Here is a 144,179-nt window from a genome sequence, read left to right as displayed (position 1 = left end):
AAAATACTTTTTGTGTGTGTCAAGATATGATACTTTATCCATAAGGTCTATGCAGTTAAAAAGAAAAAATCACGACTAATGTCAAAAATATATAAAGATAAGGCTACTAAAAAGAGTAAAATAATGAAATCTTGAATTTAGTCGCTGTTGTATAATTTCAAACAATATGATCTAAAAAATTTATTCCTTTGGACACAAACTCACTTTTTGTTGGGAAGTTTGTTAGCCATAAGCTTTTATTAATCATCTTACAAATAGAAGTTTTCCGAATATATAGAACGAATGTAATTTACAATTTATTGAAAAAGGAAAAAAGGATGCTTTTGTGAGGAGTCGTGGAATACTAACAACTAATGTCATAAAAGACACTTTCAATGCTGCTATCTGCAAACTAAAAGTTCAACTTTTATAAAAATGCAGTAAACACTAATAACCAATAACCATAACGAATTGATAATGAATACAGCATTATTGGTCGAAGGCAGTTCTTAGTGCTCAATAATTTTTTAGGTAAATTTTATAAACATTTACAAGATTTCGACAAACCGCGCACCGCATACTTAGCGATCTTAAAACTTAAAACACAACTATAACAAAGAACCCGAATGTAATATCACGAAATTAAATTGCTAATCAATTTAATTATTTACTTGATGCTTGTATGCATCTCTGCTATCCCCCCTAATCCCAAAAAAACCCCCAGTTTTTTGGGATTAGTCTGCATTAAAGAAATTATTGCAAAAAATATTACCTTGTCCAGGGTTTGAACCTGGATCCTTAAACTACCCGAAAAAAGTGCTTTAGCCAGTTCGAGGCAAAAATTTATTGAGCACTAACCGCTTTCGACCAATAATGCAGTATTCATTTTCAATTTGTTATTACAATTCCCGGTCATATTAGGATTTTTTAAATTGTGACCAATAACCATCCTACAATGTCTAAATGGACATAAACTGTAACAAAATAATTTTAACAATTGCACTTAGAGTACAACACAAATTATACAAGATATCATGATATTTTATCACCCTTATCACCACACGTATCTCATGACCTCCGTCTTTCCTCTAATATTTTTTAAATAATACCTTGTATAGTGCACAGTTTAAAATTTTGCAAATATTTTTTTATTTTTGAAACTTTATATAAATTTTACGAAACTTTATATTACATGCATATTTATGTTTTACTTTATTAATTAATTTATAATTTTATTTAATATTTAGCTTTACAGCAAATTCTACACCTTTTGTTATAAACTGTGTAAGTCAGAAACACGCTACGTATGAAGAGAGTAAAAAGAAATTATTCAGTGTACTAAAAGAAGTGCCTTTTGAAGAAATCTGGACTCCTAATGTAATGTTGACCAATAACTTTGTTTTATTCTATATATTGACGATATTATGGCATATTCTACCAGCTATATTAATAGATCTGATTTTAAAATTTTCTGGACGTCAACCTATGTAAGTCATAAATTAAATATTTCATTAATCTTTCAAATAAAGATTATTGTTTGATTCAATCAATAAGATTTGAATAATCCGCATTCAGAAATGATATACTTTTTTTAAATGTAAGAATATATGTTTTTATCATATATTAACCTGGAATATCAGGACCATTTTAGAGATATTAAATTTTTTTCTACCTAATTCTATTTTACATACTTAGAGACAACATTTATGTTGTATAAATGTACATGTTTTGTTTCCAAAACTTCTTTATAAAATCTTTTTTTTTCCTTATTTTGATACTGCACACTATACTCGAGAGACGTTTGAACATTCGTTTTCTGGTCGTCTTCAAGATGTCCCGTGGATGACTATCGTATAAGTTTATTAAATTTGCGGATATTAAATCTATAGATTGAATACAGATTGTTGAAACTATGTTGTTATAATTAAATCATGTTATATTAATAAATAAAAAGTAATTTACAAATTAGGTTAATAAAATTGCAAAAAAATGTGTATGTAATCAATTGTGCTGTGAGTTATTTTTCACTACATGAATGGAAATTCGGCAACAAAAATTGGTTTTCTCTATTGTCATCAATACCAACTGATAACAGGAATACGTTTTCTTTCGACTATTCTTATTTTGATATTAGAGAGTATATAAAGTAAGTACATTATATTTTTAATTTCAAATAATATTTAAAATAATGATAATTTAAATAAATTCATTTTACTGTGTAAAGAAATTGTACCATGGGTGCAAAAAGACACATTCTTCATGAAAACTTAAATCAACTGGATGCAGTTAAAGCACGTAATAAAAGGTATAAATATATTACAAGTAATAAGTGTTATCATTTACGCATATTAAATTTGCATTTGCATGACATTTTAAAAAATCGACCTCGAGGTGTGTATTCGCAGAGCAAACAGTTTGCAAATAAATCGCGATTCAAAAAATGTCCCAGTTGACCACTGAATAATGAATAAATTTTAAGGAATGTTTGGCAATTTTTTGAGAGTAAAAAAAATTCTGATCTGATGGCGCAATTCTGAGATCATATTCGATTTCAGAGCCTCAAAATACATAGAGATACATAGGTCTAATCTCTCGGACATGACAGAGATTAGACTCATGTATCTCTATGTATTTTGTCTTGGACTTTTTGTATAGCTGTGTTATTATTTACCAATTATTATTTTTAATTTGTTTAGTTGTTTCTTGCGGGCAGCTTATTACATTATTTGTTTTGAAAATAACAAATAACCCAAGCAATACAGTTCCGTTTAATAAATGTTTAAAGAAACGTTTAGCCAATACGCTTTTATGACGTATAATAATAACTTTATATGTAAATATATATTGATATACAAAAATGATACAGAAATGATATAAATATACATTTAATATGTCAAAATATCTCGTGTAAAACCTGATATTATAAACTAATAAAAAAAACGTTAAAATAAACGTTATAAAGTAGTAAAAAAAATTGTAACGTTTAAAAATATATGTCTAATATATGTCTAGATATGTATTTAATATATCTAAATATGTATAAGTGTCTGCTCAATATTTAACGATAACTCGATGAATTCTAAGATTACATTAAATTGGAAAATCCGATTGGATATCTTTAAATGCTTCTCATTTGAAAACTACTTTTAACTTGTAAACTTGTAGCTTCATTATATTTTAGTATTAGAAGTTTTGTTCCTTAAATGATTTCAAGAATCTCCTATTACATTAGCAAGTACAGTAATTCTAGGACATCCTATATATTTCATTTCTTTCATTACTTGAAAAAATTAAGTTAAATATTCTTATTAGCATTATTTAGCTAATAAGAATATTTAACTTAATTTTTTTACTGTAGTTTACAAATTTCCTGCGTAACTAAAAAATTTATAGATAAATTGTGTGAAGAACAACTTTTAAATATTAAAAAAATATTTAAATAAATAAATATTAAACAATATTTTATTTATATTGTACTGTTTATGCATTCACTTATTACAATTAAAGTTTTAATATAATATAAAAAAGAAAATTATTTAAAATAATTTAAAAAATTTCTATAATTTAATAAACTAATTCTATAATATTTCTTAAAATAGTTTAAAAAAAGTAATAAATTTTAAATGTAATAAAGATTATTGTTTCAGCTTTCTCCGGGGGTTTGCTTATTGGCCAAAAAGATAGGTCATTTTTAATAAATTTTTTTACAAAAATTATTCAACAGATTATTTTCATACTTTATAGATATATTTGTACATCTTTCTTTCTATTATATAAATTTTTAACAGAAACTAGAAAAAGCTGATAGGGAATGTATGAGAAAAATATGTCTCTAATGATGATAAATGGCGTATCTTCTATTTCTGAAACTAATAAAGCAATTGGTTTCAAATTTGACAAAACGTAAAAAAGTACTTTCCGCAAGACTACGGACAATAAAAAAATATCAAAAAAAATTTTTTTACTAAATAAAAGAAGTTTCTTCTTTTTACCAAAAATAATCGTACTTTCTTGTTTGCAACATCATTTTAGAACTCCTTGAAATTTTTTAATATCTGTAGTCTACTTTGTGCACAAATTCATATAATTTAAAGAATTTTTTAGTTTTTTTTTGTTTTATAACACATTGGAAGAAGCTTCAATATACGTCATTTTTCATTATTACAGACACATTTTTCTTTAACACTCCCCATCAACTCTTTTCAGATTCCGTTAAAAATTTATATATAACAAGAGGAAAAATGTATAAATATTTCTACAAATTATAAAAATAATTTGTTAAACAGTTTTTGTAAAAAAAAATTATTAAAAGTTTTATTTTTCCAGCCAATAGCATGCTAGAAAGCTCTCTTATACGCTTCAAATAAAATTTTAAAGTTCATTAAATATATTTATAAACTGACTGCATTGCTTAAGAGTATTGTAATGAAAGTAATAAACTCAAAATGAATACAGATGTAAATGACATATTTAGTTGTCCCTGACGTTAGAGATCCAATTGCAAAATTTTTGTAAGCACTATTTGCGAACAGATCGAATTGTGTTTGTAAACATTTCATCAAAACATTTAGCAAACTGTTTCCCGATGAACACCTTTACATAACATGTAATAATAACAAAAATAGTACTTATAATTAGTATTTATAATTTTTTGGTAACCACGCCTCAGTATAACTGAATAGTAAAATTTATATTCTTGCACATCTCATTTGACGTCGCTTGAACTTTATAATATCTATATATACGACGATATTATGACATTTCTCAGAGAAAGAAAGAGTGTGCTGTTATGAGTTTAATTTTTTATCTCTTAAAACATTTTTATTTATTATATTAATTTATTACATTATATTATACTTACTATATTATTTTTATTTATTATATTATTTATTATATTATCTTAGCCATAAAATAAGACATTTTTAATAATTAAAGAAATGGAAAAATTTTTTACAAGGTACCTGAATCGAATAAGGCCCATTTAATTTATGTTTTAAAACTTTATTTACAGAGATATTAAAGTAAACTAAGTAAGAATAAATTATATTTTAATTACTCAAAAAAACTAATATTTTTTTTACATTTTGAGAAACATTTTTCATAACAAAAAAAAAATATTTATAAAAACATTAAAATTAATGAGATAGACCTACTTTTTTATTAAAAAAGTATTTATTTTAATTGTGGAAAATGTTTTCTTAACACTAAATAAAATGATAATGCTTGTTCTTCAAAACAAAAAAGTATTTGGGAATATTTTTTCTTACCTCTATGAAACTAGTACTATCCTTGAACTAAGTATACGCTATATTCCAAATTTTTTAATGGTGCGGTGTTAGCTTGTCAGTTTTTTTCTTAGAAATTTTTTTCGGAAATTTTCAAACAGTTATCTATGCAAGCCAAACCATTATCAATGTTGCTTGCCTTCTACGTACAGAACTGATGCTTACTTATTACTTTGATGCTTCCTGTTTTTATTTTTGTTTATTACTTTGATGCTTTCTATTTCTCCGATTTATCTGATTTTGATCTACAATCTCACTTCAAGTGTCTTATTTTACCACATTTATGACATTTGCCCTTTGTTGTAGACTCGATGACCAAACGGTCGATTCACAATAAATAAGAAAAACATCTAAACGAAGATCTTCTCTCTTCCAATTCACCAGCAGTCGGAATCGCAATATCCAATCAGTTCATCTGATGACTCTTCGTGGAAATACAATAAAACATTAATTTTGCCTTTAATATACTTCATAACATGTTTCGCTGCTTTCTAATAAAGCTGCTGTGAATCATTGGAATACCGGGCAAATTTGCTCACCACGTACAAAATATTTGATCTCGATACTGTGGCAATGTAATTTAAACAGCCAATTGCTCCTCTGTAGGAAAAACGTTTTTCCTCATACTTTGTTTCCTTGAGTTCAGTTAACTCAATAGACGAATCTATTAAAGACTTTGCAGGTTTGCAATTCTCCATCCCAAAACGATGCAACATACGTGAAATGTATCTTTGTTGATTGATGCAGCTAGTTCTTGTTTTTTAATTTTGAGTTACTTTCATTCCAACATAACACGTCAGCTCATGTCTTGTAAATTTGAATTCCAAAATCAGCGAAGAAACAAAGGTATGTAATGTTTTCTTCCTATTGCATGCTATCAAGTCGTCATCAACGTGTAAAGACGTATTATACAATCATCTATATGAACACCTTTCACAAAGACACATCAAGTTCCGACTGCTTAAGACCATAGAACATGACAAACTCGTTAAATCTATTCCTTATTCCAGTTTCTAGATGTTTGTTTGAGTCCATAGAGTCCTTTCTTCAAATAACAAACACGACTCGTTCCATCTTCATACTCTTCTGATTATTGCTTATAGATATCCTCCTCCAGTGGACTATGCAAAAAGGCCGTCTTTACGTCAAACTATACTAATTCCATGCTGTATTTAGCTGCTGTAGCTAAAATTGCTCTCATCGACTTATAACGTATTACCGGCGAAAATGTTTCGAAATAATTTATCCCCTAAGTTTGTCTAAAGCCTCGAGTGACTAATCTCGCTTTATAACGTTATTATTCCATCGGGCCGCAACTTTAATTTATAAACCCATCGAAATAAAACTATAGGTTGTCCATCTGGTAACGATTTAAGTTTCCACGTTTTATTCTTACGTATGGATACCATTTCATCGTCCATTGTTTGCTTCCAACATTCAGAGTCATCTCTTGAGATCATGCATCTTCATAAGAAACTAGATCCAGTAATACCTTTATTGCAGCAATACGAACTGATTCATTCGTTCTATCTTGCAGCACTCGGTCTGATGGAGGTGCTGGTTTCTGATAAGACTGTGATCCTACTGATCATTCTCTTTTTTTCTGAGGTTTAGGTCAAACTTGAATTACTTCTCCTTCACCCGAATAGAATTGATCGTTAGAATTATCCTCTTTAGATAAATTTTCAAAACTTTTCTTACTTAAGTAATTCCGTAGAAGCCTCCTTTTGCTCTTTAAATGGAAAAAAAAACTTGCTCAGTCGTATTTGTTACATCCTCTATTGTAATATCTGCGTTTTTTTCAACAATCTTCTTCTCAAGATTGAAGACCCAATCAAGATAGGCGGTAGCGGCTCGCGCTAAGTATATTTTTTTATATACTTTGTCAGTATAACGATCATATCCAACAAATATCATCTTCTTCACTTTAGGATCCATCTTGTGTCTCATTGAGTCAGAAATACAAACTCCTCTAACTTAAGCCTTACACGTAACAAATAATTGGCATAATAATGGACATAACAGTAGCTGTATTGAGATTTTAACTCATCATGTCCAATGTGGCCGCCTCAATAAGATTTTTCCACGTCTATGTTCACACTACATACTCAAATATAAGAGTGTAGTGTGAACACAGACGTGAAATAACCTTATTGAGGCGGCCATAATTAAAATCCTAATAAGTGAATCTTATTTAAATAAATTGTTTCAAAAATATATATTTATTCCAAAAAATCGCTATATTTATTATTTTTTATAATTCGGAAGTTGAATAATATTAAAACACGAACATAATGAAATAATATACACTTAAATAGACTTTGCAATAAATTTTTATAACAACTGTTCATACAGTCACTCCACTATAAATTTTTGTTATACTTACTAAACAAACACTTTGCTGCCGGTTCTAATTTCCAGCTTCGTTTTACAGTACTGTTCATTAACCTAGTTCTTCAAGTATAGAAATTGCAGCACTCTCATTATCAGCTAATCAAACGCTGCCTAGTAAGTTGTTTAATTCGTTGTTCCTATACTAGTTACAATCATAAAGAAATCCAATTAATGAACAACAGTGTATTTACTATCATAGAATTTTTAAGGATATAGATATAGATTCTAGAACTAAAAAATATTTTTAAGTGGTAAATTTAAAAGATTATTTACGGGAGTATTCCGATTGAACACAGCACGATTGGAAACGTAATATTGGACACGTAACGACTGGAAACTGCACGATTGGAAACCGCATGATTGGACATCGCACGATTGAAAATCTAACCTCGTCGGTAGGAAAAGACTGAGACGGGGTGGGTACAAGGGGGTGGCTGTAGGCCCACTCCCTTGCACCCCACTCCGTGTGCGTGCGCGCGCGCGTGCGTGCGTGCGTGTGCGTGCGTGCGTGTGCGTGCGTGTACGTGCGCGCGCACGCGCGCGCGCGCGCGTGTGTGTGTGTATGTGCTAATGTAACAACGAGATTATAAGTTTCCAATCATGCGGTGTTCTATTGTGCGGTTTCTAAACATTACGTGACCAATATTACATTTCCAATTCTACTGTGTCCAATAAGGTGTCACCCGTTATTTACTATGGAGCCTTATTCGGATCGGATAACTTAGAAATAGAGTAAACATGAATTACTATTTATCAATAAGTATTTTATGACGTAAACTGTTTAAAAAATATAAAATTACAGAAGAAAAAATTGTTGTTACAAAATTTTGGCACATGTTAAAAAATAAAATAAGCTTCATATAATTTTCTATTTAAGAGAAATAATCCCTTACAGAAAGATAATACTGACAGTATTAAATTGTCAAATAATTATACATTTTAAGCAGGTGTTAAAAAGTACCAACAGAACTTTTAATACTGAAAAATATAATAATTACTGACAATTTAATATTGACAGTATTATATTTCTAAGGGCTCAAAAGAAAGATAAAATATGTGTGATATATTAATTAAAATCATTTTTAGAATTTGTCTGTTGGTCACAGTGTTGAAAACTTTCATCTCCATTGGTATGCTGTTGATAGTATATAAGTGGATTTACTCTTAAACATTATAAAATTGTACACTATATTATATTTATAAAAAAAAACTACGTAATTTATTATATTTAAACAGATATAGGGTATAATTATCAGAAAAAAATAAATTCTTTAACCAGAAAGTATTTCTCTTTGTAAGAATTATATTATTATATTTTCAAAATTACGGGATATTTTAAAATTTAATACTGAACATTATGCATACATGTGTATGATTAAAATTTATTATTTTGTAAATTCCTTAAAAATTATATAGTATATACGTATTTCGGATGTTTAAGGCGATGCTGGACTGACGGTGAAATTCACTCGACGTCGGTATTTCAGATTATTGCAGATTTTTCTTCTACGAACTCGGGTCGAGCGTGAGGCAAAGAATAAGGGGAATAGGCTAGCGCTCTTTGTCAAACGCACTTATCTTTCCTTGTTTTTTTGACTTTAGCGCCTCTAATACAGGATTTCTGAACTACCATGAACGCAATTTATGCTCTTTGCATCAATATATGTGAAAATTACATAAACAAATTTTATTCAGGCCTTGCTCTTATACTAGAACTTCTAGGATCATTCTGCAAGCGTCGTATTGTTCTTTCATTTTTTCTACTCGCCGTAAACTACTTATTTTATACATACCAAGTCTAAAACTTTTATATGGGGCACATGTTGTCACGAATCGGCTGCAAATGCCGATAATTAAACTATAATTTTTTCATCAACTTTCGTTTTTCGTATTGAATTATAGTTTTCGGCAAATATTTTTGTCACTACTTTAATCGTGTAAAAGGATTTCTAGATCAATAAAGCCAATTAAGAGGAAAGCCGGAATAAAAATAAGCCCAGCAAACGAGAAATAATTGAAAAATATTTAGGATTATTAAATGGAACAAAATTAAATCTAGTTTTTGGAGTTTTTGAATCCGTTTTCTATCCGTAATTCATTTGAATCAATAATTACGAATTGGCTATTTGCTTTCTGTATCTTATTCAATGTACATAAAAGTAAAACGTGCGACCTATTCATTTGAATCCGTAATTGTGGATTGGTTATTTGTTTTTGATATCATATTCAATATTCAATGCAATGAACGTAAGTCTATTCGTTTGAATCTGTAATTGTGGATTAACCATTTGTTTTTGGTATCATATTCAATGTACAATGCAATGAATTATATTTAACTATCCTAACAGCACAACCATCTATATGTCAACTGTAAATCGACTTTTCTAAGTCAGGCTTTCGGAGTTGACTGCAAGTTGACTTTGCATAAACGTCTGCAGACGTCCTTCAAATATTGACTTTACGATGTTTAGAAAAAGGCATGCAGTCCTGTAGTCCTGTGTGCATCATGTATTGTTGAGAAACATAAATATTCATATTAATAGACAAAATAGGTCCATATATGAAGAAACCTTGATCTACATCCCAATGAACAAACAATATTTTTTAATCGGTTTTTTAATAAAAATTTTTTCATATTTAATTTAATTATTGTATTATATTGATATATATTTTCTAATTGCATTCTTATTTAAACAAATAACAGAAAAATTATTCCAGATGCTATTTTACATTTGCGAAATTAGTAAAAAAACTATAATTTTATATTTGTTTATATAAATAATATGATTTAATTATACATATTTCATTTTTTCGATAACGTATATTGACCTGATCTAACAATTATATACACGTATCAACATAAAGTATTCAGAGGTCATCATGAGGGATTAGTTCGCAGCGATCACGGAGGTCAAGCAACGTTCACCGGAGTCGCGACTTGGATGGGTGACCGCTTGAAAATTTCAGGAAAAAATTTTTAAGAAATTAATTTTTTTTTTGCAAAAATTGTTTTTGAAACTATTACAAAAATGTTGTTTTGCTCACGTAGATTCCATTTGAATGATTTACGTAAAAAAAATGCAATAAATTATATTTAATTAGGGATATAGGAAACGGATTCAATGTGTTCAGTTTCTATAAAATTCAATACTTTTTTGCGGATTCAGAAACATGATTCATATGGATTTATCCAATCCAATCATTTCTCGTTTGCTGGGAGCACATATATATATGTTGTCCAGCATCGCCTTAATACAAGTAACTTGCAGTTATATTATACATACATAATAAGTGTGTTTATGTGTTACACTTGTTTATGAAAAGAACTAAATCTATATAATATACAGGGTGTATAAAAAGTTTCGGACCCTTTGATTATTCTAAAAACTAAGTATTTTTGAAAAAAAATATTTTAGATAAAAGTTGTAGGGCATAAAATGGTGTATTTACATTTACACGTTACACTATGAGTAAGTGTAACGTGTAAATGTAAATACACCATATTAACAATAAATGTTAATACCAACAGTACTAACATTTACGCCTCATAACTCGGAAAGTATTTAAGGAAAATAAATATTGTTACAGTGTTTTGAAAAGCTCTTGACATCAGCTATTAGATTCTGGAATCAAAAATAAGGTATTCCGTTTAAAAAAATCTATTTAATTGACGTTTTCCAAAGTCAAACTAGTATCATCAATAAATTGATCATTTTATGTCCTACAAATTTTATCTGATATTTTTTTCAAAAATAGTTAGTTTTCAAGGGATCCGGGACTTTTTATACACCCTAAATATCATCTTAATATAAAAGAACTTATTATTCTTTAAACTTTTAAGAATACTGTTATTTGATTAATTTACACCATTTCCTACATTTAATTTTCCTGTTTAATTCATTCATTGCGCACCAATGACAGGACTGTAATTTTAATATTTTGCGAATAAAAATAAAATTGTAAAATGCCCTGTTCCCGAAAGGGAGGTCCAAAATTATTACTAGAATGTTATTTTTCATAAGTTTTTTGCAATGTTTAAAATATACTTATTAGCAGTAGTGTCACAAGATATGCGTCTAAATTAATTATCAATTTAATATATTAATATATTACATAGCACTGTTTCAGTTTAATTTAAAAACTGTAGTTTCAAGTAACGGAATTACATAAGAAATATTATTAAGCACTAATCTTTTGCTTAATCTTTTGCATTCCTTGATTCTTCTCTCCGGTTAATTGTGTTAAAGTTATTTTGCCTTTGATTTATAGCTTTAATTTCATCTTCAAATAATTTCATCTCTTTTTATTATCTTATATTTGCCAACTCGGATGCAATTAAACATACTATTTTTTTTTATTAATTTTACTTTAATTGAATTCAAACATGAAAGAAAATGCCAAGCCACGAAATGTTTATTAAATGTTATTATTGCAATGTTGTAGTAGTCAGATGCGCGCGCGCATTTAATGCAGGAAAATTAAATGCAGGAAATGGAAAAAAGATATCTGCTAATATGATTAAAGAAAAAAGCTTTGTCTTCTTACACTGTCCATGCGACCATAGAAAATGCGATCTGACACATATTTTGTACTGATCAAATAACTTTTGGATAATTGTGTAAGCGAACATTCCAGTAAACAACTATTTCTGTACTAAAATAAAAATTATATAATATAGATATACTTTGATATGTTGTAAATGCAACAAAGCGAGAATTATGAAATTTTGTTACAGATCTTAAGATTTATTGTACACTGAAAAAGACCGTTATTTAAAAATCGAAACGTTTGTTTATCATATTTAATTAGTAATGTTTCTGTTCATTGATCTTAGCACGCCTTTTAAGCCCGTTTCTTGTTTACATAATTTTAATTTATATTTATACGAGTCTTGAGCATCATTTATTTGTTTAATTTTTAAAAATTATTTCAACATTGGTAAGTGATTTAACATATTCCAGCTTCAATTTATAACTGTATTTCAAGATCAATAAATTAATAATATTTAATTAGTAGAAAACATGAGTTGCCCAAACTTAATTGCTATTATAATAATAGATATAAAATTGTTTTAATATTAACATTTTAATATTAAGATAAGGAAATTTGACACAAATGCCAAACACACATTTACTGTAGGATATTTATTTGTTTTACGATGACATGTTAATTACACTAGTGCGACCTAGAAGTTCTGCAACGGTATTGACAAGATTGAAAGAAATATTTTTCATCAGTATACGGCTTTTAATCCCGGCATTCTGCTGTGCCAAGTGATATAAATCAGCATAAAACTGTCGACAGAAATACACATATTTCATAAGTTATTCTTTATATTTTTTATTAATTTTTGAAATACATGGTAAATATTTAGCTTTAGGGAGTCAAATGGCCTCAAATGGCTTCTTACCGGCCATGATGTCGATCTTGGCACAAGGTCAAGATTATTGATCTTTCCCAACGCTTGTTGTTTATTAAAAAGATATTAATAAACAAAGTTGACAAATGAAATGTGTATTTCTTAGTAAAGTAAGGTATACTTAATGAATTTTCGCTCTCGTTCCACATAGGTTTGCGACTTTCTACGCAAAACGAGGTCCAGTCTCTCCTCTCTCCCCTGCTTTGGGGGCAAAATAAGGTCTACAATTATTGTTTGACATATTACAAAAACATTATATACATTATTTTGCTAGCTTGTAAAAATTACTTTGCTACGAAATACATATTTCATTTGTTAACTTTGTTAATATCTTTTTAATAAACAACAACGCCGGAAAAGGTCAATGACCTTGATGTTGTGGAGAACCAACAAAGGTCAACATTAAGACCGGTAGGACGTTTTTTGGGACAGACTCCCTGAGACTAAATATTTACTATATTGTAATATATCTTATATAAAATTTGCAAAAAATTAATATAGATTGAATGATAAATTTAAATTACTCCCCCCCACCCTTTTATTATTAATTATTTTCTATATTGTTTCTCCAAAAAATTTTCTCTAGGTACATATTGTTTGTTGCGTATATATACAAATGTGTATTCATGTTACATACAGTTATTTAAGTTAATCATTATATAATAATAGATAATTAATTGATATCATTTCTTTAAATTTTTATTAAATTATGTATTACCTTTGAATTCTCACCATCTAACGATACATTAGAAAATTCTGAGCTCACTTCGGTACATGTCACCATCATCGTTCGCAAGGGAGTTACCAAAAGAGTTAAATGTGTTTGCTATAAAAAATTAAAATTTATATAGGAATGTTATATTTTAGTTTTGTATTTTTATATTTTATATTTATTTTTTATTATTTGGTATAAAAAAATCAATATCTTTCACAAACAAATTAAAATACTTGTTTAATATTTCTATTTTTTAATTTCAATCTTTTACTTGAAAATACATAAAAAACAAAACTGAAATTATTGCCAATTTTAATCGATATTAAAATAAATTTTAACGCTTGACTTGACTGCATTGTTTTTCAATAAAAAAAAAACAATTAAACGCTCTACCTCTTTTGCAACACATCCGTGGAGTTCTTTGAATTGTATTACAATTTCTCTGAAATTTCGACTAGCGTTCCAGCGCGACCAGGAGAAGGTATATGCTGTGCAAAGTAATGCCATGCATTCTCGTAAGTGCCTTTCAGCTACCGGATGCTTTATCGGAAGAGCTTTCACATAAGCAAAGGCATCTTGCTCTGGAAATAGACCACATCCGACGTCGCGCATTTTCTGCGAAAAGAACATTTTATCTCAAGAAAAAATAACTGTTTTTATTTAAATATCTCTTAATTCTATAAAAATAGCATCAATCACAATACTCATTTATTACAAAATATACAAAAGGACACATGTATGCATGTACTTGTTTCCTCGTTATCATAGACGCAAATAGACCGTTTAAAAAAAAAATTAGAACAAAATATTTACTGTTACGTCCAGAATTCTCGAAATAAGTCTCTCGGGTCGGTTGGCAGGTAGAGACTTAGGGAAATAATTCGAGCGAGGTAGGAAGGACGGAACAGGCCTAATCTCTCGCACACATGTCTCCGGGCGAGTGCGACGAGTCGAATGCGTCAGGTGAGTCAGAATGTAGGTCAGGTGTCGAGAATGACGACCTATGACTCTCATTCAGACTCTTGCATTCGTGTAGTCCTTATTTTGCGTAAACGAATTGAATCGCTTTTATGCGGGATCGGACTAAGTGCAATTTTATCGGAGAGGGAATTAGAGATGATTGAAATAAAGAAAAATGATTGAAATTAAGAATTACAATTTATTTTAACATAATAAAAGAAATAACCAATTACAATGATAGGTGATGACTAAAATAATAATTATTAATTTGCAAATAACATTTTTGTTAGTAGAGAACATGTATAATAAAAAGAAGAAAAATCTTATGATCTTAATAAAAAATGTAATTATAACTTAAATTCTAATTGGTTACATTGGTGCTTAACGAGATATAAATGTGCGTGTGTGGGTGTATATTGTGATCAGGTGATTCTTAGCTATCCAGGTAGGCTTTGAAGCGAATCGAAGATTTCTTCCAATTCATTGACTACTCTTCGATTCGTTTCGAAATTTTCGTTTACTATATTCTCTATTTGTTCGGGAGTAAATAATGAGTAGGAATGCGGTTTTTCTTGAGGAAACTCTAACGCGGGGGAGTATGGATCTTCCGGGGGTCTTCGAACAGGTGAATCGAGATTACGATGAAAAAAAATCGGGGGAAGGTGTAGGAGGAAAGTCGGTAGCAGAAAAGGTTGAATCCCGAGGAGATGCTAAGGGCTCTGCAAAGGGATCGAAGGTAGAAGAAGGTGACCCTGGTGATTGTTTAGAATCTGTTTCTACAGTAGATCCAAGAGGGGGAGGGATAACGACAGGGGGAAAGAGACAATGATTCGGGGGACGGATTTGAGACTGGTGGAGATGAATCGGTCGGTTCGCCGGAAGTTCTTAAAATAGTTAGAGCGGTAGGCAAAACATAATTTTCTGCTCGGAGATGGTTCAATTTTCCGTAGAGCGATAACGATGCGCCAAGCTTTCGGAGCTTCTTATTTCGACGACTCCGACAGTTCTTAATAGCTTTTTGCGTTTTCCGCTCAGGGACACGATTACGCACTAGAATGAATTTAAAAATTAAGGCTACGTTCTCTCTTTCTGGTAAAAGGAAATAAAATCTAGATCGTATCTACTCAAAAGAAAGGAAAAGAAAGAGTTTTATTTATGAAAAGAAGAGAATTCTTTGTTCCTGATGGACGTGAAGAGAGTTGCGGATTCAATCGAAAGAAAATTCGATTGTATCCTGCGGAAGGAAAAGAGAGTTGCGGATTCAATCGAAAGAGCATTCGATTGTATCCTGCAGGAAGTAAAAGAATTGCGGATTCATTCGAAAGAGAATTCGATTGTATCCTGCGGAAAGTAAAGAATTGCGGATTCAATCGAAAGAGAATTCGATTGTATCCTGCAGGAAGTAAAAGAATTGCGGATTCAATCGAAAGAGAATTCGATTGTATCCAGCGGAAAGTAAAGAATTGCGGATTCAATCGAAAAAGAATTCGATTGTATCCTGCAGGAAGTAAAAGAATTGCGGATTCATTCGAAAGAGAATTCGATTGTATCCTGCGGAAAGTAAAGAATTGCGGATTCAATCGAAAAAGAATTTGATTGTATCCTGCAGGAAGTAAAAGAATTGCGGATTCAATCGAAGGAGAATTCGATTGTATCCTGCAGGAAGTAAAAGAATTGCGGATTCAATCGAAGGAGAATTCGATTGTATCCTGCAGGAAGTAAAAGAATTGCGGATTCAATCGAAAGAGAATTCGATTGTATCCTGCGGAAAGTAAAGAATTGCGGATTCAATCGAAAGAGAATTCGATTGTATCCTGCAGGAAGTAAAAGAATTGCGGATTCAATCGAAGGAGAATTCGATTGTATCCTGCGGAAAGTAAAGAATTGCGGATTCAATCGAAAGAGAATTCGATTGTATCCTGCAGGAAGAAAAAGAATTGCGGATTCAATCGAAAGAGAATTCGATTGTATCCTGCGGAAAGTAAAGAATTGCGGATTCAATCGAAAGAGAATTCGATTGTATCCTGCAGGAAGAAAAAGAATTGCGGATTCAATCAAAAGAGAATTCGATTGTATCCTGCGGAAAGTAAAGAATTGCGGATTCAATCGAAAAAGAATTCGATTGTATCCTGCAGGAAGTAAAAGAATTGCGGATTCAATTGAAGGAGAATTCGATTGTATCCTGCAGGAAGTAAAAGAATTGCGGATTCAATCGAAAAAGAATTCGATTGTATCCTGCGGAAAGTAAAGAATTGCGGATTCAATCGAAAAAGAATTCGATTGTATCCTGCAGGAAGTAAAAGAATTGCGGATTCAATTGAAGGAGAATTCGATTGTATCCTGCAGGAAGTAAAAGAATTGCGGATTCAATCGAAAGAGAATTCGATTGTATCCTGCGGAAAGTAAAGAGAGTGAGAGTAATAGAGGGAGGAAAGGAAGGGTGGTGCAATAATACTGATTGTCAGATATATTTTCCGATAAGTCTTTTACATACGGAAAGAACATGAACTTTCTTCTACGGGCGTATCAATCTCGTCAACCAGGTTCAGAACTCTGTCATTTAATTTACTGATCAACTTCTTGATTTTCATGTTGATTTTGTTAAAAATTAAATTTATTTTAAGAAAATCCGTAATATGTGTAAATTGTGCTTCCACACGCGAGATCTAATAATAATACGAATAAAATTCAATGTGAATAACAGAGAAAAGGGACCTTGACATTTAATTACATTGCCACTGGACTCACGCATCACGAATTGCGTAACGAATCCGGTTCCAGTTCTCTCTCTCTCTCTCTTCCTCCTTTAATAGAAGAAGCAGCAAAAAAAAAATTTGGTCGCCTAGGTAGCTCGCGTCGGTTTCGCGGAATTCGATTTTTACCATTGAACATCTCATTTGTTTTCGTGATTCGATGCCAAATGTTATCAAAAATTTTGTTTTACACACTTCTTACTCCTGAAGTGAAATCTATTCAATGTAAAATTCATTATTAGATCATGCTTATAGTCATTGATAGAAAAGATTTGTGAAATTGGATAATACGACAGTCCTGTGGGTCCTTTAATAGAAAATTGTGTTTCAATTTAAAATATTTTAAAGTTTACGTTTTTTTACATTAAATAATATCAAAGTCAGATATTAAACTTATAATATACAATAAAAATATTTTATATTTACGTTAAAACCATGTTTGTCAAAACTTTTACATTGAGTTTTATTCGTATTGTTATTATATTTCGCGTGTGGAAGCATAATTTATACATATTATGGATCTTCTTAAAATAAATTAAATGATATAGACTTTTTATATTGATGCTCGATGTCCATAATTTATTTTAGTGTCGAAATAAATTACATGATCAAAAGTGACTGTTGAGTTTTATTAATCAATGTTAATTCTAATAAAGATTCTAATCGAGTTTATTAATAATAAAAGTAAGCATGAAACGTTAAAACAAGCATTTTATTTTTCGCAAAAAATTCTTTATAATATTTTGAATTCTTTATAATATTTCGAGAAGGGGAAATTTTACTATAATATAATGAATGTCCGTTAACATTAATACCCATCCCGACTTTTACAAAGGAACGTTTTGTAAAAAATAACTCGTTACCATTACTCGTTACTGATTTCGTAAAGTAACGCGTTACCGTTACCTTTACATCGAAAATATCAATTCATTACTTTTTTGTAATGCTAAAGAATTAAGTTGTTAGATTCTAAAATTATATTATTTAATAATCAATACCCTGATAAGGATCTATCTATATTTTAATATGTAGTCCTAGTCTGTTATGCGCAATTTTGTATGTTTATTTTATATTTTGTATTTATACAAATTGTTTCTTTACTTATATATCAGGGTTATCTTATTAAAATTTGTAATGTGTAAAACTTTTGCGTAGGCATTTATGTGTAAATATATTTAATTCATTAATAAATATGTTTTTTACTACTTCTTCCCTTTAGAGAAATTTAGTACTGACCAATTAATTATTTATTTTAAGTATTAAAAGCATTGCTTCTGATATTCAAAATAAGTAATTAATTGGCCAATACTAGTGCTAAATTTCTATGAGCGTTACACATTCCATAGTACAAATTATAAAAATATCCCCTACAATTAAATGTAAATAATATAATACATATAAAATGCCAGATGATTATTACTGTTCATTTTGTTTAGTAATTTTACAATTTGTAGCAATCAATATTTTATTTATTACAATAGTTTTACATAATAATTTCTTTGTAAAATTTTGTTCTATAAGATATTGTAATAAATGCTCTACAAAAACATTTATAGTTATTATATTATTATGCTAGTTTACATACATGCTTTAAATACTTATTACAACTTATTACGCAAAGTTCTGTTCAATGTGATAGATTTTTAAGTCAACAACTATTATATTTTAATAACAATTGCAATAAATTGCAACAAAATTATTTAAATTTACAACATCTTTCAGTTTTGTTAATAGTGCAATATTTTACAACCTTAAACAGTTTGTCAAATGATTTAAGACAGGTCTCTTAGAACAATTTTTTAAACTTATTTACTACATTTTATCTCTGTCCCTATTTGTATTATTATTTGTAAAAGAGCATTCCCCAATTGTATTGATATTACATTTTTTCCTCACTGTATAATCAAATATACACCATTATATAATTATGTAACACATCCTAGACAAAATGAAAATGACTTGAAATGCTCTTTACCTTAAATTGTTTCTGTCTTTTGCTAAAATTGCTTTCACTTTCTATATGAGTCAGTGGGTCCATGGGTCATCTTTGGTCCTTCTCGCTTTTACGGAAAGCGACAATCACTTTTAAATTATTCCGAAGGTCGACGAAAAAAGATTATTGGCGGATTATTTTTGCCGTTGGTTCGACGCTCACGATTTAATGACATAGACTACACATCAGCGTTGGCGTATTTTACTTAATTTTCGAAAAGATATTACAATACAAAATTAACAAATCAAGATGATTTAAGTTTTAGAAACTTTTTAATTACTTATTTAATAAACTATGAAATGGAAGATTAAATTATTATTCAATTTATAGAATAAATTCATTTCTTCATATACTTAGATTTATTAACAACCCAATAAACACAGATCAGTATAAGATACGTATAATAACCATTATAATCATACATATTTTACGGTATAAAAACGTATGAGATAAACGTATATAATCCGTGGACATGTCCGCAACCCATTCCATTTTTTTACGTATTTATATATACGTAAAAAAAATGTATATATGTTCACATTAAAACGTTATTTCAGCACGAAGATTTTATTATAATCGTCCATGGATGTTTCTCGATTTTAATTGTATAATATGTACTATGTTATTTAAATATATTTTATGTTAAATTGATATTAAACACTTTTCATTGTTAAAATAACATAATTCACGAATAAATAAATAACATAAAAAATGAATTTAAAACAAATAAAGTATGCCAATGTACATATATTATAATATTAATTTTAATGAAGAAAATGCTTTCATAATTTGTTTCCAAATTATGTCGATGTTATATATACACTACTCAAAAGAAAATAGGGAACACTTTCCAGACACCAAAAATTAGGCTATTTTCAAATGACTGTAACTCGGTGAAAAATCATCGTAGATAAAAAATAAAAAAAGCATTTTGAAGCTTGAAGATCCAACTTTAACGCTCTATCAGCAGATTTTCAAAATGCTTTTAACTTCCTTGTCTTATGCAGTAAAAAAGCACACCCTGTTTTGTTCCTTAAAATTTCGTATTTTTGACACTTTGCAGCTCGACCAACAAATTTTTTTCGAACAATTCAAGTAAAGCTTCATAAACTACAACATTTTGCCTACAAAATGCTTTTTTTTAAATTTCTCTACGATTTTTTTTGACCGAGTTACGCTACTTTGAAGCTAAACCTGCATTTTTTACAAATGATATCCGTACTCCGTGAAAAATCATCGTAGACAAAAAATCGAAAAACCATTTTAAAGCTCGAAGTTCCAGCTTTAACATGCTGTTAATGGTTTTCAAAAATTTTCTCAATTTCTTAGTACTATGCCCCAAAAAAGATACACTGTTTTTTCCTTAAAATAACGTATTTTTAACAGCCTGTAGCTCAATAAAAAAATTTTTCTCGACAAATCCAATGCAAGTGCCATAAAGTATGACATTTTCTCTACAAAATGCTTTTTTTAAAGTTTTCTCTACGATTTTTTTTGACCGAGTTACAAGACTTTGAAGATATACATTTTTTACAGTACATTTTTCCGAAAAATGACGTCTACCGCCGACATTAGCATTACCCAATGTGCACCACGTGGAGGTTGTCGGTCGGATTTTTGCACATCGTGCGTGTGTGTGTGTGTGTGTGTGTGTGTGGTGTGTGTGTGTGTGTGTGTGTGTGTGTGTGTGTGTGTGTGTGTGTATCACAGCAGAGATAAGGACCCCGCAGTTCGTCACTTCTGCAGTATTTAATGACTCCAAACCCTCTCTGCTGTGTGTGTATGCGCTCGCGCGCATGAGAGTTCAATAGTGTGTATTTCCTCCTCTCTGATCAATTACTGCTTGCAAGCGTTCTCACATATTTATACATCTTGCAATACGATCTTGCGGAATGTTGTGCCAAATTTCCGTTAAAATTTCTCCCAATTCTTCTAAATTTCGCGGCTGTTCCTCGCGACGCCTTAATCGTCGTTCCATTTCATCCCAAATGTGCTCGATTGGATTTAAGTCCGGGCTATTGGCGGGATGATTTAACAGTCTAATTGCGTGTCGTTGAAAAAAACGTCGCGTTATATTCGCCGTATGAGGTCGAGCGTTGTCCTGCATAAAAATAAAGTTCCGACAGGTTCGATTTAATAGCAAAACGTGTGGTCGTAGAATATCGTTGATATAACGAACACCCGTCATTGCCGGAGGTGGCAGGATCACTAGATCACTTCGTCTTGTAAGTGATATACACCCCCACACCATCACGGAACCGCCGTTGTAGGATCGTATTGGCATAACGCAACGTCGATCATAGCGTTCATTTCGTCGATGCCAAGTACGTATACGAGCATCATTGCCATAAAGGCAAAAACGTGATTCGTCGGAGAAATATACATTTCTCCAATCCCTAGCGGTCCAATTTATGTGATCGCGCGCAAATTGATAACGTACTTGGCGATGTACGAGTGTGAGTCTTGGTACTTGTGCATGAACACGAGAACGAAGACCGGCTTCTCTCAAACGGTTGCGAATTGTTTGTTCGCACACATGGCGCAAATGAATGTCATTACGAATGTTTCTTGCGGTAATTATTCGTCTTTCTAATGCATAACGAACAATGGCTCGATCTTGTCTATTTGTCGTTAATCGAGAACGACCACTACCTTCACGTCTCGTGTAATTTCCCGTGTCTTGATATCGTAACCAAGCTCTACTCACTACGGACACAGATGCACCAATATCTTGCGCCACATAACGCATATTAAAACCTTGTTGCAAAAGCGCAATTATGCGTGCAACTTCTACGGCCGATAAATGTCTACGCGGCATTTTGAAAATTCCGTGTCGCTTATCACACTGCGAGAATTGCCGGCGTACTAAACAAAATTTTATTGTATTGAGCATGCAATGTTTACATATGGTCATCTTTGTCTAAAAAGAGATTTTTTTAGACTAAGACGACTATATGTTTACAGTTCACAGGATTGGAGAAATGTATATTTCTCCGACGAATCATGTTTTTGCCTTTATGGCAATGATGCTCGTATACGTACTTGGCATCGACGAAATGAACGCTATGATCGACGTTGCGTTATGCCAATACGATCCTACAACGGCGGTTCCGTGATGGTGTGGGGGTGTATATCACTTACAAGACGAAGTGATCTAGTGATCCTGCCACCTCCGGCAATGACGGGTGTTCGTTATATCAACGATATTCTACGACCACACGTTTTGCTATTAAATCGAACCTGTCGGAACTTTATTTTTATGCAGGACAACGCTCGACCTCATACGGCGAATATAACGCGACGTTTTTTTCAACGACACGCAATTAGACTGTTAAATCATCCCGCCAATAGCCCGGACTTAAATCCAATCGAGCACATTTGGGATGAAATGGAACGACGATTAAGGCGTCGCGAGGAACAGCCGCGAAATTTAGAAGAATTGGGAGAAATTTTAACGGAAATTTGGCACAACATTCCGCAAGATCGTATTGCAAGATGTATAAATATGCGAGAACGCTTGCAAGCAGTAATTGATCAGAGAGGAGGAAATACACACTATTGAACTCTCATGCGCGCGAGCGCATACACACACAGCAGAGAGGGTTTGGAGTCATTAAATACTGCAGAAGTGACGAACTGCGGGGTCCTTATCTCTGCTGTGATACATACACACACACACACACACACACACACACACACACACACACACACACACACACATACACACACACACACACACGATGTGCAAAAATCCGACCGACAACCTCCACGTAGTGCACATTGGGTAATGCTAATGTCGGCGGTAGACGTCATTTTTCGGAAAAATGTACTGTAAAAAATGTATATCTTCAAAGTCTTGTAACTCGGTCAAAAAAAATCGTAGAGAAAACTTTAAAAAATGCATTTTGTAGAGAAAATGTCATACTTTATGGCACTTGCATTGGATTTGTCGAGAAAAATTTTTTTATTGAGCTACAGGCTGTTAAAAATACGTTATTTTAAGGAAAAAACAGTGTATCTTTTTTGGGGCATAGTACTAAGAAATTGAGAAAATTTTTGAAATCCATTAACAGCATGTTAAAGCTGGAACTTCGAGCTTTAAAATGGTTTTTTGATTTTTTGTCTACGATGATTTTTCACGGAGTACGGATATCATTTGTAAAAAATGCAGGTTTAGCTTCAAAGTAGCGTAACTCGGTCAAAAAAAATCGTAGAGAAATTTTAAGAAAAGCATTTTGTAGGCAAAATGTTGTAGTTTATGAAGCTTTACTTGAATTGTTCGAAAAAAATTTGTTGGTCGAGCTGCAAAGTGTCAAAAATACGAAATTTTAAGGAACAAAACAGGGTGTGCTTTTTTACTGCATAAGACAAGGAAGTTAAAAGAATTTTGAAAATCTGCTGATAGAGCGTTAAAGTTGGATCTTCAAGCTTCAAAATGCTTTTTTTATTTTTTATCTACGATGATTTTTCACCGAGTTACAGTCATTTGAAAATAGCCTAATTTTTGGTGTCTGGAAAGTGTTCCCTATTTTCTTTTGAGTAGTGTATATATATATATTATATATATATATATATATATATATATATATATATATATATATATATATATACATATATTTTAATATATTACACAATATTTGTGTTACTTCCTAAATTGTCATATATAAAATGTATTAAATTAAATACAAAATTGTTTTACCGTGGCTTTCTGAATCGCGCACTTTAAGAACAATTTTGCTATAATACAGATCGGAAAATAATTATATTAAACCATTTAAAAAATTGTATCGGACGTTTAACTTAATTGCTGGAATGCCAAAACTGTTTACACCAACATTATCACGCTCGGACGTCCATAATTATTTTGATGGTCAACATAAAATTACCCAGGTAACAAAATGCGCGCATGCCGTGCGGATTATCCGCACGGTGTGAGCTCACGGTATCCGACAGATGCGTCATCATATGAGAATCATATCAGTCTCATGCGTGCGGTACTCATGCGTGCGAGCGATATAAGTCTCAAATGCGTTCTCCAAATGAAACTCATATTGCTCGCATGCATGCATACGGTACTCAAAAATTCTAACCATTTTTTTCACGTCCCAATCAACATACAATATTAAAAAAATGTTTTTAAAAACATTTTAAAAATTTTTGCAATAAAAAAATTTTTTTAAACGTTAAAATTTATTTCTTTTTACATTAAACAAATTTTTTTTTAATATTGAAATTTTTTTAAGAATTTTTTTTCTGAAATTCCACGCGATCACCCAAGTTGCGATTCCAGTGAACGTTACTTGATCTCTGTGATTACTACGAATTGATTCCTCGTGATGATCTATAAACACTTTGTGCTAATACATGTACATCACTGATAAATCAAGTCAATAGATGTTATCGAAAAAACAAAATATATATATAATTAAAGTATATTATATATATATATATATATATATATATATATATTATTAAGTTAATTTTTTACTGATTTTCATAGATGTCATTAAAATATTTTTTAAACAAATTTTAAAATCAATAATAATTAACAAATAAATAGCTTAAATGTTAAATAAATAATAAATAAATGATTTTATAGAGACTAAAAATAAATAAAATAATTAATATTAAATAAACATTAAATAAATATTAAATAAACATTTAAAAAATGCTTACTAAAATTATTTTTTTAATTAAATAATTCATGAAAAATAAATACTTAAACAATATTAAATAAACGTTTAAAAAATGTTCATTAAAAAAAAATCAATATTAAATTTATATTAAATTAATATTTAATAAATGTTAAATTAATGTTTTTGAAATTGTTGCAAAATTAATGTAAAATGAATATTAAATTAATGTTAAATAAATGTTAAATTAATGATTTTAAAAAATGACTTTTCAAATAAAAAATTAATGTGAAATAAATATTAAAGTTGAATAAATGTTAAATTAATGTTTTTAAAAAAATGTTTTTTTAAATGAAAAATTAATGTGAAATAAATATTAAATAAACATAAAATAAACGTTAAATGAACTGTGGCAATCAATTGCCACAATCCTCATACAAAAGAAAAAGAAAAGGAAAAAGAAACAAAAAAGAAAATTTTCACCAACCGAGCATATGGTCTCCGGATGTTAGTCATAAACCTTCTAACATTCGGTAATCATAAATGTTGCATATTGTCATTGTTAGAGCACGTTTTAACCCGCTCAACGTACAATAGTTAAGAGGTGAAATGGTTTGCCTGGAGAAGACATGAAGGCAGATCTCTCTCGACTACGGACATGAACGCGTCTCCGCCGCGCAATCAATTTGGATATCGATAAGTTTAGTTTTCCCTTGTTATATTTGATAATATAAAGTAAAGACTATATTTATACATTAACTGACTATTTCATCCATCTCCGTGCGCCTATACCATTCCCACACCAAAGTGGTGCGCCCGACGTGATCATTCTTTTTTTTTTACGACCAAGCGCAAAGTTTCGCGGAATTGTGACAATTAACGCGTGTTTGTGAGTGAAATTGTGAGTGCACGGCCAGACAGAAGTGCAGCAACATGCCTCTCATGCACGACGACGAGGGACAGGCGTCGATACAGACGCCTAGGCAACCGCTGGTGCAACCTGCGATATTAGAGCCGCCAGGATATTTTATGCCTGGACCTGAGGTGAGCCGCGTGGGCATGCGAATGCCGGAGTTTTCGCCCACGGATCCGGAATTATGGTTTAGCATCATAGACCGGAGTTTTCAAGCCGCAGGAATAACGGTCGATTCGACGAAGTTCGGGTACGCGTTGACGGCAATCGGTCCGCGTTATACCGCCGAGGTGCGAGACATCGTACTGAATCCGCCGGAGGAGCGCGCGTACGAAATATTAAAAGCAGAACTTATTAAACGCCTTAGCTCATCGCAGGAGCATAAGACGCGTCGCTTACTCGAGCACGAGGAGATCGGCGACCGCAAGCCATCACAATTTTTGCGTCATCTTCGTAGCCTCGCCGGCAACGTTGTCGGCGATAAAGTATTGCGAACGATTTGGCTGAGCCGCCTACCCGCTCATATTCAGCCGCATCTAGTGACGCGAACGGAAGATTCGCTGGATCAGGTGGCGGACATCGCGGATACGATTATGGAAGCGACGCGTGCCCCGCCGTTGCAGGTCGCGGAAACGACGCCGTCCTCATTTTCGCGCAGCGCAGGACAGGACGACGCGACATCCTTAGAAGCAAAAATTAACTTGCAATTAGCGCAGATGCGCTTATCGATGCAACAAGAGATGGCAGAGCAGCTGACGGCCATTCGAAAATCTATTGAGGCGATCGGCGAGCTCGAGCGGGGCCGTAGCCACGAGCGACGGTACACACGCCCGCGTTCGCGTTCGCGTTCTCGCCCGCGAGCTCATGGCCATGCAACCAATGGCTTATGCTACTATCATTGGCGTTTCGGCCCAGACGCCAGACGATGCGAGGCTCCATGCTCCTCACAACAGCAAACGGGAAACGCAACGGCCAGTCGTTAATGGCGGCAAGCGATTCCGGCCAGTTGACACGTCGCCTCTTCGTAACAGACCACGATACGAGAGTCAGTTTCTTAATTGACACGGGAGCTGATCTTTGTGTCTATCCGCGGAGGATGGTGCGTGGTCCGCGACAAAAATCGAATTACGAGCTGTCGGCCGCAAACGGAACAACTATTCATACATATGGCACAGAATCTTTGGCACTGAACTTCGGATTGCGACGAGTTTTCGCGTGGCGTTTCGTCGTAGCAGATGTATCCAGGCCGATTATCGGGGCCGACTTCCTTTCGTTCTACGGACTGCTGGTAGATCTGAGAAATGGTCGACTCGTGGATGGCATGACGAGTCTGACGGTGCAAGGACGATGTTTACGATGCGAGACTCCGAGCATTAAAACGGTAACCGGAGCAACTCCGTATCACGAGTTGCTGATGCAATATCCTGACGTGACGAGGCCAGAAGGACGGCCGAGAGAGACCAAGCATGATACACGGCACTTTATCAAGACGACGCCGGGTCCGCCGGTGGTCGGTCGGCCACGAAGACTCGCGCCGGAGCGGTTGGCAGCCGCGAAAAGAGAATTCCAGAGGATGATGGAACTCGGAATTGTACGACCATCTAAAAGCTGTTGGTCCTCGCCCCTGCATATGGTGCCGAAGAAAGGAGAAGAATGGAGACCTTGCGGAGATTACAGGGCGCTCAACGCACGAACGATTCCCGATTGCTACCCGGTGCGTCATATCCAGGATTATGCACAGAACCTACAGGGAAAGAAGATCTTTGCAACGTTGGATCTCGTTCGAGCATATCATCAGATCCCGGTAGCGGAAGAAGATATACCAAAGACTGCGATAACAACACCGTTTGGTATGTATGAATTTCCGTACATGTCGTTCGGGCTGCGCAATGCCGCGCAGACCTTTCAGCGCTTCATCGACGAAGTTCTTCAGGGTCTGGAATTCAGTTTTGCATATATCGACGATATACTGGTCGCATCGTCAACGGAGGAAGAGCATAAGGAGCATCTCAAGATACTATTTGAGCGACTGCAGAAGTACGGAATCGTAATTAACCCGGCTAAATGCGTATTTGGACAGCCAGAAATACAGTTTCTCGGATACCTGGTGACGGGAGAAGGAACTCGACCCTTGCCCGAGCGAGTGCAAGCTATCCGACAATACCAAATGCCAAGGACAGCCAAAGATCTTCGGCGATATCTAGGCATGTTAAACTTTTATAGAAGGTTTCTGCCGAGAGCTGCCGAATCACAAGCACCGCTCAATGACCTTCTTCAAGACAACGCAAAAGGAAAGGAACCGGTACCGTGGACACCACAGGCACAACGAGCGTTCGAATTAACAAAAGAAAGCTTGGCACAAGCCGCTTTGTTGGCACATCCAAGGATGAGCGCGGAGCTGGCTTTGTTTACAGATGCATCTGATCATAGCGTCGGAGCCGTGCTGCAACAACGAGGTGACAATGGTTGGGAGCCATTAGCATTCTTTTCGAAGAAATTAAGCCCAGCCGAATCGAAATATAGCGCATTTGACAGAGAGTTATTAGCAGTGTACCTCGCGATTAAACATTTTCTGCATATGTTAGAGGCGCGAGTTTTTACAGTGTATACAGACCATAAACCATTAACCTTCGCGTTTCGACAAAAACCTGACAAGTGCTCACCGCGTCAATTTAGACATTTAGACTTTATAGGCCAATTTACAACGGACATTCGATATATATCCGGAGCGGATAATATTGTTGCCGATACATTTTCGAGAATCGACGAAGTGCGGTCGCCGTTGGATTATGCAGCATTAGCGGCGTCGCAGAAATCTGACGAGGAGCTAAAAGATTTTTTGAGCCAAGAATCGAGTTTATGGTTGAAAGAGGTCGAGATCCCTGGAGCAGGAGTGACAGTGTGGTGCGATACAGCAACTGCAACGCCGAGACCGTTTTTAACGAAGATCTTTCGCCGAGCGGCATTCGAGAGCATCCACAACCTGGCCCATCCAGGAGTTAAAGCGACGGCTAAGCTCATATCTCAGAGATATGTTTGGCCGTCAATGAATACCGACTGCCGAAATTGGGCTCGTGCATGCGTACCGTGCCAGCGATCCAAGATTACGCGACATGTGGTAGCGCCCGTCGGAAAGTTTTCTGCACCATCCAGTAGATTTGAACATATCCACATAGATATAATTTTGATGCCGAGCTCCGAGGGAAAGAGATACTGCCTCACGTGCATCGACCGTTTCACACGATGGCCAGAGGCATTCCCGCTGGAAGACCAAGAAGCGGAGACGGTTGCTAGAGTTTTTTACGAAGGATGGATTTGCCGATTCGGAACACCTCTCCGAGTTACTACTGATCAGGGACGTCAATTTGAGTCCCATCTCTTTCGGCAGTTGAGCGAGTTGACCGGAACAGCACACCTAAGAACAACAGCATACCACCCGCAAGCGAATGGTATGGTGGAGAGATTTCATCGTCAGCTTAAAGCGGCGGTGAAGTGTCATGCGAACAGCCGCTGGACCCAAGTGCTGCCGACCGTTCTGCTAGGGATACGAGCGGCCTGGAGAGAGGATCTGCAAGCGACTGCAGCGGAACTTGTTTACGGAGAGACACTTCGTCTTCCGGGACAGTTCCTGACTCAACGGCCGATGGAGAATTCAGACGATGGCGCTAATTTCATAAAGGAATTGCGCCACCGTTTTGACGATCTGCGCCCGATCGATGGAACCCGCCATGGGGAACGACGTCCGTTCGTCTTCAAGGACCTGGGGACAACCGACCAGGTGTTCGTCCGACACGACGGACCAAAGACAATGTTGCAATCACCATATGATGGCCCGTTCGTGGTCGTGAGACGTGATGACAAGAATTTCATCATAAGCATGCACGGGAAAAATGTAACGGTTTCAATAGACCGTGTTAAACCAGCATATCTGCTTTCAGATTCGTTAACAGACGCTGGCGAAACACCACCAGAAGAAACACAAGGACACAGCGAAGATAGCACTCGGGGCATTCGTCGAGAGCAAGACGAGAACGCGCCGACTCCCAGGGAGCAAGGAGAAACGGTGACGAGAGCCGGACGAAGGGTTCGCTTCCCGGATCGTTTCCAGGCGGGCCTCAGATAACAATAAGATTTATCCAAACATGCATCTATTTTATATGACAAAACGTTAAATATTTATAGATGTAAAAAGATCGGAAACACGTATTATTATTATAATTAATCATTAACATGCATTTACGCAATTTGCTTATTTTAGTTATCTTAATTCATTATTTTCTTTCCTTGCATTTATTGTAATTAAGCTTAGAATATTTATCATACTGCTGGTGCATTACTGGCAGGGGGGTCATGTGGCAATCAATTGCCACAATCCTCATACAAAAGAAAAAGAAAAGGAAAAAGAAACAAAAAAGAAAATTTTCACCAACCGAGCATATGGTCTCCGGATGTTAGTCATAAACCTTCTAACATTCGGTAATCATAAATGTTGCATATTGTCATTGTTAGAGCACGTTTTAACCCGCTCAACGTACAATAGTTAAGAGGTGAAATGGTTTGCCTGGAGAAGACATGAAGGCAGATCTCTCTCGACTACGGACATGAACGCGTCTCCGCCGCGCAATCAATTTGGATATCGATAAGTTTAGTTTTCCCTTGTTATATTTGATAATATAAAGTAAAGACTATATTTATACATTAACTGACTATTTCATCCATCTCCGTGCGCCTATACCATTCCCACACCAAAGAACATTAAATAAATATTTTCCAAAATCATTAGTTTAAATATTTAATTAATGTTGAATAAATATTTAATAAATATTTATAAATATTTTTGTTATAATGAATTGTACAATGAAAAATTAATATTAAATAAATATTAAAAAAACATTTAAAAAATATTGTGTGCTGATTGGGTCACACCGTGAAATGTTCCCATCACGCGTGATTGCAACATGCGACCTTTTACGCGTACATGCGTGTGCCTATCACATTGTGAGGGTACTGTGATGCACTTTTGCACGCACAGCGTAATTATCACGTCGTCCGAATAACGTGAACTCACAAATTTTATTCTGGGTATTTTGTGATCTGTATCTAGCTAAATGTTTAGCTAGATACAGAACACAAAATAATTTTAGCTGTAGTAAAATTGTTGTTTCTGTGCTCGTCTTGCGGACTGTCAAAAAAAGTTAGATGTTTCGAAAACGGGACCAAAAGTTGGAGGAATGTAATTAACCATGCAAGTGAGTAAAGAATTCTCGTACCACCCGGCAAGATCACGATGGGAAAGAAAAGGTAGACCAAGATTGAGTTTATGAAATTTATGACGAGATCAGATTACTATTTTACTTATTAATAGCATAAAAGCTATGTTTTTTAATATAAATGTTTTAAAACATAATTGTCTCAAAAGTATCATGAGTTTAAATAAATAATTAAAATCATGTTCGTATAATGTTTAATCGTAGAATTACTAATTATCTAATTACTAAAATATCTAATTATTTTTATGTCGATACATAATTTTAATTTATGGAATTATTATTACCACAATTAATTATTACACGAACATCCTGTGTTGGCTCTTATGGCATTTTTACATTGTATGATTTACTTCTTCAAAGCTTTTTCTGTTTTATATATTTTTAATTATTATTATGTTGCGACAAAATTTTAATTCGTCAAATTGTTTTTTTCGTGGAATTATTATATTCATACATAATTTTAATTATTTATTTGAATTCGTAGTTTTTTTAAAACAATTATTTTATAAAACATTATTATTAAAAAACATTTTTTTATGCTATTAAAAAATAAAATAGTTTGCCATTTTCTCTAAAAGTACGGGAAAAATCCTGAAAAATTTGTGTCTACAAGAATTGTATAAATATTGTAGTTTTAGCTATAAATGTAAAAAAAAAGAAAAATTTCTCAAAATGATAATCTTCAATATCTCGGATTCAAGGCATATCATATTTTTTAAACCATCAATTTTATCAAATCATTTAATATTTATAATTAAGCAAATCATCATATCTCGTATTTTTTTATTAAGTTTTAATACATCTTTATCACTCTATCAGTGCATGCAGAATTTAATATCAAATATTTGTTTATTTTATAATAAACAAGGTTTAAAAACTTATATTAATAAGTCTTGATAAGATCCAATATAAAAAAAAAAAATTTTTTAACGACTACATGACTAACTTGTTGTATGAGATAGCGGAAAATACGGTTTCGCATGAGAACCGCGGAATCAAGGCCGTTGCTCAGGACACATGTATCCGTCGTAGAAGGATACGAGAAAAACATTCGATTAGGAAAGTTCAATGAATTAATTATCCATACGTAAAAATAGGAACAAAAAAATACAGCCATTGACAAAATTATTAGGCACCCTATTTATTTTACAATTTTTTCAAATAAAGAAATAACATTGTTTTTATAAATGTTATCAGAAAGCAAGGGTGCCTAATAATTTTGTCAGTGGCTGTAAAACGCGGCCGCAGTATAACGTAGGCACATAAAATTAAATAGCAGAACATAATATTTTAATACATAATAATTTAAAATAAACGACTGTATTGCTAGGACTTTACACAATGTCTTGAATAAATGGTTCTCTAAATTTTTGGGTATCTTTTTACAAACATTTTTAAGAACATGTTTACAGAACATGTAGATTTTGCTTGTAAAGAAAATACAATATAAAAAGAAGAAATACAATCAAATTTTATCAATATTCCAAAAAAATAAATGTATGTTAGAGCTACAAAGAAGCAAAATAAAATTGAAAATTAAATAGACCGTTTAAAACTTTTGATATAATTATTACACAATTGATGTCTCTATTCTGTGGTTACCAACAAAGGTAAAAGATTTTTTTTTATGCATAATATTTCCCAATAGCAGGAAATATTTCCAAAATATTTTAACGTTGCTGCTATCTGGGTTGATTTAATATTGGTTCAGTATAATAATTTGATTTAGTTTGATTTAATAGTAATTCTAAATATTTTTGTTAGGGCACCTTTAAGAAACGAACATTTTGATTTGACCGCAAGTTAAATTATTAAAATATTTCCCACTGAAATTATTGGCATTTATCACTGTCTATCTAAAACTGACGAACGTCAGCAAAAAATTTCCAATGGAAAATTAGTAGATTCTTATAGAAGTAAGTTGCGAAATTGTTGCAAATGTGGAATTATAAGTAAAAAAAGAAGAAGATCAGAAGACGATGAAGAAACAAAATTAGAGGAAGATACTGAATTGATTTCTCACGGCACATCTATATTTTCTCTTTGCAAAAACAAAAGCGGTTATTAATGCATTTATGCTACTTTCCGTATGTTGTGTTTTATATAGAATATGTTATGTGTATAAAACGCATGCACATATGAAAACAAGCGTTAAGGCATTAAAAAATGCTTCTGTGCAGAGTAAATCTTTGGAAAGCACTGTCTAAAATCATAATTACCAATTTAAAAAAAAACCTTTTATGTATTCATATGTACTAAAACGCGGAATTAGCGCCTAGGGTGACATAGCGCTTTTAAACATTAAAATTCGATTTTGCCGCGTTGTATTTATGTAAACTCCTTCCTCCCCCCCCCGGATTCGCCGATACCGCGCTCGTAACGAGCGGGATCGTTTTGCTCTCAGCTTTCAGTCCTGTGCGATACTCCAAAAGGAATACACATAGTTTAGTACATTGGGTCAACATGTGAAGTAAAAATGAGTGTGAATTTGTTTGGCGGACGATCGTGTCGCGATCGTGACGGACGTGATCGCCCGTTAACGTTATATTTTTCTTACCAGTTTTTCGTCCTGAAGGACGAAAGCATAAGTAAGAGAATATTTCCTTTACGTTTCTGTTCAACCTAACTTAACAATATTCTGAACAAATTTTATACAATATATTTTTAAATTACAGAATCATTAAAAGCAATTTTGCTGCATGGCCAAATAATGTTTAATCGGTGTTATTTGAACAAAATGAGTTCTAACGAATTAGTTGCGCATGGTGAACATGAACAAGAATGGGATGGACACTTCATTACCAAAGGTTTGGGGCAACTTGTACGTATGCTAATAGCCTAGTTTACATCAAGCACTTGATACACGTACTAACTAGTAATTTTCTATTAAATGATCTTAATTTCGGCAATGAATTTAAAGAATAGTATACTAAGCTGGTAAAATATGAATCGAGATAATGAAATATATGTATCATATATACACGCATCGTCAAAAGTAAGATAATTTAATAGAAAATTACGAGTTAATACGCGTATTAAGTGCTCGGTGTACACCGGTGTACACCGGTGTGCACCGGTAGAATTTGTATCCTTGACACTCGACTGCCGCACACACGCGAAGCCGCGCTCATACGTGTTTCCCAAATTAATCGAATTAAAATTATTTTCTAATACAGATTATTTTAATAAGTAATTGTTTAAAGAGATTTACAAGTTTCATTATTTAATTAAAATTAGGTCTCGACATAAAGTAACAGTTTTATGAATTGAAGCTGTATTGCCGTGATGACATAATTTTAATTTATTATTAAAAATCGTAATTCTATTTACATTATTTTTTAAACAAATTTTTGTATCCGAGTAAATTTCTTTGTGTAATTAAAAATTAAAACAGCTCGCGACCAACTGTGGTATCCCGTATACCGCCCGTATAGGCGCATAGCCTACACTGGCATGAATAGTGTAAAGCATACATAAGAAAAATATGTGGAATAAAATTTTCCTAATTGCCTGTAGATGCTACTGATATAGATGTTTGTGATTACATTATTAAGTAAGTTCAATCTTAATTATTTGTTTGTATTATGTGTAAATCTCGAAATAATAATATCTGTATTCTTAATTTCATCACTTTGCTTTATTATACAGGAATTGTGTCGCTGTTCATCTTGACAAACCTGCTAATAAATTCAATTTACTTGTATTTATGAGTTATGATCAAAAAATTGTTTGTCCTCATAAATCACAAATGCGCCGTTGAGGGTATGGACTCTATGATGAAGAAAGAATATTTAATGGGCGGGCACTTGTGTAGAGGTTCTCAAAAAAAACTGTTCAGAGCTGGTTGGGGTGAAGCATCATATTTTGAAGCGTGCCAAGAGTGTTGGTAATGGATACACCTTAAGAGTGCGTAAGTATCTTATATGTAATGTTGGTCTTATGAAAAAAATGAAGCAAGATACATAAGTAATTTATTTGAAATATTTAGAGGAAAGATTAAATGTTACTAAGTTACGGTGCAACATTGATGTGCAAATGGAATACTTGTCCACTGGAGATTGTCTTCCCGTTTGGGACTTATGCAATACTCTAATTTTATAATTGTTGTAGAAAATATCCAGAGTTAATAAGTAACGCGTTACTTGTAATGTCGTTATCGTTACAATTACTTCTTTTTGTTAACGAATAACTAACGGCGTTACATTTCATAATTTATAACAATAACGGTAATGAGTTACATTTTGTCGATAATTGTAACAATTTGAATAGTTACTTTTATTGTTACTTTTTATAGATGGAGTGTATTAATTTGTTAGATGATAGCAATCCGACAATATCAAACAATTTTTATAATCAAATAATTCTAATGTTGAGATGCCAAATAATTATGTAAAATTAAATAAATATAAGGCCAATAAACGAGCAATAACGGTTGTCGTATATAAAATATTTATTCTGTTATGAGGTCAATGGGACGTTTCGGACTTACTTGTCCTTTTTCAGCCGTGTATAAGTTATTTACATAATTTCGAGTCGAGACACATTAAATTTCTCTGTATTGAGTATGTCCCCGTTCCGACCCGGATTTTCATCAAAAAGACTTAGAACTGGTTATAAAACTATTGAGAGACAACGGCTATCCTCTAGAACTAATATTTAACAAAATTAATCTCAGACCAAAAAAACTTGTCAACGATAGAATTACAAACAAAGGAAAAAACACTCGGAAGGAAAGCGAATCTGAAAATGCAAAAAAATTTTTCACTATCCCGTATATAAAAAATGTATCCGAAATGGTAAATTCTGTCATTAACAAGAGTAAATTTATAACAGGCTACAGATGTTTAAATCGACTCAATATAATCGTAAAAGCACAGAAAGACAGAGATAATTCCATTTCCACGAACAACGTTGTATACAAATTAAAATGTAACAATTGCGATGCCTCTTACGTGGGCCAAACAAAAAGAAAACTAAACACAAGAATCAAAGAACACATAAGTAACTTAAAATTTGATTCATCGAAGCATTCTGTAATTTCAGATCATATCATTCAACATAGTCATTCAATAGATTGGAATAATGCAACAATCTTAGATATAGAACCCAGATACTACAAAAGACTTATTTCAGAAATGATACACATAAAAGAACAAACTAACGGTCTCAACTTGCAAACAGGCACTGAGCTTCTACATGAGTCTTATTTTGAATTACTGAACAGATTGGTTTGCTAAGTTTAAAAACACATTGTAACGTATTGATCTCGATCCACCGTCTCCTTCAACTCAGTTTAGATTTAACGTCGAGCAAAACGGACACGCTCCTGCGTTTGTTACTTCCGCCATAGTATTATTATATATTCTCTAACGGCCGCATTATGTTGAGTGAGTTTTATTCATTATATTTATTTCTCCGTTCTTCGTTCAATCTTTTTTATCAATGTGATTTATTATAACCACTTTGCGTCTAAATTATCATTACTTATACTATTTATTTTAATCATTGTAGTCTGCCCAAATTATTATCATGGAATCGGTTGACACTAAAATTCGCACACAGAGACACGCATTTACGAAACGTTGTCTTACCAATGGCTTAGCGTTACGGAACATCTACATCATGCCAACATGGTAAAAATGACGGACAGATTGCAACATCCAGAGATACTCAATACAGAGAAATCTAATGTGTCTCGACTCGAAATTATGTAAATAACTTATACACGGCTAAAGAAAGACAAGTAAGTCCGAAACGTCCCATTGACCTCATAACGGAATAAATATTTTATATACGACAACCGTTATTGCTCGTTTATTGGCCTCATATCTATTTAATATGTATACAATACAAGCGTAGAAAATTTATTTAATTACGCAAAAGTTAAATCACTTTTTATTAAATACATTACTGCACTCCTAAGTAGTGCAAGTGTAGAAAGACTATTTAGCGTGAGAGATACTGTATTAAGAAAGTGGTCATCTTAATGATGATTCTATACATCAATTTCTTTTAGAAATAATTAACAGATCTTTTTGGTGAAGTTTGATGCAAAAATGCAATCAAAACTCAACTATCTGTGATTATATTGGATACAAATATGTGTGACGTTAATACATAGAATAAAAAGACGTCGAGTGAAAATTATACGTGTATTTAGTATAATTGTATACATATATTTTGAACCTTTTTTCTTTAGAAGATAAAAAATCAATTTATATTTATTTCAGAAATTTGTATACCGTTAATTAATATAAAAAAGTAACAAAAATAGTAACGATTCGTTAATTTTTAAGTAACGGTAGCGATAACGAGTTACCTTTTAAAATCAGTAACGAGTAACGGTAACGAATTACTTTGTAGAGAGAAGAACGGTAACGGTAACGAGTTACTTTTATAAAGTAACTTTGCCAACCCTGAAAATATCAATAGAATGCGTCAAGAGTCATTTTCGTGCGATACACACAGGTGCATTCTTTCAAGAAATGAGAACAACTGAAGCTAGACAATTGTTGCCTGGGGTAATTAAAAATCTTGCCATAATTGCTACAGATATATTTCACAGATTTCAGAAAATGATTAATTATGAATAATATAAGCACTTTATAATCTAATATATATGTCATAAAGGAAAATATTGCAAGCGTTACTAGTCTAATAGTATCTATAGCCAAAGATATTCCATTACCGTTCTCGAAACTTGCAAAAGACGTTCAAACGTTAGATGCTAATTTAGATCCCAAAAAGCTAAAGACGAGCGACATAATGCAAAATTTATTGGAACATCATATGAAAGAGCATTGTAAACTTCAGGAAAGATGGGCATCTTGTCAATCTAAACTTGTTGCTTTATAAAACTTATCCAAACAATCAGCTTTCTGAACACGATTCGTCATTAAATGCTTATTAATGATTATGTATTAGTAAGTATTAATATATTATTTACAAAATATATTCACTCACAAAATAATATTTACGGATACAGAATGAAGAATTACATATGCCAGGGCAAATGTTCTTATAAACTCTTTAAAAAACAAGTTAAAATATTAAAGCGTTATATTATAGATCGGGTAATTTAATTTAAAAAAATAGCATTTAGAAATTATAGTGAATTTTGATTATGTTTTGTAGAAAATCTTATAAATCGATCTCACTGCATATTTTTACACTTTGCAAATATATCGATGTGAAACATACGAAACAATTCAATGTAGAAAAGAAAACTGTTTCTGTTTCAGAGTTTACATGAAAAAATTGCAATAATTTATATTATTCTTTTATATCCATACAGAAGCAATGGCGGCAAATCCCAATTTTAAATTAACACAAACTTTATTCAAGGAGGCTATTACTGAAGTATTGAGATCGTCAAAGCAACGACTTTGAAACCGACAAGATGCAAGTTGAAAATAATGCTGAGAATAGCAGCGATAATAATGATTAAACTGGTGAGTCAAACAGCAAACACGACAATTAATTAACATTAATAACATTAATAACATAACCTCGAATTATCAGTTGCTTCTGAAATAGACAGAGTAGTACAGTTGCTAGCTATAAGATTACATATTAATTCGTGGGATTCGCAGGGTAATAAAAACATGCCCGTTGCATTGGGCAACGTATTATGAGAATAAACATTATATATGTCACAATAATAACGATAATATATACAAAATGTCCCAAAAAGCTCGCATTTTCTCTTACCCAAGCAACACAGTTACGTTTAATAAATGTTTAATAAACGTTTAGCCGAAACGTTTTTTTGATGTATAAAAAAACGTTTATTAACCGGTCGAAATGTCTCGTATAAAAACGGTATTTTACACTAGTAAAAAAAACGTTTAAAAAACGTTAAAATAAACGTTGTAAAATAAACGTTGTTTAAAAAGGGTGACACCGTTTTGGACACAGCACGATTGGACACCACCACTTACAGCGCTTGACCAGTAGAAAAACTCTAGGCATCGGCCGCTATGAGTAGTGGTGTCCAATCGTGCGGTGTCCAACCGTAATATTTAAAAAAATATTAATTTTTTAATGAAATTTTATTTTATTTAAAATAATTGTTTACTTAATTATATGTTATAATAAAAAATCGAATATAATCAAATATAATCGAAAAGTAAATATTAAATTTTACAGAAACAGAAGTTATACACAAGTTATTACACAAAGTTATGTATTCACATAAATGATAATCACAAAATAAAACATATTTTTAAAGTAAAGACTAGTATATAAAATAAAAATTAAATGTGTAATATATGTCTTTAACTAATAACAAAATAAAAATATATATGTGTAATATATGTCTTTTACTAATAATAAAATAAAAATATATATGTGTAATATATGTCTTTGGGAGAAACGATTAGAAATGATGAGACATAACTCTTGTCTTGGCTTGTTTCAGCCAATCTTTAATGGCTGATTCAATTTCTTCCGTTGACGCCGAAGGAATTACTTTACGCACAGAATCTATAAAGAAAAACCAGTTAAATTAAGAGTATTAAAAAAATAAGATAAAATTATAAAACAAAGTTATTTATCTATATTATAAATTTAAGACATACCAAGAAGCAAATGCTTTGATTTAAGTTCTTTAAAAGGCCTCTTTGGAGCTCTTCCTCCCCAATTAAAATTCATCGCAAACTTAGACGTTATAAGGTTTTTCATTATTTTTCTAGTGATCCCTGCAGTACCATGACCTCCAATATGACTAAATTTCAATATCTAAAAATGTACACAATATTAAATTAATGAAGTATCCACTGAATTCAAATTAGATTAAAAAAGTGAAACACTTACCATGATCCTATAATTTTCAGTAGTCGAAATATATTGCTCAAATTCATTAAGCTGTGTGTCATTGTCAATTGGCAGTGTTATTGGGACATTTGTTTCTTGAACTTCCAATCGTTGAGGTTTTATATAGTTTAATACTTCTTGTATATCAGGGATAATAACATTGTTTTGCACATAATCGAGTTTCCTAAGTTTTTTCAAAATTAACAATAGCAGTGGTTTACCTGTAATCAAAAAAAGAATAAAAGTTTTATTTCTACTTGTAAGAACGATTGTGACTATATATGATTTAAAAAAATACATTAAAAATAGACAAATTTTTGTCAGTATATCCCAGTAAACACAAAGTAATAATAACGTAACATTAATGCTATAATTTCTCACTCAACAATATAACTGTAATGTAACATGCCTTGTACGTAACAGTTAATTACATTATTGAGTAGGAAATTATAAAATTAATGATATATTACTGCTACTTAGTGCAATTTACTAGGATTGCTATAATGAAAATAATATTTTTACCAATTATTTTCTTCGTTATCTCTAATAAGTTATTAAGACTATCATAAATTGTAAATAATTAATTCTGAATTTTGAATATTTAATACGAGATTGATTAAGATCGATTGTATCAATAATTTTTAAGGATTTTTACTCATCCTCTATCACTAATATTGTTAATTATGTTAAATGATCTATAATAAATTACATTTAATTGCAAATACTTTTATAAAGTATTAATGCACATTCAGCATGTGTTCCGTTACAAATTTTTCAAATGTAATATTGAAAAAAATTTCTAAATCATGAAATTAGAGCTATTTCTATTCTTTTAATTTTTATACTTTTTTCGTTTATATATTTTAGTTTAAAAGTTAATGGCTAATATATTTATATAGATAGAATTATAGATTTAATTTAAAACTGTCTTAAGTGATATTTTAATGCTAATACAGTTCTATAGTTGGTTTATGACACATCTTAAGATTATATATATATATATATATATATATATATATATGTATATTTAAAATAATCTGAAATAAAAAAATAGACTATTATACGAAAACCGTCTAATGATCAAAAGTGCATTCTAAACTTATAATTATGGTTAAATATAATTATTTATTAAATATTTTAATTTTATAAAAAAAAACTAACCTGCATTTTTGTTATTGTTCATGGAACTAGTAGTAGGCATAATAAATGAACTGAAATTTTCATTTTCCATAAAATTTCTTCCACATGATTCCTCTTGAAAGTTAGAATTTAAAGTTGAGTCTTCCCTATTTGAAGTAGATTTATCAAATGAGGTAATTTTAGGAGATTTTATTTCACTTCTATTTTTGTTTTGCTCTGAGTTCTTTGAAACAAAGCTGTCTTCACTTGAAGAATAAATCTCCGACATTCTTCTTTTATCTCTATATCCATTATTACCGTTATCATTATTATCGTCATTCATAGAAGTAGTAGCTATAATAGAGGAACTCGAACTTTCACGTGGTAACTCTGCTAGAGAGTTTACAAAGTTTTCCTTATCTAAAGTACATTTATCAAATCTTATTGTAGGTGGGGACCTTATTTTACTTTTATTTTTGTTTTGTTTTTGTTTCTTTAAAATAACACTTTCTTCACTCGAAGACCAAGTTTTCGATATTCTTTTTCTTTTACGTCTACATTCATTATCTTCTTCCGAATCCAAATGAGATGTATATACAGCTTTTGATAAGTGAGAGCGAGCTTCTTGATATGTATCTGCAATTAAGCAAAGTTTATCATGTGATATATTGTGTTTCTATTTTTATATTTTAAATAAGATCCTGGTTTTGTTTTTTTAGTTAGAGCCAGAGATATCTGTAGGCATCTGTGAATTCAATATAAACCGATAAATATAGAAGTAAATAGCAATGCTTACGTTCAAACGAAACAGATCAGTGAATACTCACAATCAGTGATTCTTTTTATTATGATTTGTTTCTACACTTATAATTAGATTTAATGATTCTTCACTTAAAGGTAACAACCAATCATATAAAAGAATCACTGAACGCTTACTGATCTCTATCTTCTGAACATGGGCAATATCGATCATGAAATTGTATTATTCTTGAAATTTTTCAGTTTATTCTTAATTACATTCGAGTTAAATAAAAAAAAGTGCGTTTATTTAGCAAGAAATCCTTTCATTATCCAAACATTATTGTCATTTATTACTTTTGTCTATTTATCGTTAGCAATATAAAGTCTGCCTTTCAGATTTAATTCTTTTAATTTGTTACATATAAATATATTTCCAAGTTAAAAGATTTTATATGATTTCAAATAAGTTAAATTAATAAAATAATTAATAAAATTTGTTACACAAATGTACTCACTATATTTATGTAATATTCTGGTATCATACTCGTCCCACTTCTCTGGATCAGGAATTTCGCTTGATAAAATAGTTTTTTTAATTCGGTCGGTGCCTTTGTAATAAGGCCAAAAACACTTACAAGGAACGTTTGGCAACCCGAAAATTCAAAAAATTCTGAAATTTGGTGTACACATAGAGGAGTTCATCCGTAACACAAAAATATTTTTTGTTGGTGTCCAATTTCAGTTTAAGGGGGTGAAACATCCCTTTGAAAAAAATCGGATTTTTTCTTTCCAAGCAAATATCGTCGAAACTATAAGAGATAGAGAAAAATGTTCTGAATAAAAGTTGAATGGCTGCAAGAGTACTTTATAACAGTGATAAAGAAAAATTTTTTTTTTATTTTTTTTAATACTTTCTTCCACCACCTACCTATTTTTTTTCAAAATTTTTATTTTTTTTTATAAGCAAAATAAAGCTTATTTTATTGCGAATTCAACGGTATATGACAAAGCTATGTTGCAACATTTCCATTTTTTTTAAATAATTAAAAACCACTCCATAATGCATGGTACGCGCACCCGTCCGTGCACTATGAAAGTGTTCCCCTTCGATTTTGATGAGTCTTTAATACGTTGTCGTACAGATCAAAATAAGGGACACGTATTTTTTTATACGTGCCCACTCTCACTTTTAGGGGTGAAACACCCCTTTGAAAAAATCGGTTTTGTTTTTTCGAAGCGTGTATCGTCGAAACTGTAAGAGATAGAGAAAAATGTTCTGAATAAAAGTTGAATGGTTCGAAGAGTACTTTACAACAATAATTTAAAATAATTTTTTTTTGTTTTTGTGAGATATTTAATTATTATTAACATACATTTCACATAGCTTTCAATTATTTGAGCACGACAATATTACATGTATACTCACGATGACATAAAAGATGAAACTAATTAAAAGAAATCATTGACGTATATGAAGAAATATGTATTATATTTTGTTTCGCTCGTATAAAATTTTAGCCAAGAACGAATGATAATCAAGTTATTCTAAATTACATATATTTTTATTATGTACAAGTAGGAGCAAGCATTATACATTAGCGAGCAATGTACATTATTATAATAACGCGGAACCAATTTCTGCCTCACTAGGCCTTCATCAGCCGCTATCATAAATATCTTAATATTAACAAAATATTGTTAAACAACTAAACTTGAGTAAACGACTCTCGAGTAAAAAATAGTTACATATTCTAATTGTCGTGGAAAGTCAAAATTAAAAATTATACAAAATTATAAATTAACGATTTTCACGAGCCTCTCGCCTCTCCCGTAGTATTTGAATTATTGCTCCTCTTCCGCCACCGCGCCGCATGATTTCTTCAGCTGTAAAAGGAGGAGCTGTAGAAGAATTTGTTTCATCAATGAGTGGTCGTACTATATTCACCGGGACACTTGCTTTACAAGTGTCGCATTTTGAAGGCGGAAACTATAATAGATAACAAAATAAAAACAATAATAATAGAAAGTACAAATAATTAATGTTATTCATGTAACTAATAAAAGAACTTACTGGAAGATTAGGTTGATAAGATTTGCCACAGCTTGAACAGGATTTCATTTTTCACAATAAAAAATGTTGCAAATATACTAAACTGACGCAAAGCGATAGCACTATATTACTGTTTCATTTATACTATTGTTTTACGTATTTATACTACTGTTCTAATATAGGTATGCTTACATTATTTATTAACTTTACTTCGAACATTATACATTCAAATGTTACGTAAATATTTCTCTAGATGTGCGCGATTTTATAATTAATATTTACGCAGAGTGTCCTCGAAATGTTTTCGTCATCTCCTATTAGAAAATAGAGTTCCAGGAAAAATCTTATTTATCGTGCATAATAATGTAATAAAATAGCATAATAGTGTAATAAAATAGCATTGAAGTAATGTAATACGTTGCTATTTTTCGAAGTAAAGTTTAATAACATAAAGTCACCTTGATGTCTAGACTAAAAAGAAACTCGGTCTTCGCTTCGCATGTCACTTGGCGCGAGACGCGACCGCGCCTCTTAATTTTGCATACCAGACGATAAATAAGATTAAATAAAAGATTTCTTGGAAATCAATTTTCTAACGTTTAAGCTATTTGCGCAAAATCTATTCGCGCGGTAAATAAATTCATGTAATTGCGTCTTTTGAGTCATATAAATATATCCGAGGAAGTATTATTTCCAGTTTCATTTGCGACGTCAATCAGTTACCATTCTGTCGTTAGTAATCAGTGCTTGACAGAAATTTCTGTAAAATGACGCCGTTTAATGTAGCAAACGTAATAAACATGTTAGCTACTACGTTTCAAATTGCGAGTATAACACAGACACCTATAACACCAGTGGAAATTGAAGTACATAACGAAATTAAAAATATTTTACAAAAAGCTCAGGACACACGTTCAGTGATATTGATAGATCATGATTACGTGCTTGATTTTGAAGATCCGTCGGAGCCACATTCCACGCAAGTTGTAGAACATATTACGCCTGCAGAAAAAGAAGAAGATGAAGGCAGTTTCGAACCTGAAGAATGCGTTGTTGATGATGAAGGAGGCATAGTCGACTTCAGTTATAAGAGAAAAGCTGTGGAGTTTTGGAAAAGTGGAAAAAAGGCCTGTAGAACTTTAAGTGCAGTACAACACAAATTCCGCAAGGTTAAATCTTATCATCAACTATACAGGTGGGAGACAAGTTTAGAAAAAGGTGGAACAAATGCAGATAAATTTGCATTTATTGCGGAATATGTACTGCACAAGTTTCAAGAAGCTTGTGATAGAAAATCAATCATTCATGATATGAATTTAAGATTATGGGCCTTGGAGGCAAAGGATCAAGTGGATCTACCCGAATTCAGGGCAAGTAAATGGTGGATTTGGAAGTTTAAAAAAGTACACGGAATTGTTTCTCGAAAAATAACCGCATTCCGAACGCAATTTACATTTAAAGATCAAGAAAATATACAAAATGTCGCAAAAGAATTTGTTTCAAATGTAAAGTCCAAGATCCCAGCTATAGGACTAGAAGAAGTTTATAATGCAGACGAGAGTGGCTTCAATCTTGAAATACATTCTGGGCGAACATTAGCGAAATCAGGAGTGAAAATAATTGAGGCAGCAGTTCAAAGTATATCTTCAACAACACATAGTTATACTATAATGCCTCTTATTTCGGCAAGTGGAAATCTTCTTTCACCACTGTACATCGTTTTGAAGGAGTCTACAGGAACATTTGGACCGAGGGTGGAAGAAACTCTATTTCGTCCAGTTAACATATACATCCAGGCTTCAAAATCAGGAAAACTCACTGTAGAACATTTCAAAACTCGGTTCACCGAAGTATATCTACCGAATACTGGCAGTAAAAGTATGCTTCTACTTGACTCATGGACGGGACACTGCCCGAGCCAGCTAGAGCAACATGTACCACAAGGTAAAGAAGTTACATTTTTAACCATTCCAAAGAAGACGACGGGTATCATTCAGCCTCTAGATGTCTTTGGATTCCGAATTTGGAAAAATTTTGTGCGAACATTTTCAGATAATGTCATTCTTCAAGAGGAAGATATTAATTTGCACTCCCGTAATGAAATAATTAAATTACAATCATTAACTCACAATCAACTATCTTCACCTAGATTTAAAAACCTTTTTAAATATTCGTGGTTTAAAAGCGGATATGTAGAAACGCGTCCCGACCACTTTCAAAACCCTGTAGAATATTGTTATTTTAAAACTGAAAAGCATGTGCCAAAATGTAGTATCTGTGGAAAGGCCGCATTTATGCGTTGTGCATGGTGTGGCGAATATTTTTGTTTCAAACATTTTTACGAAGACTATCATTACTGTAGCACATATAATCCGTAATTTTCATGTAAATATATGTAAATATATATAAAAACTATGTGATAGTTATATATAATAATTGCACACAACTTTCTGTAATCATTATATAATTGTTAAAAATGTAAAAGGTAAAATATTTATAAAGTGTGTAGAGATGTATATAGGTAGAGAATAGGAAGATGAAGAATAGGTAGCAAGCGCGTAGAATTGTGTGAATGGATGCATGAATTTTAGAGTAATATTGTAAACCAAGACTTCTTCTTGACAATCTTTTGTAAGCTGAAGAGAAATATTGTATATCTATCTATACATATATCACTGTAAACAATTATGTATGGTTATATAAAAATACGTAAAATTATATATATAAATCATGCCTAATTGTATGTAATTATTATATATATATTTTAACGTTAAAAAATAGAGTTTCATCTTTTTTTATGGTGCGGTATACATAACAGTGTAATAAAATAGCATTGAAGTAATGTAAGTTGCTATCGTTATGCATCAATGATTTCTTTTAATTAGTTTTATCTTTTATGTCATCGTGAGTATACATGTAATATTGTCGTGCTCAAATAATTGAAAGCTATGTGAAATGTATGTTAATAATAATTAAATATCTCACAAAAACAAAAAAAAAATTATTTTAAATTATTGTTGTAAAGTACTCTTCGAACCATTCAACTTTTATTCAGAACATTTTTCTCTATCTCTTACAGTTTCGACGATACACGCTTCGAAAAAACAAAACCGATTTTTTTCAAAGGGGTGTTTCACCCCTAAAAGTGAGAGTGGGCACGTATAAAAAAATACGTGTCCCTTATTTTGATCTGTACGACAACGTATTAAAGACTCGTCAAAATCGAAGGGGAACACTTTCATAGTGCACGGACGGGTGCGCGTACCATGCATTATGGAGTGGTTTTTAATTATTTAAAAAAAATGGAAATATTGCAACATAGCTTTGTCATATACCGTTGAATTCGTAATAAAATAAGCTTTATTTTGCTTATAAAAAAAAATAAAAATTTTGAAAAAAAATAGGTAGGTGGTGGGGGAAAGTATTAAAAAAAATAAAAAAAAAATTTTTCTTTATCACTGTTATAAAGTGCTCTTGCAGCCATTCAACTTTTATTCAGAACATTTTTCTCTATCTCTTATAGTTTCGACGATATTTGCTTGGAAAGAAAAAATCCGATTTTTTTCAAAGGGATGTTTCACCCCCTTAAACTGAAATTGGGCACCAACAAAAAATATTTTTGTGTTACGGATGAACTCCTCTATGTGTACACCAAATTTCAGAATTTTTTGAATTTTCGGGTTGCCAAACGTTCCTTGTTAGTACCTTGTTTATTAACCCATTTTGTTGGTACAACTTCCGTCTCTGCAGTTTTAATAAATTCAGCCACACAATACATATTTCTAAAAGAAATACTATTATAATCATACAAATATATATAAAAACGATTATATTAAATCCACATTAAATGTTTTATTAATTAAATGTAAAAAATAATTACTTTTGATATTTTTCTTAAAATTTAATAAATAAAACTTAATTAAAGCAAGTTGATCACTTAATTCCAATATTTTAAACTTTCTTTATATTAATAATATTAAGAATTCATAATAAACACCGCTAGTGAAAATTTTATACGCAACTTATTATTGCTCAACATATATTTAATGCTCAACTAAACAATTTTATACATTTTTAGATAATAATTCGATTACAGATATAAAACAAAAGTAATTATGTATAAATCCAAAAAATCTAATTTTAAAAACTTTATTTATTATCAAGATGTAATAATGGAAATATAATATATGTATCAATTTCAGATTGATTATCTGGTAAAGCAACTAATTTTCTTTTCACGTTTTTTAAATCATAAGTATGAAGTGTTGGGTTTAAATTAGAAACTTTAAAAGTATGAAGGATAGATGAATTACATGGATAGTTGTAAAAGTCTTTTATCTCTTTATATTCATTGACAACTACATAATGCTTCGTATGGACTTCATCAAATAAAATATTTTTAACTATAGCAATAGTCCCGTTATCTAGTTCTATATGACTGTTATTGTCTGATATTGATAAAGTATACGATGGTGTGATTATTTTACGAAATTGTTTTGTATATCTATATTCTCTTGGTATAGGACCGTTAATGTGAGAATGTACCATCCGCACACTATCTTCTTTAATAGATAATTTAAGCATATTCAACTCATTAATGCGTAAACAAATTTGTTGATGAGGATTAGATGGACCTCGAATCAATTTTTTTAATTTGCCCAAAAAATTTTCAAAGGGAAAACTAGAATAATCCCATAACAAACCAAACTTTCTAATATCATCACAAATATGAATGAGATTATGAAAATTATAAACTAGAATTTGATTTCCATAAATATGTTCAGCATGCAAGATAAAATTTTTTAAAAGTTCTTCAGCATAATCTATATATCTAACGAGTTCAGCACTAGATAAAATAAATACTGCACAATGTAAAAGCATAAAATGCTTATAAATTGCATTATCTAAAATGTCTTTTAAAACTACAGGTCCAACATATAAAAGAAAAAGCCTATATTCAGTGGCCTTCCATCTGCTTAATTCTGTTAAAGATCTTGTTTTTCTTGCAAAATCATTCGGAATAAATGGTCTTAAGAACAACATTTTTCTCGTAAAGTTCTGAATTGAATGAAAGGAAAGTTTATAAGGTGGTTTTCCATTGACAACCCAGCGAAACAATAAAGTTTTCATTACTCCTAGACACAAAAGATGCATAGCATCCAAAGGAAATTGAGTTACTGCACCAATATTGTAATTTACTAAAGGAGAAATGCCTTTATGATGATCTTCATCAATTTGATTATAGAATGATTGATCAGTTCTTCGTAAAGCAAAAATATTTTTGTATCTCATTCGATGTGAGATACTAACTCCTTCAACGGAGCACTTTTCACAACCATACTTGCCATTATGAGAAGTACAACATTTTAAATAAGCTCGAGCTGGCGCATCACATATAAAGGCATTTAATTTAATTTTTATTTGTTGTCCATTATAAAAAAAACCATTTGTTGATAGAACATTTAGCTCATATAAAAATTCGTGTAAATACAGATCCAAAGGTTTTGGTTTTCCAGTGCCTGTAAAAATACCAACTACAAAAGGATTTTTATTTCTTATATCTATACATCTTCCAAGAATAGGCCACAGACATATTCCACTACTTTTATAAATTGGAACACCATCAATATTTACATCAATCTTTAAAATTTGAATTACATTTTCATTTAAATCATTTAAAATTTTTAAAAGACTCTTTGCGATACCAAAATGTGTGTATGAACCATTATCTAAACTCAAACAACTACACTTGTCTGGGTGTGCGAAGTATAGTTTTGCTCTTTAAAGGTAGATCATCGACAAATTCGTTAAAGCGAAGTAATAAATTATCTAATGCTGAATGAGTTATATTGTGTAATAGAGCCCATTCAGCCAAAGATTGTATCATCTTATTAGGAACTTTCATTTTTGGTAATTTTACTTCTGAAAAATCAGTTTCTAATGAATCAGTTTCTAGAGGTACATTTTCTTTCCAATCAAAATTATTTACAATGCTATGTAAATCACTATCTGCTTGAGTGTTCGAGGATATGCTTAAATAATCTTCTGCCAGTACATGTTTAGTAGAGCATTCTATTGATGGTTTCAATACTGGAATGTTATTCCCTTCGGTTTCGATATCAGAATCACTATTATAAGTTTTTCTTTTACGACAAAGAGATGTTAGCTGCTTAAATTCTTCATTCGCTTGTCTGGCAAAATGCCGACTTTTTTGTCTTTTTGAAAGGTTATTCATAATAAAATTTGTCTTACTTTCTATATAAAACTATTAAAACAATATATAAATAACGTAACAACCTTTTGTATATTTTATATTATATCTTGAAAATATTCACATAAAAGCACAAAGCCAAAAGCTTGGTTATGTTTATGATATCAACGTAACCTTAATTCCGTTACAGTTATCACCGTACTTAAATTTAATAATACGTACCAAATTGCACAGGTATTAATTGCACAGTATCAATGCCTATAAATATAATATGAATATAATAAGATGTTGAACCTTTTATTCTTTCTGCCACAATAAATATACATACCTGTTGCGCACGAGTTGCAAAGAAATATTTTATCAACACGTGTAGGATACGGAGTAACGAAAACGACACAGTAAAAATTGATAAAAGGACACGAGAAAAAGATTAAATTTAGACGGAAAGCAAAACCGCGCGCGCTTCTAGGCCTATCTATACGCATATATGTAAAACTTCTTATGCGCATTCCCTCCACATCACGCTATACCGAGGCATGCTACATTTCTAGTACCACTAGGCGCTAATAACGCTAGGAATGACGCATGCGCACGTATATATATATATATATATATATATATATATATATATATATATAATATATATATATATATATCAGAAAGTACCGGGAATTTTTTATTTAAAAGTACCGCGCATGCGGGAACCGGTTTATTTTTTTTTCTTATGTTGGTACGACCTTAAGACGCACATCTGTCAGGTTTTAGTGCCATCCGATCATTAGTGTCTGCCTGGCGTTTGTTTACATCAGTCAACTTTTTTCATTTTGCCGCATTTTACCATGAATAATTTTGTTGAACAAAGAGTTTGTTTGAAATTTTGTGTTGCGAACGAAATTTCGTGTGCCGATGCACTGAAAATGTTGCAAAAAGCATTTTGCGAATCTGCTCTATCAAAAACAAGAGCATACGAGTGGTATAAAGACTTTAAAAGTGGTCGTACAGTGGTGGAAGATTTCCCTCGTTCCGGACGTCCATCGACGTCGAACACCGATGAAAACGTGAAGAAAGTGAAAGAAATGGTGCTTGAAAATCGTCATACCAGCTTAAGAGAGATGTCTAGTGAACTTGGCATTGCATATGGAACGGCACAGCATATTGTGGTTGATGTTTTGGGTATGGATTCTTGGATTTTGCATGATGATAACGCACCATCGCACCGAGCCCGAATTGTACTGAATTATTTGACCAAACATCAAGTAAATACCATCAAGCAAGCACCGTATTCACCTGATATGGCCCCGTGCGACTTTTTTTTGTTCCCCAAGTTGAAGTTGCCACTTCGTGGAAAGAGATTTCAGTCGATCGAGGAGATCAAAGAGAATGCGACGAGGGAACTAAAGGCCATCCCTTCGTCGGCCTACCAGGGATGCATGGAGGACTGGGTCAAGCGTTGGCACATGTGTGTTGCTTCAGATGGATCATATTTTGAAGGAGATAAAATAAATTTGCCTGAAATTTAACTCTATTTTGTTTTATTTAAAAATTCCCGGTACTTTCTGATCATAGGGTATATATATATATATATATATATATATATATATATATATATATATATATATATATATAAAATATATATATATATATATACTTTGTTCGAAATAAAAAAATTTATAGTAAACTCTCCTAGATTATTAACCTTTAAATATAATGAAATATCTTATTTATATTATACTTTTTACGTTTCAATCATTATAATTATATAATTACATTTTAAAAATAACACGTCTAAAATTTGTCTTATAAAACGTTTTTATAACGTTTATTAAATTAGTATAAAAAACGTCTCAAATTTTAAACGTTTATTTTTCAGTTTATACGTATAAAATTGATTTTCAACGTTTATTAAACGTATTCTTAAACTAACTGTGTTGCTTGGGTAAGAGCAGATTTTTTAAAATATTTTAAGAAAAATATCCTAATACAAAAATGTCGAGAGTATAATGGTTTTTAAGTTATTCGCGATTAAAGTTTACGAATCACAAAGCTGATATTTCACGGACTCAGGCATGGTGACATGACAAGGTACTTTTTGACATTGAGGTTGTCATATAAATACGCAGAGACATTTTTAATAAGAAATTATTTCTATAGAAAACATATTTGAATATACATTACATATGCATAATTAATGTTTTCAACAAAATATTAATTTAATAACAAAATAGTACGATAGCTGTTAGGACAGCTGTCAAAACAAATTCTTTACCATGTTCATATGATAAGAACTTTTATGGTAATATATCAATAATATCGATAATTGTAATGAATTTATTTTCACAGCTGACCCAACGGCTATCGTAACATCTTATTATTAAATTGATATTTTGTTGAAAACATAATATTTACGCATATTTAATGTACAAATATGTTTCCTGTAGAAATAATTTTTTAATATAAATGTCACTGCGTATTTATATGACAATCTCAATGTCGAGAGGTATGTACCCTTGTGATACTTTGTCATGTCACCATGTCTGAGCGCGCAAAATTCATTGAATTTTATTTTCTTTACAATTTATTTTAGTTTAAAATACTTTTTTTATAAAAATGACACCGGCAGGGCGAAAAAGCATTTGACAAGGTGCTTTATAATCTCTTATATTAATTCGGTATCTAAGAAATTTTTGTCTCTCCCCAATAAGCATGACTGTAACGTAGCTTTTACAATTCCCTTTAAACTTAACAAATTTATAACGGCGGAAAAAGATCATATTGATCGACTATCGTGCAATGATGTAGTCTATAAAATCAATTGTAAAGATTGCGAGTCCTCTTATGTGGGACAGACAAAACGTCAGTTAAAAACAAGACTCACGGTACATAAATTGGATATAAGGAAATCTAGCTCTCCTGTCATTACAAAACATCGCATTGCTAATAACCACGATTGGGAGAGCATAGAAAATTTTAGATAAAGAACCATATTTCGTTAAAACATCTCTATCTGAGATGTAACATATTAAAAAATAACAAAAATGACTCAACAAACAAAGCAATACCGAACTTTTACCCGATGTGTATCTTCCTTCTCTTGAACGTATTTCACTTTCTTAAGTCCTATCCCTTTCCTCCCCTTTCCATTGCTACCGTTTTAACCGAGCAATTCTCGCTTGTTCGTTCCTTATTATTCATTTCTGAACTAAGATAATTAAATAGAAAGTTACTAAATATTACGCGTATTCGGTGTAAACAAAGTCATTGTGTTGTGACACTCATATTATTGTCTAATTGGTCTGGTTTTCACCGATACGCTTAATTTGGTTTTACTTTGGTGCAAGACAAGTTTAATGTTCTGTTTTCATTAGAAGTGGAGTAGAAGTGAAGACGATTGATATTTCAGTAGGGCCAACTTAACTTTATAGAATATATATATATATATATATATTAAAATAGAATAGAATTATTTTATATAATTTTATCTGAACTTATAGATTTTTATTAAATTTTATAATGAATTATATGAGATTTCTAACCTCTTTGGACTTTTTTACAGAACCCAGCACCCGTAAACATGGAATGAGATAAATACAGGTTGGCAATACTCACAAGCAAACCTACCCAACTGTTACACTCCGATTTTGATGAGCTTTGAATATGTTGTAGTCTAGGTCAAAATAAGAGACACGTATTTTTTTATAAGGGCCCATACGCACTTTTAGGGGATGAAACACCTCTTTGAAGAAAAAGACTTTTTTTTTTCGAAGCGTATATCGTCGAAACTATAAGAGATAGAAAAAAATGTTCTAATTAAAAGTTAAATGGCATGAAAAGTACTATACAACAGTGATAAAAAAAATTTTTTTTTTTAATTTTTTTTATACTTTTCCTCATCACCTACCAATTTTTTTCAAAATTTTTATTTCTTTTTATAAGCGGAATAAAGTTTATTTTATTACGAATCCAACGATGTATAACAAAGTTATATTCCGACATTTCCATTTGCCAAAAATAATTAAAAACTTCTCTATGCTCATGGTACGCGCACCCGTCCGTGTGCTACGGAAGAGTCCCTTTCCAATTTTGACGAGTTTTTAATATGTTGTTTTCTATTTATTCTATTTCTATATTAATTAGTTGATTTCTGAAAAATGTGTTTTTGAGCTACAACTTTATCATACATGTTTAAATTTGTTGTTGAATAGGCTATAAGTTTTGATATAAGATAAATTTTAAATTTTTCAAAAATTTAGAAGAGGAGGGAAGAAGATTTTCAGAAAAATGACATTTTTAAAAAACCTGAGCGAACGGTTATAAAGTACATAAAAAGCCATAAAACTTTTATTTGAAACTTTTTTTATATCTTTTACCGTTTCGACAGTATTACCTCAGAAATTAAACAATCAATTTTTTTCAACAGCGTGTTTCACCCCCTTAACGGTCATATGGGCGTATAAAAAATGCGTGTCCCATATTTTTATTTGTATTACAACATATTAAAAACTCCTCAAAATTGGAAAGGGACACTTCCGTAGCACACGGACGGGTGCGCGTACCATGAGTATAGAGAAGTTTTTAATTATTTTTGGCAAATGGAAATGTCGGAATATAACTTTGTTATACATCGTTGGATTCGTAATAAAATAAACTTTATCCGCTTATAAAAAGAAATAAAAATTTTGAAAAAAATTGGTAGGTGATGAGGAAAAGTACAGGGTGTTTCAGACCACCCGTACACCCCTTTTCTCTTCGCAGGATTAGGACCAATCAAAAATATGTTCAGACGAAAGTTGTAGGGTTTCAAAAGATCTATTCAATGATCTTATCAGTTTGACCTTGGATGCCAAGGTCAAATCGAAATCACATTAAGTTTTTTAAATGGAACACCCTATTTTTGATTCCAGAATCTAATAGCTGGTGTCAAGACCTTTCCAAAACACTATAAGAATGTTTATTTTCGTTGACTACTTTCCGAGTTGTGCAGCTTGAAAGTTACACTACCGCCAGCATCAGCATTACTCAAGATGTACCATGTGGTGGTTACTTAGTCGGATTTAATCTTGTGTGTGGGTGTGTGCATACGTGCATGCGTATGTGTATGGGGGAGGAAAAGGGGAGTCAAAGTTTTATGTACTCTGCTTTTGTTTATTAACTAGATTGATTATGTTTGATGATCAATCATGTCCAGATTGACTGTATGCATTTTCCCGTGCTTAGCATTATCCAGAATGAACGACGTGGACGTGACGAGAATTTCATCCCATTGGGGTGCTTGATTCACGTGAGTCCCCTTGCCTCTCACGTTTGGGGTGCTTGATTCACGTGAGTCCCCTTGCCTCTCACGTTCGGGAATGAATGAGTGCATGTTTTGTTAAGCGACTAAATGTTCAAAGTGAGCACCATTCTCTGCGATGCAAGCATCAACTCTATTTTGAAAATCATTGGTTGCTCGAAGAATTTTCTCGGCACGTAAGGATCGAATTGCTTCACTTATTCTACGAATCATATTATCCCTCGTAGTCGGACGTTCATGATAGACCAAGTTTTTTATCCTTCCCCAGAAATAATAATCAAGGAGGGTGAGATCTGGTGATTGGGGTGGATAATTGATTGGACCGTATTTGCCTATCCACTTGTCGGGGAACATAGTATTTAATGCCGCACGAGCAACTCTCGATGTATGAGACGGACATGCATCTTGTTGGAACCACATGTTCAGGCGCAATTGCAGAGGAATATTTTCTAGTAAGACAGGAAGATCTGTCATTATCAAGGCGGAATATCTATCACCGTTTAGATTTTCGTCAAAGAAAACAGGACCTATGATTTGACTTCCAATAATTCCACACCAAACATTGACTTTCCAAATGGTTTGATGATCTACTTCTCTTAACCAGTGAGGATTATTTTGTGCCCAATAACGAGAGTTCCAAGTATTAACAGATCCATCACTTTTAAGTGTACATTCGTCAGAAAATAAAATTTTCAAGTGGAAATCAAGTGGTTGCTGTCTTATAAAGTTGCAAAATACAAGTCTCTGTCTAATATCGTTATAATTCAACGCTTGATGAACAGACATTCTGTAAGGGTGAAATTTGTTATTTTTTAGAATGCGCCAAACACTGATTTTACTAACACCAGAATCTTGTTCTCGTCGTCTTAAAGAATCATAAGGGTTCAATTCTGTCGATGCAAGAATTTCCACTGTTCTTTCATCCATAATCGGACGACGAATTTGTGTACCTTTGTTATGTTGAGGCTGAACGACACCTTTAATTTTGATTCGTTTAGCCAAACGTGAAAAAACATTTCGCGAGTGAGGAGTCCGATCAGGATAACGTTCCCGCCACAATCTTTCCGCTGCAATGAATGTACCTCGACACTCACCTAAAATTAGCAGCATATCATATGCTTCTTCATTGGAATAGGACATGGCTAAATAAACCTAGACTAATAAAGAGGGTCGGATTTTTGTTGCGCGATTGATACTGATATGACGGTTATTGAAGACGTAGGTGACAAGTTTGAGAGAGTTATTGTCACTCGTGTTGAGTTGAGTCACAATAGCGTTGTGGTGAATACATCTCTACTACATCCTATGCAAATAACAATATGTATAAAATCACGAGTTAGACATCGTTACGCAGAAAGCCGCGCTCGTTATTGCTCGTGTGCTACCGTTAAAGTAATAATGTAATTACATAATATTATGACATACATATGTATGTGACTATCTACGGTCGCGACAGCTAACTTTCACGATTTTTCATGATCTGTTTTTGTTGGCCCGGCTCGCGTGTTTACTTTCTTTGTGTCGGCTGCACGGCTTTCTGCGTAACGCGTGATTTTATATTGTTATTTACATGGTGTTGGCGGTAGTATAACTTTCAAGCCGCACAACTCGGAAAGTAGTCAACGAAAATAAACTTTCTTGTAGTGTTTTGGAAAGGTCTTGACACCAGCTATTAGATTCTGGAATCAAAAATAGGGTGTTTCATTTAAAAAACTTAATGTGATTTCGATCTGACCTTGGCGACGCCATCCAAGGTCAAACTGATAAGATCATTGAATAGATCTTTTGAAACCCTACAACTTTCATCTGAACATATTTTTGATTGGTCCTAATCCTGCGAAGAGAAAAGGGGTGTACGGGTGGTCTGAAACACCCTGTATAAAAAAAATTAAAAAAAAAATTTTTTTTTATCACTGTTGTATAGTACTTTTCATGCCATTTAACTTTTAATTAGAACATTTTTTTCTATCTCTTATAGTTTCGACGATATACGCTTCGAAAAAAAAAAGTCTTTTTCTTCAAAGAGGTGTTTCATCCCCTAAAAGTGCGTATGGGCCCTTATAAAAAAATACGTGTCTCTTATTTTGACCTAGACTACAACATATTCAAAGCTCATCAAAATCGGAGTGTAACAGTTGGGTAGGTTTGCTTGTCAGTTTTAACTAGTTACAACCGTTTCCACCGGGTGCAATTTGCTGCCACTCCACTAGAACTTGTGGATCGCATTGAGAATAAACTGAGCTCAATCCGACAAGTTTCCATCGACTTCAATTTGGTTCTACACCGGATTGGATACGGATTAATGTCTCGGTGGAAACTAGACCATTGTAAGATAACGTTTTCGGAACTCACAGGTATGATCAAAAATATTATTTTACAAGTTATTTATCCTTTTTTACAATTTTACACTTTTGACTTGTACAGCTTTCAAATTCCTTCCTTTTTAAATTCTTTTTTACAATTTTATAACTTTGACTTGTACAGATTTGAATTTGTTATATTTTATTATTTTTTGTTTCTTATTTATTATTTTCACAAATTGACTTTTATTATTTTCATTAATTTATATTTGTAGTCGTTCTTAACTTATTTATTTATTATTTTTCTTATTGTTTTTCATATTACTCTTTGTACTGTTCCACTAGACTATGATCCGAAAACGATGTCTCTCTCCACGTTTCTCGAGACTACTTTTAGATTAATAAGGAAGGTTTGCAAGCCAGGAAATTCACAAAATTCTGAAATTTTGTGTACACAGAGAAGTTCATCCATAACATAAAAAATATTTTTTGTTTGTGCTTATTTTCAGTTTAAGGGGCTGAAACATCTTTTATAAAAAAATCAGTTTTTTTCTTTCCAAGTGAATATCGTCGAAACTATAAGAAATAGAAAAAAATATTTTGAATAAAAGTTAAATGGTTCAAATAATAATTTACAGTAATTAAAGAAATTTTTTAAAATAATTTTTCGTATTTTTCCTACCACTTCATATTTTTTTTTAAATTTTTTAAATATTTTAATGACAAAATTAAAGCAGATTTTTATACGAATCCAACCATATATAACAAAGTATCCTTGTTGTATATAACAAAGTATCCTCATGATGCCCAATAGTTTCGACAATATTCGTTTGGAAAGAAAAAAACCGATTTTTTCTAAACGAGTGTTTTACTTTTTTAAACTGAAATTGGGCACGAACAAAAAATATTTTTGTGTAATAGATGAACTCCTCTATGTGTATATAAAATTTTTTGAATTTCCGGGTTTGTAACCTTTTTTGTGAGCATCATAAATACACTGCTACGTCTTTACAGGCACATTTTGTATTATTTCAAGTTTGAAAGAATTGAATTATACTATATTTTATTTTTCCCTACTCACAGATTCATTGGTTCTGGTGCATTACGAGATTTTGATCAAGCGGATCGTGCGAAGTACTTACAATTTGTTACTAGTACGTCCAAAGTGCCGTTACAAGATTTCGCCGCGTTAGAATGGCATACAAAAATTCCAAATTCAAAGAAGGAAGGTCAGCAGACAAGCTTCCATCTGCACAAGCTTAGTAAATATATGAAGAAAGAAATTTTTTAAATATTTTCTTGCGTGTATAAGCTGAAATTAAATCAACATAAAATTACGGAGCTAAAACTGTATTTTCTAATTGCAGTTTCAATTCACTGTATCTGCCAGTGCACGAAATATATGATAAATTCCCTACAAATCTATTCAAGGCGATTCATGAATGCAGCGAAGGGTTTGGGGTAAAAATGCACATTAGAGGAGCAGCCTCAGACGACCTTGACTTTGACATATGTTATCAATGAAAAGGTACTGAGTGACATACAAAAGGTTTTAAATAATGCTCATTTCTTATTAAAAAAACATTATTAGAGAAAGAAAAAAACAGTTTTTCTTACTTATTTCAGAAAATATTCATTTTACGAAAAAATGTGTCAAACAAAAAATAAAGCCCGTAATAAGCCCTATAAAAAAGGTCGTATACTTATTTTACCTGGTTTCAATACTTTAGTCGTTATAGTAGAAAAACTGTTTGAAAATAATTTTTTTTTACTTTTAGTAGTTTTGCGTGAAAAGTAGATGCTTGGGCGGGGGAGAGGCTCCGTCCCCCCTCCCGCCCCATATTTTTTTTAACCCAACCTAACCCTATTTTAGTTGTAATTTGACCAAGGATATCTAATTGACGTTGCGACATTAGATTTGAAATTATGGCCCACCCCCTTCCGTACCCTCCCCGTCATTAGTAGACCGACTGAGACGGGGTGTGTTGACGTACTCGTATATGAAGCATCTACTTTTCATGCAAAACTATATTTCCACTATAACGACTAAAGTATTGAAGTTAGATAAAAAATGTATATGAGATTTTTATAAAGTTTATTGCGAGCTTCATTTTTTGTTTGACACATTTTTTTGTAAAATAAATATTTTCTAAAATAATTAAGAAAAACTTTTTTCTTTCTGTAATATATTTTAATAAGAAATGAGCATTACTTAAAACCTTTTGTAAGTCACTCAGTACCTTCTCCTTGATAACATATGTCAAGGTCAAGGTCGTCAGAGGCTGTTCCCCTAATGTGCCCCTTTTACCAGATTTGGATTTGCGTAAGCTTGTTGGAGCGCTATTGTCGTATTGTGTAGCAGATTATCATACATGTGTTGTCCTGCCTGTTCAGAGTAAACGTTACAAGAATTTGCTCGTGTATAATTACGCGTTCATACGTGTGATTATAATTGAATATAATTGCCAGATGACAGGCATAAAATGTAAAAATATCTAGAGTCGGAACACGCCAAATCTACCATATTGATATGCCTTGACACAAGTTCATGTGTTAATTATGGTATATATAGTATGTGTGCGATTTTTGAAACCACCATAGCGGTATCCCCACAAAAGTGTCATTTCCACCATTTCAGAATTCCTCACCCAGGTGCATCCAAATATCAATATTTGGGCATCATGATATGCTACGAAAGCATTTTATTATCCGGGTCGTTTTATTTTTGTTTACCGAATGTTAAAGAGAGACAGAATGATGTTTGCGAAACAGGCTACGAAACAGGCTACAAAAAGGGGCACATTAGGGAAACCCGAACCACGGTCTTGTATACAGGTCAGGGCACTCATATACTATTTTCATATAATCTGTGTGAGCGAAGTGACGCCAATATGGCGACCATAATAGGCCGACGCGCAAGCGCAGTTGACATGTTTTGACAGACAGCATCGTGCCGTATATTTGTGGCTGTTTAGCACACGGTCTCTTCGTATAAAAAGAAAATATGCCTAACAAATGTATAGTACCTGGTTGTAATACAGATTATGCTACTTGCAAAATAAAATTATCAGTGTTTTCTGCACCAAAAGATGATGAACGAAGAAAAGAGTGGGAGGAAAAGCTTCAATTAATAAAGCCATTGTTGGCAAAACATTTTGTGTGTGAAAAACACTTCCGCACAGAAGATATAATAAAAAGCTACAAACACAAGGATGAAAAAAGCAATGTGCTTCTCGAGGTAAACTATTACATATATTTTATAATATAAAATATTAATGACTTTAAAAAAATGTAATAATTAATGCATAACATTTTAATATAAAATTATTGTGTATAGATTCCGAATAAACGAGCTCAACTGGTAAAGGACGCAGTACCAATAGCAATATCGCCGCAACATATAGGCAATAAAGAAAACTTGCAGGAAAATGAAAATATTACAGATGAACAGCTTAACATAGTTCCAATATCACAACCTTTGATAGAAGTATCACAGAATTTGATAGAAGATACTAAAAAGTACCAGAGGCGCGAAACTGTTATTGAACATAATAATTTGTTTACGGAACTACTGAATAATCCATCTGTGATAAAAATACCGACAAATTGGTATTGTACATCATCCAAAAAACAAATTGTACTTTTCGAGATTTATCTGCAAAATTATGATAATATATCCATATATCCTACTACACGAAGAAGCTTGACCATTGATCACAACATGAAAACTTTTTACTTGATAAGTGGCAAACGTGTAAATCTGTCAGTGTTCTCATTTTCTAATAAATTTGAAAACTTAGAAAATATTAATGACACAGTTAAAAAATTTGCAAGCTTAAATATTTGTTGCGGTATTTCTATGAATGATGATGTAAATTTAGTGAAAGGAAATATTGGGTACACCAATAATTCATTTGAGTTGCGACATAATAGAAGTCCAATCATTACGGATGGAAGACAATGTGAAGCCTGCAAGAGCGTGAAAAAATGTATTTTACGAAAAAAACAACGAATCCGAAAGCGTTCACAGATTTGCAACAAAAAAACAACGATCGAACATCAAACATTATCATTATCATCTCTATGGAAAAAAAAGTTTCATCGCCAACAGTGTGCCTTAAAACGTTCAAAAATACGACTTGAGACTTTGAAAAAATTAGTTCTCTCTCAACAGGCAAAAATAAATAAGCTTAAAGAGGAAGATGTAATCCAAAAATGTGAGGTATTAGATATGCCAGAAATACAAAAAACGTGCATAAAGGAAATTATGGCTGCAGCTCGACTAACAAATTCGAAAGGGCGTCGATACACAAACGACTGGATTATGCTCTGCATTCTTATGCATATTCGGTCACCGAGTGCGTATGAATTTAAAAAAAAAAATGATATTTTACCATTGCCCTGCGTCAGAACTATAAGGCGTTATTTGTCTACAGTAAATATAAAATGTGGATTTGATAAACACTTTTGTGAGATTTTTAAGAAATTCATTGAAAAAAAAACGTCACTACAGAAACACGGACTTTTATTAATCGACGAAATCTCATTGCGGGAATCTATTTCCGTAAACTCATCAAACTTAACATATAAAGGACTTGTCGATTTTTGTGAAGATGGCAAGAAAGCTAAATGTTTAGACGAAAAAGCAACAAGCGGTTTAGTCTTAATGTTTCAACCGCTTGCCGATAAGTACACGCAGCCAATCGCAGTATTTGCTTCTCGTGGTCCTGTCAAAGGAGTAGAACTAGCTAAATTGGTTATTCAAGCGATCATTTTCCTCGAAAATGCTGGTGTCTTAGTTCATGGAATTATATCTGATGGTGCGGAAACTAATAGAAAAATGTGAAGCGAGTTAGGAGTGTGTGGAAAAATGGATAATTTAAAAAACTGGTTCATACATCCTGTCAATGATGAACGAAAAGTTTTCGCTTTCTCTGACACACCACATTTAATAAAATGCATTAGAAATAGATTGTGCTCGAAAGATAAGCGCTTGAGGGTAAGTAATAATTTTAATTGCATATAATCGTTAGTAGACTGTGTACATATTTTTTTAAACAAATCACTAATAATATTTTATAGCTGGACCCTAACAAATCCTTAGTACAATGGAAGCATTTTGAGGCTCTGTATGATATAGACAAATCAGTTTCAACAACGCAACTGCGCGTGTGCCCAAAACTTACTCTCAACCATTTGGAGTTATCTAATACGTCTAAGATGAAAGTGAGATTGGCAACTCAGGTACAATGTTTGAAATAAGTTAAAATAATAACTTTCTAACAACCAATTCAAATGATTTTAATGCATTTTTCTAAAAAGTTCTAAAACAAATGTCATTAAATATTTTAATTTTTCATCATCTTTGAAAGTATAATATATATGAAACGTTAATTATTTAAACGTTGCCTATTTCATCACTAATAATAATATAATGACGATGAGAACTATTAATATTAATAATATATATATATATATATATATATATATATATATATTTACATGTTTATTTTAATATTTATTATAATATTATATCTACTATTAATTTATACTTTTCTTAACAGTCGTCACTTATTTAGTTTCTTATTTTTATAGATATTTAGTAACTCAATTGTACATGGCTTGAAATTCTACAAAGCACGTGGTGTCCCTGAATTACAGGATTGCGAAGCCACAATTGATTTTTGCCAACGGCTTAATGATTTGTTTGATGCACTCAATCGCAAAATCCCGAATGAAGGAGTCACATCCTCTGGAAATGATTTTAAAGTAATTCATTAATTTGGAAAATATTCAAATACCAGCCTACTTAAAAGATAACCATAATATATTATATACTCTTCGAAATGACAGGTTCTGCAATCATCTCTCGAATGGCTCAACTGTTGGGAAAATTACTTCCGAAATGGAAAAATAAAAGGATCGGAATTCTTAACGAGCAACACAGCGGAGGGTCTACGTGTCACAATTCAATCTACTATCGATATTTGTGAAACATTAACTACAACGTATAATTTTAAATATATATTAACTGGACGAATTAACCAGGATTCATTAGAGGTACATAAATTTCGAATTGTCTTGTCTTACTTTTATTTTTGACAATTACTGATAATTTTTACTTTTTCTGTATAGAAATTTTTCGGAATAATCCGCCAAGCTGCAGGAGCCAACGATCATTCTTCGACCCCAACATTCCTCCAATTATATAAGTTGTTATCAATATATAGCATTTTGAAACCACCTGCGAGCGGAAATTGCACCATCACAAAAACATATCCGAAAACTCTCATCTATCTGAGTTAAAAGACATTTACGACAAACCAACTAAAATCTCTATGACAAATTTGAAAGCAAAATTGGATGAGTTAATTGAAGAAAATGAGTGGGAAATTGATGACGTCGAACATGATTATTCTCATGCAGCGGTTGTCGACTGTATAATTTACTACGTGACAGGTTATTTTTGAAAAATCATGTTTATTGATAATTTAACTATTAAATTATCAATAAAGATGATAATTAATTAATGATGACCTGTGAAATTTATTTTTATATAAAAATAATTATTATTTATAAATTATTTGAAATAAAAAATAATAATTGATTATTATTTTTTAAAATTATTTTGAGAAGCTGAAAATGCTGCATTTTAAAATATACTAAATGTACAAAAGTACAAGAAATATAATAATTGAAATTTTCATTTCTTGTGGAAAATATTTGAACCTTACATTACAAATTTCTGTGTCAGTACTTTAATCACATTATTTTATTTGCAAGTTTTTTATTAAATTGTTTTTAGGTTTTATAAAACAAGGACAATGATTTTCCATGCTTTTTATTAGGATTAAAAATGTAATATTATTTTCTTTTTTTTCAGGATACGTCTGCAAACAAATAGAAAAGCATTTTGCTTGTGATACGTGTAAGATAGCTATACGAATACCTAAAGCCTTCTCCCAGATACCTTGTGCTGAAATTGTCAATTTAAAATCAAGAGGTTTTTTAATCCATTCTAATATAAATTTTTTTTTATTACTTCGAGAAGTCGAAGGTTATTTCTCAAAGCATGTATCTTCCCCAAATGTTTATGAAGAGACAGTTAATGAAATGTTAAATAATTATAAATTTTCATTTCCTTGCACAGAGCATGGTTCTGAGCTCCTATCTTATACAATTACATATTATTTACGTTTAAGGATGAGGCAATATTCCCAACAAATAAATAAAGATGCAAAAAAAATAAGTGCCACAAAAAAAAGGCAAGCAAAATATTATAAAAGTTAATATTATAATTAAAATTTATTTTTTGTTATAATGTTATGTTTTTAAAAAATGTAATGTTTAATTTTATTATAATAATTTTATTAAAATGTACTTTATAATAAAAAATATAAATTGGAAAACAATTCCTATCTTTTGGATGCCGAAAACGTGTCTACGCTCCTGGTAATCGGCCCACTGTAGACGCCATATTGGCGTCACTTCTGCTCACATATTTTCGCCGATGTGCCCTGACCTGTATACAAAACCGTGACCCGAACGAAGGACCGCTCAACAGGATCGGAGGTTATAAAAGGCGACACGAACGCCTTCCGCTGCAAAAGTGCGTTTGTCGGTATTTGATGCAAACGTGTTCCTCGGCGAACTTGCTCCGAACAATTAACGAGCAATTTTGTGATTTGATCATTTAACGTGGATCATTTAACGGCCTTACGATCGAGCATTAACAAAGAAAACGAGTTTACAAAGGCGACAAGATATTGTGATTTACTTTTCAAACTTTAAAATTTAAACTTATAATTATTATATTTGAAAGTTCAAATATTTTTAATAATTTAAAATATAAAAGTAAACGACATATTATTTACTTTTTCATATTCATAACATCAATAATGCAGATTTTTTATAATATGTCAGGAACATTATTTGATATAGAAATAATTTTTCGCATTTATAGGACAATATATTTCATTATTGTGATAATTGAAATTGTTTCAAGGTATATTAGTTTTAAATTTTAAATACAAAAAATATTGTTAATAATTATCTTGTAATAGTTATCCAAATAGTACACAAAATTAAAAAATATTCAGGTTTATGTTATTACTTCTGAATTTTCTTTTATTTTAAGATGCAGAATTCTTTTTTGTCTCAATTTGAACTCAGAATTGAGGATATAAATTTGATTCTTTTATTCTTTTTGAATTCTCTGTGCTATCAAGATATAAATAATCATTTGTAATTTCTGCTAGGAAAAGAAAACTATAATATTTTAAATAAGAGGAGTTCTTTTTCAACATTTCAGTCTGATTTATTTAGCTAAATTTTTCTTGCCAAAAATATTACTTTAATTGCGATATTGTTACCAAAAGTCATAAAATGACCGTTTATGATTTTCGTTTATGAGTAAAAATAGTTTCTATAAATATAACTGAATTTTTCATTAATATTTTCGTAAGTCAACAATTTTTTAGTAATAATTTATTTTTTTATTAACATTTATACTTAATAACCCTTTTAAAAAGAATCATGTAAAATACAATGTGGCATTCTAGATTGGCACACGTGTAAAAAATTCAAATTGTTAAAAACAGAATTTAACTCTTTTACGAATGTAAACCAATGAACAGTGCTACTTGGGTTGTTTTAATATTTTTTTTTGTCCGACGTCCCAACTCAGCTTATTATTTTGTCGCGTGCGCGCGTTCATCGTTATCGATTCAACGCCGGTAAGTCAACTATTTACTACAATCCAGCGAATTGTTGCACAGTGCGGTGCAATGATTCAAAGGGTAATAGTAGACGGCTGACTTACCGACGCCGCAGTCTAATAGCAATTTCGGCTGGAGCACATCGGTGTGCCACCTTATCGATGGTAAACAAACTGTCCCCGACTATTTTCTCATGTCCACTTTGTGTACACTGCCCGTCATTGATTCGACGGGTCATAGTGGTCATAGTAGATGGTTGACTTACGACGCCACAGTCTAGCATATATTGTATATGTTAGACTATGACGTCGGTAAGTCAGCCATCTACTATGACCCGTCGAATCAATGACGGGCAGTGTACACCAAATATGCATTTGTGAGGTGTATCAAGCCCAGACGAACACGCGGCACCACTGAGAGACTGCATTATTTGACTAACTAAACACAAAAACTACACCGACACCTGAAATGTGCAACCGGTGTGCCCGAGCGGAAATCGCTATAAAATTACAATACAGGGTATTTATTAACGGTTGTCCCCACGTTTTACCATAGGAACACGTATTTGTTATTTCTAATATAATAATATGTTAGAAATACATATCCGACGGTAAATCATGCTCCTATGGTAAAACGTTGACACAGCCATTATTGAACACCCTGTATATGCTAGACTGTGGCGTCGGTAAGTCAGCCATCTACTATGACTCTTTTAGCGATTTTGGCTGGAGCGCACCGGTGTGCCACTGTACTGGTGGCACACAAACTGGCTCCGACTATTTCCTCATGTCTACTTTGTGTACATTCAATATGCACTTGTGAGGTGTATCAAGTAAAGACAAACATGTGACATTATTAAGGGACTGAATTATTTGAGTAGCCTAATACAAAAGTTGCACCGACACCTGAAATGTGCAACCGGTGTGCTCCAGCCAAAATCGCTATTTGAATCATTGCACCACATTGTAGAGGGATGCAGCAATTCGCTGGCTCATAGATAGCTGACTTACCGATATCACAATCTAGCATATGCCACCAGTCACTCACACGAGTGTAGTTTGCGTGTCGGTTTAGTGTCGCCGTGGCGCTGGCACATTCATGCCTATTATATATACATGCATATAGCATCTGTCTTTGTCTAACACACACGGTAAATGATGAAGATAGACATGGAAAATTATCAAGATCATTGATATTTTTTGATAACAAATTCAAACTAAAAATTCTAAATATAACTTGTATATACGTATATGTGTATATAAGTTGTATATATTTTATAATTTATAAATTACGTATTTAACAAATATTTATAAAATTTTTGACAATAATTGCAAGTTTAATTTTACGTTGTATTTTTATAATAGAGCCGTTATTTTACATAAAGCAAAATATACATACATTATATGTTTATATTTTTCTTTATATTTATTATGTAAAATAACAGCTTCGATCCCCGTCAGCCAAACGTGAACAAACAGATTATTCGAAGAGTCTGCTATCACTTTCTGTTACCAGAAAGGCAACAGATTTCACACAGACTCTGCAATATCTGCGGTGTAGGCAAACTGCTGTCAGAAATAGGACAGAAACTGTTGGCATTTAATTTCAGCAGAAATCAAGCACATAGTGTTGACAGGACTGTTGTCAGATTGGCGGCAGAAATCAAGCATAATCTGCGCAACACAATCTAACGGCAGACTGGCAGCAGAAATTGAGCACCGCGTGGTGACAAGATCTGACGTCAGATTGGCGGCAAAAAACGAGCCAGATCTACGCGACAATCTAACAGCAGACTGGCAGCACCACGCGAACACGCCGTGCTGCCAGCAGCTTATGTCAGATATGCGACAGAATTAGAGCAAGACCTGCACAACACAATCTGACGGCAGATTGTTAGCACCAATCGAGCACCCCGTGCTAAGAGAACGTGACATCAGATTGACAGCACAATTCAAGCATAACCTGCGTAACATAATCTGACGGCAAACTGACATCACAAATCGAGCACCCCGTACTGACAAGGTCTGACGTTACGTTGACGCAGCACAAATCAAGCAAACCGTGCTGTTTTGCATATTAATTTTTAAATTGTGACGTAATTCTTCATGAATTTATTAAGGGCCTTTTCAGACAAACTTGCATAATTGCACGCATAAATAACATATGAATAAAGAAAGTGATTGATCCATTTTCTTATGCATTTGCTTAATTATTGGACAAATCAATTTCTTTATGCATATGTTCTGTCTGTTTCTGTTTGCATTCTATACGCCGCAATTTCTATCTGCACCTGTCCGTGATTGCGTATAGAAATCCTATTCGTATCTATCCGCATGTATTTGTCCAGATTTCTATCTGCATCTACCCGCATATATAAATAATTAAAACCCGTTCCTGGCCATCTGACTAACAAAAATATTCAAAAAAATTGGAATTGGAAATAGGACTAGAGCATGAAAAAACATTACTGATGTAAAAAAAACTTTTCAAAATTCAATTTTGCAACTAATTGGTATAAACAAATTACTAAAAATTGACTGTAGAGAAAAACTCCAATTGATTCTACGGGAAAAATTACTAAAGGAACGTTGCAAAAATAAATTTTGCAATTAATTTGTTTATAACAATTAAGAAAGTGTTATATATGTTTCTTGAGTCAGTTTTCCCAAAGAATCGATTGGAGTAATCAGTTTTTCTCTACAGTCAATTTTTAGTAATTTGTTTATAACAATTAGTTGCAAAATTGATTTTTGTCAGCGTGCTTTTTACGTCAATAATGTTTTTTCATACTCCGGTACTATTTTCAATTGTTGTTTTCTTGACTATATTACTCTGAAATGGGTTTTAATTATTTAATTATATAGTTTATATAGTTAATTTTAAAAATATTTAAGACTAAATCAAAGGATTAGTGAGAACGTTTGCGCGATACTGAACACGTAACTGTAAGTTTCTTCCTGTTCAAATCAGCTTTACTTTAAATATAACTTTTTATTAATGATATCACAAATGTACGATTAGCTCAGTGTTAGCGTATTAGGTTATTGTCCCGAAATTTTAGGTTCGAATCCCGCCGGCGCTAATGCGTTTTTAAAAATTGTAAAATAATGCGTAATCGTAATTAGTAAAATAAAATATATGCAAATTAGATTAACCTATAATAAAAATAAGAATAATACACTACTCAAAAAAAATAGGGAACACTTTCCAGACACCAAAAATTAGGCTATTTTCAAATGACTGTAACTCGGTGAAAAATCATCGTAGGTAAAAAATAAAAAAAGCATTTTGAAGCTTGAAGATCGAGCTTTAACGCTCTACTAGCAGATTTTCCAAATTCTTTTAACTTCCTTGTCTTACGCAGTAAAAAAGCACACCTTGTTTTGTTCATTAAAATTTTGTATTTTTGACACTTTGCAGATCGACCAACAAATTTTTTTCGAATAATTCAAGTAAAATTTCATAAACTACAACATTTTACCTACAAAATGCTTTTTTAAAAATTTCTCTACGATTTTTTTGACCGAGTTACGCAACTTTGAAGCTAAACCTACATTTTTTACAAATGATATCCGTACTCCGTGAAAAATCATCGTAGACAAAAAATCAAAAAACCACTTTAAAGCTCGAAGTTTCAGGTTTAACATGCTATTAATGGTTTTCAAAAATTTTCTCAATTTCTTAGTACTATGCCCCAAAAAAGATACACTATTTTTTCCTTGAAATTACGTATTTTTAATAGCCTGTAGCTCAATAAAAAATTTTTTTTCGACAAATCTAATGCAAGTGCCATAAAGAATGACATTTTGTCTTTAAAATGCTTTTTTTAAAATTTTTTCTACGATTTTTTTTTGACCGAGTTACAAGACTTCGAAGAAACACATTTTTTACAGTACATTTTTTTGAAAAATGACGTCTACCACCGACATTAGCATTACCTAATGTGCACCACGTGGAGGTTGCCGGTCGGATTTTTGCACATCGTGTGTGTGTGTGTGTGTGTGTGTGCGTGCGTGCGTGCGTGAGTGCGTGCGCGCATGCGTGTGTGTGTGTGTGTGTGTGTGTGTGTGTGTGTGTGTGTGTATCACAGCAGAGATAAGGACTCCACAGTTCGTCACTTCTGCGGTATTTAATGACTCCAAACCCTCTCTGCTGTGTGTGTGTGTGTGTATGCGCGCGCGCGCATGAGTGTTCAATAGTGTGTATTTCCTCCTCTCTGATCAATTACTGCTTGCAAGGATTCTCGCATATTTATACATCTTGCAATACGATCTTGCGGAATGTTGTGCCAAATTTTCGTTAAAATTTCTCCCAATTCTTCTAAATTTTGCGGCTGTTCTTCGCGACGCCTTAATCGTCGTTCCATTTCATCCCTAATGTGCTTGATTGGATTTAAGTCCGGGCTATTGGCGAGATGATTTAACAGTCTAGTTGCGTGTCGTTCAAAAAAACGTCGCGTTATATTCGCAGTATGAGGTCGAGCGTTGTCCTGCATGAAAATAAAGTTCCGACAGGTTCAATTTAATTGCAAAACGTGTGGTCGTAGAATATCGTTAATATAACGAACACCCGTCATTGCCGGAGGTGGCAGGATCAGTTTGTTTTGTAAGTGATATACACCCTTCCCCCCCATCACGGAACCGCCGTTGTAAGATCGTACTGGCATAACGCAACGTCGATCATAGCGTTTATTTCGTCGACGCCAAGAACGACGATTAAGGCGTCGCAAAGAACAGCCGCAAAATTGAGAAGAATTGGGAGAAATTTTAACGAAAATTTGGCACAACATTCCGCAAGATCGTATTGCAAGATGTATAAATATGCGAGAACGCTTGCAAGCAGTAATTGATCAGAGAGGAGGAAATACACATTATTAAACAATCATGCGCGCGCGCGCATACACACACACAGCAGAAAGGGTTTGGAGTCATTAAATATCGCAGAAGTCACGAACTGTGGGGTCCTTACCTCTGCTGTGATACACACACGCACACGCACGCGCGCACGCACGCGCGCACGCACGCACGCACGCAGCACACACACACACACACACACACACACACACACACACACAAACACACGCGGACACACACACACACGATGTGCAAAAATCCGACCGGCAACCTCCACGTGGTGCACATTGGGTAATGCTAATGTCGGCGGTAGACGTCATTTAAAAAAAAAATGTACTGTAAAAAATGTGTTTCTTCGAAGTCTTGTAACTCGGTCAAAGAAATCGTAGAAAAAATTTTAAAAAAAGCATTTTATAGACAAAATGTCATTCTTTATGGCACTTGCATTGGATTTGTCGAGAAAAAATTTTTTATTGAGCTACAGGCTGTTAAAAATACGTAATTTCAAGGAGAAAACAGTGTATCTTTTTTGGGGCATAGTACTAAGAAATTGAAAAAATATTGGAAAATTATTGATAATATGTTAAAGCTGAAACTTCGAGCTTTAAAATGGTTTTTTAATTTTTTGTCTACGATGATTTTTCACGGAGTACGGATATCATTTGTAAAAAATGCAGGTTTAGCTTCAAAGTTGCGTAACTCGGTCAAAAAAAGTCGTAAAGAAATTAAAAAAAAAAACATTTTGTAGGCAAAATGTTGTAGTTTATGGAGCTTTACTTGAATTATTCGAAAAAAATTTGTTGGTCGAGCTGCAAAGTTTCAAAAATACAAAATTTTAAGGAACAAAACGGGGTGTGCTTTTTTACTGCATAAGACAAGGAAGTTAAAAGAATTTTGAAAATCTGCTGATGTAGCCTTAAAGTTGGATCTTTAAGCTTCAAAATGCCTTTTATATTTTTTATCTATGATGATTTTTCACCGGTTTACAGTCATTTGAAAATAGCCTAATTTTTGGTGTCTGAAAAGTGTTCCCTATTTTTTTTTGAGTAGTGTATATTGTCATTTTTATTGAAAAATATATTTACGTAACAAAGCGAATATGAGGTATTTTTGATTACCTCAATGTGTCTAAAGTTGAAAATTCATGTGTTTGATAATATATTTCGGACCCTACGCAGAAGTCCTCTTTTTCATGGCACTATAGTATTTTAGCTGTGGACAGAGTAACATACGCTTACGGATCTGTTCAAACGTGTTTTGTCTAGTTTTTTACACAAGATTACTCCCATAATGTTTCACTCACACACTATATGGGTCCCATTGACCCTAACAAAACTTTTCTACCGTGCCGTTCAAATTTTAGTTGACCAAAAAAATTGATCAACTATATCAATCGAAAAAGGAGATTTCAAATTTTTTTTACATCCTAGTCCGAACTTCTTATCTCATTCCGTCTTCACACAGCAAGCGTTTAAATCTTCATATGAGATCTCTCAGACCCACTTATGTTTAAGGGTTAAAATAAGAGTTTTCTATAATAATAATAATAATAAAATAATAAGTTTTTTTTAACTCTACTGCTAAAATAAAATATTTTTGACAATGTTAAAATATGTACGTAATACTTTGAACAATTAAAAACGAGGTATATATAGAGAAATTATTATTTTTACAAAATATTATTTATTTAATTTGGACTGTAAAACAGCTGATTGTAATGGTTAATGTATTTTATTGACGCTATTTTGCATACCAGACGATAAATAAGATTATTCCTGAAACTTTATTTGGATTTTCTTGGAACTCGCAATTAGAAACGTAGTGGTAAACATGTTTATTACGTTTGCTGCATTAAACGGCATCATTTTAAAGAAATTTCTGTCAAGCAGTGATTACTAATTTTTCAACAGAATGGCGATGACGTCGCAAATAAAACTGGAAATAAGTCTTTCTCGAACATATTTATACAACTCAAATGAAGCAATTACATAATTTATTTACCGCGCAAATAGATTAAATGTTAGGAAATAGATTTTCCCTAAATAAAGTTTGAATTATAAACATGGAAGCAGTCAAGAAAAACAAAAGTTTTACACCAATTTGCTTTTTTTATCGCTATATTTATTTGCTATAAATTATTGACTTAAAAAATGAAATGTCTGTGCGATAACGCCAGGCCTCATAAAATCGAGCACTTAAAATTAGGGAACCTCACAGGAAGAGTGGCAAATTATGTCCATTTTTATCAATGCAGATTAACTTTAATCGTGGTTTAATTAACTTTTTATTTTTTTCTAATTTTAAGAATTAGACAATGACAAATAGTAGGGGAGTTTGGGGAGTTATGAGTCGGGTTTTGTTTTTGAACGATAACTACTACAAAAGTTGATATTTTACGTACCTGAAAGGTTGGATTCTCTAGCACACCTCAAAAGACAACTACTGGCTTAAAAAGTTCATTGAAAGGCATAACGGTTGTAAAATTTTGATGTGTTTGTAAAAATGTGTATTTTTTAAATTTTCAAAAATTTTGGGGAGTTACGAGCTACAATTTAAAATGGAAGATAATAACATATTTTGGTGATAATTCTTTATTTAAATTGAAAAAAAAGAAAATCAAGGTAATTCTGATAAAAAAATAAAGTCCGTATAATCTGATTATTCCGATTTGCAGTGAACACAGGTATAATAGTCGGTTTTTAAATTGACACATATTTCAAGTAGCTCGATCGCATTCATTACAATGTATGGAATTGTTTTTGTTCAATTTCTTCTCGCCAGTGTGGCAACTTAACGATAAAACAAAATTGTCCAATTTTGCATTTGAAGCGATTGAAGGATCTACATTTGCCTCATTTAGTTTCGAAATGCAGAGAGTCAATTTGCACCTATCAATGTTATATGCTCGACCAACGGACTGCACCGCTTTCTTCTCAATCGTCACTTCTTTGATGGCAGCGACTATGGCATTAATATTGATCGCTGGCTTACTAGATTCACTTGTATACTTATGATGCGGCATGATGACTACAATTAAAACATGAAAAAATTACAAAAACTACTAAATTCACTATGAAATTACATGTAACATCCAAATTATGCATGAATTTTGCAAAATAAGCATGAAAGATGCTAATTTAAGTTGAAAAAATGGCAAAAATGTAGTGGCTCACAATATCCAAAAGTGGTGGCTCACAATTCCCCAAATGCTGCGTTATCAAAATAGTCGCATAGTAATTAACACATCGAATATTCATGCAAAATTCCTTTTGTGTATCGAAACGGTAGTACACCAGTAATAATTTTGTTATAAATTTATTTTTGCAATCAACTCGTAAAAATAAGTAATATTACGAATAAATATGGTCAAAAAAAATTTGTGTAAAAAATTAAAAATCAAAATCTGGAGAGACAATTAAATTGTGTGTCGACGCGACGAGTGCTAGTCAAAAAGTAAGATCGCATAGAGAAAAAAATTTTACCGTAGTTAAAACATATTAAAATTTTATTTATGGCCGACTTTGATTGCTGGCTCACAATTCCCCATGGCTCACAACTCCCTAAACTCCCCTAAGTTAAACGTAATTTAATTTTAATCTTAGTTTAACTAATTCTTTACCTTTTTTCAATTCTTAGAATTAAAGAAAGATAAAGAGTAAGTTAAACTAATTGTGAGATTAAAGTTAATCTGTGTTAGTAGAAATAGGCATAAGTTCTGCAAAAATGCGGCACACAATTTCGAGAAACATATAAATTTTTCTAAATTTATCTAGAAAATTATTATAAAACTAATTGTTAGTTTTATCTTGAAAAAATGGCATATCATTCTGTCAAAAAGTGATAACCTTCGATCTCGAAATCATACATATTTAGGAGAAGATAATAGTGAGGACAATACGAAATTGTAGATTATGAATAATAAAGATAAATCTTTGGAGTCAAATGTCAGTTTTTTTTTTTGTTACGAACGCTTATACTTATAAGTTCAAAATTGTAAGACTTCATATCCCAAGCTAAAACAATTAAATTAAAAAACATTTGCTGGCATTTTTTTCTTATTAAAATATAAATATTAAACCCTGTTTCCCAAAACAGATTTTTTAAATTTTATGATTTGTTCAAAAGTTACAAATATTTGAACATATCACTACCACGCCCGCAATTTGGATTATATTATTTTTTTATATTTTTTAATTTGTAAGAATAAACTAGTCAAAATGTATAGTTTTACAATATAATGTATAGCTTTACAGTATAATATTTAGTTTTCATTATTTTTGTTATAAGCAAAGCTTATGCGCAATCTGTTGAAGATAATTCTCGCAGTTTTGTAACGGTTAAGGCACGGATCTCTTGCGCTGATAATACGATGTCATAATTCTCCTCAAGAGTCTGTTTTATCTCTGTGCCCATTAGCGAATCCATACCTAAGTCGGTTAAGGTAATATTGGGATTAATCGAAACAACATCTTTGATGCCTAAAACATTGACAATAGTTGCGACAAGATCGATCTTGTTGCCATCGTCGGGTTTATATTTTTCAGCTAACACTGAAGAAGCCAGTACTGGATGCGGTTGTTGAAGAAATATATCCATCGTTGCGAGACAACTCGATATACGTTGTGGTATAGTACCGAACACCTTGGCGTCGTTACCTCCCATCATTTCTGAAGAATTAAAAATGTATAAGAGAAATTGTGTATATATAAAATCAATAAATTTCAAACATTATATGCATTAAGTATCGTGTAATTATTATTTTATAAATTATATTTAGAAAGTACATAAAATAAAGCTTGAAATTTTACAAAACAAAGAAAAGCCAAACAAGAAAGATTTGGAAACGATTTATTTAAGAATTTCATTAATCCTCAGCTGACACTATATTGGATTCGATATTTTGCCACACATGGGTGTACGTCACATCTTCAATTGCATATAATATATTTCAATATCTAATGCATAGAATTTGAACAATTTTTTTCTTTAATCAAGAAGCCAGAAGATCAAGAAAAAGTCTAAATAGATGCAAAAATCGAAAAATTGAACATAATCAAAATATTTAGAAGAGCAGGAATGAACGATTTATGAATGCCAAGCATTTTTGTAAAGCAGTTTGGTTGTACGACACCCAGTGTATCAGATAAGGGTTAAAGCAGAGAAGATTCCTGTTTTCTCGAAACAGGTATCTTCCCTCATTTAAAAAAATTTTTATATATAATTATATTACCAAAAACAAAGCCAACGTTTCCGATGGCACCCCATTGAATAGCAAGACCAGGTAAACCATTAGCCTGTCTGTTTTCTATTATTCTCTCCATGGCTGAGTTTGAGAAACCATAGTTGGTTTGACCAATGTTACCGCGACTTCCTGATAAAGATGAAAACACCACAAAATAATCTAGCGACGGGCAGAACTTTCTTGATATCGCGTCTAAATTTCTTGTAATGTTGATTTTTGGTGAAATAACCGCTTTGAAATCGGCTTCTTTCAGGTTTTCGAATAGAGCATCACGTATTACGACTGCCAGATTAAATACATCACCTACCGGAGCCAACCGATTGCTTTCTTGGATCAAGCGTTGGGCACCTGATGATGTCATAACATCTTCTGTGAAATAATGATTTTTACGCCATTTTCGCGCCAGCGGCGCACACAATATGCCTGATAACCGGTGCGTATGCCTGACCGTGATACGAGAACGATGAATTTAGCACTACGGCTGATCATCCAGTCGGCCAGTTCTAGACCGAATCCGCCGAGACCGCCGACCAAGACGTATGATTTCTCCGGATTCATGTAAGTACGCGGAATCGCTGCTACTGTCTTTGGCATTGGTAGTATGAGCTTCTTAGGTTCCTCATCACGGATTTTCAGTAGCACTTTGCCGAAATGATTGCCCGTCGCCATGAATCTGAAACCCTGCTCGAGTTGTTGTTCTAAAAAGACAATGGATTGGAGCGGACGTACCGCGCCATTCTTGATACCTTCTGAAACAAGTTTTACTAGTTTCTTCTTTATCACTTTGTCCTTTTCTCCCACGTCTACTCCAAATAACGTATCCAACAATATACCATGGAAAGACATATTGTTCGAAAACATTGACATTCCTTTACGGGTGTTATTCGACAAATCATACTTGTCGACTTCAAGGAAACGGCCATAACACGCAAGGCACCGAATGCCAGCTTGTAATTTCTCCTTTGCCAATAAATTCATTACAACGTCGACTCCACGTCCTTGTGTCTCAATATGAATCAGCTGTTCGAAACTCGTATCTTCAAAATTGCCGATGTACCTGTCGTTCAATTGCGGGAAAACTTTCTTGAGATATTCTCTATTCTCCGGTGTATCGACAGTAGTGAAGACTATACAACCAGCATGCAACGCAATGGCAATCGCTGCTTCACCGATACCGCAGTTACCAGCATGGATTAATACGCTTTCGCCTGCTTTTAACCGACCCCGTATAAATAAAGCATAGTAACTAGTAGCGTAAGCAAAAGGTACTGTTGCCGCTTCTTCCAAAGTCCAACTGTCAGGTACATCCCAAAGAAAATCACAATCCGCTACTACTGTGGTCGCTAATCCTTTAGCTTTAACTATGCCCATCACGCGACGACCGTCAACGTCTCTCCCGGAGAATTCAAATCCCAATACGCACTCTTTCGTAGCTACATTCCGTGGCAAGACGTCTGGTCGTAGTTTGCCAGTCGCCAACGTAATATCTCTAACATTCGTATAATTGTAACTTTTTTTAGCTAAACGTTATCTAAATTTTAATGAATTATTTCTAAAGAATACTAAGTTGAAACTTATCTGACGTTTATTGGAGCATAGTATACGTAACAAAGTTTCTTATTAAGAAAATTGCGGTAGAAACTTAATGGGCTTTTAATCCATTTCAAGCTGCTGGGGTCACCTATTTTCAACGTATTGGCATATACATGATGCACCTGTAAACAGGATACATCCAAAGGTACGTGTCGATAACTGCCCCATTGTCCTCCTTTCAGCACATTGGCAGTCAATCCTTTGTTTAACTGTTTTGCGTAAAACTTCTCGGATAAGTCAAACTTGGGAGCATTCTTGTCCTGGATAAAAACGTAACGCGCATTTGTATTGCCTGTTTCGCGTTGTATGCAGGTCATAAGTCCGATTAAATCTGTGAATAAAAAAGTCAAGATTTTGATTCGATTACTTTGATTTTATTCTGAACCTTAGCATTAGGAGGCAGTTAAAAAAAAGATTTAAATTTTTGAAAGAATTTTTTATACACTACTCAAAAAAAAATAGGGAACACTTTCCAGACACCAAAAATTAGGCTATTTTCAAATGACTGTAACTCGGTGAAAAATCATCGTAGGTAAAAAATAAAAAAAGCATTTTGAAGCGTGAAGATCGAGCTTTAACGTTCTACTAGCAGATTTTCCAAATTCTTTTAACTTCCTTGTCTTACGTAGTAAAAAAGCACATCTTGTTTTGTTCATTAAAATTTTGTATCTTTGACACTTTGCAGATCGACCAACAAATTTTTTTCCAATAATTCAAGTAAAATTTCATAAACTACAACATTTTACCTACAAAATGCTTTTTTAAAAATTTCTCTACGATTTTTTTTTGACCGAGTTACGCAACTTTGAAGCTAAACCTGCATTTTTTACAAATGATATCCGTACTCCGTGAAAAAACATCGTAGACAAAAAATCAAAAAACCATTTTAAAGCTCGAAGTTTCAGCTTTAACATGCTATTAATGGTTTTCAAAAATTTTGTCAATTTCTTAGTACTGTGCCCCAAAAAAGATACACTGTTTTTTCCTTGAAATTACGTATTTTTAATAGCCTGTAGCTCAATAAAAAATTTTTTTTCGACAAATCTAATGCAAGTGCCATAAAGAATGACATTTTGTCTATAAAATGCTTTTTTTAAAATTTTTTCTACGATTTTTTTTTGACCGAGTTACAAGACTTCGAAGAAACACATTTTTTACAGTACATTTTTTTGAAAAATGACGTCTATCGCCAACATTAGCATTACCTAATGTGCACCACGTGGAGGTTGCCGGTCGGATTTTTGCACATCGTGTGTGTGTGTGTGTGTGTGTGTGTGTGTGTGTGTGTGTGTGTGTGTGTGTGTGTGTGTGTGTGCGTGCGTGCGTGCGTGCGTGCGTGCGTGCGTGCGCGCATGCGAGCGTGTGTGTGTGTGTGTGTGTGTGTGTGTGTGTGTGTGTGTGTATCACAGCAGAGATAAGGACTCCACAGTTCGTCACTTCTGCGGTATTTAATGACTCCAAACCCTCTCTGCTGTGTGTGTGTGTGTATGCGCGCGCGCGCATGAGTGTTCAATAGTGTGTATTTCCTCCTCTCTGATCAATTACTGCTTGCAAGGATTCTCGCATATTTATACATCTTGCAATACGATCTTGCGGAATGTTGTGCCAAATTTTCGTTAAAATTTCTCCCAATTCTTCTAAATTTTGCGGCTGTTCTTCGCGACGCCTTAATCGTCGTTCCATTTCATCCCTAATGTGCTTGATTGGATTTAAGTCCGGGCTATTGGCGAGATGATTTAACAGTCTAGTTGCGTGTCGTTCAAAAAAACGTCGCGTTATATTCGCAGTATGAGGTCGAGCGTTGTCCTGCATGAAAATAAAGTTCCGACAGGTTCAATTTAATTGCAAAACGTGTGGTCGTAGAATATCGTTAATATAACGAACACCCGTCATTGCCGGAGGTGGCAGGATCACTAGATCAGTTTGTTTTGTAAGTGATATACACCCTTCCCCCCCATCACGGAACCGCCGTTGTAAGATCGTACTGGCATAACGCAACGTCGATCATAGCGTTTATTTCGTCGACGCCAAGAACGACGATTAAGGCGTCGCAAAGAACAGCCGCAAAATTGAGAAGAATTGGGAGAAATTTTAACGAAAATTTGGCACAACATTCCGCAAGATCGTATTGCAAGATGTATAAATATGCGAGAACGCTTGCAAGCGTTGCAAGGAAATACACACTATTAAACACTCATGCGCGCGCGCGCATACACACACAGCAGAAAGGGTTTGGAGTCATTAAATGTCGCAGAAGTCACGAACTGTGGGGTCCTTACCTCTGCTGTGATACACACACGCACACGCACGCGCGCACGCACGCACGCACGCTCACGCGCGCGCGCGCACACACACACACACACACACACACACACACACACACACACACACACACACACACACACACACACACACACACGATGTGCAAAAATCCGACCGGCAACCTCCACGTGGTGCACATTGGGTAATGCTAATGTCGGCGGTAGACGTCATTTTTCAAAAAAATGTACTGTAAAAAATGTGTTTCTTCGAAGTCTTGTAACTCGGTCAAAAAAAATCGTAAAAAAAATTAAAGAAAAAGCATTTTATAGACAAAATGTCATTCTTTATGGCACTTGCATTGGATTTGTCGAGAAAAAATTTTTTATTGAGCTACAGGCTATTAAAAATATGTAATTTCAAGGAAAAAACAGTGTATCTTTTTTGGGGCATAGTACTAAGAAATTGAAAAAATATTGGAAAATTATTGATAACACGTTAAAGCTGAAACTTCGAGCTTTAAAATAGTTTTTTAATTTTTTGTCTACGATGATTTTTCACGGAGTACGGATATCATTTGTAAAAAATACAGGTTTAGCTTCAAAGTTGCGTAACTCGGTCAAAAAAAGTCGTAAAGAAATTAAAAAAAAAACATTTTGTAGGCAAAATGTTGTAGTTTATGAAGCTTTACTTGAATTATTCGAAAAAAATTTGTTGGTCGAGCTGCAAAGTGTCAAAAATACAAAATTTTAAGGAACAAAACAGGGTGTGCTTTTTTACTGCATAAGACAAGGAAGTTAAAAGAATTTTGAAAATCTGCTGATTGAGCCTTAAAGTTGGATCTTCAAGCTTCAAAATGCTTTTTTTATTTTTTATCTACGATGATTTTTCACCGAGTTGCAGTCATTTGAAAATAGCCTAATTTTTGGTGTCTGAAAAGTGTTCCCTATTTTTTTTTTGGGTAGTGTATCTGCAAGAAAACTAAAAAAAACTTTTTTATAATAAAAATTTTTGAAAATTTTAAATAAAAATGCTTGATTTTTGCTGCCAGCGTGACGTCAGAACTTGTCAGCACGGCGTGCTCGATTTGTGCTAGCAGTCTGCCGTCAAATTGTGTTGCGCATGTCATGTTTGAACTCTGCCGCCTATCTGGCGTCACGTGCTGGCAGCATGGCGTGCTCGTCTGGTGCTATCATTCCGCTGACATAAAATATCAACAGATTCTGTTAACAGAACGTAAGCTGAATTTGAGATCAGTTGAGTTCAATCTGTCAACACGTCGTGATCGAATCTGCCGATAGCCTGCCGACACAGTGCTAACATTTTGCTGACTGGGATATATGTATGCAACACAAAATTAAAGTTAAAATTGTTGAAAGTTTTACAAATACTTTTTGAATACGCAATTTATAAATTATAAAATATATACATCTAGTAAACACTGATTTTAATTTGAGTTACATTTTAGTTATTAATTATAAGTATCTTATATTTATTGCTTTGTATATTTTACTAATGTTTATTGTAATTTTGTTGTAAATAAGTCTTTCATAATGCATATACTTCATTTTTTATTAAAATAATACTCTTTTAGACTAATACTTTATATATTAGAATAATATCATGATATATAAAGGGTAAAATCAAATATATTTATGGTTAAAAAGTTTATTACAAGTAAATTTTACAGTATTGGGTTTTACAATGTTTACTTATACAATGTAATATTAAGTTTGAATATTATATTATAAAAAAACATTTTTGAGTTAATTTTTATAATTTTATAATTTATAAAACTTAGCATCTTCTTTATTTTTTTATTAATTTTTCTTTTTTTGTTATTAATTTGCGCATAAGCTTGCATGCAAAATAATATATGTATAGAATTCAATTATATAAGTTAATACTTGATCGCTGTGTTCTTTACAAAGAAATATCAAATTGGGTGTATATATTTCTTCTACAATTAAATTGAAAACATCTGCACGATGACATTATTTTGTAAACAAATTTTCTAAATGTTTTAAAAAGTAAAATAAATTTACATTTGGATGTCCTTTTTTTATATTATTTAATAAAGCTCTAATGAAACAATCCTGTTGTACAAGATTTATAAATGCATCTTTGCATGTATTGCAATTTATAAATTTTAGAAAATGTTTGGACAAATATCCTGTTACATAATAAAGTACACAATTTCGGATTTCAAGTCGATTATAATCATGATCCATAAATTGAAAACAGAAATCATTGTTTTTAACAGCATTATCTAGCTTCTCTTTCAATTTTTTTGTAGGTGCTTCCTTTTGAGCATCATTAAATAAATTTTTAATTTTGGATATTGTGACTGCAGTTTCACATTTTGTACCTAGAACTGTATAATTTTCAGATCAAGGTGATTTGATTACACTGTAAATACTCAATATTTTATAAATTTGGAGAAAAAATAGGTGTCCCAGGATGATTATTACATCCTACAGTATATCCCACTGTACCAAAGAATCTCTATAATGCGAGAAAAAACACATTCATGTTTTATATAAACCATAATGTAAGTCACTTAGCGTTCACGATGCTAAAAATAGATTTATTCTTTTTTAATCCAAGACTTAAAATAATATCTAGCATTGTAAACATGAGGTTGTATTAAAAAAAAAAAAAATGCAAGATGAGATGTATTTTTATACTTCATACTTCTTATACATAAAAATTTGAATTGATAATACTAAATATATAAAGGATGTAATGCAAATTATGTATCTCTTATATAAACAAACATAGAGAACTTAGAAATTTTTGTATATTTATTGGTTTCAGAAATAGATTCTGCATTTAAATAAAATATAAAAAAATTTAAGTCGATAAATATACAAAAATTTTAAATTTCAACTTTTGGCTATATTACCTAAATGTTATTTCATGATTTTACAACACGAAGTAAATGTTGTAAAAATATTAAGTAAAATATTAAGATATGAATATTAGTAGAATGTATAGGCCGGTTCGAACTCGCTGATCTCAGGAGGGTGCGGGGAAGGGGGGGAATATTTCGGGTCGCGCGGGGGGACCTAACCGGCGATAAGGTCCCGCGGGTTGACCAAACCGGGCGGAGGAGGGGGAGGGGGGGCTTAAAACGGGGTCACACGTGTAAACCTAACCGGTAGTTCTGCGTAATAAATGTTTATATAAACAGTGATAACGATTCGAGGACCATGTTCTTGGCCGATGTTTAAATAAATTTGACACCTTTGAAATGTGTCGCGTGGAGGCAACTGGCCATTTAATGTAAACATGGACCATGTACTTGTCACTCTGTTTACATAAACATAATAAATCACACCGCGAGGAGGTGGGTATGACAGTACTTTGAAATCGGAAATGGTTCTGCGTAATCAATGTTTATATAAACAGAGATAACGATTCGAGGACCATGTTCTTGACCGACACCTTTGAAATGTGTCGCGTGGAGGCAACTACTGACCATTTAATGTAAACATGGACCATGTACCTGTCACTCTGTTTACATAAACATAATAAATCACACCGCGAGGAGGTGTGTATGACTGTACTTTGAAATCGGAAATGTCTGTCATCACGAGGGGGATAAGTGATACGATGGCGAATATTTTGTGGGGTGTTCGCGGCTATTTCCGCGGGACCCGCCGCCGCCGCCGCCGCCACCGCCGCCACCGCCGCCGCCACCCAACGCTATCCTCTAATAATTTTTTGGTCAAGGTGGATGCAAGAGAGAGAGAGAGAGAAAAGCGCTGAACAGCTCTTTCAGCTGTGCTAATAACGCGTTGAATTATTATTTATATTTGTTTACGTGAGCTCTCTTTCATGCGCGGTTGTCGCCCAGTGGCATGTCTAATCGTGCAAGGTATCTTTCTTAGTAAAGAGAAGCGCCGATAATCCGGCTTCTAATGACACGTGTAAATAATATTTAGATTTGTTTACATGAGCTCTTTTTCGTGTGCGGTTGCCACCCAGTGGCATGTTTAATCGTGCAAGGTATCTTTCTTAGTAAAGATAAGCGCCGATAATCCGGCTGCTGCACGTTGAAACAATATTTAGATGATGCAAGAGGGAAGCGTTAATATTTCGATCGATTAAACAAAACTTATGTTTCGGTTATAAGCTTGGTGAATGTATTATACGGTCAGTCTCGATGTGGACACCGAATCAGTCGTAATAGTTACTCTCTAAAAAAATGGTTGATCATATTGAAGTTCACATTAAACGCAATCAAAATACATGCAAGTGCTCCGAGAAAGCGTGTGATACGTACTAAAAACTGAAAAAAATGGAAAATAGTGAGCGAGTGGAACGCGAACTGCTCGAGCAATGCTCGCAGATTACAAATTTAGCTGAATGTTTCGAGTGGTTGCAACGATGCGACGAGTACCTCGCGCAGCTCGAAGAACATTGTAGTGCCAAACGTCCTCGACTCGCCGTGGGAAAAAGACAATCACTTGTGTCAAGAATCGCGATACTCAAAGGTGAAAGTGCACTTTTGGGTATTGCCTTGAGCTCCTCCAGCGATGCAGTAGACTTAATCTCCTCAATCGTCGCAAATCTTCGTCCTTTCATAGGCCTTTTCAATTTTGGGAAGAGGAAAAAGTCGCAAGGGGCCAAGTCTGGTGAATACAGTGGCTGAGGCATGATGATAGTATTGTTTTTGGCCAAAAAAGTACTCACTAGTAAACCGGCCTGTCCTACCCTTGAGGACCCAGCTCTTCCCGTGCCAGGACGCGAGCCGTGAAAACGACACCGTCCCCAGACACAGGGATCACCAGCCCCTCCTTCTCTCGTGCCCGCCGCGCCAAGACGTTTTGGGCACTGCAACTGCCTTCTGGAGGAAGGCAGATGCCTTCCCGGTGACCTCTTAGACCCTCCATCTCTCCTCGCCCGAAGGCGACTCGAGGAAGAGGGCAGCCCCCTCATCACGTCAAGGTGGGTCACCATCGAGGGGGCTTTCTACAGTCCTGTTTGGAACCACAGGTTCTAAATTAGACCATCTTCTGATCCTAATCAAGCACTTCTATTTTTACCCACTGTTAGATAGAATTTTAATAGATTTTAATATATTTTTTTTAGTATTAAGTAAAATCAAGCAATTTGATAGTCAAAAATACAAATTAAGAAAAAAAATTAGTGACCGTTTATATAATTAGATGTTTCCTGATTATGTTATGATATAATTATTATATAATTAGAGTTGTAATTAAAATTCAATTATTCCGAGTGTATACTCATAATATTTTATTAATTCAACATTTTTAGGACCAAATTTGATCGACGGAATACTAGTGCTACGATCAGATTGCAATTATGATGTAAAAGTTCGATTTGAACATGAGTTTTTTCGAACTTAGAGACAAATTTTATAATAAACTCTAAAAGTGATCACAAAATGCTTGATATTTTCGAATTCTATTTTTTTAGTTATCTTAAGTCAATTACCTTTCAAAATTTTATTACCTTTTAAATAACGATTTATATGTATACAAAAATTTTTTTTTAATTTTTACACAATGGCTGAAAATACATATTTGCATCATACTATGAATGTTATGACAAAGAACAGTTGAAGTACTGTCATATATTCGGTGTGTTATGAAGACTTTACATTATAAATGGCACGCATATCTGCATAACCATATTTATTTAAATTAAAAAGGTTCTATTTGGAATACGGTCCGGTTTAGCCCACTATTCCTTATATATTATAGGCAGCCGCGGCAGGGGGCACGATAAGAAGGAAGAAGCAGCAATTGTTGTCTTACCTACCTCATTTTGCTGTCTGCCGCATCTGCCAATGGTTTGACGACAGACAGGCGGTCCCCGCGTGCGGTGGTTAAGGAAAGCATGTGCTCATTTGCCGATTATATTAATTTCTATCTCTGTAACTATTGCGAATTTTGAAAAATGGTGAAAGACATTTCTTCTTAGTTTTACTTGCTCTATCAATCCACGAGAGCACAAGTAAATATTTTCTGACATCCTGTATATGTGTATATAAAAATTTTTACCGGGTATTGTTTTCGTCTATAACAAAAGTTATTTTTTCTAGACAATAAAGTATGGGCGTACAGATTTATGGAGATTTATGGTGCTTATATATTTGACCCATTTATTGGACTCCCATCAGTCGATAGTTATTTTTTTTCAAGTGGATGTTTAATGACTTATTGGTATTTGAGAGATAAAACAAACAAAATACTGACTAAGCCAGTAAGATGCAGGGAAAAATTAACAGAATTTTTTATCCATATAATAAAAAGATTTCTTCGGTATGTTTTTTCATTATGTTGATTTACGTGTTATAAATTCTTATAGCAAAAAACGTCACTGTGATTTTATATAGATGTTGTTTTATAACAAATAATTATGTCACAATAATATTACAATGTCATAGTAACATATGAATGTCCACTTTATTACAAATGTGTTGTCGCTATAATATCATTACAATATAAAAATGTTACAGTAATGACAGGTTTGATTTTGTCGAATATGTGAACAAATTTACGGCAAATGTTGGGTAATTTTTGAAAAATATATAACTTTTTTAAAATCATAATAGAAAATTGATTCAAAAAGAACTTAAAGTTCAAGGATATATAATATATATTGTCACGTACTTTTCCGACGCCGGAGAGCAGCGGCGAAATACGCGATCAAACAAGGTAGCGGAGACGCTACACGAAGCGCGCAAGAGAGCGACGAGAATTCCGATAGCTATATTCCAACCAAATCGCGAAATTGGGCGCCAGACGCGATTACACCGGTCGCGTCGCCGGGTTCATTCCACGCTAAACGCCAATTCGTATCACGCGATAACTCGTCACCCAAAACGCGAAATCGTCACTCGCACGCGGCCAGCTAGCTCCTCTAACCGGTAGAGGGGCGGGGAAGCGGAGACAGGGACGAAGCGGCTCTCTTACTGGAGGAGACGGGTAGGCGAGAAATCAGCCGAGTCAGGCCGATACAACAGAGAAAGAACACATGTATGCAGTGAAAAATAGCGATGGCATACAATCAAATAAAAAAAAAACGGTTAGCGTAGTAAAGAAAAGCAACGAGATAAGGAGTTGACAACAGAAATTAGGAAGCCGGACGCGGGAACTATCTCGACTCAGACCATAATTACGCGACACGCGCCGATCACGACGACTGGTCCTGCGCGAGGCGCGACAACCAATCACGCGCGCTCTGACCGGCGCGGCGAGAACGCGAACGCAGAGCCTCCGCTAAGGCGAGCCACGCGATTCCACGACAAAAGTGAACATTAAAATCCGCGCCGGCGACAGCGCAATCGCCGGAACCACGCTACAAAATTAATACAACACGCACGCCGTAACAACGCACCGATAGCCCGAGCGGCCGTGCGATCACGACCGAGACACGACTCGCACACGTGCGCGAGGGCTTTGCGGCTTCCCGGGAAGCCGGTCGTCCGCGAACCTCCACGGCGGGACAGCTAAAACACACGCGGCAGCCGACAGCTGGATGCCTCGACGAGGTCTCGCGCTTGAGGTGGAGAGCCAGCCAAACACCAAGAAGCAAGGTGCGTTCAATCGCCTCGCGGCGGACGCACTCGCACACAAACCTAATGGCTCCACCTCAGAACGCGAGCCGGTCGACACCGACAGCTCGTGGCTTTACACGAAGGTTAGAGGGTTACCTCGACTTCCGCACGGTCCTCCTCCGGGTCCTCGGGTGTCCTCAACTCGCTCCGACGACGCTCGCCAAAGCCGGGCACTCCTTCTGATAGCGGACACGCCGATAGCCGACCGATAGCTCGCACTCGCTCGCTCTTTTCCGCACACGCACGCAGTCGAACGGGTCGCACGCAAAAGCCGAGAGGATCGCGTTCAATGCGCGATCGATGAGCGCTACCCCTCCTACAGGGTGCGCGATATCCTTGCGCCTAGCGGCGCGGCCTATCAGCGGCCGCCCTTATCTAACCGTGACGTCACGGCAGCGCAGTGTTGGGTCTCCGCAGGTGTCGTGCGGTCCCCGTCGGCATCCGACATCCTCGTTGTTCTCGTCGTCCCTGCGGACGACCGCAGCAGAATTTTCCCAGCGACGACTCTTCGCCGCTACATTCCTTAATGGACAGCCGGCATTCGACGGCCCTCGTCCTGGCCGTTCGTCCGCCCCAGCCTGTCCATCAGCTGTGCCATTCGCGAGCCTCCCTTGCGCTTAGCTGTCGCCACGTCTTATCTCCTCCTCTCCGTCGGCGTTTTCCGGTGCGCCGGCCCTGGACGATCGCTCTCTTCTTTCCCGGTCGCTGTCCGTCTCCCTCGCCGCTGCTGGTCCTTCGGCGGCGTTTGTCGAGGTGCCCGCGGTTACATAAAAGAAGCCGCGAATGATTAAATAAAATAACACGCAACGCAATCCCGCTGAAGATTTCGCTCTCTCGTTGAGTGCCCGGCCCGGTCGTTCGCGCCTCCTCGCGCTACGCTTAGGCGGAGGACGAAGTGGCGAGGCAGCTAAAACTGCCACGTCACAATATATATATATATATATATATATAAATGTTCCATTGATTTGGATTCATATTTTAATGTTAATTTTGCAACATAAGCAATGTTTATTTCTATGAATAGATAAAATTAACGGACGTTATGGAATTTTTAAGCTCCAGTTATGTGACTTTAATAAATTTTAACACAAATTTATTATCAAAAAGTAAAAATTACGTCTTCATATTTTTTTTTAAACTAGCTGCAACATTTCTATAATAACCAAATACTTTTATTAATAAAAAATTAAAAACTACATATATCGTGCAAATATATTGATAAAATAAAATATTATAAGAAATATAAAAATTACTTATTTCCAATTTTAGCACCTTTGTGTGCCAAGGAGTCAGTCGTGTACTGTGAATTTTTTACACTGACCTGTACTAGTGTACGAGGTGTGTTCAAAAAGTAACGGGAATTTTTTAATTTTGCGAGTTTGGAGAGTCCGACAGTCAAATTTTTTTTTTGTTTATGTTGGTATACATGCCCCTGAAGTATGCTGAAATGTTGAGCTGTATTCATTGTTTACTTTGTCTGTGGCAGCCGCTAAGGTTACACGTGTTTTTATGAGCTCGGCGATTTTCGTTTCTGAAAAAAAATGGATCAAAGAATTTGTATCAAATTTTGCGTAAAAAATAACATAAAGTGTAACAAAGTGTGTGAAATGTTAACATGGGTTTACGGATATGACGTCGAAACTAAGGCTCAATCGTCTCAGTGGAGACATTCTGGCTCGGCAAGACCGAAAAAGGCTCGACAAGTGCGGTCGAACGTGAAAGTTATGCTCACTGTGTTCTTCGATTTTAATGGCATAGTGCATCATGAATTCTTGCCACGAGGTCAAACGATCAATAAGGAGTACTACCTACAAGTTCAACGCCGTTTACGTGAAGCGATCCGAAAAAAACGCCCGAATTTATGGAAAAACAATTCATGGCTTTTGCACCACGATAATGCACCTGCTCACACTTCATTGCTTGTTCGTGAATTTTTGGCCAAAAACAATACTGTAATGATGCCCCAGCCTCCATATTCGCCAGACATGGCTCCGTGTGACTTTTTCCTATTTCCAAAAATAAAGAGAACCTTAAAGAGCCGTTGTTTTACAAGCATAGATGACATTAAAAGCGTATTGCTGAAAGAGCTAAAGGCTATCCCAAAGATCGAGTTTGAGAAGTGTTTCGGGGATTGGAAGAAGCGCTGGCATAAGTGCATAATATCTAATGGTGACTATTTTGAAGGCGACAACATTAATGTAGACGAATAAATAAATATTTTTTTCAAAAAACGAAAATTCCCGGTATTTTTTGAACACACCTCGTATGTACGCAACGTGGGAAATTTTGCTCGGACGCGAGTGACCGCATAACGCTGGTATAAAGGGTTAATATCATGAACAATTTTTTCTTGACATCAAATAAAATAATAATAAAAATTCTCTTTTTTTTAACTGTCTGGTGTAGCTTTGGAAAAGTTTTTTTCTACAATTTTTTTGAAATTTTCCAAGCGGTCACTCGTTCAAGTCATAGCTGCACCAAACGTTACTTGACTTCTGCGAACAGATTCCTAATGATTATCTATGAATACTTTGTGTTAATACATGTATATCACGGATAATTGAAGCATACTATTTATATAAACGTATATAAAATTATAGTATTTTAGTGATTTTTACAAATGCGAAATAGCCTCTGGAATAACTTTTTTGTTATTCGTTTAAATAAGAATACATCTAAAAGAAAGTCAATATGATACATTAATTAAATTAAATATATAAAATTTTTATTTTTTAATTTTAAATAATTATTTCAATTAATGTAAAATAAATATTCAATAAACATTTTTTATATTGTTATTTAAAAAATAATTGTTATGAAATAAATACTAAAATAATGATGAATTAATGTTAATAATAAATATTACTTTAAAACATTAGGTCAAATAATTAATTAATGTGAATTAATATTAAATAATTGTTAAATGTACATATTATGGGAGAATGGGATAAATCCAACCTAAATGCAGTTTTTGCTCTTTATAAGGCACAAATAAAGCTGGATCGTAAAACTGAAGGTACCATTGGAAAGATAATTTAATTTCCTTTACTTTCGCTTCAAACCATTTTGACGCATCTCTCATCTGTGTTGAACTATAACGGAAAATGTAAAAACGGTTTGTTTTACCGGTCCGATTTAGAAATACTGGTTCCAAATAGGACTACCTTCTGGCCCAAATCGGACACTCCCATTTTTATCAACACTTTTAAACAGAGTTTCAAAAGATTATAATGTATTTTGTTTTAGTATTGAATAAAAACTAGAAATTTGACAGTATAAAATAAAAGTTTTATTAAAAAGGAAAACAATTTTGTAACAATATATATGTATAGTTAGACGTCCCGGTCATATTATGATATTGTTATTAGAATTGAAGTAAATAAAATTCAATTATTCCCAGTTTGGTAACTCATAATATCTTATTAATCTAACATTTCAAGGACCAGATCAGATTTGATCGGTTGATCACCAATGCTACGATCAGGTTGCAATTCCTGTCTAAAGTCCAATTTGTACACGAATCTTTTTGAGCTTTGGAACAAATTTTACAATAAACAGCAAAAGTAATCACAAAACATTTGATATTTTTGAATTCTACACTCTTTAATTATCTTAAATCAATTACCTTTCAAAATTTTTACATTTTTTAAATAATAAATTTACAATCTTTTTTCTTTGAAAAATTTTTTACTTTGGCTTAATTTCTGTGTTTATTCTAATGAATGTTACAACAGAGAACTGTCAAAATGCTGTCACATGTTCGGTGTCTTATAAGGACTTTACATTATAAATAGCACGAAAATCTGCTTAACTGTATTAATGTGAATTAAAATGTCCTATTTGGAACATGATTTAGTCTACTCTCTTTTACATTATATACAATATATAATATAAAATGTATAAAATGTATTTTTTTCTAAATTTTTATCTTAAATTAAGAATTAATGTGAAATATATATGTATTTAATATAAAACTAATATTATTTTTACAATAAAGTCATACAATGTTCTTAAATTAAAAATTTATTAAATTAAAAGACGAATTTGTTTGTAACTTAAGACTTTTGAGACACAAAATAATATTTATACGTCTTTAAAAACAGAAACGAAAACGATAGGTGCACATTTTGGATGGACAGATAGAATACGATGGAATATGATAAGATTATTTACTCTTTCTTATTCAGAAAAGGTTTACATTGAAAAAATAAATATTTATAGATAGAAAACGATAGGGGTACATTTTGGACGGACAGATAGAATACGATAAACATATGATAGGATCGCTTACTCTTTTTTATTCAGAACAAGATTATATTGAAAAAAATAAGAAAGTTTGTATAGAAAACGATAGGTATATTGGACGAGCAGATAGAACTTGATAGAATAATATACAATTTTTCATTCAATTAGTGACTATATTAAAAACAAAAGAAATTTTGGATAGCATTGCATAAAATTTTGTTTAAACATTTATTATAAGATACGCAATCTCATTCGTAAAATTCTCATAAAATATGATATATAATTATTCGTAATAATCTTACAGTTTTTTATTTGTTTCGTATGTGAGATATTTTAGTGACGTTACATTATATTTTTATCGTTAATATATTAATTCATCTACGAAAATGAACAATCAGAAACACGATAAAAATGTAAAAGAATATTTTTTACTATAAGCGCTTTTTGATTCTTTAATTTAAGATAGCATTGCATAGAGCATTGCTATTACATTGAATTTCTACCGTTGAAACATTAAGCCACTTATGAAAATCAGGAATCAGAAACACGATTAAAAAGGAAAAGAAATTTTTCTTTCGTTTTCTATCTGACATTTTAAGCAAGGTAAGTATATCTCGAAAACTAGACGAGAGCGCCAATTAGTTTATAAGGAAAAGTTGTTCAGTACCCTTGCCTCTATAACATATGTCAAGGTCAACATGATTGAAGCTGGATCCCCTATAGTGCACAATTACCCGAGACTTGAATGTTAGTATCGCCGACGTTCAGTTCCACTCTACTGTATGCCTTTAAAATCTTGATGATTTGTGTCAATGAATAACAGATAAAATTAGAGCAATACCTAATAAAATTTATAAGAATGTAGTCTTAAATTTCTTTAGCGTCGTCGGTACTAACTTTCAAACCTCATAATTGGTAAAGTTTTACAAAAAAATAAACTTTGTTATAGTGTTTCGAAAAGCTCTTTACATCAGCTATTAGATTCTCGAATAAAAAATAAGGTATTCCATTAAAAAAAGTTTATTTGATCTTGACCTGATCTTGGCGATATCCCCCCCCCCCCCCCGGGGTCAAATCGGTATCATCAACAAATCATTTTATGTCTTACAACTTTTATCTGGAGAACTTTTGTAAAACTTATATTTTTCGAGATTTTTCAGGATTTTCATACTTTTTCTTCACCCTGTATATGTTTAATAAATTATATCTCGAAAGTTCTAATTTCCAGATAGGTTTAAACATCGATTATTTTTGGAACAAAAAACTCCTGAACGAAACCTGCATAATACAAACATACTTTTATAAATAGATTTAAACACACAAATAATACTAATACAAATAATATCAATACACCCATGCCATTAAACGTATGTATTTTTTATAGACTGTTGTAAAACTTTATTATATAACGTATGTGTATCTAAGACGGCATATACATATGTACATATAAAATTTTAATTAAAACAGATTTTTAATTTTTTAAAGAAAAATCTGAAATAGCTCTTTTTAAAATTTTATAAAAATCTTAGGATATCAAGATTGCGAATATAAAGTTTAAAGTATCAATACATAACAAATAATATTTAACAAATAATATTTATTTTATTTACATTACAGTTTACGCGTTTACAGTTTGTTTTCATTGTAATTATTGCGCTCGATGGCGAAAATGATACCTAAAGCTTTACAAATATTTCAAAAGCAGCTAAGTCTCTTTTCTCTCAAAATTATATTGGATTAACTCATTTTTGCAAATGAGCACTTTATTTGTATGTTAGTAAGTACAATTAATGCAATTGTTGCCATATCGGCGACGATTGTCCATCAGTCACATCTTGAATGGGCGCCGCCAGTTCCGCGAGTGTTCTTTCGAGGTAACTATGGTCGGGATAACCGTGGCCGGACGTAGACGGTCCGAGCTCGGTCTTGTGGTGGATCTCCTTCCACGTGACGACGTCCTCGCGACCGGTGGTGACCGATCGACCAATCGTGAAGATCAGCCTACGCTCGAACGCAATCTGCAGTAGTCTCAATACACGGCGACCGAGATTGTTGTCCGGCAGGTAGCACACCCGGGGAAAGCCCACAGCGTAAAACGCCTGACCCGGATTCGGATGTTCGTTACCCTGAATTCCGGATGAAATGCTGAAAAAAATAAAATTAAAATGAATACCGATTTTCAATTGTTTTCTGCGGATATATTTATATTTTTCAACTTATTATTCAATTGATTTCAAACTAGTTTTATTTAAAATTAAATTAGTTTACTCTAAATATGAAAATTCTTTCCAAATAAAAATTATTTTAAAAAACCGTTTATATGTGAACTTTTTTTTAGAAATAGTGAGATTTATATAGGAAGACTTAAAGAACTTATAATTAGAGACGTATAAAAATTACAATTAAAAAACGTAAAAGAATTTTATAGTCTTTCTGATTTATTTAAATAATTTTCGTGATAAGTGCAAGTTTTTCTCTTTCAAATATTTACTCATAAGTGATTTGTATGGTATTGGTGTTCGGGAAGCCCGGTAATGACCGCGATATCCGCGTCCAGTTCATCATGCCCGGCGGTTGATTGCTCCTCTTCTCGCCGCAGATCATACGACAAACTGGGCACTGTATGTACATCGGCGGCTGACCATTGCATTCAAGCATGCCAAGAGCAGTCTGTGCCTGCAACGCGTTAATTCAACCGTCAATGGTTCAGGAGCACCCAAGCATACTGGACACGAATCGGAGCCGTCGCTCTCCACCACCTTCACATATTGGGATATCACGTCGGACGTGGCGTCCATTCCTACAAGATTAATTAACATTATCTAATTATATTGATCATTCTGCGAACGTTCAACACTTTAACGTTGACAAAATCTTGAAATTAAAATATATTAACGCATACAAATATGAAAATAGCTCAAATTTAGATTTATAAATAAATAAGTTATTTTATTATATTTGAAAAATGTATAATTTATAGACGATTGAGTAGCTAAAATGAGTAGGGCCACTGCACCAGTCGCTGTACAATCACCAATACATGACTGTTTAAAAAAAGTAACTATTAAAATAATGAGACTTTAAAATAATGAATGAAACCTATTTGATATTTTTAGACTTAATTTTTGATTTGAGTAAAATTAAAGAGATTTGATTAAAGTATTTTTTATTTGTAATAATATTTAAAATGTAATTATGTTGATTTTATTTGTTCGTTGACTAATGCTTACTAAATGTATTTTTGTAAGTACATACTGAGAATGGAATCTTTGAATCCCGCGTTGTCGCTTTCCATGCTACTGTTCAGTAAATCGATTGGATACTTGGGATTCAAATACGTGGAGACGATGTCTACTCTCGGCCTGCGATCGCTCTTAGTACTGCTGGAATCGACGTCGAGCACCATGTCGCAAGTCTTCCACTTCTGACTGGACACATTCGTTGTCGCGAGATTATTCTTAATGCCATGTTTGCTGCTGAATATGTTGAATATTCAAACCTTGACAGAAAAGCAGAAAGCAGAAGAGCAAAGGCCAATCCGAGTTTGCGCTGCAAACAGTATACATTTTTTTCAACATGGTAAGGGACTTTGCAAAAAGCCGAAAATACATAAGACGTAAATTAATGTTATATTTATGACGGAGTTATATTTATGTGAAATTATTTATACTATATTAAATTAACCATTCGTTTACTCGTTTATTTGGCTTTTGTTACAAATTGTTAATAAAGCTTAATTTTTGATGATATTGAATAATAATATAATACATTTTGCAAAGATTAAATAAATTTTGTTTCACAATAACGCCTTTGCTGCCTTCGACGACTGCTCCTTTCTCTTATTCGGTTAGTCGGATTGAAAATGCCCCTTCGTCTTGCATGAGAAGTATATCACCTCCTTTGACCGGTATTCCTTAACCGTGTAGCCCTTTCTTCTACAACCCTTGCACTTCTCCTTCATCTTTTAAACCGCTTTTTTCCCACTTCTCTGCTCGAGGCTGTATTACATACTTTTGAACATTGAAATATTTTCCCAATGATGATATACTTATCTCCTTATACGCATTAAATGTATTGTTAAATTTATATAAAAATAAATGTGAAAAATACTAATCTATATCTGATTGTAGTACTAAATTTTGTATTCATGTTTTCCATACTACTGTGCGACATAAGTACTTTAAACTTTCCAATAATGCAACGAAACCAAGTATTTTTGCGCATTGAAGCACTCAGTACAATCTGCAACACACAAATACGATCGATTAATTTTTTGTACAGCTTATGTCCTTCGTGAAAATTTTCCTCAAAACTTTTTTACAAATTAGAACACTTTCCGGAAATGCTGAAAAAAATATACACAGTTTCTCAAAATTGTTAGTAGTATATGGTTAGCCATGGGGCGTCAAAACAAATGACGTCACAGGAGCGAAGGGGGGAAAACTGGATCAGTCTTATCAGTGAAGTGGTGGGGGTTGGGGGATGCGCTAGCAGTAAAAGGGCCAAGTGGAGGGTGGGCCAGACGAAATTTGTAGCGGGGCGGGGAGGACCTGACGATATCAGGACCGGGGACGAGGAAGACCTGACGATATCAGGAGCGTTTTTATTGGGAAGTAAAGGGGATGGCTCCGGGAGGAATTAGAGTGTGCTTATTGGTTTCCCCCACGGCTGCCCCAGGAGCGGATTGGTTAAAAAACAGGTATTTTGGGAAAAATTTAGCAGCAAAGTGGGAAACGGGTAAAAGAGGCCTGAGAAGTCGAAAGGCCTTATCTGGAAATTACGATAGAAAGGACGGAAACGCCTTTTACGATATACATATGCTTTCAAAGGAATGGTTACTACGTACAGGAGATAGAGTCTTGGCATTAGGCAGGTCGTGTGAAAAAATAATTCAGTTTTAAAAGTTACAAAAGAGTATTTATTGAAACATTCAACTTTTTTTCATACATCTACGAGTATATTCTTACATTTTTAAGTTACATGATTGAATAGGGTAGCATACAGATGATTTCACGCATTTCATTACGCATTTTCTTTTATTATAAAGAAAAAATTTGTGAAATAATTCTGCGATTAGTCGGTCGTTGTATGTGTGTTCGACAGAAAATAAATTGAGAAATTGATTAAGATTATAGCCGGTACACGTGAAATATAAAAAAACACAGCAGTATTGCCCGCAAGTTTGGATAAGCGCTCCTTGTAACTGTGTGGTGTTCCATTGATGCGTGATAGAGTTTCGTCGCAATCGCAGGAGAAATCTAGAATCCGAGGGAGGTAATCCGTAGCTATCGAAATATGTTCCATTTCCAAGTTTGTCGATGTAAAAGGCGACCCAATGTTGGCCAGGTTGACTGTGATCGTCTGTGTTGGCAACGATGGCGGTCGACGTCGTCCACACCTTCGGTAGCTTGTTGGCTGGATAGACTCCCGTGTATTCTGCGTTCAATTGGCGCAGCGCATGTAACATTTCGAGTGAATTCATACGACGGCAGTGGGATTATTTTCTCGTCTTCGGCTATAGCCGACGCTGTTTTGTATGTTATTTCTTCTTCTTCGCTGTCGTTTTCGTCGGAAGGAAGACTGCTGCGGCTCGAGCTACTACTATTTTGCTCGATTAACCAACGTTTCAATTTGTAAGCATTGCGCAACGCGCAGTGAAAATTTGCTTTTACGCGAAATCCATGATACGTTCATCGATGACCACTCTCCTCGACATCGGGTAAATTTTTGAAGGCTGGAGAAATACCTTCCAGATTATATACGTTTCTGGATAGCAGATTGCGTAGGTAACGCGCCTTTTCATGTCCCCTGCTATAGATGTAACATACTTGTCGAGTAATTTCTCGTAGATGTTGCTTGAAATATTTGAGATTAACTTCGCCGTCGAACCACTCGATGCCGTGATAATTGCGCGTAAGCCAGTTGTTTTCACGTCTCGAATTTACAGGCAACTCGTCAAACGGGCAAGGTCGTATTATAATACATTGTCCAATGATTGGAGTGTTAACAGCGACAACCGCGATTTCTTTCGGAATAAATTGTTCCTCATCGTCGCGAAAACCTTGAATGTCGATGACTATGTCCATAGTTTTATACTTTACGCAAGCTTTCTTAATCAAACCGGCTACGTCCGAGTCTCGTTCCAAACTGAATTCTCTTTTAGGCATACGGTAGTTTAACGATGATGGTGACGATAAAGATGATGGGGGTGAACATTTTACAGACAATGTTCTTGTTGTTGATCCATCTGCGTTATAAGAGACTATCCAGAAAAATCGACTATGACTTGCCGAGATGAATCGATTTCTAGAACATTATCGAACTCGGCATACACGATGCAATTAACGGTCGCGGTAAGTGCCTTTTCAAATCTCACTTCTAGTCGTAAGCTTCCATGTTTCACGAGATTCCAATGCCCAGCACAATTAGCCGATAGATCGGGTGTAAGATCAAAAGCGAAGAGGCAATATCCGTTAGAGTAATCGTCTCTGCTTATAGAATTTCCCTCGTTCAAAAAATGTATGCCTGTTCCGGAAAAGAGGGTGTGATACGCTTCGATGTAGAGCGGTTCGTCTTTCTTAAAGCTCTGCTGTAACGGTCTACTTGGAATCAGCATTCCGTCAGCGTAGAGCGAAAGGAAATTTATGCCGTAATTCTTAAAGTTAAACGGGTTTAATTTTCTGTCGCCGTTAAACGCTTTGTTATCAACAAAGCCAACTATTATTCGTTTCGGTAGCTGTCCAAGTATTACATTGTCTAACGATTCTCCCACGAGACCAGAATGTATCGTGAACGTTTTAACTTCGACTCTCGTAAGGGGATACTTGGCAGTGGTTTTACTCAGCATTCTCGCATGCGCTAGTAATACTTTGGGAGTTATTTTTGCTCTTCTTACAAGTAGGCTAGCGTCTAGAATGCGGATTTTCGAATTTGTTTCCATTAGACAAAACGAATCTTTGGAACGTACGAGTCTCATTCTAACTTCCACCCCGTTAATTAAGAATTTGTCTTGATAAAAAACGTCGCAGTGAAGATGTCCTATGAGATCCAACGCACGTCCTCCTTGAATGTAACGAGCGCGTCTCACGAGAGCCTGATTTGTTGGCGAATCTACCGGCTCGTCCATGAAACTGGGAGTATCCGTGTCCCACAGACAAGAGGTGAGATGGGAAGTTTTTGCGGGTGAAGCATAATTTAATAACGCCTCGATGTATGCGCGGTAAGCGTAAGCGTTGTTTGGAGGTGACACGAGTTTTTGATTGAAATACACGTCGATTTGATTGAACATGGAATGCAGCAGTTGATTTACAGGGCCTACTTTGGGCGCCGCGGCGGCGTTCGCGCGCTCGCGTGAGCGTACCCCACGTCGGTACGTTAGTCAACCGCGGCCAACAACGAGCTGATCCGTGCCGCGGTGCGGGGTGCATACAGGCTTATACCGCTCACTTAGCGCTTAGGTCGGCATCGTTTGAGTGACAATGAGTTGATAGACGATGCCGCAGGGGAGGAGGAAAATAATTCACGAAAAAGAAACAAGGGAAAAAGTACACGGGAAACAGAACAGGATTCGGATTGGAAATGTATAATAAAATTTTTTATGAAAAAATAATTAAAACATTTTTTTATTTTAGCACGTTTTTGTCCTAATTATATATTGTAAAAATATTTACATTTTATATTTTACAATGCTAAAACTAATGAATGACTTATGATTAATACGCTTTTATAGAATTTTTACAATGATACTTATGCGCTGCGGACGGAAAAATTGACGACTCGAAACTTAAATTTAAGCGAGAACAAAGCCTGAGTAAGAAAAGATGATTATTCGACAAAACCGTATGGAAGCGAATAACGATTATTAATAAATCTGCGCTTTACCAATACCGCCGAACATGTTTTCCTCTCTTCTCTTGTTACAATTTCGTGAAAAGCATTGCGACGAATTGCATTAAAGCGCAAATTTATCACGGGTTTCCTTCCACGGTTTTCTTCATCTTCTCCTTCCTTTTGCCTTTCTCTTTCTAATATTAAATTTCTTATACTATGGAAATTTACAAATCTAGAATTATTATAATTTAAAGTTATTCCTTTCACTTTACAAGTTTCACGAGTGATTCCATCCGCTGTACGAACCACATACGCATAAAATTTTGGGCCTCCCGACACAAACGACTCGATGTAGCTACCGTTGCCGTAGCTTTCGAGTTCGTCCGTCATGTCGCCCAGAAAATTCCCAGTACGTGGTTCGTACTCGTTTGGATCACCACTACTCAAATATATAACAGAATCGGTATCGCAATATAATACACGTCTATTTAACTTTTCTAAATAATCATACAATTTTAACCTAGCTTGTGCCGTCGTGTATGCCGCGATCACGACGTTGGTAATCGGAAAAGCTACGATTGCCTCTTCTCGCAGTCGCCACGAGACATACAATACCTCGTCGTTGACTGGTAATATGTCAGTTATTTCGTGCTCAGAGCTAGTGAGCAGAGTTGCGAAACGCTGAGGCGATTCTACGATCTCGGTACTTGGAAGATTCGATCGTTGGCCGAATTTTCCCCAGAAGGAATTTAAACAGAGCTTTGCGACCGAGCGCAAGCCAGGATTACGAGAGATGTTGTTTCTATCGAGTGTATTACCTTCGATTTCCTCATATTCACGAAAGTATCGTGCTTTACTCTCGTCATCTGCACATTCGCTCGGCCATCCACTAGCTTCCTGCTTTAATTGCAAAAAGGAATTTATATATCCGGTGAACAATCCACCCTGCCGCGTATCGCGATCGTAGCGAGCAACTTTGTATTGCCAAATTTCATTTACTTGCCTCACAAGATAACCTTTCTCGATGGCTTTACGTAATTCGCATGATACCCAAGTACCCTCGAATTCACGTTCGTCAGGATGTTCGTGAGTGCACGCGGACTGAGAGAACATTTCGCAGCAACTCCGGCACAACGCAAACAGCAATTTTCCGTGCACACGATACGGGAGTACCGGGTGAAAGAGATTGCGCGGTGGGAGTACTCGACAACGTACGAGACCTTCGATCGGGTCGAAATTATATCCTGGTCCGTCGCCGATTAACGACGAGCATTCCGCTCCGATATAGATTACAGGGTGGCCGATCGGAAAAACGCCCGTCTTTAATACGTGTTGCGGTCGGGATATTCGGATTACAAGAAAGAAAATGTCCCTCGAGTTTACAACGAAAATGAATGACTTTATTACTATCAAGCAGAGTTCAAACAGTATTACAAAAGTCGCGGAGATAACTCTTTACAATCACACGCGGTCTCAGTCTTGGGCGGGGGAGAGCCGTACTCGTTCTGTCTCCTCGACTCGCGGTAGTCACCAACCGGTGAAGTAGGGTGCGTGCGCATACAACGCCCATGCTCTTGGGCGCGTATTCAACAATACGTAAGGATACAGAGAACACACGTAACGTATTTTCTCCGCGTACCCCGCTATTTCGAGTCGAGTTACAATATTTTCCGTGCGGCCACCAAAAAACGCGTCACGCGGATCGAGAGGCGCAGATTTTAGTATAGGGTGATGTTCGAGAAAATTACGCATCTCGTTATTTGCCCTCATTTCTCGGTCGAAAGCGCACTCCCATTTTTCAATCACCTGATATCCTTGCCGGCGAAAACGCCATGTCGTTGCGATAGTTTGTTCGTAACGCGTTTCTGTCGTATCGTCGCGGTTAGCAGTTGAAAGTTTTCTGTCACGATTCACTTGGAAGCAAGTAAGGCATCCGTGCCAGAAGCACCCGTGAAATTGGAGAAACGAAACGCTGAGTTTCAGTCCCCAATTTTGTCTCGTAATATCCGTCTACGTGGCTACCGCCGATTAAACGCTCGCGACCTCGCCCGGCATGGTTTATGGGATGACCGAGCTCACGCTCCTTCCACACTAACCATTGTAAAGCTTTGCGCGATTGTCTATCGGCGTTTCTGTATCCGCCCGGAGGGATGACTCCTATTTCCCCCTCGCGAAGAAAGTTTTTTCGATGAAACTTTCATACACGTGGAAGCGATAGTCGTGCATTCTTCGAAAGGACACACACCGCCGCGCTCTAAAAATATTTTTTGGAAAGCTACACAAGCACGTGGTAAAATATCTACGTCATTTCGACAATAACGTACGATCTCGCGCTGGAAGTCAAAGATGACATTTTTATTTGTCATTTCCGAATGCCATGCAAGAAATCGCTCGCGCTCATCAGGTTTCATTTGATCGGGAGAATAAAATCGAGCCTCGGGTAATGGACCGACATACGATTGATTCTCGACAGTGTTAAATAAATGCGGAAAAATGCCTTTATCTGTCGTATCCCTTAGCCCGAAAGCTTTAGGTAGATCAGATAATCGCATCGGCATATAATTAACGCTGTCAATGAATTTTGTATGACCGATCGTCATCACGATAATCTTCGTCCCGTTCAGAATTATCCGTGGCTTTTCCGTTATTAACGATTTTTCGACTAGATATTTTAAAATAAATTGCGCGTCAAACGCTTTTGCATTGTGAGCGATACAAATAATACTTTTAAAATGTTTTGTCGGTCGTGTCACAAACTCTATAAACTGCTTTACCGGGTCGATATTAAATACAAATTCGCGCGTTCCGCACCAATGACATCGCACCGTCATGTCGACTATCGCCACGCAAGAAGCGCAAATTTGCTGTGCTACGCAGAGAGTCGGAACGTGTAACTTTACGTTCTCGGTTTCTTCGTACGTCTCCTGCAGCGTTTCAAAATCGTAAAACACGAATGCGACAGCTCCCTTGACTTCATTGACGTTCTCACCCTCGAGGTCATTAACGTTTCTTTGTGCCTTTTCACACGGAAAGAAAAATTTTCGCTGTCATAGCTAATTATGGTTTGCTAAAACTATGTTTGCTAGCGTAACTATAAATTTGTAAACTACAATAAAACGGTTTGCTGCCGCACCTAATATATAAATAAAGTAGCAATACATGTATGTCTATCAGGATCATATCGTATAGCAACATATGAATAGTTATCGAAACTAACTGATATGTCAGAGACATACAGTACATTTGTTTGCCGCGCAAAACTGGCGCGAGCAACGCTACGCATGTACAGCAGTGAGTGAGAGAGTGAGAGAGACAGAGGAAAAACAAAAGTTTGCGAGTCGAAAAATAATGCGTGAACGTGTATAAACGTGTCTCGGTGTCTCGAGAGAATTCGCGGATCCGCGACCCGCCTAATCCTGCTAGGTTAGACGTGCCCCGTGGCTGTACGTCCGGGTAATTTCGCTGCCGATTTACGAAAGCGCCTCCACCGCGAAGCGTGCTAAGCATCTTCCGATGTGCCGCTGGTTTTATATTTTATTGTATATTGCATTCCCGGCCGTATTCGTATCGTGCTACTTGTACTTATATCAGTGCCCATCGGTGCTATCAGTGCCCATCAGTGCCCATCAGTGCTATTATCATTACCATCAGTACCCATTAGTGCTACTTCGAATCTACGTTCATCTGCGGTTTTTACGTTATCTACTTTAATATGGCCACGAAACATCTGCTGACTGCATGGGGATTTAACGAAGCAGTAATAGATAATTTTGTAGGTATGTCCAATAATTTATCTATATGTAAAAGTTATATTCAAAACGATAGGATTTTTTCTATCAGAAATTTTTACCGGGGTAGGGAAATTTTTACCAGGTAGTTCTCCATTCATCACCGAACATGTATATTACACACAGCATTCAATATATTGTAACACCGTAATTGTTGCTATTAAGCTCATTCTATAATTGCGTAAACATAGTTGTAAAATGATTGTAAACATAGTTGTAATGATTGCGTAACATAGTTGTGAAAGACGCAGTTGTAAGCTGCTGTCAAGGTTGTAATGTTGTAGAAAATGGTCGAACTTTATCTTCCACGTTTACATCAACCAATGCTATTGTAAGCGTGGAAAATGAAGTTTAACTATCTCCCACAAAGTACTCTACAACCGTAACAGTGGCTTACAACTGCGTCTTATAATCATTTTACAACAATATTTATACAATTGTAGAATGGGCAACAATTACGATGTTACAATATATTGAATGCTGTATGTAATATACGTGTTCGATGATGAATGGAGAACTACCCTGGTAAAAATTTCTGATAGAAGAAATCCTATCGGTTTGAATATCAAATTTCCAGTAGAAAATGATAGAATAAAAATCTTATTATTTTAAATATGGATTTTGGTTTGTGAATTCACAAATGTGAATTATTTTCTATCATTTTCTTTCTTTTTTAATTTTTTGTCTATAAAAAAATATGTATTATAATATGCAATATATTTCTCATTTGTAGCTCAAGAAATAGAAATTGAACAATTTAACAACTTGACCGAAGAAGATCTGAAGATCTTAATTCCTAACATTGGTCCCCGACGAAAATTTCAAGCTAATTTGAAAAAATATTTTGATGAGGTATTCATTTTTATACGTTATTTTTTTGATTGTTTTATTATTAGCTTTGTTTAGAATTGTAATTGATTTATTCTCTATATTAATATTTCAGATTGCACAACAACCCATCGAAGTAAATTTAATTGAGCGAGAAGATTTGGACTTACAAGAAAGTAAAAAAATAAAATTAGATGATTTGGACGTACAAGATTTGGATTTACAAGAAAATAAAAAAATAAAACTAGATGACATTATTCCTCCAAATTCACCGTCTGCATCTTCAACATCTGCAAGTACAGGATATGAAGGTAAGAATATTATTAATCTTTGTTTACTTCTAATAATTTACACAATTTCAATAAATATATATAACAAAATAATAAATATAATAAAATGGAAATTAAATTAAATTTTAAAAAATATATATAAATAAATAAGTGTAATACAGCTATTTATTCATATTTAGTCTTTAAAAATTTTAAAAATAACTTTTTTTATTTTATTCCCATATTAACTTTATTAAAATTTATATTAATGTATTCTTCTTTCAGTTATACTATTATCAAATGCTCCTACAGCAGACATAAAGCCTGCAGCTGATAACAAATATGTAAGCTATAAATCATTTTATTTTATTTATAAAATTTTTTTGAAATAAAATGTAATAAATAATTATTATTACATATATTTATTCTGTTTATTACAGGATCTGAAAACTATTTTAAACAAATCTGAAGATGGCCAATTAATATTAACTTTATATAAAAAAGAAAAAAAACTAAATAATAATCTAAGAAATAAATTGGCCAAAATAATAGTGAGTAATGAACTGTCACCAAATATACATAGCACAATAACTAGCGAAAGGGCATGTTTCCTGAGTGAACAGCTAATAAGACTTTTTCCTACTGAAGACAAAGTAAGTTTATTACATTTACTCTTCAAGATTTTATCAAATATATATAATATATATATATATATATATATATATATATATATATATATATATATATATGTATATAATATTATATATATAAAGATTGTATAAAAATAAGACCAATAAAAAAACCTGCACATATTGTTAGATTAAATTATGATGATAAATAATAAATACACATTTTTATTTTCAATAAAAATATAAAATAATTAAAGGAAACAATTTTCTTTAAAAGTTCACAGTACACTAAATTTCGAATAATATATGTATATTTATTAATTGAAAACATTGTTGCGTAAGATTAAGAAAAAACAATTTATATTAATAATATACAAACGTTTTAATCGTACTTTGAGATCTTTTTCGGTTACAAACTGAGTCCTACAGCATTTCTCTAATGTTTTAATTCAACATGATTATCACAATTTTTATTTTATTTTAATTAAAATATCAATATATTACAAATTCTTTTGATGAATCCTTAACATTCTTCAATTATCCTTCATATTTTATATTGCATTATATTACAATGTTTATATATTTAAATATTTTTATATTTATATATATTGATAATATTTCTTTTCTTTATATTTTAATAATCTGTTTGTGAAAGAACTTGATTTTATTTTAAATTTAGAACAACGTTTTCAATATAATAGATATATATTATTCGGAATTTAGTGTACTGTGAACTTTCAAAGAAAATTGTTTCCTTTAATTATTTTAGTTTTTTTATTGAAAATAAGAATATATATATATTTTTTTTATTATTTATCATCACAATTTAATCTAACAATATGTGCAAGTTTCTTATTCGTCTTGTTTTTATACAAATCTTTATATGTATATATACATACTTCATAACATTAAATTATATTTACTTATAATTATTTTAATTACTTTATTATATAGAATGTTTGGCATATTAAAAATAAGAAAGGCGAATCACAAGGCAGAGGAAAAATTTTGACAAAGTATTATTGTATAAGGCGAAAACTAAATAAAGCTGGCTTACTGCATGTGAAAAGTACTACAGATTTTGTTCACGTTCCATCTGATAGTAAGTTTGATTCAAGTTGCTTATAATTTTGTGAGAAGTGTCATACTTAAAATTTTTTTATTCACTACGTTCATATTGGATTGTGATATCAGAAGCGAGGAATCGTATAACTTTTTGTATGTTATATGTTAAAATAAATATTTTTTTTTTTACATGTTACCATTTGTATAATCAATTTTACAGTTTAGTAATGAGAAATGCTAAAAATTTTTGCAGTTAATAATTTAATTAATTACTGGTATATATTGTCATAAGATCGAGTTTCACTAAAAAAATACATTATTTGTAAATTGAATCGTACGTATATTTATTGATATGATAAAAAATAGTTTTTGATATATCTGACTTAATTTATCTTGTCAAACACAAATAATAACATGTGGAAAAAATTATTTGTTTCAGCACATAACGTAAAAAATAAACTTATACTATTTCTTGTGATAGATCGATAATCATAAGTGTGATTTCATATTTAAGATTGTTTTTAAGTTTAGTCTTCAGCTGCTAATGAAATGATGAGCGTAATATCTAAATATCTGAGCGTAAGACTTTTAAATATAAGATCGAACTATGAATGGCTTTAATTTTATAATTCAATATGACTGCAATGAATTAAAAAAAAACCTTAATGATGTTTATTTTAATTAACAACTAATATTTTGCAAATAAAGAAATTTTTTACATATTTGTTATTTATGTTTTTATAGACGAAGAAAATGACGACAATTACGAAGAAAATATACTATGGCTCAAAAATAATTGTAAACCGTGGCAAACTGTGACTGAATACTGGTCTTTGACTTCAAAGATGCGATTAAAAGCTCTTCAAAGTAATAATCAGTCTTGTAACGAATATATGATTCAGTTTCCAGCTCTTTTTGATCCTTTAGGCTACGTATTAGTAAGTTTTATAAAATTTCATTTTTTTGTAATGAATATCTCAATTTTCTGAGAACTTCATAAAATATTTTTCTATCTTTTCCCACAAAGATTACTTTTTTTATATTTATATATGTCTGTGTTTTAGCTAGAGAAAGATTTCGAAACATTGTATCCAAATTGTACTTTAAAATTGTATGCTGCTTGGAAAAAAATATCAAACTTTGTAATCAGTAAGGTACCATCTAAAGTGAAGAACCGTCTTGATAATGTATCTACGCCAGGTAAAATATTTATTGTCTCTTTTCATACACAATAACTTGTTATATTCTTAACATAAATATTTATTTCGATAGATGGTACGCAAATTGTAACTTTACTTTTGATGCCTTATTTGTTTCCTGTGAACACGATAAGAAATGGCAAAGCACAAAATTGGAGGCCTTCTAGAAAAGAATCTGAAGAAGGATTTCTTCTGCATGTAAAAGTAAATATATACATAAAAATTAAAATAATTAGAAAAATTAAAAGCATAGTGATTAGTAGAATTAATGTTATAGCACAGGTGTAATATGTTGTAACTAAAAAAACTAAATTATATTAGATAGGCGATGATCACGTTTTAATAACACTTTATTTCCTGTAGAACAATTACTCTACTCTATCCATAATCTACGCTAATCACTATGATACTCAAATTAAATAATTTTTTCCTTTGGAACAAAAAATTTCAACATTGACATAAAAATATAAAGGTAATTATATCTTTTTTTATAGATAATAGCAGATCTTGAAACAACATTAGAGGAACGAACGGTAAAATTGCGATCACTTGGTCAGCCATCACAATCTGTTGCAGTAATAATAGGTCCTTCTTTCGATGAAATTAAACAGTGTTTTGTCGTCATTGATATATTTAGATCTGAAGTGGAAACACCTCTAAAAGCCGTGGACCTTGTCTTCAAATTATGTAACGCTTTAAACATTCGATATCCTGTAGAGGTAGGACAACTGTTTATGTTTTTACAAAGAGCTGTATATGAATTTGATACTTTGTGGGATAAACATAAAAATTCGCAACTGACTTCTTCAGTTTTGGCGACTATACAAGAATATAAATCATTTTAAGTTTAATTTATTTTGGAAAATACACTTGCATCATGCCTACTTGCTTTTTGTGCAAAGAAACTGTACAATCTGTAAACAGTCTGTTAACGCATTTCACGGTCAAACATTATGTCAATTCATTCACTGTATTTAAATGCGGTGAAAATGGATGCGTTAGAGAATGGTCTTCTTGGAATTCATTACGAAAACACTTGCTTGGATCAATTCATAATTTTTCTTTAAGGCCTACGATTATGAATAATACTTATGAGCAACCTACTGCTAATACAAAAATTACCGAGAAATTTGTAATTCATGAAAATATGAATATTGATGAAATATTCTCACTAGAAAATGCTATTAGTGAGAATTTATTAGTAACTCCCGCCCAGTTTAAATCACTTGTAAAAAATTGTTTCGATGCTTTTGTTGCAAAATTATACGACAGTTCTTCCATTCCACGAAATGACATTCAATCAATTATTAAGGATACCACATTATTTCTAACAAGTGGCCATATTTCTGTGTTACAAGAAAAAGTTCTTTCACAATTAAATGCACTTGGTTCTAATAATGAAATAATACAAGATATCACATTAATGTTTAATACAGTAGAAGATCCTTTTCATCATCTTAGTACCGAATACAAATGTAAAGAATATTTTAAATCATGTGGTAATTATATAGCTCCTATTGAATATTGTATAGGTAAAAGAAGAGTACGTAAAAATACTGGATCATGTATTGTGGAACGTATGAAAGATGTTTGCAGTTACTTCATACCTCTAACGCAAACGTTACAAAAATTTTTTGAGTTGCCTAATGCTTTTACTGCTATAATACATTATATTAATTTGCTCAGAAATTCAGATACCATTACAAACTTTATTCAATCTAAACTTTGGTATGATAAAAGAAAAAACTTTGAAGATGATGCTATTGTTTTTCCATTGTTTATATATTATGATGATTGGGAAGTTAATAACCCATTGGGATCCCATAGTACTTGTCTTGGAGGAGTATATTATTACATACCGTGTTTGCCACCTGAATGTGTATCTCGATTGGAAAATATTTTTTTAGCTCTCTTGTTTAACACAGAAGACCGTAAAGAATTTGGAAATAAACAAACATTTGCACCTTTAATTGAAGAATTGATTGTTTTGGAACAAGTCGGAATAACAGTTACTGTTAATGGAAATCAGTATAAAATTTATTTTGTGCTAAGTTTACTGTTGGGAGATAATTTAGGCCTTCATGCTATGTGTGGATTCGTTGAAAGTTTTCGAGCTAATTATACATGTCGATTTTGCAAAATTCATCGTAACATTTCTCAAACTACTTGTCTTGAGGATGATTATATTCTCAGAACACGTGAATCGTATAATGTGGACTTGGCTTCAGCAAACTGTTCAATTAATGGGATCAAAGAGGAATGTGTCTTTCATGCAATCACTTCATTTCATGTTGTAGACAATGCTTACGTTGATATCATGCATGATGTTCTAGAAGGTATCGCTCATTACGATATGATCCCAATAACAAATCATTTTATTCAGATTGGTGATTTTACTTTATCAGGTCTTAATTATAGTCTGCAAATGTTTCATTATGGTCCTAGTATACAAAACAAACCACCTAGTATTTCAGATGATTTTGCAACAAAAAATAAATTTAAAATGACAGCTTCGGAAATGTTGACATTTTGTAAACTTTTTGGAGTAATTATTGGACATAAAGTAAAATCGTATAATGATCCATTTTGGAAATTATACTTATTATTAAAAGAAATAATTGAATTTATTTTCAGTAAATCGGTATCACAAGAATCTGCTTCTGCATTCAAAATATTAGTAGAAGAGCATCATATACAATACTTGAAATGCACAAAGCAATATTTGAAACCAAAACATCATAATCTCATTCATTACGCAAGAGTCATGATGCAATGTGGACCACTTGTTTCTTTATCTGTAATTAGACTTGAAGGTTTTCATAAAGCTCTTAAAAAAATTTCGAATGTTGTCATGTCAAGGCAAAATATTGCCTTTTCGATTGTTACTCGATATCAATTTTTATTTTGCTATAGACTTATGGCTAAAGAAAGTATTCTTCCAAATATTCAAACAGGATCAGGAAATATCATTGATATTAGTGAAAATCATCATTTTGATAATTTTATGTTATCACTACCAAATGATATAAACTATAATGCATGTTTTGTTACTAATTGAGTCAATTATAAAGGTACTCGGTACCAACCTAAAATGGTATTATTTTGTGGAATAGATGAAAGTTCTTGTCCCGTTTTTGCGGAAATTCAGTTTATTATTATTCATAATAATAGTCCACTTTTTATTTGTTCTTCTCTTATAAATATAGGTTTGAATTGTAATATTGGTGGTTTCGAAGTAGAACAAAGTACAAAGTGGCTATCAATTAAATATGAAGATTTAGTCGATCCTTTTCCTTTGTTCATATATACTATGGGAAATGGGGAACGTTATATTATTTTACATTATTCCGTTTAATTTCATACTCTTCATGATATCCTGATCCTGAATATTAATATTTTTTTATGTATTGTGCATTGATTTTATAATTTTTTACTAAAGTAATTTTTTACTTAAAGTATACGCTGAACGCGAATCTTCCTGTTTAATAAGTTTCTCAGGGTGGATAGATATACTTCACGTATAGTAAATTCTTTACATCAAATCCTTTTATTCTTATCTGAATTTATCATAAGCGCTCTTTGATTTAATAATTAATCCCCTGCTACTTTCAGCTTTACATTTCATTAAATATTAAAAAATGTGACAAATGTGTTTTAATTAATAAATTACTTAATAAAAATATTGAGAGCGACACCAATATTGTTTTAACATAGAAATTTTTTACATTTTTATAAATTTTAGAACAGCAGCAACAATTTCTTTTATATTGAATTTAAATTTAAAACAAATCGTATTTTATAATCAATGCACAATATATAAAAATAGAGTATCTATTATTTACATTTTAACAGATTCAAAACAAAAAATGTATGTATATATGTGCATATTTTATATGTTATGTATACTGTTAAAAATATTATAAAATTAAATATATTATTTTTAATGCTATACAAAAATTTATATTTAAAATTAAATATAGTTTTAATTCTATATAATATTTTTCTGTAATGTATACATAATTAAAAATGAGAAATAAATAATTGTATACACTTTATAAATATATGATTTTATTATTTTTTATATATTTTGCATGTCCCTAAACTACAGCAAAAACAAAATCTATTCAGTAACTAATTAATATAGCTACCTTGGCTACACTTTTAGCTGTAAAAAATATTCTGGATGTAGCCATTGATTTGATTGCTGCAGCAACAATACTTGCAACGATAGCAACCGTTGTGTCTTCCACATATAAATGGTGTGCACGCTACAACTAATTACTATAATGCATGTTGCTATGACAGCTAACTGAAATATGTACTGTAACTAAACCTTGTCTAACGGGCAGCAAAACTCTTTCAACTAAATAATATCGGAGTCACAACTAAGATATTAGCAGTCCATATATTACGACTGTAATTTAGTTACCACACGCAGTTTTTAGCTACAGCAGCTACTTTTTTTTCCGTGTAGTGGGTACATCGGCGGATAGAAGTTGCGGACGTTTGCGATTAAAAAAAAAGGTTTTGTTCTTCTTTTAACAAATCGATCTTAAAGATGGATCACAAAAGGTATGTTCAAGAATTTGATCAGTCTTAGGAAGTTAATTATTTCTTCGGTTACATTTCCGATCGAACGGTTTGTTTACTTTGCGGTTTTAAACCTTCGGTAGTAAAAAAAATTGCAATAGAGAGGCATTTCAGAAATCGTCATGCAGTCGATTACTCGAATTACTCACATTCAGAAAAGTTAAGTGTTATCAAAGGATTAAAATTAGTTTATCAAGAAGGTGCAATACCTTCTTCGAATTCTTCTTCTAAAAAATCTCTATTAGCCTCTTATGCTATTTCTTTGCTTATAGCACAAAATTCAAAACTCTTTACTGAAGGTACTTTTGTGAAAAACTGTATCATCGAAGCAGTGAAAGCTTTCGGTAATTCTTTGACTCTTAACGAAGCATTGAGTATTCCCCTTAGTGCGAAAACTATTACTTCGAGAATTACTGATATTAGTAATTCTATAAAAGAGAAATTAAAAATCTTTTAAAGTCCTGTACGTATTTCTCTTTATGCTTGGATGAGAGCACCGATATTCGACATATGAGCCAACTGTGTATTTTTATTCGAATCGTGCAAGACGATTTCTCATATGTCGAGGAGCTGTTAGATTTCGTTTCGTTACATGACACAACAACTGGTCTTCATATTTTTTTAGCAGTTGATGACTCGCTTAAAAAATTTGACATAGACTTCAGTAAATGTTCTTCAGTTACAACCGATGGCGCAAAAGCTATGACAGGTTCGAAGATAGGATTCGCCGGTCAATTAAAGCAGCGAAACATTAACATCCCTATTATTCACTGCATAATTCATCAGGAAGCATTAAGTGGCAAAGTTATTAAACTGTCAACAGCTATGGAGACTATAACTAAAATCATAAATATATTAAAGGTGGACAGAACTTCCTTAGTCATTGGAAATTTCAATCATTTCTCCATGAACATAATGCTATCCACACAGATGTCCCACTTCATTGTCTAGTACGTTGGCTTAGTGCTGCAAAATGTTTGGAAATATTTTTTGCAATAAGAAAAGAGATCCTCCTTTTCATTCAAGAAAAAAGCAATCCAAAATTTCAGAAATATATATCTCTTTTAGAAAATATAACATTTCTTCCCGAACTTGCCTTCATTACTGACATGACTAATCAACTTAGGCTTCTCAATTTAAAGCTGCAAAAACCAACTCAAAATATTTCCCAATTAGTTAGTCATGTTGATTCTTTCCGAAGCAAATTACAGTTATTTAAATCTGATTTAAATAACAACATTTTTCATTATTTTCCTTCTTGCCAGATTCTTTTCGAAGAACACGGCAGTAGCTGTAATTTCAAAGAAAATATTCATTTCGTAGATTCTGTTATAGAAGAATTCGATACGCGTTTCACCTGGTTCGAAAAACTTCGAACAGAATTAATTCTTTTCGAGAATTCTCTTACAGCGCCAATCGCAGAACAGCAGATTAATTTACGGGATGAATTATGTGACCTACAAAATGATATTTCTCTGAAAACGGTTAAAAAAACCGGTACAGAATTTTATAACGTTTTATCAAAATCAACCTACCCCAAGCTTCGAGATTTCGGACTCTGAATTTATTCTATGTTCGGATCCACATATTTATGTGAGACTTCTTTTTCAAAAATGAAGTTTATTAAAAATAAAAAACGTTCTTGTTTAAGCGACAATTTTTTACCGCGTCTTATGCGTCTTGCTACGTGCAATATGCAGATCGACGTTCCTGCTGTCGCTTGTAAAAAAACCCGCAAGTCGTGAATCTGAATGTAAGTATTTTTCATTTCACTTAATATTTAAAATTCTGCTTCTTCTAAATTAATTCAAGCTATTAAAAGGTCGTCTCAGTCATCAATGGATTAGGCCTAACGGGGAAACCACTTAAAAAAAAAAAAAACGCGTCGATAATAGTACCCCCTGGGTGATGTGGAAAGCTATTAAGACTGCGTTCGGGAAGCGTGCTATCAGCGCTATTCCGTCATTCTATCTTTATCGATCATTAGACGTAAAATAAGGATAAAACGACACGATAGCGCTAATAGCATGCTACGCGAACACAGCCTAAAAATATGTATTCGAGGTCCGGTGACCGGTGACACGATACGGTCGCGAGTCGCGAGGTGACACGGTCCTGAGCCTCGCGCGGCTCGTTGGGTGCGCGCGGGACATCGAGGTAAGGGAAGAGCGCTGGGCGGAGTCAACTGAAAATCGGGCGAAATGTGCATTTCTTGCCGAGCTCTGGTTTAAATCATTATTATTTTCACCATCTGAATGATGTAAGACAGAAGCATCTGTGTTTAATTGTTGAACGTCAGAGTTGTCACTTTCGTGTGTATAATTTGAATCGATGTAGCATATATGCAGTGCAACATTGATTATTGAAGATTGGGTGCCACTTTGAATTTGTGATTGCAAATTTTCACTTTGCATAGACGATTGTTCGGAAATGGTATCTTCTACTGTCGACTTGGAACTAATATTTTTATTTTCTACAACCGACATATTTTCAATTTCCATTAAAAGTGTGGTAGATACTGCTTCATTTTCAGAATCATTATCTTGACTAGAAGTTGAAAATGTCACGTAAATTTTCTTCCATACGTTGACGTGCTAATCTGTCGTTCTAATATGTCTTTCAGATATAGGAGTATCTTTCGCTTTTTTTTTCTTGGCATTTTAAAGCTATTCTGCAGATAAAATTATTATGCTGTATTACAATCGCTCTTCTTCAATTGTACACTAAGAAAAAAAAATGCTAAAAAATGCTTTAGTGCTTTTTAACAATAATAAAAAAAATATATAAAAATGTATGCCTTACACTTCACAATTTATTATAATCTGGCAAAGATACGACGAATAAATTGATCGGCCTAATTTAAGACATTAGTCTAGTTTAGACGTTAAACAATGCTTGCTATGCACACACAAACACACACATCTACCCAACCAAACCCAATTTACTTCAGATATTTACTAAAATTAGTATATATTTTGACAACTTTGAGTCAAACTTCTATGTTTTGTAGAAAAAATGAAAAATATGTAATAAGTGGAGAGAGAAGGAGAAACTACATAACAATACATAACAAATTATTTTTCTATTTTGTAATTTTTCTTTGGCATTTTCTGAAAGCCAGATATAAAGATGCATATTTTACTTTATATTTATTATTCATAAATAGATTGGATAAAAGTCGATTTTAGAAAAGTAAAGAAGAAAAATGACTTACTAACTTATTTAAAATGTAATAGATTTATAAATATAAACATTTTATTATGTTAAAAGACCACAAAATTGTTCTTTCTAATTATTTAACTTTTTTATTGTAAAAATTAAAACTACAAAATACATGAAAACTTCAAAACCAAATTAAATTTAATAGTTACATTATAATACTTGTTTAATAATTAAATTGATGTATGAAATAATATGTAGATTACACTTACACAAAGTTTCCGCAGATAGCAAGCAGCAAATTCAGGCAAAAATAGAAATTTATTTTGATGTTATAATAGCTACATGCGATTGATGCAGAAATTGTAAATATGAAACAAAAATATTTAAAATTAGAAAACAATAGAATATAAATTGAGAAGAGATGACAAACAAGAAATAAGAAAAGGATTGCTTGTAGATAAAAGAAAGATAAGTCAATGCAAAATAATAAATAAAAACAACAAAGCTAGATGTATGAACCAATGCATGAAAACAAAAATTTGTGAATGCACAGGAGAAAGTTTTGAGAGCATGCAAGGTTAAAAGCACAGTAAAAATCACTATTCATAGTAATGTAATGTACTTACAATATTGAATGCAACTTTTGATGATCAGAGCTTAAGCTATTATACAGATAATTATCATCAAGATTATGAAATGAATAGAAATCACTGATTATAGCAGGTGATTGAAGAAGCTGTAAATATAAATAATAAAATATAATTAAAAAGTGTATAAATAAAATGTTCTTAATAAAGTATATAATGAATCTGTATATAAATGTATATAAATTAAAGTAATTATAAATAAATCACTTTCTTCTATTATTGAAAATATGTATGATATGTTTTGTAAGTTAGAAAAGTAGAGAATATAAAAATTATTCTATAAAAATAAGAAGTGTTAGAAAATTATTAATTAAATGAAATTAAATACGTACGTATTATTTAACACAAATGTTGACTGTTATTCACTTGTGTAAATTAAAGATACGTAATTTATAACGAAGCACTAGTGCTGCCAGCAGGCCGGCTAATGATGCAAGAATTTGGCGGCAACTGGTTTGTTTTTTGTAAAGTTACTAGATTTATAAAGTACCGCAATCATTCCGCCATTTTGGCTCCAACATGCGGCACATTTAAAACGTGCATATTGCATGTATATGAATGCGTATTTAAATAAGAAAAAAAATCATAAATTATATAAATCAATTTTATTTACAATGGTTCTTATTCACATATGATTTCATTGCAACGCTTCTACTATTTTATGTGTTCAATTCGTTATAATATTAATATTTTCTTTTTTTAAGGTAAAATGGATGTGTGCAATAATAAATGTTTTGATAAGTTTGAAAACAATATTGTGGCATGATGGCACAAAGTCTGTACGACAATTATTTAAAAATATTTCTATAAAGTCTAAAGGTTTTAATTTATTCGAAATTAGGCATGTTTTTAAATGTTTAATATCGTTTTATTTCTCAGAGTACAACAATAACACAACAGATCTCACGCATCTCACGGTGTCTTACGGTAACGTATATTCGCTTAATAATCGATGTTAATAACCCATTCGATTGCTCGAAAAAAGTTATACAAAAATTGTATAAACAAGTTGGACAAACGCTGATAATTAAATAATTAATAAATATTGGTCGGGAGCTGTGAAAAAAACGCTTATTTTTCTTATAGAAAAAAGATAGACAATCAATTGTTTGTAATATAATTAAAGGTTTTTATGCTTATTCAGTTCCCATTAACGTTTTAAGAATAAGCTAATTGTTTTGACTTGGGCTAAAATTTATTCAAAGAAACCTTTTAGATAGGTTTTAATAACCTTTCCAGAACCTTTTCAAGAAAACTTTCTATGATATTTTCTAAAACATATTTGAATATATTTCTGTAATGTTTTTAAAAGGTTTTTAGAAACATAGAATTTATGGGAAAATCATTCTAATAAATATTACATAAATCTTTCAAAAATATTTTCATTAAGCTTTCTTTGGAATAATTTTAAAATATTTCTCGGAAGCTTTCTGAATAGGTTTTTTTTAATGATGTTATAATATTTCTATTAAGTTTTTTAGAAAATATTACTAAAAGGTTTTTAATATATATTATGAAATATTTCAAATAACCATTTTTTAATGTTTTCTAAAATATTTTTTGAATAGTTCCTAAAATGTTTTTATGATATTTCATGTATTCTTTCTTTTTTTTTTAAATATTTCTTGGAAATGTTTTTGTAAGGTGTTTTAAAGTTTTCGGAAAAAGTTTTCATGAAAGGTTTTTATAATGTTTTGCATTTCTATCAGTAACCCCTTTTTGAAAGCTTTTTTTGTAACCTATCAATAAAACTTTCGTAGAAAACTTTCGTGTTGTGTGGGGCAGGAATGCGTAAACAGGAGATAATGGATCACCAGATCGGAGCTCCGATTGGTCCCACCGATTATCTCGCATTCCTGTGTGCGCTCGGAACGCCGAAATAAGTCAGTTCGACTTAAAAAATTCTCCGGTGCGGCCGTATATCGCGAACGCCCGAATTTATCCTCTGAAGAGTGCACTCAAGGCAATTCGTTGGTGGCAGGTGGCATCGCGCTCCCGCGGAGTGCGTAAAAGACATCGCGCGCTCGCTCGCACTTACGTCGCCGAGTGAGTACAACTCTCGTACTAGCGTGAAACTAAACTTGCGTGACTCGCTGTGTTGTAATGTCAAAAGGTTTTTACTATTTGATTTTATTCATTGCAGTTTGGTTGGTTTGGTTTGGTTTTATATTGTAACAAAAATATACTTGGCGCTTTCTTTTACATTTTTAATGTTTTTTAGGCAGATTTATTAATAGATGAAGAGTTAATTATAATATACTGGCGAAGACGCCACTTTCAAAGCAGGCATTGCCTATCCCAAAATTTAACATACATCTCTATGTTCTGTGGTTCTCTCTTTCACTTACATACATTTGGTCGTATTAATGGCCGGGATGGTCGGGTTAGCAACAGCCACAAAGGCGTGGCTGTTGCTAACCCGGCCGTTGAACAGATGGCCTCCGAATTTTCCTTGTGGTGGGGAGGGTCAAGACGCTTAGCGTCATAGTCAGGTAGCACACAATATTTATGATAAATGTTAATAAATATTTATCAAAAATATTTTTTATAAATATTATAAAAATATTTTATACATATTTTATATATATGACGGAAAAAGATTATAAAAATCTTTATCAAAAATATTGTTAAAATATTTTCTAAAATATTGGTCGCGACTTGGATGGGTGACCGCTTCGGAATTTCCGAAAAAAATTTCTAAGAATGGAATTTTTTGCAAAAACTGTTTTTTAAAATATAGAAATATTGTTTTACTCATTGGGATTATGTGGTGTAATATAATATTTTCAAAAAAAAGGTAAAAACAGGCGCCAAAATATGTGTGTGCGCGCAGCTTATCTTTAATTTTTCTTCAAAACCCAAGTGTTTTTGTATTTTAACAGAAAAAATTTTTTATGTTACCCCATGTGGTAATTACGTTTAACTTTAAATCTGCAAAATTAAATCTGCTAATTCTACAAAATCGAAATATTACAATGTACTTTGTATTTTCATTGAAAAATTTTCCTATTCTAATCTAAGTGGTATGTATTCAAAAAAATGTGTGAAATCTTTAAATTGCGCCAATTATAAAGAGCATATATTATTTTGAAATAACTGTTGTATAATAAAGGCACCTTAAATCTTTATTTTTCTTTCTTTAAAACCCAAATGGTAATATTTTTGTATTTTAATAGAAAAATTTTTTTATGCTAACCCAGGACAAAAGCAGTCTAATCCAAGTGGTTATATTATTAAGTTTTTCTAAAACAAAATTCAAGTAGTACTTATGTTTGTATTTCCATTGAAACTTCTTTCTATTTTAACCCAAATGGATGTATTCAATTTTAATAAGTTTCAATGGAATATATAATATTTAATTTCAAAGAATTAAAAAGGAAAAAAAATGTGAAAATTTGATTGAAATAAAAAATTTTTAATGTACAAAAACTTAGCGCTGCTAGATGTCTATGAGAGAGAGCTAGAATTATAACTAAATATAATTAACATTTATTAAATGTTTTGATAAATGTTTATACAATATTAAAATAAATATTATAAATATTTAGTGAATATTTTATAAATATTTTATGCTATCTGGGTATAAAATTGTTTTTGTGGATTATGTATCAATATATGCAAATGTGCACCTATATTCTAATACTTTCATCAAAATTATATGGAACCTAAGAGAACAAGGGTATCTTGCTGCATTTTTAAATATTATTTTTGTAATGCTTTTTTGAAATTTTTAGTGGATTACGTAAGCCAATAAGATTTCTTGAGATGCTGTCTATTCCAGTTTTGTTCATTACACTTATAAAATTTTTAAATCGTTTTTAATTATTTAATACAAAATTATTTTTCAAAAAATTAAGATATTTAAAAGCTCTCTTCTATTATTAAATTAAAATTTCTATTTATAAATACGTTATTGGACCGATAGTGTAACAACACAATGATAGTAAAACAGCCTTCTTCGGTCGCAGCTAGGTCTTAGTGCTTATATTTATTTGTGTGATTTTATATACTTCTCCGAATTCAAATTTCTATGTTTATTTTTATGGACACAGAAAATATTTTTGTCATAAAATTTTACAATGATTGTTTTAAAAACGTCAAATTAAGTGTTTAAATTGTTATATATCTCTTGTGTTCAATTTTAATTTAATTAATAATAGAAGAGCAGTTTTGAATTTCTTGATTTTTTTTAATACTAGAACAACACAAGCGCGCGCCATTTATTTAATTTCATGTTTACATATAACTAAATATAAATAATAAGAATTTTAAAAATTATACATTCATGATTAAGAATAATACAGTTCACGATAACAAATGACAGATCATGTTCTTGATGACAGATTATGAATAAATAAAAATAGAATATGATTTGATTTATTATTACCTTATCAGTTGACAATGTTTTTTAAATGTTTTATATATATATATATATATATATATATATATATATATATATATATATATTATACGTTTTATATATGTTTTATATATATGTACGAGTATATATATATTCTTCATTATAATGTCTTTTAAATATTTAAAAAACATTTTAAAAATATTGTTTCCTGATAGGGTAAATGTCTCTAAAATTATCATTAATAGTAGTATACATTAATATCACATTCTTGTAATTGATACCCATATGTACAACTCTTTTATGTTTTTTATATAACCAAAATCTACACAAAACTTAAAATTTAAACATGTTATAATTATTTAGTTTATAATTATTTAATATACAATAACGTTTATACTTAGCACGTGTTATGATTGCATTTTTGTATTAAAAACAAATATTATACACGAGTCATCAACTTACAAGCACACGGGATTATCATATCTCAATAATTTCTGAGTCGATCAAGTTCTAAATACTCTCAAACAATGGGTAAAGTTCTATAATGAAAATGTTTTTATTTTTATCTATCTGTGTTCTATGGACAGAGATATCACAACAAAAAGTTCACTTTTGAAATTTTATTTTCTAAGATATACGTGGTCATTAAAAAAATCATCTAACTTGTGTTCAATTGCATTCTTAATTTCTTTTGTCCTTCATTTAAAAATCTTCACATTTTCTAGCCTTCTTTAAATCCTTTCTACCTTTTACCTTTTTCCTATTTTACACTCTCACAATTCTTCTTCCTTCTTCCTTACATTATTTCACACTTAAAATTTTTACTAGAAAAGATTATGTCCGGTTAATGAAATAGTAATTCTTAAAACACAAAATGTCAATATACCGTGATATGCATCCTTTATTAAAAGAACCTTCAAATTCGTGTACAATTACATTCCTAATTTCTTTCGTATTTTATTTAAAACTTTACCTTCTCCACCTCCTTTAATTACTTTCTGCTTTCTATTTTTTACTTATTTTACACTCACAATTCTTTCTCCTTCTTTCTTATATTATTTCATATCTCTCCGTTTCTCTACCTTCATTGCACATATTTTAAAATAATTACTATAAGAGATAATGTTTGATTAAAGAAATTTTTATTTCTATAACACAAAACTTTATAACACGATATGATATTCAATCATTATTAAAAAAATCCTCAAACTCGCGTTCAATTGCATTTTTAATTTCTTTTGTTCTTTATTTACAAACTTTTACCTTTATATAATATAATATAATATAGATATTCAAAAATTATTTTATTTTACATATATTGAGTGTTGTACAAAAATTACAAATTTATAAAATTTTAATTAACTTAAGCAAGTTAAAATAGCATATTAATTTTTTCTAAGATACAGATAAAAATATTTGTTGTCTTTAAAAAGGTGAATTTCTCTTTAATTGAATTTTATAAAATCGCCTTTTATATTCTTGTTTTTTTGGAACTCATTGAGCTAGAATTTTATTAATACATTTGTATGCTTGCATCTTATTATTTATAAACTCCTTTTAATAATTTTAGTATTTTAAAATATTAAATATTAATTGTACCAATAATTACTTAAGGAGATAATTACTACAGAAATTTTAAAGAGATCTTTGTGTTGTTTATATAAACAGGCATAAATAATTTAAAATAAATGACTAACTTGAAAAGATTATATGGGAATAATAACTGGAAATACGATTCACATAAAACATGTTGGATTAGAATCTATATTGCAGGATCCGTGATACACGTAATAAATAAAACAATTTGTCGAAATTGTTCGAGGGTTTTTGGGACAGAGATTGAATTAGTCCGGGACACCTGGTCGTATCTCCAATACTCGGGCAAAACGTTTATTTAAGCAATTACAACGGGAAGATTATTAGTCGTGTGAGAGCGTGACTCGACGTGATGGCGGCGAGAGAGAAGAGAGCGGTATACAGATAGGCGCGCGTAGCGCGCGCTCAAGCGCGGAGTCTAAGGACATTAGCGGTGGAGGGAAGATATCACCATAATGGAGGATGGTAATCGAAGGATCGTAATGGGCTCATTCTCAACACTTCCCCTCGATCCGAGAACTGGTCGCCTCCTCAGTTGTCGATCATCCCGAGGAGCATCAGGCATCTTCGAAGTTTCGGCGCTGCGAGTCCGAAACTTCGTCAGAATGTCGGCGGGCATATCATCAGTAGAAACGTATTCTATCTTCAGATCCCCACGATTTAACACCTCTCGTACGTAATGATGGCGAACATCTATATGCTTTGTCCGCCCATGGAAGACTGGATTCTCGGCTATCTTTCGTGCTCCGTTGTTGTCGCAGAAAATCGTGACGTCGCGACACTCGTTGTACTCCAATTCCTTCAGGAAACGACGGATATAAGTGGCTTGCTTGGTGGCTTCGGTCAAGGCCATATATTCAGCCTCCGTTGAAGACAGCGCCACTGTTCGCTGCTTTCGGGATTCCCAGGCTACGTGAGCTTCGCCCAGAATAAATGTGTATCCGGTATAGGATCTTCTGTCGATGGGACAGTTCGCCCAATCGGTGTCGACAAATCCCCTGATCGGCTCTCCAGTTTTATCGTATTTCAATCCGAGCTCCAGTGATCCTTTTAAGTAACGTAATACTCGTTTGGCAGCTGTCCAGTGCGTTGAATCGTAGCAAGTTCCGAATTGGTTGAAGTAACTCACTGCGAATGATATGTCGGGCCTCGTACACGTGGCGATATACATCAATGGTCCGATGAGTTCCCGAAATGGTAAGTGTTCACTCGGTGGGCTGTCCTCACTTTCTGGCATCAGCTTGACGTTTGGATCCAAAGGAGTTGACACAGGATTAGCATGTGACATATTGAATCTTTCTAGAACATCTTGAATGTACCTCTTCTGGCTCATCGATATGCCTGTCTTGTCTTGATGGAATTCTATTCCGAGACAATACTTAACGTGTTTTTGATTTCCAAGATTTTTTATTTCAAATTCGTTCGACAGAAATCGTTCAAGTTTCCGGATTTTTGACTTACTTGTTGACGCAATTAGGATGTCGTCGACGTATGTGGCAATGACTAGGAGATCTTGGCCGCGACCCTTGAAGAAAATACATGGATCGGCAACTGACTTCGCCACTCCAAACTTGCTCAATATGCCGCATAGACGCTCGTTCCAGCAACGGCCAGCCTGTTTCAGCCCGTATAGCGCCTTGTTCAGGAGACAAACCTTTTCTCCTCTCTGCATTTCTTCGCGCATTTGTTTGGCCTTTCTTCGAACATCGTTTTCCTCTGATTCATTGCTCGCCAGGATCCTGAGTCCTCTCTGAATATTCTTGGGTATTTCCATGAAGATCCTTTCGCTCAACGTTCCGTTCAAATAGGCGGTAGTCACGTCCAATTGTTGCACTGTTATTCCCTTCTCGGCAGCTACGGCCATTAAGGTTCTGATGGACTCCATGCGTGCCATGGGAGCGAATGTATCGTCGAAGTCCACACCAGGGCGTTGAGCGAAACCTTTTGCTATGCGGGCCTTCCGACGTTCTAGTGTTCCATCCTCCCCATATTTGTCACGTAGTACAACCCTGCTTCCTATGACACTCGCAGATTCGGGTCGATCTACAAGCGTCCAGGTGTCCTTACTCAAGATCGACTTCAACTCACTTGCAATTGCGTCATTCCATTCGGTTGCATCTGGACCATGAATGGCTTCCTCGACGGGGACTTCAGTCAAATTGGCCGCTTCGTCCTGAAAACATGGAAAGTCAGCTTGATGGAATAACCTTTTGGGTCTTCCCCTGAGTCCGGTCCGCAACAATCGTGGTCGTCCGCGACCACGCGTTGGAGTGGCACACCCATGTGCTGTGAGCTCTTCCTCCGCGTCACTCTCGTCCTCGAGCGTATCTGGAGGTTCCTCGATTTGATTTGGAATTGCGACAGTCGTTGGTTGCACCTCGATTCCGACGCTCTCCGATTTCGTCTTCTTCTGATCAACGATTTCCATGTAGTCTTCCGTATTTGACGAGGCTAAGTCGGCGCTCGTAAATTTTACGTCTCTTGTCACTTCGATCCGTTTCTCCTCTGGTAACCACACGCGATACCCTTTCGACGTCTCAGAATATCCGACGAAGATTCCTTTTCTGGAACGTGATTCAAACTTCCCTCTGCCAGGTTCTTGTTTGAGGGTCCGAACGCTTCGACCAAATTCTTGGAAGTGGCTCACGTCCGGAATCTTTTCCTTCCAGGCCTCGTAAGGTGTCCTTCCGTTGAGATGATTGGTTGGCCAGCGGTTTCGGATATAGTTCGCTGTATTAATAGCTTCCGCCCAGAGAGACTTCGGTAGTGACGACTGTAACAGCAGACAGCGGGCCATGTCGAGCAGCGTACGGTTCTTCCGCTCGGCAACACCGTTTTGTTCCGGCGTGTAGGGTACTGTGAGCCTTCGTCCAATCCCGTTCTCCTTCATGAATGTATCGAACCTCTCATTGCGGTACTCCCTGCCGTTGTCCGATTGTAAGTATTTCACACGTCATCCTGTTTGGTTCTCTGCAAAAACTTTGAACTCTTTGAACGATTGCAGAGCGTCGCTCTTATTTTTCAAAAAACGTACCTTAGACCATCTTGAAGCATCGTCGATAAAGGTTATGAAATACTTGGACCCTCCGTTTGACTCTGTCCTGATGGGACCGCAGATGTCCGTATGGATGATCTCCAACACTTCGGTTTTCTTCTCGGATTTCTTCGGGAATGGCGTTCGAGTCATCTTCCCCTCGGCACATATATCACAGGATATGTCGTCCGGGCGTTCCTCGAATTTTAATCCGGAAATAACGTTGTTCTGCTTGCATTTCCACAAGTCTCGGTAATTTAGATGGCCCATCTTCTTGTGTCACGTTTCCGCGATCTGTGACCTCCTAGTGATTCCGCTGTCCTGTGCAGTTCTGGCGATTGCTTCGTGGTTTTCTGTCTTTAGAATGTATAAACCGCCGCGATCGCGCTTGGCCTCCAGAATGGATTTTCCTTTCGCATCCGTAATCATTGCAGCGTTGCTCTCGAAGATGACCTTGTATCCCTTGTCGCAAATCTTCCCGACCGACAGGAGGTTAGTTCGTAGCTCAGGAACGTGTAGCGTTTCCTTCAATTTTACTGCCTTTGTCACGCCGTTTGCGCTCGCTGTTAGACGTACCGATCCTTTGCCCTTAATATCTGTAGATGAATCTATTGCAAGATTCACCTTGCCGCCAATGAATTTGCTTCTGTCCTCGAATTCGTTGCCACACATGTGAGCTGTGCAGCCGCTATCGATGCACCACATTCCGCCGGGTGCAGTTTTCGTTGTTTGGAACGCATTGAAGCTTTCTGATTCAGTTGGCAAGCTTGCGATTGCACATAAGCTTACGTCATCTGCCACGTTGGCGTTGTCCTTCCGTGGTTCTGTGCATTCCGCTGCCTTGTGCCCGACCTTACGGCATCGATGGCACTTGAACTTAAAAGGTTCTTTCTGCATTTTCGATTCCTTCTTCGACTCGTTCTCGGTTTTGTTCGACGCACCCCTTCCTCTCTCGTGTCTCCTTTTAGCAAACATTGCTTCTGTTCCGCTGCTTCTTTCCTGATGCTTTCTCGCTTCGCTCTCTTCTAGGATTTTAATCCGGCGATGGCAGTACGTCGCGCGATTCAATCGCGCACCGAAAATTCCCGAAGGACGCAGGGAGACTATGCAGTAGCATTACCGAAAGCAGGTCGTTATTGATGTCAACGTCTATTTCGCCTAGCTTGTCGACGGTGTCGAATAATGTTCGCGCGCGTCATCGCCTTCCTCTATGCGGTGATAGGTGAGCTGTTTGATCAGCGTCGCTTTTCATGCCGGTCCCGATGGCTGATACACCGACAGTAATTTCTGCCACAGCTCGCGCGACGTGTTGCACTCCTTCACCTGCTTTAGTTCGGATGGCTTTATCGCGAGGATTATATCCGCCTTTGCCTTTCCGTCCTCGATCGTCCATTTCCTGGCGTTTTCCGCCGACTGCGCATCTCCCGGTGTGCACTCGGGTTTCGGCTTATGTCCGCTGACATATTCCCACGAGTCATTTTTGGTCAACAACGCCTGCATCTGGATTTTCCATGTATCGTAATTCTCGGTTTAACAATTCGATCCGAACGGTGCTCGTCGATGCCATCATCGCGCGATGGATTCTCAATTACCTTTACGTTCCGTTGCTGCCACTTGGCGATATAACTTTCACGGTATCTCACCAAATCTCGCGTAGCGGAGAGGTTCCTGGGCCCATAACCTGTTCGAGGTTTTTGGGACAGAGATTGAATTAGTTCGGGACACCTGGTCGTATCTCCAATACTCGGGCACAACGTTTATTTAAGCAATTACAACGGGAAGATTATTAGTCGTGTGAGAGCGTGACTCGACGTGATGGCGGCGAGAGAGAAGAGAGTGGTATACGGATAGGCGCGCGTAGCGCGCGCTCAAGCGCGGAGTCTAAGGACATTAGCGGTGGAGGGAAGATATCACCATAATGGAGGATGGCAATCGAAAGATCGTAATGGGCTCATCCTCAACAGAAATAAGCAGATAACATAGATAAAGTTATATTAGAGAAATTTTTATTCTAATGACACAAAATATCAAAATATCATGTAATAGTAGTACATTATTAGAAAAGAACTTTTAACCTTTAAACACACCGATCCTGTAAAATACGGAAACACATTTTTGGGTCTGGGAGACATTTTCAACTTTGAGAAGCTATAATTTTGATTACAATCAATATTTTTCTACGATTTTTTTTTTAAAACAAAAGTTCAAAATCTCAGGAGTGTGATTGCATAATCGGCTTTGCCGACAAATAATTTATTGTGAAGTTATAAAAGCAAAACCATTAAGCAAAAATGAGAAATTGGTCAAAAATCCACTTTTCCTTCAAAAAATCATATCTTCGCAACAACAAACGTTTAAGGACTTTCAAATACGGCGTTTTAAAGCTAAAGAGTCACACTTTCAAAATAAAATGTGGCAAAGTCATTTCTTTTAAAAAGTATAATTATGTAACATGGAGAATATGAGGCATTTTTGGGCATCTGAAAATCCACTTAAAAAAAAAATCATATCTTTGCAACAAAAAACTTTAAAGAACTTTACAATATGGCGTTTTAAAGCTAACGATTCATACATTCAAAAAAAATTGTATTATTGTCATTTCTATTAAAAAATGTACTTATGTAACAAGGCGAATATGAGGAATTTTTGATTAAATCGTGTCTAAAATTGAAAATTGATATGTTTCATGATATATTTTGGAAAAACTTTTTTTTCTACAACATTTTATGGTATTCCAACTTTAGACAGAGTAAATGCGAGTAACATCTGCAAATCGACCTGTTTGAACGTATTTTGTCCAGTTTTTTTATGTAAAATGCTCACAAAAAAAGTTTCACTTACATACTATATGGGTCGCATTGACCCTAACAAAACTTTGCTGCCGTGCCGTTCGAATTCTAATTGACCAAAAAAGTTGATCAACTATATCAATTGAAAGAGGAGATTTCAAACTTCTTTACGTCTTGGTCCGAACCTCCTATCTCATTCCGTCTTCACATAGCAAGCGTTCAAAACTTCATATGGGGTCTCTCAGACCCACTTACATGTTTAAGGGTTAAACTGGTCTTTACTTGATGTTTTAATTTTTTTTTATTTATACTTTATTTAAAAATCTTAACCTTTTCAAACACGAACAATTACTTTCTCCTTTCAATTTTATTTCCATTCTACACTCCTTCGATATATCCTCCATCCTTCCTTCCTTTTTCTATTATTCTATTCAAAAATCTTTATCGTCTCCAACACCTTCAATTCCTTTCTCCTTTCAATTGTATTTCCATACAAAATTCCTTCAATCCTTTTTCCTTCCTTCTTTTTTTTATATTATTCTATTGTATTTCTCTACTTTCCTTTATCTTCAATGCTCATTTTTAAAAACCTTTACTAAAATGGATAATATTTTATTAGAGAAATTTTTATTTTTATAACAATTATCAAAATATCACATAATATTCATCCATTATTTTAAAAAAAACTTTCAAACCAGTATTTAACAGCATTCCAAATTTTATTCATCCTTGATATAAAAATCTTAACCTCTTCAAACACCTTCAACTTCTTTTTCCTTTTAACTTTATTTTCTTTCTAAAGTTTTTTGATCCTTCTTCCTTTCTTCCTTGATTTAGATATTATTCTAATCATAAATCTTTATGTTTTTAAACATCACAAATTTCTTCCTCCTTCAATTTTATTTTCATTCTGAATTCCTTCAATTCTTCTTCCTTCCTTCCTTTCTTTTCATATTATTTTATACCTCTTTTTTCTTTGCTCTTCAATACATATTTTTAAAAAATTTTACTAAAATAGATAATATTATATTAGAGAAATTCTTATTTTTATGACAAAAATTATAAAAATATCACATTATATACACTCGTTATTAAAAAAAGCCTTCAAAACAATATTCAATAGCATTCTTAATTTTATTCATCTTTGATTTAGAAACCTTAACATTTTTAAATATCTTCAATTACTTTCTCCTTTCAATTTTATTTCCATTCTAAACTCCTTTGATCCTTCCTGCTTTCTTCCGTCCTTTTTATATTATTTTATACAAAAACATTTACCTTCTTTAACACCTTCAATTCTTTTCTCCATTCAATATTATTTCCATTCTACAGTTCTTCGATCCTTCCTTTCTCCTCTTTTACATTATTTTATTACTCTTTTCTTCCTTTTCTTAATTCACATGTTTAAAGTTTTCTTTACTAAAATAGATAATATTTTATTAGTAAAACTTTCATTTTTATGACACAAAATATCAAAATATCATGTAATATAGGCCCATTATTAAAAAAAGCTTCAAACTGATGTTTAATTGATGTCTCAATTTTATTCATCCCTTATTTAAAAATCTTAACTTTCTCCAACACACTTTCAATTCCTTTTTACTTTTAATTTTGTTTCTATTCTACACTCCTTAGATCCTTCCTCCTTCCTTTTATTATTATTCTATTCCTCTTCTTTTCTTTATCTTCATTTAACATTTTTAAGAAATTTTACTTAAATATATATTTTATTAGTGAATCTTTTATTTTTATGACAAAAAATATCAAAATATGTAATATTCGCCCATTATTAAGAAAAGACCTTTAAACAGTTATTTAATTAATGTCTTAATTTTATTCATCCTTTTTTTAAAAATCTTAATATTTTCAAACACCTTCAATTCCTTTCTTCTTTCAATTTTATTTCCATTCAAAACTACTTTGATCTTTTCTCTTTGCTCTATACAGAAATTTTTGTTGTTTATGACAAAAATAACAAAAATATCACACGATATTCACCTATTATTTAAAAAAACCTTCAAACCAGTATTCAATAGCATTCTTAATTTTATTCATCCTTTATTTAAAAATCTTCACATTCTCCAATACCTTCATTTCTTTTCAATTTTATTTTCATTCAAAACTCAATCGATTCTTCCTTCTTCCTTTCTTTCTTTTTATATAACTCTATTTAAAAATTTTTACCTTCCCAAAGTACCTTCAATTCCTTTCTCTTTTTAATTTTATTACCATTTTACATTCCTTTGATTCTTCCTCTTTTCTTTCTACCCTTTCCTATTATTCTATTCCTCTTTTTTTCAATAACTTCATTTCACATTTTTAAGAAACTTTACTAAAAGACATAATAACTTATTAGAGAAATTTTTATTTTTATGATACAAAATATCAAAATATTATGTAATATATGCCTATTATTAAAAAAAACTTTTAATCAAGTATTTAATTGATGTCTTTACTTTATTCATCCTTTATTTAAAGATTTTTACCATTTCCAATACTTTCAATTCATTTCTCCTTTCAATTTTATTTCCATTTTGAACTTCTTTGATCCTTTTTCTTTCTTTCCTTTCTTTTCGTATTATTCTATTCAAAAACCTTTATCTTCTCCAAAACCTTCAATTCCTATCTCTATTCAATTTTATTTCCATTCTACTCTTTCCTTTTATATTATTCTATTTTTCTTCTTTTCTATGTCTTTATTTTACATTTTTGAAAAACTTTACTAAAATATCTAATAATGTATTAGAAAAATTTTTATTTTCATGACAAAAAATAACAAAACATCATGTAAAATTTGCCCATTATTAAAAGAAATCTTTTAATTTGGTGTTTAATTGATGTTTTTATTTTATTCATCCTTTATTTAAAAATATTTACCTTGTCAAACACCTTTAATTTATGTCTCATTTCAATTTTATATTTTATTTCCATTCGAAATTCCTTTGATACTTCCTCCTTTCTTTGTTTCTTTTCATATTATTCTATTCAAAAGTCTTTATCTCGTCCAACACCTTGTATTCTTTTCTCCATACAATTTAATTTACATTCTATATCTACTTCTATTCTTTATCCTATATTTATTTCTATCCTTTGATCCTACCTTTTTATATTATTTTATTCCTTTTTTTCTATATCTTCATTTTATTTTTAAAAAACTTTACTAAAATACATAATATTCTAATAGAAAAATTTTCATTTTTATGACACAAAATATCAAAATATCAAGTAACGTTTACACATTATTAAAAAAAAAACCTCTAATCTGCTGTTTAATTACGTCTTTACTTTATTCACCTTTTATTTAAAAATCTTTACCTTCTCTAACATTTTCAATTTATTTTTCCTTTCAATTTTATTTCTATTCTAAAATCTTTTGATCCTTTTTACTTCCTTCCTTCTTTTTCATATTTTATTCAAAAACCTTTACCTTTTACAACACCTTGAATTCCTACCTCTATTTGATTTTATTTCCAATCAACACTCCTTTGATCCTTCCTTTTTATATTATTCTATTTATATTATTCTATTTTTATTTTTTCTTATATTTTCATTTTATTTTTTTTAAATTTTATCAAAATACATAATAATCTATTCTATTAGAAAAATTTTCATTTTTATGACACAAAATATCAAAATATCATATAATATTTGCCCTTTAGTAAAAAAAAATCTTTAATCTAGTGTTTAATTGATGTTTTTACTTTATTCATCGTTTATTTAGTAACCTTTACTTTCTCCAACACCTTCAATTTATTTCTCTTTTTAATTTTATTTCCGTTTTAAACTTCTTTGATTTTTCCTTCTTTCTTCCTTCCTTTTCGTATTATTCTATTCAAAAACCTATACCTTCTCCAACACTTTCAATTCCTATCTCTATTCAATTTTATTTCCATTCTACATTCCTTCAATCCTTCCTTTTATATTATTCTATTCCTCTTCTTTCTATATCTTCATGTCATATTTTTAAAAAAACTTTACTAAAATACATAATATTCTATTACAGAAATTTTCATTTTTATGACACAAAATATCATGTAATATTCGCCCAATATTAAAAAAAATATTTAGTCTGGTGTTTAATTGATGTCTTTACTTTATTCATCCTTTATTTAGTAACCCTTACCTTCTCCAATACCTTCAATTCATTTCTACTTTTAATTTTATTTTTATTTTAAACTTCTTTGTTCCTTCCTCCTTTCTTCTTTCCTTTTCGTATTATTCTATTCAGAAACCTTTATCTTTTTTAACTCCTTCAATTCCTATCTTTATTCAATTTTATTTCCATTCTACACTTCTGCGATCCTTCTTTTTTTTATATTTTTCTATTCCTCTTTTTTTCTATATCATTTCTTATTTTTAAAAAATTTTACTAAAATACATAATATTTTATTACAGAAATTTTTATTTTTATGACACAAAATATCAATATACCATGTAATATTTGCCCATTATTTAAAAAAAACTCTTAATCTGATGTTTAATTGATGTCCTTATTTTATTCAACCTTTATTTAAAAATCTTTACCTTCTCCAACACCTTCAATTCATTTTTCTTTTTAATTTTATTTCCATTCTAAACTGTTTTGATCCTTCCTCCTTCCTTCTTTCCTTTTCATATTATGAAATACTATTCCTTTTCTCTTCTCTTCTTTATAATCATTTCACATTTTTAAAAATATTTACTAAAATAGATAAAATTTCATTAGAGAAAAATTTTAAAAATTTATAAATATTTACTAAAATTGATAACAATCTATTAGAGAAATTTTTATTTTTTTAACACAAAATATCAAATATCACATGATATTTACCCATTGTTCCTTTATTTAAAAATCTTTAAATCATTACCTTTTTCACCTTGTTAAATTCCCTTCTCCTTTCTGTATTAATGCCACTTCAAAACTCTTCTTCCTTCTGTCATTAATTCATTTTTATACTTTTTCTAATCCAACCTCACAATAATAATGTTTATATACAAATGAACATTTTAACAACCATAATGTAATAAATGTTAAACAAAATCGCTATCTGAAAATAAAGTACAATACAAAGTATCAATTCTTTCTAAAGAGAATTTTTACAACCATAAATAAAGACGTTTAATAAAACTTATCTAAAACGATCATGAAATCCTCCAAAGGAAAGGAAAAATCTTTAGACGCAAGAAACAGAACCAATAAATAAATTTGTAATAATTAATTCAATAATAGAATAATATTACACTATTAACCTCTTTGTGCATGTAACAGTTATTATAACTATTACTGACTATTACTGTTAACACAATCTCCGCTGTGACAGCCGATCACGAAGTTAGCACAGCGATAGAACCAATCAGCACTTCGGAAAAGCGACAACAATAAATTCGATAATTCGAGAATCGATGCAATACATTTTTTCAGAAAGAAACAAAATTTACGAAAAATAATTATTTTCATTCTCAGGATCGAATCTGGAAACTCGATCATAGTAGTCAACGTTTTTCCACGCATGCTATGCAGCTAACTAGTAATTCTTCCGTAATGTTATTATAGGTGATAGAAATATTTTATTATTTTCTCGAGAATGCCTGAATAGCCGGTTCTATGGTTTTGCTGTATGAAGTAAATGTATGAGTGAATACTACATAATCATGAAATTTTTGATCAAGAATCGCCGAGTTTCCGCAATATTGCAAAATTTTCGTCATCGCCAACAAAAACGAGGTTTTTTCAGTAGAAAAACCCTAATAGGATGTAAAAAAAGCGCTTAGAACGGCGCTCCATGCACGCTAACTACCGTCGATTAATACCCATACAGCACAGAAATATTGCAGCAATGTTGCAGCAATCTTTCTTTTCAAGATCGCAACATTGCAGAATCGTTGCAAAATATTGCTGCAACGTTGCTGCAATGTTGCAGCAACTGTAAAATGTCCGCCCTGTGAATATTGCTGCAACCGTTGCTGCAATGTTGCAAAGCAATATTACAGCAATAATAAAATATATATACAATGCTTTCTAATATCGTATAAATATTTTTTATTTAGCTATACAATCTGTGGTAAACGTATACAAATATTTAAAAAATAATTATATAAATAAATTTGCAATTTATTCTAATAATGTATATTCTAATATATTTCATATTATGTACTGGTACGTTGTATTACATATTATATAAAATATTCGTGTTATATAAGACATACATTATTCATTATTCAACGCAATTATGAATTTATACTGTTTTCTTAATTTTTGATATTTATTATATAAAAATCCTACAGATTATATTATATAAAAGTCCCACAGATTATTTTTGACCCAAATAACGTTTAAATTTTTAATGTCTTAGAAGAATAATAAAAAATTTAATATTAAAACTTACAATTAGTGAATACAATAAATAATAAATTTGATTTGTATTTCTATTTAACGTCTTTTAATTAAAAAAATTGTTATTACAAAACATTTTTAAGTATAATTTTAATTTTTAAATAATAATTTTATATGTAGTAAAAAAACATTTCATAAAAAATAACACATAATTATAATATGAGCCATTATCATAGGAAAGGGCCAATTTGATCAAAACTTAATCAGCACTAGATACAATAACTAGAGATTATAAATTACTATTTAATTTAAAGATTAAATACAATATTAAACATTAGCGACCAAATGGTATATATATATATATATATATATATATATATATTGTAAGAGGCAGAGATAATTAATATCGTAGATATTGGATAATTGTCAGGCTTTATTATGAAATCAGGATTACAAGAATAATAAAACGTCCGTCATCAGCTGATACACTTCAACGAATGAATGTTATTTTTAGTTGTCATGACTATGTAAGACATTTGACAGATAACTTAAAAGGTATTTAATAAATTAAGTAGTTAATAACTAATACGTAGCATAAATCTTACAATATATATATATTAGGAGTACAAATTGAAAACCGCCGTTTTCCAGTAGGTGGCGCCAAATCAAAAATGGCGTTAGATCAAAAATTTTAAATGTAAGGTTGGGCATCTGGCAACAATTCCTTATCATTGCAGTTGTGAATTTTTATCGGCATTATATATTTTTTTGTGATCGAAAATGTCGAAATTTGTGCCCAATAAGCGTCATTTGCGGGAAGTTTTGCTTTTTGCCTTCAATTCGAAAAAATCTGCGGCTGAGGCGCGTCGAATGATTGTAAAAACTTATGGTGAGACTTCCATTAGTGAAAGAACGTGTCGAGAATGGTTCCAACGCTTCAAAAGTGGTGATTTCGGCGTAGAAGACAAGGAGCGTCCCGGACAGGTGAAAAAGTTTGAAGATGCACAATTGGAAACATTACTGAATGAAGATTCATCTCAAACGCAACAGGAGCTTGCAGATTTATTGGGCGTGACTCAACAAGCTATTTCACATCGTTTGAAAACCATGGGAATGATCCAAAAGCATGGACACTGGGTGCCATACGAATTAAAGCCGAGAGACGTCGAACGGCGTTTTTTCGCGTGCGAACAGCTGCTCCAACGGCAAAAACGGAAGGGTTTTCTGCATCGTATTGTAACCGGCGATGAAAAGTGGATCCATTATGATAATCCAAAGCGAAAAAAATTGTGGGGCTACCGCGGCCATGCATCAACATCGACGGCCAAGCCAAACATCCATGGCTCGAAGCTCATGCTGTGTATTTGGTAGGACCAGCTCGGCGTGATTTATTATGAGCTGTTGCAACCGGGTGAAACCATCACAGGAGCTCGCTACCGAACACAACTAATGCGTTTGAGCCGAGCATTGCAGGAAAAACGGCCACAATACGAGCAAAGACACGAAAAAGTGATGTTGCTGCACGACAACGCTCGGCCACATGTTGCTCAGGTCGTTAAAACCTATCTGGAAACATTGAAATGGGACGTCTTACTTCATCCGCCGTATTCTCCTGACATCGCCCCTTCAGATTACCACTTGTTCCGATCAATGGCGCATGGCCTGGCTGAGCAGCACTTCCATTATTACGAAGAGGCCAAAAACTGGGTCGATTCGTGGATCGCCGCAAAAGACGAGCAGTTTTTTCGACGCGGGATTCGTATGCTGCCCGAAAGATGGGAGAAAGTAGTGGCCAGCGATGGACAATAGTTTCAAGAATAAGTATGTAACCATTTTTCAACAATCAATCCTCAAATTTTGACAAAAACGGCGGTTTTCAATTTGTACTCCTAATATATATATATATAAACATAAATAAAAACGTAGTAAATATATATATATATATATATATCACGTGTGGGTGGAGTGTAGGGCATGGAGAGAGGGAGGGGAGGAAACATGGCAGGAGGCGTGTGAAAGGATTTTAAGAGAGGAGGGAGAGCGGGAGGGGTGGCTGAGAGAGATGGAAGAGGAGAGAATTAGAGGGAGGGGGAGGGGGGAGGATTTGGGAGGAATGGGAGGGAGAAGGAGGGTATGAATGAGAGGACGAGTGTCAGAGAAGGAGTGAGTGAGGGGTGAAAGAGCAAAGGCTGTAAACGGAAGCGGAAGTCCCTAGGGTTGCGATAACGAGAGAGAGAGAGAGAGAGAGAGAGAGAGAGAGAAGAGAGAGAGAGAGAGAGAGAGGCATTAGGCGTAAGCGAGCGTAATGGCCGGACAGGCAGGGCATGCGTGCGAGGCGATAGTAGTATAAGATTAGAGTAAGAGTAGGCTAAGTTAGATGTAAGTTGACCTGTAAGTATATGTAACCTTAAGGGGATCATAAATGTATTACATACATACATATATATATATTTTTTTTTTTTTTTAATGAAAACTGTTTGCAAACACATAGAAATTCATCATTAAAAGGGTTCAAGACTGAGTCAGTAGAGAAGAAGAGCAGCCATTGGCAGCCATTTTCATTTTTTTGAATAACTAAAAAAATCCATGAATTTCCCACTTAAAATCGCAAATTTATTTTTTGGGAAATCGGAAGTAGTATATGGTTAGCCATGGGGCGTCAAAACAAATGACGTCACTGGCGCCAGTCTTATCAGTGAAATGGTGGGGGTAGGGAGACGCGCTAGCAGTAAAAGGGCCAAGTGGAGGGGAGGGTCTGACGAAATTTGGAGCGGGGCGTGGAGGACCTGACGATATCAGGACCGGGGGGAGGGGCGGGGAAGACCTGACGATATCAGGAACGTTTTTATTGGGAAGTAAAGGGGATGGCTCCGGGAGGAATTAGAGTGTGCTTATTGGTTTCCCCCACGGCTGCCCCAGGAGCGGATTGGTTGAAAAACAGGTATTTTGGGAAAAATTTAGCAGCAAATTGCGGAACGGGTAAAAGAGGCCTGAGAAGTCGAAAGGTCTTATCTGAAAATTACGATAGAAAGGACGGAAGCGCCTTTTACGATATACATATGCTTTCAAAGGTATGGTACGTTTAGAAAAAGATAATTATCAAAAGGAAGCACTTTACGATTTTAGCGTTACTACGTACAGGAGATAGAGTCTTGGCATTAGGTAGGTCGAGTGAAAAAATAATTCGGTTTTTAAAGTTACAAAAGAGTATTTATTGAAACATTCAACTTTTTTCATACATCTACGAGTATATTCTTACATTTTTAAGTTACATGATTGAATGGGGTAGCATACAGATGGTTTCATCATGCATTTTCTTTTATTATAAAGAAAAAATTTGTGAAATAATTCTGCGATTAGTCGATCGTTGTATGTGTGTTCGACAGAAAATAAATTGAGAAATTGATTAAGATTATAGCCGTTACACATGAAATATAAAAAACACAGCAGTATTGCCCGCAAGTTTGGGAAAGCGCTCCTTGTAACTGTGTGGTGTTCCATTGATGCGTGATAGAGTTTCGTCGCAATCGCAGGAGAAATCTAGAATCCGAGGGAGGTAATCCGTAGCTATCGAAATATGTTCCATTTCCAAGTTTGTCGATGTAAAAGGCGACCCAATGTTGGCCAGGTTGATTGTGATCATCCGTGTTGGCAACGATGGCGGTCGACCTCGTCCACACCTTCGGTAGCTTGTCGGCTGGATAGACTCCCGTGTATTCTGCGTTCAATTGGCGCAGCGCATGTAAAATTTCGAGGGAATTCATACGTCGGCAGTGGGATTATTTTCTCGTCTTCGGCTATAGCCGACGCTGTTTTGAATGTTATTTCTTCTTCTTCTTCTTCTTCTTCGCTGTCGTTTTCGTCGGAACGAAGACTGCTCGAGCTACTACTATTTTGCTCGATTAACCAGTGTTTCAATTTGTAAGCATTGCGCAACGCGCAGTGAAAATTTGCTTTTGCGCGAAATCCGTGATACGTGCATCGATGACCACTCTCCTCGACATCGGGTAAATTTTTGAAGGCTGGAGAAACGCCTTCCAGATTATATACGTTTCTGGATAGCAGATTGCGTAGGTAACGCGCCTTTTCGTGTCCCCTGCTATAGATGTAGCGTGCTTGTCGAGTAATTTCTCGTAGATGTTGCTTGAAATATTTGAGATTAACTTCGCCGTCGAACCACTCGATGCCGTGATAATTGCGCGTAAGCCAGTTGTTTTCACGTTTCGAATTTACAGGCAACTCGTCAAACGGGCAAGGTCGTATTATAATCCATTGGCCGATGATTGGAGTGTTGACAGCGACAACCGCGACTTCTTTCGGAATAAATTGTTCCTCAGCATCGCGAAAACCTTGAATGTCGATGACTATGTCCATAGTTTTATACTTTACGCAAGCTTTCTTAATCGAACCGGCTACGTCCGAGTCTCGTTCCAAACTGAATTCTCTTTTAGGTATACGGTAGTTTAATGATGGTGGTGACGATAAAGATGATGGGGGAGTGAACATTTTACAGACAATGTTCTTGTTGTTGATCCATCTGTGTTATAAGAGACTATCCAGAAAAATCGACTATGACTTGCCGAGATGAATCGATTTCTAGAACATTATCGAACTCGGCATACACGATGCAATTAACGGTCGCGGTAAGTGCCTTTTCAAATCTCACTTCTAGTCGTAAGCTTCCATGTTTCACGAGATTCCAATGCCCAGCACAATTAGCCGATAGATCGGGTGTAAGATCAAAAGCGAAGAGGCAATATCCGTTAGAGTAATCGTCTCTGCTTATAGAATTTCCCTCGTTCAAAAAATGTATGCCTGTTCCGGAAAAGAGAGTGTGATACGCTTCGATGTAGAGCGGTTCGTCTTTCTTAAAGCTCGGCTGTAACGGTCTACTTGGAATCTGCATTCCGTCAGCGTAAAGCGAAAGGAAATTTATGCCGTAATTCTTAAAGTTAAACGGGTTTAATTTTCTGTCGCCGTTAAACGCTTTGTTATCAACAAAGCCAACTATTATTCGTTTCGGTAGCTGTCCAAGTATCACATTGTCTAACGATTCTCCCACGAGACCAGAGTGTATCGTGAACGTTTTAACTTCGACTCTCGTAAGGGGATACTTGGCAGTGGTTTTACTCAGCATTCTCGCATGCGCTAGTAATACTCCGGGAGTTATTTTTGCTCTTCTTACAAGTAGACTAGCGTCTAGAATGCGGATTTTTGACGTGGAATTTGTTTCCATTAGACAAAACGAATCTTTGGAACGTACGAGTCTCATTCTAACTTCCACTCCGTTAATTAAGAATTTATCCTGATTAAAAACGTCGCAGTGAAGATGTCCTATGAGATCCAACGCGCGTCCTCCTTGAATGTAACGAGCGCGTCTTACGAGAGCCTGATTCGTTGGCGAATCTACCGGCTCGTCCATGAAACCGGGAGTATCCGTGTCCCACAGACAAGAGGTGAGATGGGAAGTTTTTGCGGGTGAAGCATAATTTAATAACGCCTCGATGTATGCGCGGTAAGCGTAAGCGTTGTTTGGAGGTGACACGAGTTTTTGATTGAAATACACGTCGATTTGATTGAACATGGAATGCAGCAGTTGATTTACAGGGCCTACTTTGGGCGCTGCGGCGGCGGTGCCGGTATTTGTTCCCGTTTCTACACGTATACGGAGACTTAGCATAGTGTGCGTGAGATCCAGGTAGTCTTCTCCATGACCGGGTATAACAAATTCTATTGGTGCGTCGTCTGCGAGCGATGTTACGGGCTTGTAATAAATCCATTGAGCACTCTCGATACTAGTCTGGGTAGGCGGTAAAGCGAAGAGATCGAGTTCACTCTTCAAACACTCGCTCGAATGGGTATGAAGGAAAGACATACTTATCACGACGCACTATGGCTAACGCAAATTCGTGCGTGGATTACGAGAATATGTCGGATACACTGCGCTTCTTGCTGTTGCGGCGTTTCGTGCTGGATGACTTTTTAGTTTTTCGAGTTGTTCCGTGACTTTTCTTTTTCTTCGATTTTTTAGCGCCTTTTCTGCGTACACTTTTTTTCGATTTTCTTTTGACTGAACGATTACGTTTACAAAGCGACGTTCTCTTAGCGATGCGAGGATCGTGGTAACCGTGAGGAAACTGAAGCATCGGAGTTGTTACGGATACTTTATATCCCGATCCTTTCATCAAGTCTTTTATTTTTTCTGTGGCTTTTCTTTTGAGGTTTTTCCCCGATTCCGCGAAGCGATTTTTGAATGCCTCATTCAACGGGGTATGGTTCTCGACATCCTCCATTACGTTGATGCCCGCGCGTAAAGCCTCCTTACCGACAGCTCGCGCACCCCTCTTTAGATAAGGTAAAATTTTTCTAAATAATCCACCGAGAAAACTTCCGATACCATGTCCGCGTTGATAGGGCGAGCCGACAAAAACCCGTGGAATTCCCCCACCCCTTCCGTTGGCACCTCCGCTTTGCGCCTCGTAATATTCCTCATAGTCCATGGTGAAATTGATTTTCTCTCTTTTGTTTATCGCAGACTTACGTTTATTTCAACTGTATTCTTATATAAATTATCGAGCACGTCTGAAGTTCAATGTCACTGTCAAGGTTCCCGATTCAAATGGTATTTTTTTTCCGAGCTGATCTCTTATATCTATTTCGATTCTGCGGAAACGCGTTTGTCGCAACGGAATATAAAATGGAAAAGAGAAATGTTTCACCTGATTCGTTCCGTACGCGTAATTACTTTCGCGTGACTCGACCGGGACTATTCGGAGAAGCGGAGTTTGTACATCACCGGTTATATAAGATTCACAAATATCGCAATAAACGAACAGCTTATCTGGAATACCACGCCACAGGCTACAGGGCTCTTTACTCTGATAATAATAAATTCGATTACCGTTTTCCGTTTTAAATCCGAGTTTGAAAAAAGTCATGCATTCACCGGAATCGTTTATCATAATCTTACGAAAGTATAAATTATCTTTAATGCCTAATTCCGTTTCGCATCCTAATATTCGAAAAAGATTATCGGAAAAGTTAATATAATGATTAGCGCGACATTTTTCCACGTCGCAGCTAAGTCCTATTTCGAGTTTACCACCCTCTTTTTGTATTTCGAAAACAAAATGTGAATCTCGACACGCTTCATTAATCTCGTGGATAAGATTCTCGATAGTCTCGTAAATACCATTCTGTATTATTCTATGATGCAACACATATGATCCATTGCGTATCTCGTATATATCTTCTGTGGAAAAGAAATATTTGAGCTCATTTTCCGGAAACTGACGTACGTGAAAAAAACTACAGGGAAATTGAATCTCGCTTAGTGCAACTTCCCATTCTCCATGCAATTCTACAGTTTGAGGTAACTCCGTGATGAAGGAGGAAGTAGTATTTTCCGGAAAATACTGCATACTGCTATTGCTCGGAAGAATCATGTGAAATTGGTCCGTTGCCGTCATCTCGGAGATTCGATAAACTCGAGGCTGGGATCCAAGAGTCAAATTTGCTAGGATATCCGCGCCAGCTAACTAGCAGTTGCTTATTAGCACCACGTCCTTTACTCCTTATCACGCGATCCACAATAAATTCTTCCTCCTGCAGGTTTTTCTCGATTCGAGCTAATTCTTGTTCGTAAAAGATCCCGTCTATGACCTCCCCCGTTAAATCGCTTAATTCGTACACACGAGGTTTTCGCCATTCAAGAACACGATGAATTCGAAATATCTCCTCGGTCCAATTCGCCTCGTATCCTTTCTCGAAGGTGCCTTTTGCTCTACTGACGCGGACGAGATCGCCAGCATGGTATTTAGCATTCTTAATTTTGTTAACGTCTTTCCACCGTCGAATTATATTTTCACGCGCGATACGAGCATTTTCTCTCGTTACAACCGCTGGTTGCATTTTGGTGACCGAATGACGAGTGTGATTGTACGCACGCACAATATCCTGCAAAACATCGATATATCGACGCGTATTTTTATGCGTAAAATATCGCCACATTCGTTCCTTTAACGTTCTGTTAAAGCGTTCGACGACAGCTGCTTTGATGTCGGGATTGCGCGTTACTCTAAAACGAATATTGTTTTCTTTCAAAAACTTTTGCGTCGCACGCCCGACAAATTCTTTACCCTTGTCAGTTTGCAAGTATATAGGTATTCGTCCTTTGCTTCTCGCGAGTACACGCTGAAAAGCTTTTGTCACGCATACGCTCGTTTTGTCACGTAATGGTTCCACCCAAACGAATTTACTAAGTACATCGATAATCACGAGAATATAAGAATATCCGTCATTATAACTTTTAAGATTTCGCACCTCAATCAAATCGCCCTCCCACACATCGTCGATATTTGTTACGTTGTAATGCAGTCGAGGAAACTTTCGGCGCAGTGGACGGTGCAGCGAGTACGCATCTTGCGATTCCAGCCAGCGAGCGACATTGTTACGTGTGAAATTCGGCTTAGCGGCACGTGTCAGATTTTCCACTGCTGAGAAGCCGGCGTAATGCGCGGGATCGTAGTATAATTTTTCAAGTTCCGACATTATCGATTATTTCTTCAGTGTATTCCAATCTAGCAAACGCCTTTTTCGCGCAGGAAGCGAATCCGCGTTTTTCATAAAAGTTGTAGATGGATAGGCTTTACGAAAGTAAGGGGACAGATACAATGCGTAATCAGGGGCTCTTTCTTCTCGTTCTTGCTTCTTGCGTTTTTCCGATTGACGTTTTGTCGATCTCGTTGAATATGTTTTCGTTGCAATCGGCGTGGAACTTGACGAAGGCCGATGTTTCACATTAATCGGGGAAGAAAAAGCGAGGGTGCCATTTAACAGTCGCTTATTCCCTACCAGTGTCGAACGCGTGTTTAAGCTGCGTAGTAATCGAGCAAACTGAACTCTTCCTACTGGTGGTTTTACGGTTTTTCTTTCTCGCATCATGTCGTTCATCAGCTCGCTGATATTCGAATCTTTTACAATGCTGCCATCTATAGTCACAACTCCATTCTCGTTCCAATTAATTCTGTCAGGCACCGCTTTATCGAGCAAATGTTTCATCAGTAAGCGAGCTTGAGCGCGATACGATTTCGGGACAGTTTCTACTATTTTTCCGGCACTTTTCAGCAATCGAAGGCTATGTTCTCTTCTTATCACGGTATTGTCGATATCGGATAAATGAGAAAGATTAGCAGAAATTTGCGATTTTTGGGGGATATCGTGAGAAACGAGCGTCGATTCGCCGTCACTATTGTTGCTGATCTCCTCCAGGAGTGGTGTTTCGTTGTCGACAATTTCGGTTACGTTGGTTGCATTTTGTTTTCGCACTTCTCGGATATAGTAAAGATACCGCCAAAGTACCTCCCTGTACATTTTCCATCTCTCATCCTCGTTACGAGGGTAAGGTGAATTAAGAATACGACTCATTTCCGCATCGAGTCGTGTCAGAAGGGTACCAGGAGTTTGTACGGAATTATTATTATTATTATTATTATTATCGTTTTCACCGTTCTCCGTCGTGATATTTTCCTTCGGCTCTACAGCAATCGATTTATTCTGTTGTTGCTGCTGTTGCTGCATTCTCTCAAGATTTTCTGTAGAAATTAAAACCATCTTTTTTGCCCTTTCCATTGCGATTTATTCTTATGATTCCGTGCCTCCGATGATTCGAGTTAATAAGGCCGACAATATGGGTCCTATGATATAGGGTAAAAATCCGCCTCGTTGCACCAAAAGTTGTCT

General features: G+C 33.6%; 10 protein-coding genes and 2 pseudogenes across 14 annotated transcripts in view; 5 read left to right on the top strand and 7 right to left on the bottom strand.

Moving 5' to 3' along the window:
* LOC113005921 (fatty acyl-CoA reductase 1) overlaps positions 1–9,022 on the top strand; it is a 12,744-nt gene extending 3,722 nt beyond the window's left edge. The window contains exons 6-9 of the mRNA XM_039454353.1: positions 1,227–1,466; positions 1,949–2,125; positions 2,204–2,284; positions 8,745–9,022. Coding sequence (XP_039310287.1) covers positions 1,227–1,466; positions 1,949–2,125; positions 2,204–2,284; positions 8,745–8,826 — 580 coding nt within the window. The 3' untranslated portion in view covers positions 8,827–9,022. The remainder of the gene's footprint in view (positions 1–1,226; positions 1,467–1,948; positions 2,126–2,203; positions 2,285–8,744) is intronic.
* A 17,042-nt stretch (positions 9,023–26,064) lies between these two features.
* On the top strand, positions 26,065–27,027 carry LOC120358851. The gene has a single exon (XM_039454432.1). The coding sequence runs from the start codon at positions 26,065–26,067 to the stop codon at positions 27,025–27,027; it is 963 nt and encodes a 320-aa protein (XP_039310366.1).
* A 12,529-nt stretch (positions 27,028–39,556) lies between these two features.
* Positions 39,557–42,680, bottom strand: LOC120356767. Its single transcript, XM_039454175.1, has 5 exons — positions 42,504–42,680; positions 41,290–41,883; positions 40,129–40,349; positions 39,894–40,053; positions 39,557–39,798 (listed from the first exon to the last, which is right to left on the bottom strand). The coding sequence occupies exons 2-5, from the start codon at positions 41,588–41,590 to the stop codon at positions 39,692–39,694; spliced, it is 789 nt and encodes a 262-aa protein (XP_039310109.1). The 5' UTR covers positions 41,591–41,883; positions 42,504–42,680; the 3' UTR covers positions 39,557–39,691.
* A 4,922-nt stretch (positions 42,681–47,602) lies between these two features.
* On the bottom strand, positions 47,603–50,869 carry LOC120358795. The gene is made up of 3 exons (XM_039454176.1): positions 50,578–50,869; positions 50,472–50,507; positions 47,603–47,820 (listed from the first exon to the last, which is right to left on the bottom strand). The coding sequence occupies exons 1-3, from the start codon at positions 50,756–50,758 to the stop codon at positions 47,663–47,665; spliced, it is 375 nt and encodes a 124-aa protein (XP_039310110.1). The 5' UTR covers positions 50,759–50,869; the 3' UTR covers positions 47,603–47,662.
* A 6,768-nt stretch (positions 50,870–57,637) lies between these two features.
* LOC120358794 lies at positions 57,638–62,721 on the top strand. 4 transcript variants are annotated; one of them, XM_039454172.1, is made up of 6 exons: positions 57,638–57,893; positions 58,923–59,101; positions 59,207–59,300; positions 60,151–60,674; positions 60,747–61,077; positions 61,177–62,721. In XM_039454172.1, the coding sequence occupies exons 5-6, from the start codon at positions 60,844–60,846 to the stop codon at positions 62,683–62,685; spliced, it is 1,743 nt and encodes a 580-aa protein (XP_039310106.1). In that variant the 5' UTR covers positions 57,638–57,893; positions 58,923–59,101; positions 59,207–59,300; positions 60,151–60,674; positions 60,747–60,843; the 3' UTR covers positions 62,686–62,721. The 4 variants fall into 4 exon arrangements, with proteins under 4 accessions (XP_039310106.1, XP_039310107.1, XP_039310108.1 ...); XM_039454173.1 differs by having other exon boundaries at positions 57,639–57,893; positions 60,151–60,401; positions 60,478–61,077; XM_039454174.1 differs by having other exon boundaries at positions 57,639–57,893; positions 60,151–61,077; positions 61,177–62,197; positions 62,276–62,721.
* A 12,088-nt stretch (positions 62,722–74,809) lies between these two features.
* On the bottom strand, positions 74,810–78,177 carry LOC113003186 (annotated as a pseudogene).
* A 48-nt stretch (positions 78,178–78,225) lies between these two features.
* On the bottom strand, positions 78,226–78,576 carry LOC120356808 (fatty acid synthase-like). Its single transcript, XM_039454415.1, has one exon. The coding sequence runs from the start codon at positions 78,559–78,561 to the stop codon at positions 78,226–78,228; it is 336 nt and encodes a 111-aa protein (XP_039310349.1). The 5' UTR covers positions 78,562–78,576.
* Positions 78,577–93,916: 15,340 nt separating this feature from the next.
* Positions 93,917–97,806, bottom strand: LOC113006175 (annotated as a pseudogene).
* Positions 97,807–98,601: 795 nt separating this feature from the next.
* Positions 98,602–99,627, bottom strand: LOC120358850 (uncharacterized protein F54H12.2-like). Its single transcript, XM_039454431.1, has one exon. It carries the CDS (start codon positions 99,625–99,627, stop codon positions 98,602–98,604), a length of 1,026 nt encoding a protein of 341 aa, XP_039310365.1.
* Positions 99,628–103,864: 4,237 nt separating this feature from the next.
* Positions 103,865–107,983, top strand: LOC120358849. The gene is made up of 8 exons (XM_039454430.1): positions 103,865–103,945; positions 104,691–104,809; positions 104,901–105,117; positions 105,340–105,402; positions 105,559–105,707; positions 106,638–106,785; positions 107,493–107,686; positions 107,813–107,983. The coding sequence occupies exons 1-8, from the start codon at positions 103,882–103,884 to the stop codon at positions 107,981–107,983; spliced, it is 1,125 nt and encodes a 374-aa protein (XP_039310364.1). The 5' UTR covers positions 103,865–103,881.
* Positions 107,786–111,653, top strand: LOC120358896. 2 transcript variants are annotated; one of them, XM_039454640.1, is made up of 3 exons: positions 107,786–107,948; positions 108,021–108,151; positions 108,442–111,653. In XM_039454640.1, exon 3 carries the CDS (start codon positions 108,825–108,827, stop codon positions 111,003–111,005), a length of 2,181 nt encoding a protein of 726 aa, XP_039310574.1. In that variant the 5' UTR covers positions 107,786–107,948; positions 108,021–108,151; positions 108,442–108,824; the 3' UTR covers positions 111,006–111,653. The 2 variants fall into 2 exon arrangements, with proteins under 2 accessions (XP_039310574.1, XP_039310575.1); XM_039454641.1 differs by having other exon boundaries at positions 108,442–109,167.
* A 30,210-nt stretch (positions 111,654–141,863) lies between these two features.
* LOC113003475 lies at positions 141,864–142,988 on the bottom strand. The gene has a single exon (XM_039454428.1). The coding sequence runs from the start codon at positions 142,986–142,988 to the stop codon at positions 141,864–141,866; it is 1,125 nt and encodes a 374-aa protein (XP_039310362.1).
* Positions 142,989–144,179: the final 1,191 nt, after the last annotated feature.

This window comes from Solenopsis invicta, chromosome 10 (genome assembly GCF_016802725.1).
Source record: "Solenopsis invicta isolate M01_SB chromosome 10, UNIL_Sinv_3.0, whole genome shotgun sequence".
In the NCBI taxonomy this organism is placed as follows: domain Eukaryota; kingdom Metazoa; phylum Arthropoda; class Insecta; order Hymenoptera; family Formicidae; genus Solenopsis; species Solenopsis invicta.
The sequence above is the reverse complement of the archived record's forward strand: the minus strand, read 5'-3'. Positions and strand labels throughout refer to the sequence as shown.

Coding starts and splice junctions, on each gene's coding strand:
- LOC120358851 (XM_039454432.1), top strand. CDS start 26,065: ATGCCTCTCATGCACGACGACGAGGGACAGGCGTCGATACAGACGCCT.
- LOC120356767 (XM_039454175.1), bottom strand. CDS start 41,590: ATGAATGACGATAATAATGATAACGGTAATAATGGATATAGAGATAAA. Junction 40,350..41,289: donor GAACAATAACAAAAATGCAG/GTTAGTTTTTTT, acceptor TTTTGATTACAG/GTAAACCACTGCTATTGTTA. Junction 39,799..39,893: donor ATCAAAGCATTTGCTTCTTG/GTATGTCTTAAA, acceptor TTTTCTTTATAG/ATTCTGTGCGTAAAGTAATT.
- LOC120358795 (XM_039454176.1), bottom strand. CDS start 50,758: ATGCGCATAAGAAGTTTTACATATATGCGTATAGATAGGCCTAGAAGC. Junction 50,508..50,577: donor TTGCAACTCGTGCGCAACAG/GTATGTATATTT, acceptor TTATATTTATAG/GCATTGATACTGTGCAATTA. Junction 47,821..50,471: donor ATTAATACCTGTGCAATTTG/GTACGTATTATT, acceptor TATTTCTTTTAG/AAATATGTATTGTGTGGCTG.
- LOC120358794 (XM_039454172.1), top strand. CDS start 60,844: ATGCCTAACAAATGTATAGTACCTGGTTGTAATACAGATTATGCTACT. Junction 61,078..61,176: donor AAAGCAATGTGCTTCTCGAG/GTAAACTATTAC, acceptor TATTGTGTATAG/ATTCCGAATAAACGAGCTCA.
- LOC120356808 (XM_039454415.1), bottom strand. CDS start 78,561: ATGACCTGCATACAACGCGAAACAGGCAATACAAATGCGCGTTACGTT.
- LOC120358850 (XM_039454431.1), bottom strand. CDS start 99,627: ATGTTCAATCAAATCGACGTGTATTTCAATCAAAAACTCGTGTCACCT.
- LOC120358849 (XM_039454430.1), top strand. CDS start 103,882: ATGGCCACGAAACATCTGCTGACTGCATGGGGATTTAACGAAGCAGTA. Junction 105,708..106,637: donor TTTTTCCTACTGAAGACAAA/GTAAGTTTATTA, acceptor TTTATTATATAG/AATGTTTGGCATATTAAAAA. Junction 107,687..107,812: donor ATCCTTTAGGCTACGTATTA/GTAAGTTTTATA, acceptor TCTGTGTTTTAG/CTAGAGAAAGATTTCGAAAC.
- LOC120358896 (XM_039454640.1), top strand. CDS start 108,825: ATGCCTACTTGCTTTTTGTGCAAAGAAACTGTACAATCTGTAAACAGT.
- LOC113003475 (XM_039454428.1), bottom strand. CDS start 142,988: ATGTCGGAACTTGAAAAATTATACTACGATCCCGCGCATTACGCCGGC.